The 142309-nt window shown below is 41.6% G+C and overlaps 3 protein-coding genes and 1 long non-coding RNA gene across 6 annotated transcripts; 1 reads left to right on the plus strand and 3 right to left on the minus strand.

The window, feature by feature from the left end:
* Positions 1-10277: 10277 nt before the first annotated feature.
* Positions 10278-15292, minus strand: LOC310708219. Its single transcript, XR_014526922.1, has 3 exons — positions 15174-15292; positions 11527-11561; positions 10278-10532 (listed from the first exon to the last, which is right to left on the minus strand). It is a non-coding gene; the product is annotated as an uncharacterized lncRNA (long non-coding RNA).
* A 4191-nt stretch (positions 15293-19483) lies between these two features.
* Positions 19484-49041, minus strand: SEC23IP (SEC23 interacting protein). Its single transcript, XM_083506112.1, has 19 exons — positions 48800-49041; positions 43566-44080; positions 41976-42177; positions 40720-40913; positions 39497-39586; positions 39085-39205; positions 38205-38294; positions 35901-36042; positions 34778-34986; positions 34388-34506; positions 33843-34004; positions 32913-33008; positions 31305-31520; positions 30777-30932; positions 30183-30285; positions 28614-28799; positions 26891-27050; positions 23669-23777; positions 19484-21764 (listed from the first exon to the last, which is right to left on the minus strand). Exons 1-18 carry the CDS (start codon positions 48993-48995, stop codon positions 23696-23698), a joined length of 3039 nt encoding a protein of 1012 aa, XP_083362238.1. The 5' UTR covers positions 48996-49041; the 3' UTR covers positions 19484-21764; positions 23669-23695.
* A 191-nt stretch (positions 49042-49232) lies between these two features.
* MCMBP (minichromosome maintenance complex binding protein) lies at positions 49233-75155 on the plus strand. Its single transcript, XM_083506167.1, has 16 exons — positions 49233-49373; positions 52601-52686; positions 54868-55008; positions 56049-56090; positions 57756-57855; positions 58713-58844; positions 59403-59554; positions 61480-61580; positions 62920-63095; positions 65815-65938; positions 67285-67402; positions 68063-68228; positions 72101-72234; positions 72906-73070; positions 73791-73879; positions 74768-75155. The coding sequence occupies exons 1-16, from the start codon at positions 49316-49318 to the stop codon at positions 74892-74894; spliced, it is 1911 nt and encodes a 636-aa protein (XP_083362293.1). The 5' UTR covers positions 49233-49315; the 3' UTR covers positions 74895-75155.
* A 2371-nt stretch (positions 75156-77526) lies between these two features.
* INPP5F (inositol polyphosphate-5-phosphatase F) lies at positions 77527-120803 on the minus strand. Of its 3 annotated transcripts, none has more exons than XM_083506109.1 (20): positions 118954-120803; positions 105347-105427; positions 97044-97180; positions 96517-96645; positions 94046-94213; positions 93789-93845; positions 92722-92920; positions 91215-91394; positions 90075-90142; positions 88870-88994; positions 88186-88263; positions 86211-86331; positions 85719-85847; positions 84303-84420; positions 83581-83779; positions 82644-82715; positions 82432-82505; positions 81858-81986; positions 81089-81176; positions 77527-80216 (listed from the first exon to the last, which is right to left on the minus strand). In XM_083506109.1, the coding sequence occupies exons 1-20, from the start codon at positions 119048-119050 to the stop codon at positions 79055-79057; spliced, it is 3411 nt and encodes a 1136-aa protein (XP_083362235.1). In that variant the 5' UTR covers positions 119051-120803; the 3' UTR covers positions 77527-79054. The 3 variants fall into 3 exon arrangements, with proteins under 3 accessions (XP_083362235.1, XP_083362237.1, XP_083362236.1); XM_083506111.1 differs by having other exon boundaries at positions 86211-86379; positions 86733-88263; positions 118954-119242; XM_083506110.1 differs by lacking the exon at positions 118954-120803 and adding an exon at positions 111489-111642.
* Between the last annotated feature and the right edge of the window lie 21506 nt (positions 120804-142309).

Below are 142309 nucleotides of genomic sequence, written 5' to 3' on the forward strand. Positions count from 1 at the left end.
ACTGCTAGGTTGACAGGAGCTGGGACAGAGCAACGGGAGCTCACCCCGTCGCGGGGATTCGAACTACCGACCTTCTGATCAGCAAGCCCAGGAGGACCGGTGGTTTAGACCACAGTGCCACCCATGTCCTCCACATAGCAGCTACAGGTGAGGGCAAGGCCCACTCATTTGTTCTATGGCATAGAGCTGCTTCTTTTGTTATGCTGAATCATGGTGCTTAACCAGCCAGCCAAAGCCAAAAGAACTAGTTTGGCAAGGTTGCTCTTATACTGGATCGCAAGCTCTGGAAATGGGACCCAGAGTTCCATCCAGATTGACCCCCCCCCAAAAAAAAAACCCCTCATAAAAACACAAACAACAAATACACAAACACATTCCAATGTAACAAACTTGCTGATAACAATCTTGAGTATAGCAGGCCTGAGGAATAACTAGCTTACTTACCTATATGATACATAGCTTGTACATATCAGGCTGGGAGGGGGAATATACTGGGTGCTATCCAACATTGGTCATAGAGTGGACCCATTGAAAGTGCATTGAGGATGACTTAGCTGGATATAACTCACAGAGTCTGTGAACCGTCCTTCTGTAATGGTGGAATATTAGGAATTCTGTCCACTTCTGTGTGACTGACCTTGTTGTCCTGCTGGAACTCCTCTTATGAAGCAACCAGCTTCTACTTCTTTCAGTACTGTTGTCCCTATCAGCTGAATGCCAAGCAGGCTTCAAAGATCTTGGGTCGATTCAGATACGTAATTCTGAGGGGAAATGCTCATGTAATGACTTTACTACCGCAGTTTCCCACAGGGAGACATTCATCTCCGACTAGGCTCACTGGCACACTAACTTCAGTGTTTTTCACATAAAAGAGTAAAATCACGAGATCTTTTAGATGTAGCCTCAGAAATAAACTGCTGAACCTGCTATTTTTTGGGCCATTTTTTTGTTTAAAAATTAAAAGGAAACACCGAGCAGCTCTGCTGTATGAGTGACAGAAGAGATTAGAAGCAAAAAAAAAAAAAAAAAAATTGCAAGAGAAGAGCATCGTGCCTGGGTCATCTTATTGATGACATCCCTTCACAACCCTTACAAAAATAACCCTGTTAAGAGGCTGCTGTAAACTCTCCCTAATGCGTGTTTGCCGCTTTTGAAGCAATGCACAGCTCATCAGCGAGAGCTCATCTGTGCAATTCCATCTCAACTCATCATATACAGCCTGCTCTGCTGCAGTCATTTTAAAGCAGAATAGCATACTAACGAGTTAAAGAGAACACACATTTCTTACACCAGCTCCTATAAATTTGGAAAGGGAAGCAACACTGCTGAATAGAAAGCTGTGTGTTTAACAACAATGGTTGAACTTCGTAACTCAAAGGTCTCTAATCTCTCTTAAAAGGAAGTCACTGTAAACTCTACAATGCCTGCTATGGAGTCATCTTTATATTTGAAGAGCTCAGTGTTCATGGAGGGCCTTAGATACAATCACATGAGTCAAGGGGGGGGGCTAATTTCAGTCCACACCGAGTTATTTTATTGTCAGGCTGAATTAACACACTTAATTAAATTAATTAAACCTATGAACATCGGATAACATCCCCAGGTACAAATAACTCAGAGGCATAAGTTGTGCTATGCAGCAGACACAATGCATAGTAGATTTTTTATTTAATTTATTTAATTTCTATACCGCCCTATACCCGAAGGTCTCGTGGTGGTTCACATAAAGGTTGCCCCCTGTGCGCTGCCTGTTCACCTGACTCCAGCCACAAATATTGAACTCCACAAGCATAGGTTGCAATCACATGTCCATTTTATGGCTTTGTGGTGGAACCAGAGGCATAAACCTGTTGGGCTGAGGTGCAGATGGAAAATGCAGAAAGTCCTAAGTACACTATATTAAGCAAGCACTTAATGTAGAAATGAGGGAAATGTGCATATTCTAAGATCATTTGCAGCTGTTTGCCAAGAATAGCCTTAGTCACAAACCTGGATTTCCTTGTAGCGTGGGGAACAGCACTTAAAAGTCAGCTAATTGAGGGCTTCCATGAGAATAGGAGTCAAAAGAACGTTAAAGGTTTGGTTGAGTGTAATATATCGGCCTATGTAAATACACTCTGGAATCATCTACAAGAAATCTTGTATGGCCCAGATAGGATAGGTGGGAGAAATTTCAGGGGGCTAGGCAGGGATGGAGAACCTGTGGCCTTCCAGTTGCTGTAGGACTTCAGTTTTCAACAGTCCCGGCCAGCACAGCCAATGGTCAGGAATGATGGGAGCTGGAACCCGACAAATGGAAGGCTCCGGGTTCCCTTAAACTAGGGGTTTATCAGACTTCAGTGCAGATATATTGTGGCAGCAGCCACTGGCACTGCTCTACATGTTTTCAAAGGTCTGGTGAGAATCTAAATGCATAAAACTTTATACACCTAGAGCTCTCCCCACATTCTATCACTTTCAGGGGACGGATGGACAGGGTTCCAAATTGTGCAGATGGAGCCCTAAATTATGGAAATGGCTATCTTGACTTTCAAATAAATTTCTTGGACAACTTACAATGCAAAGTCACAAGTACAATAAAACGCATTTAAAAACATAAAATCATAATGTGGCTAGAGTATCAAGGTCCTTTAAAAAAACAACAGTGTTAGACTCTCACAGAAAAAAACAATTTTAAAAGGCTGAGTGGGGGATGTTTTCCTTTAGTGTCAAAACAATATCTGCATAGATGACAGTCAAACTTTTGGAAGGAGAGGACAATGGAGGTAGAACAGTGTCCATAATATTATTCCTGCGCAACCATGACATGAATTTACAGAGGGAGTCTTTGCTTTAAAAAAACCAGCACCCTGATAGACAGCCAAATACAGTGAACAGTGGAAGTAGCTTAGTGTGAATCTACACTCTTCTTTAGCACTTCTGTAAGGTGACCAATAAGAGATGCCGGTGGCGCTGTGGGTTAAACCACAGAGCCTAGGACTTGCCGATCAGATGGTTGGCGGTTCGAATCCCCGCGACGGAGTGAGCTCCCCTTGCTTTGTCCCTGCTCCTGCCAACCTAGCAGTTCAAAAGCATGTCAAAGTGCAAGTAGATAAATAGGTACCACTCCGTCGGGAAGGTAAACGGCATTTCTGTGCGCTGCTCTGGTTTGCCAGAAGTGGCTTAGTCATGCTGGCCACATGACCCGGAAGCTGTACGCTGGCTCCCTCGGCCAATAAAGCGAGATGAGTGCCGCAACCCCAGAGTCAGTCATGACTGGACCTAATGGCCAGGGGTCCCTTTACCTTTACTTTTTAAGGTGATCAATATCAAGGACAAAGAGAGAAAATGCAGTAACTTCAAAGCGTCACCAGAAAAAAAGGCTGCAGGGGTCCAGTTCTGCATCAAATGATTCCCTCCCTCCCTTTTCTTTTTACAGTGTCTTGCTTTTCAGTTCTGTTTTCTCCTGTGGAAAACCAATGTCCTTAGAAAGCAAGCAGCCTTTATATTCTTTAAGACTGCACTTGCAAACAATTTCAAGGGTATTTTTTTTAATCTGGGAAGTGAGCCAAAAAGCAAAGTTTTATTATTATTGCTAAATTGCATATAAATAACTGTCTTCATTAGCTTTAATATGAACACTGTGGCTGCTATCATTATACCCTCATTTGAGTTTGCTGTTGTTCCCCCAGCTTCTGAAAATTTACATTGGAGAGCAAGCAAAAAGTCACTGCAGGTATAAGGGAGGTCAGGATCCCTCTCTGTTTTCCATTATCGTTCTCCAGCCTCTGCACAAAATTGCAATAATTTGCCTACTCCATCAAGCAAAAAATTTACCCCAAAAAACTATTAAGAGCCTAACATTCATTCACACATACCGTTTTCTATGTGTAGGAATCTTGCCTTCATGGGAAAGTATCCCATAATGTGATCCTTCAGCTGCAGTCTTATATGAAAGTCCAGAAACAGGCTTATCTAACAGCTACTGTTTGTAAACAAAGGTCTAGAGATGCCACTGAAACTCAGTGGTTTGTAGATTGAATCTATTTGTTAATGCCTGATTGTGAACTGTGCCCAGCTCACTAACAAACTTTTAATATTTTTTGTGATTTAAAATGAGATTGGTTACGAGTTAAGAACATAAAAACTTAAAAAAACAGTCTGTTGGATCAGGCCAATTTTGATTTACTGTGCATGTATGTTCTGCATCAAAGCATCAAAGCTCAGATAGATTCCTGTAACCTTTCACTGTAAATGTGAAATCTGTAATGCATGTTTGTGGATCACAGCAAACATGACCAATGGCCAGGGATGATGGGAATTGTAGTTCAATAGCATCTGGAGGGCCAAATCTCCCCCTCCCCCTCCATCTTTGTGACTTCTTTGCCCAACCAAGTTTGAACCTGAAATCCTTCAACAATTTCATCTTTAGAAGAAGGGAGAAGGGAGCAGTGGCCCTCTAGATGTTGCTGTACAACTACTTGCATCATCCCTAACCACTGGGCATGGCTGAGTGTGATGGGAAATCCCATGCAGCAACATTTGGAGCATCACAGTTTCCCAACCACATTTTAAGAGGAACGGCATAAATCCTGTTAATTATATCCATTCAGCTCACACAACAGTCGCTCCCTCTGACTCCCTCTGGTTATGCCAAACTGACTGGAAGCATACATGACACAAGGAAACAGATGATCATAAAAAGAAACATAGCTACGCATAACGCCCTGACACATCATGACATAATACCTGCTATGACACATTCCTAAAATGTATTTTGTTGATGCACGGCCATAAAAAATTCATATACAAGGTCTGGGGGTGGGGGGGACAACTTGTATCCAAGCTTGCCATACAGTGGTACCTCAGGTTAAGAACTTAATTCGTTCCGGAGGTCTGTTCTTAACCTGAAACTGTTCTTAACCTGAAGCACCACTTTAGCTAATGGGGCCTCCCGCTGCTGCCGTGCCACCAGAGCACGATTTCTGTTCTCATCCTGAAGCAAAGTTCTTAACCCAAGGTACTATTTCTGGGTTGGCCGAGTCTGTAACCTGAAGCGTCTGTAACCCGAGGTACCACTGTATGTGGTTAAGAATCTCACAGGTTCATGCACACCTAGGATAACCCTAGCTGCAAAGATAATAAAAAATAACTATGTGGAATCATACCAAAAGATCCAGCATTCCATTTTATTTATTTGTCTCATCATATACAGCCTATCTTCAGATCCCAGAATGTCCCACTTTTCCTTAGGATGTCCCTATTTTCAATAGAGAAATGTTGGAGAGTATGGAGTTATCCAACACCCCCCCCAAAAAAAAATAAAAAGCCGTCTGAAGGCAATCCTTCATAGCGAAGGTTTTGTTTAATGTTGAATTATGTTTTCATATATGTTGGAAGCTGCTCAAGGCAGCTGGGGCAACCCAGTAAGATGTGTGGGGTATAAATAGTAAAACTGTCATTATGGAATGGGATGTCCCTATTTTCATCGGGAAATGTTGGATGGTATGCACCTTAATAGGATGCAAGCCTCATAGAGTAATTTACAAGATGAAAAGCATTTTAAACAAGGCGATAAATTAACAATGGAAGATCAGCTGAAACATGGAGCCAGCATGAAAACATCAATAAAAAGCTGAGCAGAATAAAGCCATAAAAAAATTAAAAAAAAACTCCACCTAAAAGCCATCACTCCTCAGCAGCTGGTTCTTCACTTGAAACCTGCAGGTTACATACAGTTTCATGACCAGTAGCCACTAGTAGTCTTTTCCTCTATGAATGTCCGAATGTGCATTTCCCTTCCTCCTTCATAATTCCTTTTACTTTCGTATCAAACCTTTTAATTATGAGGGCAGGGACTATTGATCTTTCTAAGCTACTCTGGAAGTTTTTTTTCAGCTGAAGATCAAAGCAAAAATGCTTTCAAGTGTGGTGGGGGATGGGACCCAATAGACTAATACTGCATTGCTTTATATTGTTATGCCCTGGCAGTCCATACAATAAATGATTAAATTGTGTGGGTGGGTGAATTATCAAGGCTTTATAGTGCATCGGTGTAACTTCCATACAGTGCCTTCTCATTTGAAATGTTTTTTTCTCATAAATAATCAAGAGTATATATTTTCATTCTCTGCAAAGAATTACTCGACTCTCCTTCACTCCTAACCTTTTTCGTTCCTCCCTTTAATAACATTCAAATTTGGTTACATGGCCTTCAAGACAAGAATGCAGACCAGCCATTTTCTGTTGCCACATATCGTTTTGCCATGCATATTCAACAACACTCAACTCTGGTTGTGAATATGCTTAATAGTGTTTTGAGACAGAGGAAATCCATCTGCTGCAAGATACATTAATGGGAGACTTTTTAAACATTTAGTAGCAATATATCCTCTAAGGACCGGATTCGGCATTGACTGGTGTTCATGTCCTTCAACTAATTTCAAGAGGGTCAGGATTTGGTGTCTGCAGGGGCTGTAAGTAGCTTTGCATAGTTTAAAGTATTTACTTGGGGAAAGAGATTATGAAAATAAGGTGAACACAAAAAAATGGGAATGTTGAGCATTGTAATTAAATCACAGGATTTAATTGGTATTAGTTGGCAGAGTAGTTTTTTGTTTAATTCGCGCTCTGAACTGGAAAGGAGCCTGGTTTTCACACAGACACAAAGTATAATCACTGGGTTATTTGCTCTTAGTTACTGCCCAATAAATCTGCCAGGGCATCTGAGAACACTCTTCCTTTTTTTTTTTAGAAGTCATACCTGCCAAGCAGAAAATTCAATTTCAACACTCAAACTAACTTAATGCAAATCAGACATTTGAGCATAAATGGATGAGATTTACATAATATAATTTTACATGGGTAATATTAGTGAATAGAAAAGGAGGAAAGAGTAATGGACAGCATTAGGTCCAGGAGGACCTAATGGACTTGAAAGACAAGGAACTGAGCTTCCCTGGAGGATGTGTTGCCTACTTTCATTTTTCTTATACCGACTCTAATTTGTGCCTATGGAAGCTACATGTTATGAGGTCAACCAGAGCTCTGCAAAGAGCTATTTGACTCCCAAGAGTTCTGTGCCCTTGTTCATATTTTAACGAGTTATCAGGTGTGATAAGCTTCATGATCTGAACCCTGATCCATCTCAGTATATTATAAAATGTTCCCATTGCTATAATGGGAATCAAAGCCTTCACATAAGAATGTTCAATGGCATCTGTTTGGATGTGATGTAGCCCTCCATGATCACTCCTAAAATCTAACTGGATGCATTTCTAATTCTGCAAGTGCCCTGTCTCTATTTTCTGATTAAAGGTAAAGGTAAAGGGACCCCTAACCATTAGGTCCAGTCGTGACCGACTTTGGGGTTGCGGCGCTCATCTCTTTTTATTGGCCGAGGGAGCCGGCGGACAGCTTCCAGGTCATGTGGCCAGCATGACTAAGCCGCTTCTGGCGAACCAGAGCAGCGCACGGAAACGCCGTTTACCTTTCCGCCGGAGCGGTACCTATTTATCTACTTGCACTGCGTTGCTTTCGAACTGCTAGGTTGGCAGGAGCAGGGACCGATTAGGTATAACCAAATTAGTAAGTTAATTATTATGGAATGCTATAAAGTCTGCACACTCAAGGATCTAGACAATTAGGGTGCTGTATTCACATCTTTTGAAGACACCACAAGAGTCATCTGTCAGTTCCATTCTCCATACTATGTACATTCAATGGAGTTGGGGGACCACGGACACCCCTTCTACACAACCAGACTATGAATATTCTAAGCAAGTTTAAACAGTTGCATCTGCTGGTGGTTTGAAATCACTCTACTATATTTTTTTGGCAATCACTCTACTAGGCTTCTCAAGGTACAGAGCTCACCATATGCTACACTGCATTTTATAATTTATATCGTTAACATTACGTAAGCTGCCATGGAATCTCTGGACATTAAAAAAAATCCTTGAAGTAAAATTGTGTGGGCTGTTTTGCAGTGGTTTGCGGGAGGGGGAAGTGGTTTGATGAAAATTACTTTGCATGTGAAAATAGCTCCCACGTGGAGTCAGCTGCCATGTCGGCATGTACACAAGTCTAACTTAACACATGGAGCAACCCCTAGATTCCTGATTTTTGCAACATGCAGCTGTAAGGATTTCTAGGTGCATTGAAATTCATTCACTACATGAGGAGAAGTCACTTCTTCAGGGCTGCTGGTTTTGCAAAATCAAACAGTGCTTTACACAGCATAAATATATGTTCAGTGGCCATGTGGCTGCAGACCATTACATGTGCATTCATTCATGTTAGACCGGCTTCTAGCATCACTTTAAAATGGAGAAGAGAGAATCACACTCAGGCTGCAAGCAACTGTCACCTAATAGTTAGACACATGCTTGTTTTGTTGCTACAACCTGCATTGAGTTGGCCCAAGCTGTAGAACAGTACCACAAAAACTGATCATTTTTTAGCACTACCTGTATGCCTCTTAGGTCACAAGACTCTCAGATGTGTGTGTATTTATAAAAGTAATACCAAACTCAACCTTCATTTATGCTGCTAGGGAGGAGGATACAAGAACTGAAATTTGTTTCCTTAGAATAACCCTGTTAAGAACTGGCCATTTTGCCTATAAGAATGAACAACTGAGGCACTCAGGGATGTGCATTTAAACAACTTGTTCTCATAAAGAGCCAGTTATAATTCAGAGATGGGAGTCTTATTTTATACCCTTTCCACTTGTAATATTTTTAGGGTAAAGTATGAGAAAGTCATTTAACATTATTCTTGCAGGATGTTTCATACTATTTGGTCAACTTTTCTTTCCTTTTTTGCTAAAGACTGCAGAATATTAAATTCTCTTTTGGCTAAAGATTGCATTTAGGCTGCAATCATAGCACCACTTACCTAGGAGTTAACCCCACTGAATTAATAATGAAATTAAATATTATTAATAATATTAACATTTGTATACCACACCTCCTGTACCTGAATGGGCCAGGGTGGCAGCAGGGGCAGGGCTGCATGGGGGCACTGGCAGAGCCAGTCTGATTCTCCTGGCCTACCATGCCTTGCCTTGACCACATATAATCCTTGTAAGTAACAGTGATGGCATTACTGAGAGGACAGTTCTGCAGTATCATCCTATGATGCCGGCCACTCCTGTTCAAGAGCTACAACCCGAGGCAGACTTGAAACATTCAGGTAGATGCACTTTTTATGCTCACTAGTCATCGTGATGTGAATGAGAAGAGTACTGCAAGAAGAAAGTAAGACAACAAGTAACTGAGTTTAGACCTTCCACATACAAACACATTGGAGGCCACTGCACTTTCTCATAAGAGATCCAATATTAAAAGACTAAACAGAGGGGGAAAGTGATGTTTTATGCTGAAGTGGAATCATACTGGGAATGCAGAGGCTAAAATGACAGTATAATATAAAGATAAAGTTGTAACACATGCTCCAGTTATAAATCATAGTGACAGTTGTATATAATGTACAACAGTAATTGTAGAGAATTTCTGTGGTTGTATTTATAGCACAATTGGGAGGGGCAGGAACTATACAGAAACTTTATTTTGACAATATGCTTTTTATTTTTATTCTTTATTACGTTTCTATACCACCCTTCATCTGTTTTACAATATAAAAATGCAAAAGTTCATAATATGGTAACAACAACAATTACTCCTACACCCACCCCAGTGTAAAGGCCCACACATTGTTTAATTAGCCAAAATCCTAGGAGAATGGGAATGTTTTTGCCTGGAGCCTAAAGACATGTAGCAAAGGCGCCAGGCAAGCGTTCCACAAATGAGGAGACACCGCAAAAAAGGCCCATTCTCATGCTGCCCGCTTCCAGACCTCTTGTAGAGGGGGAGACTGATGAAGGGCCTCAGATGATGACCAAAGAGTCCTAATCGGTTCATATGGGAAGAGGTATTGTGATTCTAAAGGGACGCAGGTTAAACCACAGAGCCTAGGACTTGGCAATCAGAAGGTCAGCGGTTCGAATCCCCGCGATGGGGTGAGCTCCCGTTGCTCGGTCCCTGCTCCTGCCAACCTAGCAGTTCGAAAGCATGTCAAAAGTGCAAGTAGATAAATAGGTACCACTCCGGCGGGAAGGTAAACGGCGTTTCCGTACGCTGCTCTGGTTTGCCAGAAGCAGTTTAGTCATGCTGGCCACATGACCCAGAAGCTGTACTCCAGCTCCCTTGGCCAATAAAGCGAGATGAGCGCCACAACCCCAGAGTCAGCCACGACTGGACCTAATGGTCAGGGATCCCTTTACCTTTACCTATTGTGGTTCTGAGCCGTTTAAAGCTTTATAAGTCAAAACGATCATGTTGAATTAGACCTGGAAACTGACTGGCAGCCAGTGCAGGTTGGTCAGAATTGGTGTTATATGCTCAGACCATCTGGTCCCAGTGAGCAAACTGGCCTCTAAATTCTGCACCAGCTGGTGTTCCCAAACTTTTCTGGATTAAGCTTCATTTTGTTGGCTCTCATCCAGTCCATTGCCAAAGCAAGACAATGGTGCAGCACATCCACTGCCTCACCTGCAGATGTAAAAGAGAAGTTGAGCTGCGTGCCATTAGCATATTGTTGACAACGTACTCCACAATCTGAATGAACCCACTCAAAAGTTTCATGTAGGTGTCAAACAGCATGGGGGATAAAATTGAACCCTGAGGAACGCCACACAGGGCCAGAAGCATTGCTCTCTGGAAACTAAGTAGGACTGGAACCACTGCAAAGCAGTGTCATGTACCCCCAGCTTGGATAACCACTCCAGAAGGATGCCTGTTGAGAGGTCAAGGCCAACTAACAGGGACACATTTCTCCTGTCCCTCTCCAGACAGAAGTTATCATACAGGGTGACCAAAGCAGCTTCTGCGCCAAAACTGGGCCTAAAACCCCGATTGAAACTGGAAAAGCAATTTCTTTCAAGAGCACCTGGAACTGGCCTACAACCATCAGTCAGGAAGGGAGGGGAGACTGGCAACTGGCCGGCAGTTACTTAGATTTTCCAAATCCAATGAGGGTTTCTTGAGGAGTGGTTTTACCACTGCTTCCTTCAAGCAGGTAGGGACCATTCCCTCCTGCAAGGAGGCATTAATCACCTTTCTGGCCCAGCCAGTTTCCCCCTCCCTTCTAGTTTTTATCAGCCAAGAAGGGCAATTGTCCAGAGTGCAGGTGGCCACCTGACTGATCCAAGCCATGTCCACATCCTCAAGCTATAAAAAGAAAGATAATGACATGAAATGTCCTTGAGTCCATTTATTATGCTGGCCTTCCAGTTGCTTTATGTTGCTTTATGTATCAGCTGAAAAGTGATTTGTTGAGCATACCAGACACCTGGAGTACCAAATCCTTGTAAAGGAGGTCACTGCACAGTAAACAACATGCTATGATTTTTATAAACTATTGGAATTGTTTCAAACGGGCTTAGGCTTAGACATTTTGCAAGTCAATTTTTAAGGAAGATGGAAAGGAAGCTGTGTTAACATATTTTGTGAAAAATTAGATATAAACAATGAGGATCGCTCTCACCAGACACTCCCCTTCTCTTCGACAGACAAAACCTCCTAGGGCATAGAGAAAACAAAATCAGATAATGGAAACTTGGCATATCTGAGCAACACTAAATATACTTGAAAGTTGCATAAAATTATATCTAATTCTACACATTCTGTGACCTGCTGTTTCATTACAGGTTTGAAATATCAAGTTACCATATTTTGCTTGATTATAAATGGCATTCTCAGATTGTCAAGGCCAGAGGCAGCTGGGCATCAGCACATCAGTACAATCTGTCACAGACTGATGAAAAGCAACTAGATATCATCTGCTTTCCGAAAATGTTGAAACAAGAAATATATGTGCAATGTCAACCTTTCTGGGAGGAAGAAAAATCAGATCTAAACTAAGAATCATATACAACTGTCTCTGGGAAGCCATCTGCTAAAATTTTAATTTGTTCTATAAATTTTATAGACATTAATACAAGGGGTGGTAAAAATTATGCTGTCTAGAAGTCTAGACAGAAGCTGTCTTCTCAAAGAAAAGGCACTACTAGTATCCTGAAAAGCTGTTCTGTATGAATTGCAAGTTCACATTGTGCTTGTGGCGGAACACCGCATGCTAATTTGCATGCCCAAATACAGTTATCAAGTTTTTATTTAAAAATGCAGTTATACATGAGCACCGAAATGCTACTTCTTTTATTGTGCATATGGGACTGGATCCCAAGATAAGTTAAATAAATTCATGGAAGGAAATTTTCATGCCCTCTCGTCTCCTTGAAGCCCCTATGTCCCATCCACATTACAGGATGGCGAGGTGCACTCACCTTTGGGAGATTTTCATGGGTCCCAGGTGACTTGGGCATGGGTAGCTCAGGAGAGCTTCCTTCCATGAAAGTTAGCACATCTTAGGATCCAAACCTTTGAGTAAAAATCATGGCATCAGAATTGAAACCAGTCTATATGTAATGAAGAAGAGGAGAAGAGTTTGGATTTGATATCCCGCCTTTCACTCCCCTTCAGGAGTCTCAAAGCGGCTAACATTCTCCTTTCCCTTCCTCCCCCACAACAAACACTCTGTGAGGTGAGTGGGGCTGAGAGACTTCACAGAAGTGTGACTGGCCCAAGGTCACCCAGCAGCTGCATGTGGAGGAGCGGAGACGCGAACCCGGTTCCCCAGATTACGTGACTACCGCTCTTAACCACTACACCACACTGGCTCTCCCCTTTACCTGCAATGTTCACCTGTAAATGACATTCCATAAGGCTTTTCTTAAACATCCTGTGATAGAGGCCTGATTATAAACCTACTTTCTTGCCCATATAGTCCAGAATGCTGTTCTCACAATAGCCCATTAGATACCTCCATTAAACATGCAAGCAGGAATTGAATGCAAATGTGTTCTTCCCTCTGTTGATTCCCAGCAACTGATATTCAGAGGCACATTGCCTCTAACAGTGGAGACAGAACATGAATAATAGTCACCAGTAGCATCCATGAATTCATATAAATGCCTTATGCTTATATAGCCCATACTTCTGTGCATCAAAAGCCCTTTATAGGAGGCTTCCAGACATAAGCAAGTGTATTTATACAGCAAGTCTTCAATGACAATTGCTATCCAAAAAGTGAGCTATTTTAAGAAATTCCATTGCACTTAGTACACCCACAGGTGCTTATTCCAACTCTATTGCCTTGTAGCACTGATTACAAATTGAAGATGAAATGTTAATACTGGTGAAAGATATTTGTTAGACTGTACAGAGCCATATAAGAAAGAAAATGCTAGTTTAAAAAACTTTTTCAATGCAATTTCTACTTTTTCAACTGCTGATCCTTCCTGATTATTAAAATAAGTTGATATCCAGCTGAATGATTTGCCTACACAGAGTAAAAAAAAATGAGCTCGACAAAACTGCAAGAGGGTTTTATCAAAACCTGCAAAATCTATTTAAGAAAATGCTTCTGTGCCAAATAAGAAATGAGCACTGCAGTTTCCAATTGGTTTCCTTTCTGTCTGACTATTCTTATCGATTTCATTGGGCAAGCTATATGGTCATATGTATTTACTACATTAAAAACCACAGGTTTCAGAAACACCAATATAGGTCTTGTGTTTAGCAAAACCACAGGTTTCAAATTGATGGCTCAATATTTTGTCACTTTTATAATGGCTCTTAAACAGCACTGTTCTATCAAAGAAACAGGATGTCAGAGAGGTGCTGTGTTGTTATCGACACACCACCTACAAGTGCACTCTTCCAAACATAAGCTACTCTGTCCAGTTTGTTTCATTGATCTGGGAGAGTTGTGTAGGTCTTGATGTTAGGGTTGCCATATTAAGGCTTTCATGCCTTTAGTAGCTGTACAGAACAAGAAGATTTGAACAGATTCTTTAACACTGGGCTTCAATAAAGCAAATAATTTAATTAGACAGCGCCTATATGATATTGAGGGACGCAGGTGGCGCTGTGGGTAAAACCTCAGCGCCTAGGACTTGCCGATCGCATGGTCGGTGGTTTGAATCCCCGCGGCTGGGTGCGCTCCCATCATTCGGTCCCAGCGCCTGCCAACCTAGCAGTTTGAAAGCACCCCCGGGTGCAGGTAGATAAATAGGGACTGCTTACTAGCGGGAAGGTAAACAGCGTTTCCGTGTGCTACGCTGGCTCACCAGATGCAGCTTCGTCACGCTGGCCACGTGACCCGGAAGTGTCTGTGGACAGCACTGGCCCCCGGCCTCTTAAGCGAGATGGGTGCGCAACCCCAGAGTCGGACACAACTGGCCCATACGGGCAGGGGTACCTTTACCTTTACCTATATGATATTGAGTGACAGAATAATTTGGCCACAATAAGGAACTTGTTTGTCCACGGTATGAAAATTTTCCACCTAGTCATTTTGAAACTCTGGCACCCTATTTGCAAAATTTAACAATTCCAAAATACATACGCACTTTCACTTCCACAAGATTGAATATACTGGCTTTGGCTGTACTTGAGGGTCGATTTCAAAAATATTCCGCTGGAAAAATGGCTATGTTCATGTGGAGATGGCAGTATTGAGTCAGTGGTGCACTCTTTATAAAGATTTGAGGGGTGAGGTTATTACCCCTCTACTATTGTCCATGACAGGTCGCTCACTGCATGTTCAGTGAGTGGCTGACACCAGTCCCACAAGTCAATCAGATTTGTTGAGTTCCACTGACTCACCCAGCACTTTCTCCCCAACTGCTGGTACAAAGAGGGGATGGTGCCATAATTTGGTTATAGGTGGCACCAGCCAGCTAGATGACCATAAGCTTCAGGCAGCTAGAGGGAGTAGCTGGGGATGGGGACAAGAATTGGTCGTGCCTCCTCTCCCATTGCTCTTAATGGAAACCCCAATGGACCTTCTCAGTGCAGAGGGAGAAAGGCAGGGCACAGTAGTCTCTTGTTGTGGCACAAGGACAACTTGCTCTTTGCCCGAAAGAGCAAGGAGCTGGTGCTGTGTGGGCTTTAGGAGCAAGCAGAATTATACAGTATGCGCTACTCCCAACACACACACTTGTGGGTGGAGGCAGGGAGAGAGAATGTGTGACTCACAGGTCACACAGATAGAATACAGCAAACTGCATAGAAAATCATGTGGAAAGGAATACTGCCCAATCTTCTTCTGAAATATTACGAGTTACTTACCCAGGGTCACCTCTGTGGTGCATGCCCTTAGCATACAAAAGCACAGGGGGAGAGAAGCAAGTTCTTTCATTGGTCCTTCTATCCAAAAGTCAACTTTAAAAGGCAACTAGAAAAAAAACTCCTGCATCTATCTGTTTGAAACTTGGCAGGATCCATACCCACATAGGGGCTTCCATGCTTGAATTTCATACAGTTCTGCTAAACACGTAGTTATAGGTGATTCACCAGTTTCAAACCTCCAACTTTAAGTGCAGCTAGCACTAAAACCCCTGCACTTATTGTCAGCATTTCACTCTCCCGTTGCTGGATGTGTGATTATTACATCACATGTCAGTGTTTACTTTCCAGGCTTGTACAGGTGTACATGGAAATGGCAGCATGGAAATGATAGGGTTTTCTCCTTTCTCTGCTTAGTTGTATAAGCCTATCAACAAATTACCGTAACTAGAGAAAGTTAATCATTTGAATTCCCCCTATAGTCTATGGGACATAATGCAAGTGCTTATAATTCATTTATATAATACCATCAATGTGAACTGAAATTAACCCACTTCTGTGGTTTCTGCCTCCTAAGAGATCATAACAGAAGCAGCAAGTTAATTACATGATGAAAAATTAAATAATTTAAGAATTTTCAAAGCTTCTTTCCAAAACTCTTGAAGCGAGAGTGGCTTGCTTTCAAAACTCGAGTTTAAAGGTCTGAATTGTGTGTTTGTGAAAAGATTTTCTCATATTTGTAAACATTCACATAGGCTGGAGAATCGAAGTTTTTTTCTCCTAGTGCTCTACCAACATGAACAATCTCAAGGTCAATTATTTTTTAAAATGTTAAGACAACAATATGAGAATATTTGCAATTCTTGTTTCAAAGTGCAAATAGGAAGATGGATTTATTAGTATGGTGCTGATGGAATAAAAAAAAGTTAGAAATCAATAAACTATCAAAACTTGCCAACGTGCAGAAAATGCTGCTGTCAGATTTAAAATGTATTTTTTTCCAGATAATTAAAATGCTGGTTGACACAAGTTAGGGAAAACTCAGAATGCTATGGAAACACCAAAAAATTTAGGTAGCAGTGTGAGTTCATTAGGAAAAAAATATGAAAAGCAACAGCAGCACGTCTTTATTGTGGTCAACTAAAACATTACAAAATAGTGAGCAAACTTCAAAGTATATCAGAACTCAATCATCAGGCTGGTTAAGTGCCAAAAGGCAGGTGAAAGCATGATGGAAGAGTTTGTAGCCTTTAGCTCTGAAGAGGAAAATCTCCCCTCTAATTAGGTTGGATGGCCTCATCAGAGGCATACTCAAAAGCAGCATACTCAAATCTATGGTTTTTATGTGAGGAAAATGCAGGCAGGAAAGAACTCTGAAACTGTATTGGACAGACCAGAGTATGTGCAAAGCAGACCCAGCTCTACAAGTCCACAATTTTCAAGCAACAGGGCACTAATAAAAGCAATTTCCTACCTTTCCCCACTCAACACCACCATTTGCTACCACCCAGAAAACACACAAAATATCACAATGAGCTCCTCAGTCTCTATTCTGAATATTGTAGTCTTAAACCTGGAGATTGTGCTTACCAGTCTACGGCATACAGTGGTACCTCGGGTTACATACGCTTCAGGTTACAGACTCTGTTAACCCAGAAATAGTGCTTCACGTTAAGAATTTTGCTTCAGAATGAGAACAGAAATCGTGCTCCGGCAGTGAGGTGGCAGCAGGAGGCCCCATTAGCTAAAGTGGTGCTTCAGGTTAAGAACAGTTTCAGGTTAAGTACGGACCTCCAGAACAAATTAAGTACTTAACCTGAGGTACCACTGTAGTTGTTACCAAAGGTTTGCAAGCCATCCCAAGAAAGGTCATTCTGATGTTGTGAGGCGGGGGGGGGGGAATCTTTGCTCACTTTCCCATAATTATATACATTTCTATCATGTTGCCTCTTACCTGTTCTCTAAACCAAAAAGTCCCAAATTTTGTACCTTTCCTCATAGGGGAGTTGCTCCATTCCCTTGATAATTTTGGTTGCCCTTTTCTGAAGTCAAATGCTCAAACCTACTGATACGGAAAAAGTAAATATATAAGAAACACTATACACCCTTCCATGGTAGAACTCTTCCAGTTTTGATGTAGTATATGGCTCCAAAAGTGGTCATAACAAAGCACCTTTTATGAAGTCTTCCGTATCTATTTAATAGGCCCTTGCTGCTGGGCTCAATGGAATTGTGTACAGACTCTTCCTAATCACAGTGACATACATCTTAAAGGCACAGGAGAAACAAAACAAGGCTAAACTGAAAAGAACATGGCGAATTGTTAATCTCGATATTAAAGTTTCACCACTGTAACAAGAGACACTTTTATCACAACCTACTGAAGTATTCCTTAAAACATTCAGTTGTTTCAGTGACAAGAAACTTCACTGAGATGCAAATCATTTTGCTTTTACAGCAACATCAAAAAAGGCATAAACATGATAGGCAGCAGAAAACAAAGTAAAGTCAGAGAACTTGACTTTAGATTCCAATCTTCCTATCACAACAGTGAGCAAAATGCTAGTTAAGGGGAACAGTATAGAGGATCAATTTAGATTCTAATGAACGAAAGGAAAGACTAATCACTAATCCTAATGAAATATCCATTCTTAAGGAAATCAGCCCTAAGTGCTCCCTGGAAGGACAGATCGTGAAGCTGAGGCTCCAATACTTTGGCCACCTCATGAGAAGAGAAGACCCCCTGGAAAAGACCCTGATGTTGGGAAAGATGGAGGGCACAAGGAGAAGGGGACGACAGACGACGAGATGGTTGGACAGTGTTCTCGAAGCTACCAACATGAGTCTGACCAAACTGCGGGAGGCAGTGGAAGACAGGAGTGCCTGGCGTGCTCTGGTCCATGGGGTCACGAAGAGTCAGACACGACTAAATGACTAAACAACAACAATCCTAATGTTTAGCTGGTACTCTTTGCTTCTGTTTAATAGAATCTAAATGCATCCTCTGTATCCCCTTCTTTGACTAGTGTTCTGCTTACTGTAGTGATGGGAGGACTGAAACCTAAAGTCAAGTTCTCAAACCCAGGAGAAACAACTGTCAGTACTGACTGAAGCAAAACACTAGAAAGGATTAAAATGAAAGAAAACAACCACAGAAAGGTTTGGCAGATCCAGCTTCGCATGGCCCTTGGCAAAGTGCCCTTGATGGCTGTGGCCTTTTTCATTTCCCACAATGCTTTTCAAATAGTGCTGCTCCAAAGCCTTGTGGGAAATTAGAACAGCTGCTGCTACCAGGTAAGCTACAGCTGGGGGTCAATCGTAGGCGTCAGTGTCCTGCCAGCTGCCTGAAGGTGCCAAGTACTGGTGCTGGATCATGTTTGGCTGCCCTGTCTACTCTCTTCCTCTCTTGGCTGGCGTCCAGTGACCGATTCTTCTCTCTCTTCTGCCAGTAAAGGGGAGGGGAGTAGCAAAGCAGGAGAGAGAACACACACGACAGCTCAGTCCAGAAGAGCCCTATTGCTGCTGTTGTCTTGTCTCTCATCAGTTTAAGAGGGGGGAGAGAGAGAAAATGCTGAGATGCAGCTGTCAAAGGGCACAGCTACATTTCCCAAGCTGGTGAACTATAACAGAGCTTTGGCTGCTCCTGCATGCATGTGTTCTCTATTCTCTAGTGCAGGAATGTCTAGTGTGCATGCACACGAAAGGTCATACCAATAACTTAGTTGGTCTCTAAGGTGCTACTGGAAGGAATTTTTTTATTTTATTTTGTTTCGACTACGGCAGACCAACACGGCTACCTACCTGTAACTAGAACTATGGAAGGCACCACATTGAGCCACATGAAGTGGAAGTCCATCAACCTCACCAGGTATCTGAAGAAGTGTGCATGCACACAAAAGCTCATACCAATAACTTAGTTGGTCTCTAAGGTGCTGCTGGAAGGATTTTTTTTAAAATGTGGTTTCAACTCCCAAAGACTTCGATGTACTCCCACTATAAAAAAACCTGGCAGTGATCTACCCGTTGGATTGGGTTGACCAAAGTAGTTGAGCTATTTTAAGGAAGAATTCACCAAAGTTGTTGAGTTTTTTTCGGGGGGGGGGGGATTACGCGATCCACCAGGGACGCCCCACGATAGACCGATAGTTCACGACTGACCTGTTGGGAAATCCCTGCTCTAGTGGAAGAGGAAGGTTCCCCCAAATTGCTATTGTGGGACTGGGGCTATTATTGCTATTATTATTTATTGCGTACCCTTTACGCTGAGGTCCCAGGGTTGGTTAGATACTTAAAAAACACAAATTAAAACACAGTTTAAAACAACTTAAGTTTTATTCCATATTGTTTGCATGGAAATCCAGCATTATGTCTCCTTTGTACAAAGTTCTATCCTTATCCCATCACAAGAACTTGGCATTTTGGTGCTCATATCACTGGAACCTCAAATATTTGTAGAATGTAACAGAATTCAGATGTTGAATAGAGCCAACAGGAATAAAAGGTAGCAGTTTGCGCAGAGGACAGGTGTAATGTTCCTATCAACAAATGTCAAGTTTAATAGGCAATATTCAGTCTGTTTTAGATAATCACATCAACACCTAGATAAATATCTTAAACAGGGGGAAAATATTTATCCATCAATTCAGACGACACAAAGAATGTTTGCTAAAAAAAAATAGAATTTCTTAATGAATTTAAATTTTTCAAGTTGAAACACAATGTATGTTCTATGCCACCAACTCAGAAGCCATTTCCTGCCAGAGCACTAAACAATATTGAGCAAGTGAAAAGCAAAGGAAATTACTAAGTTTTTTTCCTTAAAATTAAAAGTTTCAATAAACACCTTTTTATTTTTCATATTTCCTAACATTACATTTATTTGGTCTACCTTTACACATTTCACTTCAGTACACGCCACACACTCAATACTGTTGTCGGTTATTGAAAACCTTTGCATTTCTCTTGTTCTTTGGTATTTTATTGAGGAGGACTGAAAACACATTCTGAATACCAAATGTACAGTTCTGAAACCTGTTCAGAGACAACTTTAATCCAGGATTTATTAAAGGGCTTTTCCACTTGTTATGCTCTCTGACAAGCTGTTGCTTCATCCCGCATTCCTCTGACAGAAATTTGTTCTGGTTTAACAAATGACTGAAGGGAAATTTCATTGTGATGAATGGAGCACCGAATATTTAGAAAGAGAGGAAAAAGCAAGACAGAAAACATCCTGTTGCTTTCTGAGATAAAGTGAGGATTACGGGGGGGGGGGGGCAGGCAAGCATAGAAGCTTGCTGATATCACAGTATCTTTTAGTATCAGCCACAATATTATATTTATAAAGAGATATAAAATAGCTACAGGTTAATATACTGCAATGAAAAGTTCTCTCAACCTAAGATTATGAAGGTTTTAAACTGCATAGACTTTACAGCAGGCAGAAGCTGATCCAACTACAGCACCACCTGGTCTATTACCTCCCTCTTCAAGACACAATGCTGCAACAAAGCAAATATCAAAAATAATGTGGACGTTACCACCCAAAAAAAACACCAACCACTTTTTTTCCAAAAAGGCTACTCATCCATGACAAGCCACTATGTAGAAGACCAGCAAATAGAAGCTATCACAGTTTTATTTTTAATGAAAAAATTGAAAGTATACAGAGGGGGAATCAGAAGGAGCAGCAAAAAAATGATAGAAGTCCAGTGTTTAAGAAACTTCTCTAACCTTCTCATACTCCACTAAGCAACACAGGGACTGTTCTCGGCATACCAAAACTCCCTCTAAATCTAATAATCAAAACATTTCTCTTCTGCTGCAGGGCCATAAATGTATTTGATTTCTGCAAATCCAGTCTCTCAAGTTGTATGGAGACTTCCACATCCCAGGCTGGTCACTACTGTCAAACTAAAATTTTATTTGGCTTATCCTTTTCTACTCTCCCTCTGCAAAAAAAAAAAAAAACATACAGCAAAATCAAGCAATTTGTAGCTGCTCTCTATGATACAGAGCTGAAGTTCATGTTGCAAGCATTTGAAAACACTCTCCCTCAGAGGCTCAGAAGATATTTCATTATAAAATCTTAGTGGTAGGCTTACCAGGTGCAAGGAATTGCTTTATTTCAACAAATACAAATGGATGGATGTAGATTTGTATTAAAGTAGTTTGAACTTCACAGTTCTTGCAGAAGTGGGTCAAATGGTCTTTTTATTAAACAAAAAGATTGTTATTGCTGTTTACCAATAATTTTTTTTAAGAAAAAAACAAACCACAGCCCTTATAGAAAATACAAGTCTGATAAATCAGATTATAAAGATTAATTTGCATGCCACACATTTCTTGAAGGGTCATTTGTTTGGCAACTCTTCCACAAATGATTCAAGGCTGGTTAAAAAAAAAAAGGTACGCGTACTCTGAACAGTAGGCTTCATTTTCTTTTCCTCCACCCCAGTTAATAAAAAAAGAAAGAAAACAAAAGTAAAAACTGATGGTATGGAATCTGAGGGCTGTAGATTGAAACCACTTCTGTCGAGGGAATTGGTGTTGCCTCTTCAAAAGGTTGTTGGCAGGCCAGCAGAAAGATTAGAAAGGCTGGAAGGAAGAGTAAAAAGAAAAGAAGTTGTAAGCTATGGCAAACTTGGTTAGTTTCACAGCTTATGTAAAGGGCTACGACTATCAAATTAACATGTATTGAGGCAAGAGGGAAGGCTGTGTGGGTAAATGGGGAGAGGCTCAGGCTGGCCTGTGCTTCAAATGGCCAACTACATTCTACTACTTGTAGAATGTAGGGCCCATAGGGAACCTTTGAGAATCCTGTACAGACACTGTGCCCATCTGGTGAACTGGGTATGTTGCATCCTGATGCAGTATAGCAATAAGGAAAAAAAACACTGTCAAAATGCACTGTTATTGAACAACCAGTAAATAAACTTTTAAAGAAGAGTGTGCTGTCCTTTTTGAAGCAGCCCAATAATTGTAGACAGCTGGAAAGCCTCTCTCTCTGCCCCCCAACCTGATGGCATTTATATTTTTACCTATGAGCTCTCTCACGAGGAGATAGCACAGGATCTGCCAACCCCTCCAAAAAGTTATTATTTGTGTACATTGGATGAGTTTACATTTAAGTTATGCATAAGATCAGAGACATTTATCTGCATATTTTAGATGTAGCTTCACTTAGCAAGCAAAGCATGAATATGTCATGAAGCAGGCATGGTATGAGCCAAACTGAGTATATTTCACTGAGTCCTGGGAATAATTTCTAGAGCTACGTTTTATTTGTTTACCAGAGCTGCAACAAGTGCAGTTAAAAGAAAATATTAAGATATTAAACAAATGATGCTTAATATTTGATACCCTGGTTCCATAGTGTGTTGAGGGAACCTAATAGAGCCACCCAATTGCAAAGTATAAAACAAACACCAAGCACAGTTCAAATCATTTAAATCTACACACAAATGCACACAAACTGAGACATTTCCCTTGCTAAACAATACTACTATGTCAACTGAATATAACAGATGAGTTAAATGAGCTGAAATACTTGATAACCCATTGAATAATAATTAAAACTAAGTTCAGTGTTTCAGAATTTAATTCTGCAAGGGTATGTATACATTTAGGATTTATTTTCTGTTGCGTTTCCCTCCCTCTCTCTCTAACCTGAAGCCGTGAAGAACTAATTTCAAAAGAGAGACGTTATCTAGCTCCTTGCTAGCACAGATGCTGGCACAAATAACAGAAGTTAATCTCATTCCTGGCTAGTATGAACTTGCAAGTCACTAAAATATGAGCACCACAAAATTACTTTTGCCCACTGCAATACAGTGACTTCCATCTTTTAAACAGATCCCTTTGATTTGCTTATGCTCTCATAGTTGCTGGGGGGGGGGGTCACACTGTCATATTTTTAACAATGCAATGCTAAACAGATACCAGAGCTGTCATAAGCTTGAAATTCCTTTGACAAGGGCTTTAGGTGTTGCTTCAGTGCAGCTTATGCATCCAGTCACAAGAAGATGCAGAAGTTCTGATTTCAATATTGCAAAGCAGCACAGGAAACTGGAAGCTTGAAACATTCCCACTTTTTCTTTTCACCACTCTCTCAAATATCCAAAGCACATTGTGGATTTGCAGGGTAAGTAGTAGTCTGACTGCTTCATATTCCAAGTCACAATCATGGAGAAAGGAAGAAAATGACTTCTAGTATCCTGCCTACTGAAGTCACCTGGAAGGCTGGGATAAGGGAAATAGCCTTATGCAACTGGATGGGACAAAGAAGTCTACTCCAGGTGCACTTTTCATTGCAAATGCTACACATAAGGAGACCACCTAAGATTTTGTCACCTGCACACAAGGGAACAAAGTCTCTAAATTTCAGCCATTTAACATTCTCACATGAATAGGAGCTCTTATCACTTCCCTATTCTACAAAAGGAGGGTTGTACTCTCAAGTAGGGACAACCTGTGCTGCATTTATATTGAGGATTACTTACAAATTCTGAATGATGGGTATCCATACATCAATGTTGCGGCTGTTCAGGACAAACATTCATAGTTCTATATATTTCTTTTAGGAGAAGCAAAGCGGTGTCTTCTGATTCCCTGCAAATAAAAATACTTGCTGATTGCCAAATAATTGCCTGCTGGAATCCTTTTGCTATTCAGCAGTTTTTTTTCCCAAGTGCAGCAGACACAAACACCTAAATATGTAATCTTGCTGACTGAAAGTTTGCCACTGTGATGTTTTCATTTGTTCCTTGTTATTGCTTCTCAACACCATTCCTCCCATACCTCACAAGCAATCTGCTGCTGGCAGTCTGGTTTCCTCAACAACCTGCATGTTACTTTACATTCCATGACATCATCCATCAGTGCCTAACACTGTACTGTCACAAGTGCAATAAAAATATAGATTCCTTTAGCACACTCATTGAGCTCTGTGGGTGAAGCAGATCTTTTCTACCCTCAGATGAGCTTTCATGGATTTATTTTAATTCTATTTTCTGGTTATTAATACTATCATTAAAATCACAGTACACCAAAGTACCGTTGTGTTATTTTATTGAATGTATTAATGTAGCCCATTTTTAGTTCCCTTCTAGGAAGAAAAAAAAATATTTTTATTTTTATTATTATTATTTATTCCAGTGTGCATGAAGCCTTACAGGCAGCACTGCATCTTATTTCTGGCCAGTCTCTGTCAATGAACGTTATTGCTAATTCATATTTCATCTGCACAGTGCGCATTTCAACACTGCTCTCCACAAAATGTAAAAAAAAACAACCTGCATTAATATCAGTAAATAAAAGATAATTTAATTCACCCTCCTTCTACAGTGCAGGATCATCCACGTGCCCTATCATAGATTACTGTACATCAAGGTGGATAAAAATTGATTTTTTAAAAATAAACTTTTCCTTTTTAAAAAATGTAGATTAAAAATGTTTTAGGTAATATGTGTCTACATATTGATATTTACAGTCTAACTGCCAAGTATAGGTATTTTAATTTTTTCCTGATGAAAATAAATTGCTCTAGTCTGCCCAAAACTTGCTTCCATCTATGAGAGGGTCATGTAGGCTATACCTGCATAAATGTCCTTTTCTTCATTACTTATTAAAGGTACAGGTGCCCTATCCTCTTTTGCACCTGGCCATCCTACCTAGCAGTCATGGGGCATTCGTTTGTGTTTTGTTTTTGAGGGTGGGGCTGGGCCAAGGCACAGTGAGGCATAAATGAGAAAACTGAAAAGAAGAAAAAACCCAAGCTGTCTGCTCAGCATGTTCCTATATTCCCACACTTAGGCCTCAGTCCTATACCTTACTTGTCTGGGAGTAATCCCCATTGAACAAAATGCACTCACTCATTTGACCTGGGAGCCGAGTTGCTGCTGCTTATCAGAAAGGAAAAGGGGAGGCGGTGGGGAAGTTGGCATAGCCTAAATAGCATTGATTTAAATCAATCTACCTGTTCTACACAACCTAGATTACAAAATTCAAGATTTATATCATTTTTAGAAGTTGCTAAGAACATCTCCAAAGAGAGTTAGCAGCAATCTTTCAAGCAATGCATTTAACGCTAGATTATCTCTCCACAGAAGTCTCACTAATTTATTGCTTTTACAGTTATTTATAAAATTGTCTAGGTACTGTGCTCAGAAGGGGAAAAAACTAGAGAGCTGATGCCTAATAAGACACCATACAAAAAGGGGGGGAAAGGTTGGGATGGGCAGGAAAAGTAAAGGTCTGCTACATTAATCCTTGCATGTGTTCAACCATATGCTGCAAATCGCAGGGAACAAGAGTAAATATCTCACAAATACAAAAGGGTTATATTTGTCTGCTACCTGGATAACAAGTGGAGCTCTATATGCAAGTAATCATTTGTCTCCTTCCTACCAAACTACTTTTAAGAAGCCTACTAATGTTATAATTTATTGATCAATAGATTTTTTTTTAATTAAAAAAAGCCCAAGAGTGCCACCTTACGGAGAACAATATACAGCTATCTTTTTAGCATATACCAAACAAAACAGATTCCAGCATTAGTCCCACTGCAAACCCGCACAGATGCAGAACAAGCAGGATAATACGTTTTATTGCACCAGCTAGTCAATTAAAATTCCGGAGCAAACTTTAAAATACTGTTTGGATGGTTATTTTAAATGACTAACTGCTCAATAGGAAGTATCCTTATTCACTGTTTCTCAAGAAACATAAACCCATACTTAAAAACACCCCCATCACTATCTTTATATTTTGGACACACACCATTAAAAACAAATAATTTGTTTGTCTCCAGAAAAGCACCTTTTACTGATACATATCAGGCATAGTTCTCATGCACACAAGACTTTGTTAAATATTAGCACAATCACAGTAGTAGTAGTAGTAGTAGTAGTAGTAATAATAATAATAATAATAATAATACCAAGTCCTTATTTTCTCCACCAAACCCCACTGCTGAAGGCAGCTCTGATCCTGTGGTGTGCCTGCAAAGGGCAGCATTCCATTGGAGAGTGCAAATTCTGTGCTTTGTCTGGACTGCAGTATGTGGCATTTCACATTAACCTTTTGTGACTGTGAACACTGCACTGGTACAAAGAGAGGGATCTCTTGTAGGTTTGCCAATGAGACCACATTGGGACAATAACAGATCGATCCATTTTCTGCCCTGTGCCACAGACCAGAAGACTCTGTTGTACTTAAATTTTTTCTAGCCCTGAGAAACTCAAGCCAGGCTAAAAACATTACAGTGAAAAAGTCTTTTATCTGGTGCAAAAACTGATCTTATGAACAAAATAAGATGCAACCAATGTGTGGGTATTCCCACGCGGCAAACTGTGTTGTATATTTGCTGATCCTCAGTGTGGAAGGTGTCACAATCGGAACAAAAATACAAGTAGCTGCCCTCCCAACACCAGAATCACTGTTGCTTACCTAGATAGGGCTGAGGCAGGGTGGGGGCAAGATCAGGGACATGTGGTTGCACCAGCAAGAGTGACCCTGTCAATCCAGCATGTTCAGTGGTGCAACCACATGGCCCCGACCTCACCCCCACCCTGCCCAGGTAAGCAGCAATGCCAGTGATGGCTTCTCGCCACCCGCTCCTGCACTGCTCCTGCATATAATTCCCCAAAAGGCTAGCAAAGAAACAGCTAAAATAAATGCAGGAAAGAACGTGAAACTGTCATATTAGAATAAAATATTATTACCAGTAGCACAAGTGACTCTGTAGAGCAAACAAATACTCGTTGAAACTTTCTATGGGTTTTTCTTGCAGCACATAATCAATACGTCGTCCTCCATTTAGCAAACCAACTTTTACAGCCAAGTCTTCATCTTTTGAAAGATCTGGGCTTTCAACGATCTTTTCTGTGGCAGCAGAAGGAAACAGAGCATGAAAAGTACATGGTAAATTGAATCTTTGATGAATTCCTGGTTCTGGCTTTCTGCTGTCCCTATTACACTTTATCCATTTTAAGCTTGTTGGAATATTGTCTGGGTTGTTACAGCTGTGAGTTCCTCCTATTATCTACACAATGTGGGAAGGACTGTAGCTCAGTAGAGCATCTGCCTTAGAAGCAGGTCGGGTTCAAATCCCAGTATCTCCAGGTAGGGCTGGCAGAGTCTCCTGACTGCATCCTGTCAGTATAGACCAGGGCTTCCCAAACTTGGGTCTCCAGCTGTTTTTCGACTACAATTCCCATTATCCCTGACCACTGGTCTTGCTCAGCAAGATGGCCTAATGGTATGTCACTACAAGACAGCTCCTATGTGTTCCTAATAGTAAAAGACAGAAGCATAAGTTACGGGAGGTCAAACCTTCGAAGTACAGTGGTACCTCGGGTTACATACGCTTCAGGTTACACATGCTTCAGGTTATACACTTCGCTAACCCAGAAATAGTGCTTCAGGTTAAGAACTCTGCTTCAGAAACCGGGCTCCGGCGGCGCGGCAGCAGCAGGAGGCCCCATTAGCTAAAGTGGTGCTTCAGGTTAAGAACAGTTTCAGGTTAAGTACGGACCTCTGGAAGGAATTAAGTACTTAACCCGAGGTACCACTGTATTTAATAACAGAACAACAGCCTAATATTTGTGTGGTGTTTCATCATATTAGCTCAAATAAAGTAACAGTCAGAATATCCTGCCATAAAAGCCAAAGCAAAAAGCTTCCCAGATACAAATTAAATTCTGTGGCTTGTTTCAGTTACCAAAAGGGGCTTCTGCGGTTGTGTTTCTCAGACTGCAGGCCTTCATACTATTTACAAACTACACTTAAAAACTGAGGAGGTTCAAAAAAACACTTTGCAGCAAGGAACAGTAGGGACTGTTAATCAAAGAAAAAAGCCAAAATTCCCATCAGGTTTCTGGGACCCATCAAAATCTTCAGTACTTGTCAATATTAATACATTAATTCCATCTGATTACTCAATTTTGATGTTACCAAAAAGCTTTTGCGGCTTTGACAAAAGCAGGGAAAACAGTGGTGAGCCATATTAATCACAGACAGGATGAAGCTGGCAAACTGCTGGTCACTCAGAAGAGTATCATCTAGAGACAGTATTACAAGGGCAATTCATTTCAAGAGATATACCCCACTTTCATGTGGTCTGTACATGAAGCTTGTACAGCTAGCAAGGGGATGCTTTCAATTTGGCCAACAAAAGTTCAAAAGACACAAAGTGAAAAATGTTATTGAACAAAACTCTCATTCAGACCAAGTGTTCAAAGTAAAAATAAATTTAAATATTATATGTTGGGGGAGTTACCCAGAGGCTACAGGGTTAGATATCCAGAATGATGGGTAAGAATCTAAATCAAGCCTAAAGGCATCAAGCTTAACCTCCTAATACAAAGGTAATAAAACTGGGGCATGTCCCAGTCACTTAACATTTACAGTAATTACTGAAAATATAATAGCCATGCAACAACTAACCGTCTGTCTCATCTTTTTCTTCTTCCTGTTTTATCTGATGAGCTACCTTCTCCAGTTCTGCTTGGAGCTGAATGGAAGATGTATGAGCACGTGCAAAGTCATTCAGGGTTTGCCAAGCACTTTTCAATGAGCTGATGAAACCCTGTTTCAGGTCTGATCCCATTCGAGAAAGAGAGTCCTTCAATTCTGAAACGAGAACCATTCTCCAATAATTAGAAATGCCACAGAAATGATGAATTGTAAAACAAGCATTATTCCATGGGAACTAACTTATTTAGAGCGCATTTAGGAGGAAAAACTGAATATACCTTCTATGAAATGAGCTATTCTGCCACCTTCAGGACAGATTTGGGTTGTAGAGGTGCTGAAGTTCTAACAGGAACTTGAGACAACTAGTACTTTGTCAGCCGATACCAAAAAAATGAAATGCATTAAAAATGCAAGGACAATATCCTCAAGCATCCCATGTTATCACAATTCAACTATTGTAGTTGATACTATTTTACAGCTGAAACTTTTCCATGTGTAGAAATTAAGAGGAATATATCACTACAAACAATAGGGATTACAGTGGTACCTCGGGTTACATACGTTTCATGATACAGACGCTTCAGGTTACAGACTCCGTTAACCCAGAAATAGTGCTTCAGGTCAAGAACTTTGCTTCAGGATGAGAACAGAAATCGTGCTCCGGCAGCGAGGTGGCAGCAGGAGGCCCCATTAGCTAAAGTGGTGCTTCAGGTTAAGAACAGTTTCAGGTTAAGAACAGACCTCCGAAACAAATTAAGTACTTAACCCGAGGTACCACTGTATACAGCTGCCACCACATGCACAGCATTGCAAAAGCATTCATAAAGAGACATAATAGAATATGATCACCATGTCTCCTTACCCACTATATTAAGAGATGTGAAGACCCCAAAATATTTTTGTTCCGCAAGGCCCAATGTAGAGGGAAATGATAAATTGAGAGGAAAAATTGTGAATGGGGAAAGCCTTATGACACATCTGCTCTTTCAGAATGGTCAGCGAAATTATGCAAAATTTTATTTCTGGGAACGAACCTTCTTCTGTTTGTGTATTATAATCTACAACAATAGGGGAAAACCTCCAGCCCATGAGTCTAATTAGCCTGTGGGGCCATTTGGGGCAAACCATAGTCACCTGGCATCATATGACAACAGGTGTGGAGATCTGTTATCTGATCCAAGCATCTCAAAGGTTGGAGCTGATGCCTCTGCTGCTTCCTGTGCTGTCTCTGCCACCACCTTTTACTGTCAAAGGGCAAGCATCTGCTTCTCTTCAGTCTTAGTGGTCACAAAGAAGTATGACTAGAGAGAAGAAAAATGCTGCCAGCTCTCTGACAGTAAAAGGCAGCATTTTCACTTCCCTCAATATTCTTCCTTTGCAGACACAGTGTGAACACTGAATCACCTGACATCAGGTGATGGACAGGTGAGTGGTCCTGCCCACCTTCTCAAAATGACCTGTGAAGTAGTGAGCCAGTTCTGGATCCAGCCTTCTGACTAGATCCCTATATCAGAAAATATATGAATACAGTTTATTTACCAAGATGAAGCCTTTTTCTGCCTTTGTGATGTGGAACAAGAACTGGTTTTACGTCCAAGTCAGGAATAATCATAGGTTCTAGCCTATAAGCTACTGGATCGAGCTGGAAAAAAGAACAAAAGCAGTGATCAGTCTAAACATCAATCTTGTGGGAGCCTCACATGACCTTCCCCAAAGCCAGTTAAGGAAGGGGACTTAAAAAGCTCTTTCCACAGGAGACCTATTTCTAAAACGAATACTTAAATAAAATTTAATGATGCAATAAAAACGTGTGACCATAATCCAGTGCAGAGATGCAACAAACTTAGTCGCAGTCCTATACCTACTTGCCCATAAGCCCCACTGAGCAGATATGTATATGCATTGCACTGCTATTCCACTGATTTGCAGGTCCACTGTATGTTATGGGGCTTAAGTAATTATCTTAACTAAATATGCATTGGTACAGAAGTACCTGAAGGTGTGCTAAAAATCAGTTTCAGCCTAACAAATTGTTTTCCTGAGCTTTTAAAAAGATCCAATTAGGTGTTAAATGGATAGTCAGTCTATAGTCCTTTCGCTGAAAGTGATTGAAAACCTGTGCTTCTCACTAACCGGATGATAGATGTTGAAAAATCCCTTGCAAGTGGGGAGCCTGTAGTTTTCATCGATTTTTTCCACTCCTCTTACAGTGAGAAATACACCAATTGGTGAACCCAGAGCAAAGAAATTGTCTGGCTCAAAGTCAAGTGCACTATATACCACAGACACCTAGAAGACAAAGAATTAAAAAAGAGATGATTAATATTTCCTTCATATGTCAGTCAGCCCACTTGAAAGCCACAGGTGTATCCCACAAGACAGATACAAAGGTCTCATCTGATAATAACAAGACAAGGCTAGCAAAAACATATTTTATTAAAAACAGTGTTTCTGAGGAATGGATGGTATACAAACTGTATGCACTTGTATACTTCCACAACTGAAGTGAATCATATGCCCTTACTCCATTCTCTGGGCCAAGATCCCACCACTTCCATAACATATGACCCCATCATCATAGCACCAGTTCTGTGAATGGGGTATGTGTCAAAAAAAGACAGTTCCATCAGTGAGGACTATTTTAACTTGCATAAAACTTACCTGACCAGTGCCCACTTCAAAATATTCATAATCTATGTTGGCAGAGGAAACTGAAGCTCCAACTGGAAGCCTTTTCTTGGATGGATCCTGGAGCATACCAGATTCTGAAGGTGAAGCAAAACTGACCACTTTCTTTGCTGCCTGCGCAGCTTCTTCCTGGGTCCGCATCATGGCTTCAACTGCTGCCTTTTTCTCCAATGCTGCTTTTCTCTGTTCCTATTGATGCAAAGATTTCAAAAGCTTTGGAGGAAGCTTTGGACGAGGGGGGAAGAAACCACCCCCCTGCTATGTTCTATTTAGTTTAATTATTGTATTGTATTATTGTATTCAACCAAGTCTTAACTCACTCAAATCACCTTTTAACATTCATTCATTTAAAAATATTTATATTCCAACTTTAGTGCCCGAGGCAGCATACAAGGCAAAATAAGAAATAAACCTCAAGAAGTCTATATAACATTACAAGTCAATTAGGTCCATATCAGTCAAATCCCACTAAAAGCTTGGCACAGTGTTCAAATGGTGCTTAACAGGAAGCAAAAACAAATAGCCATGCAGAGGGAGTATCACAGTCTGGGTGCTGCAACACAGAAGGCCCTGCCTTCATAGCCACATAGGAGCAGAACGTTCTTCAGATCCTCTGGCACTCAGAGAATACAGCACTTGATGGTTCACAACAAACACTTTGGACTGCATTCAGAAACAAACTAGCAGCCTAGTAAGATCTTTAAGCGCTGAAATAATATGATCCATTTGCAGTAGATTCTGCTTTTTAAAAAATCAGCTAATCTATGGCTCAAGCCACCCTACACAATTCAGGAAAAACAAGTCATGAGGCTAGATCTCGTGCCCTGTATCCATGGCTCTCTTGACTCAACACATCTAAACATTTCACATTAAAGAACTACCGTATTGGCCCGAATATAAGCCACACCCAAATATAAGACTCACCTTTAAAATTCGGGGGGGGGGGAGAAAAAGGCAATACCCAAATATAAGCCGCTCCCTTAAAATTCCGCAGGCACTCACACCCGTTCCATTTTACCATGTCTGTTTCAGCAGCGATATCGTAAAAGCCAGTTTTTGTAAGGTGGCGAATCTAAGACGCACTTTAACTTTTCACTGTTGAAATTTGGGGGGGAAAGTACGGCTTATATTCGGGCCAATACGGTACGATACATGGTGGTTATTCAGCTGGATGCAACCAGTACTAAAATTCATAGTATTTAAATTGTAGCCAGTTTTAACTAAGCATGTGTACTTCTCAATGAAAGTATTTAATGTGTGAATCAGGTATTGATTGTGGAGTATTTTGGAGATGCTACAATATCAAGCTTACATTGTATTCTTTTCTAATAGTTTTGTAAAATTAAACTTTGCAACTCTTGTTACTCTTTTCTTTCAACTACTATTTCCTTTTGCATTGTGTACATATTATGTACGTGTTAAGCTTTCTGGGAAGTACACCATGCCTGTCTGTATTATTCTACTTTGACCAACCCTTTCTTATCCAACTCTCGCCATGCCTATTTTGTAATTCTTTGAGCAGCTCTATTACACTGAAATGTTACTGCCATAGTTCTGGCTTGCAAAGCAATCATTTCCTACCTGTTTGGCCGCTCTGTCTTTTACAAAGTTTGCTATCTTCTTTCGCGGCCCAAGAGGTATTCCCATTTCTTTCAGATCATCAATCGTACACATCAGCTGTTTTGTAAATATATATATAATCAAGGTTTACTTATTCACTTTTTAAGAACACAGTTTATATTTGCATATTTTAGTAGAAGAGAGATACCCAACAAACAAAATTCTGGAACCACAAATTCTAACTATTTCAGGCAAAGTAAATAGTGCAATACATGTCCAAATACACTCCTTTTAACTAAGCCTAAATATATGTAACTTAAATAATAGCATATAGTTCATTCATTTAGATATGCCTCCATTTCCCTCCCTTGACCTTAATTCCAGACTGTAAGTATGGCAGGCTTCTAATCTCACATTCTTCTATAGTTACAAACTATAGAAATGATCCCTGAAAGTGCTATATACATGGAAGGTATTATATAAAAATAAAAATCTCTACAGACCTATAGTTTAGACTGGATGCTGGTAATTTTTTCTAAGGTACAGGTTTATGCTGTAAACCCCTCTACTCTTTCTTGCAATGCATGTATAGGTGTGGGTGTGTGATCCTGTCTCCTGACACAATGTATTTTTATTTTTACGTATCTGGGTGTGTTATGCTGAAACCATTATATCAGGATGGGGAACCTTTCTTCTGTCAAGGGCTGCATTCCCTCAGGGATAATTTATTGGTTGCCACATGCTGGTGGTGGCCAGGGAGAGCCAAAAGTGGAGTGCTCCCTTTCCCCCCCTCTTTCTGCCACTACACCCTTACCACCCACATGAAATTAGGCAAAGGACCACATGAAATAAAGTTAAGGTTGCCCACCCCTGGATTACACATTTCCACCTTTTGTAAAATTAGTCAGCAGTCCATTTTAACTTGCTACCTCCCCGTGGTAATGTAAATACCAGAGATTCTGTGTCAATCTTCTCCGTTTCAAATGTGCTGATGTACTCAGACAAGCTAAGCATTTCCAGGGTTCTTTGCAAGGTTGGAATATCATCCTCCACATCATGCTCATCGTTGGAAAGAGAATGTACAGAACCAGCAGAATTAGACTCTACTGTCATCTTGAAAGAAAGAAAAATATTTGTGATAAAAAACCCAATTCCTAACAGTATGTGGAAGTCAAAGGTATACCCAGAGAAATGTAACTAAGCAATAGCCTTATTCGGGTTATTATTGCAGTGAATAAGAGGCCTGCCCGTTATGCATCACTCTTGACAGCTTCCCTGGGCAGAGTAACTTCTGCAGCAGATACCCTACCCAAAACCCCCGATCTTCCAGGGATCTTTATTTTGCAGGCAGCTGCCGCATGCAAAAGGCAGCCCGTAAAGTATGTAGACAGAGAATTGACTAGGCTGTATATATCCAGTGTTTTGAAGATGGTTTAAACAGTTAAAAGAGCCAGCCACACAAGTCTTAACGGACAATTGCTTTTTAGCACAAATACCTGCTGATCATATTCAGCCGCATCCTTCCCAATACCATTGGCAGCGACAGAAGCCACAGAATTAACTGTGGAAGTCCAATCTTTCTGGTTGGACAGGATATCAAATAATATTAACGAACCTGGAGAAGCAAAACAAGATGTTTCAGGATAGCATTAATCTTGTCCAAACTTAAATAGAAAGACATATCCTGAACTCTTGATCTGTTCTCTCAAACATATTTATAGTTTCAGATGACCTAGAGTTGTTTCCTGCACGCAAACCAGATTACAGCAATGGTGTGCCCAAGAAGTCACAAAACCAAACATTGGACAACATCTCTCAAGAACTGTGGAATTTTTAAAAATAGCTTTTTGTTGAAAGAGCTTATCATTTTTAAGTTGTAGTATTACCCAAACTATGACCAGCAACAGAGATTCCTCCTTTAAATTCAGGGTTTCTGCTCTTGAAAAGTGCATAGAGACGGTTCATTTCCAGTCCTACTTTATCCACAATCGTTTGACAGTAGGTGGGGCTACTGTAAAACAGTATGTCAAGTAGAGTCTCGTTGGTGAAATGACGAAGACGTCCAATGGTCGGCAAAGTTATTTTTTTAATATTCCTGGGAACACAAAATCAATAGATTAATAGCCAAGTCATTTTCGTTACATGACTAAAGAGCTTAGCTAAAAACAGAATGATCCCAATAGCTATTAGTTACAGTCAAGGTCCTCCAACCTCCAGAGCAGATTTGGGGTGCAGTGCTTCTCTCCCTGTTCCACTAACATAAGCCTTACAGTCAGCTGAGCAATACTGCTGGATACAAGCCTTATCATTTATATAGTCTGCACTATAGAGTACCGTACTTTTCACTCTATTAGACGCCCTATTTTGGGAGACTCAATTTTAATGAGGGGAGATGGCCCAAAGTTGTTCAGCCCCTCCCTCCCCCCCCCCCACAGCTGCAGGCAGGAAACACTCCCTAGATCATTTCCTGCGCGCAGGTAGGGAGTGTTTCCCTCATGCAGCAGCATCGAAGGAAGTTGCGCTCCAGCCAGCCAGCCGGTTGGCCAGAGAGCACCTTCCCCCATGACGCTGCCGTTGGATGTAACATTAAACTGTGACTAATCAATAACAGAACCAAATGCTTCTGATCTTATTGTAGCTGCACCAAAAAAAGAGTGCAAGTCCAAGGCTGCCTTTGGCTTGTTTCCATTATGATAAGCCACATAACTCTTAACACAATTACTTTATGATCACTTTTAATAGCATCCACTAAACCAGATTCAATGATCTCTTTTATTTTAATGAGACAAGTATAATGGGGGTTATAGGACTATTCAGCTTGTGGCAATTCATTCTCAACCTGCAATACACATTTGAGCAGTTTTCAGTTAAAACATTCTATCACATTATTGTCTCAGCCGCTCATCTCTGGGACAGTGATCAATGATCAAACAACAAGCTAGCCCTGCTGAAACAGATTAGAAGTTTGGAGAATAACTGTGTTTTGGTGCTTCAGTATTTTAGACCTACCTATCCACTCCGGTTGCATCTCCATGCAGAGTACTATGCCAGTGAACTGGCAGGAACTCAACCCTGCTCACTTTAAGCTCTTCTACTGACTTTCTAAAATGCGACTGCAACAATTTCAGAGACACTGTCCGAAAATCATCAACTTTAAAAATGGAAGAAAAGAAGAGGTTAATGTTAACTCCACAAATTGATACCCATTACATGTGTTCAAATATATTTTCCAACAGTTCTTTACACTTTTGAAGTCTTGCTAATCTAATCAAAACTTTCCAATTCATAAACTGTATAAATAAGTGTAAATTTGTAAAACAATCACTACAATACAAAACAAAAACTAAGTCATTAATTAGACAGAGCTAAAGTTTCACATTGTTTCAGATTTTGAAGTGATACCCGTTTAAACATTAGAAAGCCACACTGGGAAAAGGCTGCAGGAGCAATTCTTGTATTCTTTCCTTCTGACTGAAGGGGTTGTCATGCCTTCTATTTACAAAATAATTACATCAACAAAACTAAATAATGCTGTTTTTCTCTCACTGACCACTGGCTAATCTACCTATATAGTAAACATTTCCTTCCCTTCAGAAAGAAAACAACAGTACATCCTTTCATTTCCCCTTCCATCCAAATATATTTTTAATTCAGTTTTAAAAGGATATTTTGATGCAGCATCCATTGGAGTGATTGAAAGCTGTTTCCACATGATGTCAGGGACCGGCAAGCCACTGATGCAATGCGGGCAGGGGGCTGGAGTCTGACTCAGGAGGGGGGGCAGTGTTTTGTGGGGGCCTGTACTGGCCAGGAGGCAAGAATCAGAGGCAGAGGAAGCTTCAGAGCTGGAGGGTGGAGAACAGGATGAGTCAGAAGAGGAGGAAGAGGTAGGTCAGGCAGGAGAAGAGCTGGGTGCTTCCCCGCCCTCTCCTGCACCACTGTCTCCCAGAACCTTGAGGAAACTGAGAAAGCTTCCATGCAGGCGCAGTCCTAAGCTAAGTGCACATAACCTATCAAAGGGAGGTACATAAACTGGTGGAGGGTTGCTGCAACATGGACAGGGGAATAACTGCCTAGCCAATTAGACTGATGTGTATAGATATCCAGAGCTGTAGAAGTGACTGGAAGTGTTACCTTTGACAATAAATACCTAACTACCTGCCATATGCATTCTGCGGCTGGGAGGCACCCTCGACACATGATATCTAATAAGTGGTGTGCCATAAAAGCCTATGGACCCATGATTACATGCTCCTATGGCAAAGGTGGGGAATCTTTTTCAGGATAACAGACTCATTCCCTTCTAGAAGTCCTCCCTTCTAGGGGGCCACATGCCAAAGGTGAACAAGGTGAGGGGCAAAAATAGGTGGGGTGAATGGCACAAGGTGCATAGGAAAGTGAATGCAACACTTGCTTTTGAACAGTAGGCTACATTCCTGCCACATAAAAGTTTCTACACACATATATCTCCTGTCAGGGTTAATGGCGTTTCTCAAGTACAGAAACTATTTCCAGTTTATCAAAGTAAACAGAAGTTTTTCCAAGCCTGTTCTTTGTACGTGCAGAAGCTGAAGCTGCAACATTCTGGACGGAATTCTAGCTGGTCGGCACTTTTCATTTCTGCGAAGAAGCAAGCTGGATATTGTTTTGACTACATCTCACTTCAAGGTCACTGGGAACAAACATCAGCTCCCCAGCGAGCAGTTTCATTTTACTTTCGATTCTCTATCTCTCTGCCTGGATTCTTTCTTTCTCACTCCCAGTGTATTCTTGTATAGTGTTGGATTTTATGTGCTGAACTGCTTTTTTTGCTCAAGATGCACCTTGTCAAGGCTTTGACAAAGAACCACAAGATTCACGCATTAGTAAATTATTTTTAGTATATCATTACTAATGACTCTTCTGTTTTTTATTGGACTGCACGCTACGGCAAGAGGTCTGCAACTCTGCTAATTAACCATTGAGCCAGAGGTCCCCCAGGACTTGGGGGACTCTAATCCTAACATCTCCATACCCATATCCAAGCAAGCAATAGGTATTATCAGTTCAAGGACACACTGCAGAATGGTGTGGAACACAGCTGCTGAGGAGCAGGTCGGGGAGGTGGCAGAATGGGGTTGGGTACTCCTAGGGCCAGACAGAGAAACCTGGAGGCCTGTACTGAACCCCCATGGTTGATGTTCCCCACTCCTGCATTAATAAACAATAACGTAACTTATCAATAATATATAAATGCTGACAAGAGTAAGCAAGTAGGACACAATAAGATATCAGCAAAAGAAACTCCTGCGTGCACACAGTCTAAACACACACCACATTCAACGATGCTTCTGAATCGCAGATCACAGACAGGGCCAATGCCATGGACCATGAATACTAGATGATCGATTTGAGACACCTCACCTATAAAAGTGAAAAGAAATAGCAACAGTTTTCATTAAATAGCAGTGGGGAATCTCTAGCCTTCTTTTTGTTTCTGGAATATAACGCCCATCATTTCTGACCACGCCAAATGGGTTTGATGGGACTTGGACTTAAGCAACATCTGAAGAGCCTGAGGCTTCCTAACCATGTATTAAATGCTCTGGGGAAAGGTTCCTTCTCCAATCCAGTCTGAGGCCTTGCCACAAGAAACCAACCAGCATGGCCAATTGGCTTCCAGAGCAGGACCTGAACTACAGCACAACTTGCCAGCGAACTACACTGTTAACTGCATAGAGGCGGAAGATCCCCATATGTTCCCTCTTCACCCCCACACAACAGAAACAAACAGGCTGGTAGCAGGGACCCACAGCTAAATTAAAAAAGGAACAAGCTTAGGAAAGTGACAAATTTTTATATAAATATTGCCATCAGATCGTATCTCTAAAGGTGCATTTGTCTATTTCCATATTTTTGTTGTTGTTGTTCACTGCTTGGAGGGCCATTTGGGATGAGGGAGCAATTTAAAACTTGTAATATTAATAAAGTAAGGAATAGATGGGAGGATTCTCCTCCCCCAAATAAACCTGAATTTATCTCCATGGAACTACCTCATTAGGCCCCTTGCTGGTAAAGTCAACCAAATCAGAAAAGTCCAACAAACTCTGCTACACTTAGGGCATGGAAAACGTATGGCCCACATTCTACCCCATTATTTATTAAAGGGGGGGGGATAAGCTAATATAAGATCCCTCTGTCCTAAACCACTCACCATCTGGAATTTCTTCATGATCCTCATCAATTCCACGTTTTACCACTCTTGGCCTAGTCTGCCCATCTTGTATGGTACCCCATTCATCTGGTATTGCAGAAGGCTGGAACTGAACTATAACCTGGAAAAAATCAGTGGACAACACACTACATTTAAACACTTGGGGTTGCAACCAGAGGTGCATTCAAGGAAAAGGGTGGGTGGAGAATGACTCTTCTGCATCTCTAACCCCCAAGGGTCAGGAGATCCTGCAGAGTGGGATCAGTTGTGGCATTGTGGCACTGAGGGAGACTGTGAGAAATTGGAAGTGGAGGCAGGCACCTTCCGTGAACAGAAGCTCAAGTTACGCTGAGTTTCACATACTGCTGTAACCACACATGCAATGCTATTGTGCAATAAAAATTCTTATTACCTTAGGATTATGCATAACAATAGTTTCTCCACCTGGAAATTCCAGTCGCCGATGCCACTGATTTGTGGTAACAGCTTTCTTATACTCTGCCTGGGGGAAAAAACAGTTTAGCAAAATCATAAAGAAACTAAGCATCAAGATGTCATGTCAAAGGACAGTGCCATAAACAGCTTATACCACATTCATTTATTGACAATCCTGTAGTATCAAAACTCCAATATTTTGAATTTAGCTTGCACAACAAAACTTCCACATCCTCTGATCCCCTCTGTAGTCCCTCATGTCCCTGAAACCTCCTCTGGAGGATCCCTCCAGCTTGCTGCCAGTACAGATTAGGGGGGGGCACAGGGGGGAGGGGAGGAGAGGGAAGTCCTAACACATGAGCAGAAATCTATTCAAACAATGCTGAACGTCACTGTGTACATTACTGTTTCCATGTACTTATTCAGTGTTTTTCTAGCCTGCCTGCTAACCCAAATTCCCAAGTTGGCCTGCATTTAAAAATACAGAGTAGGAGCAAAAGGAATATGTATGTTTTCCCCCAGGCCTTAGATATTCTGCTACTCTGAGGCTGAATCTCAGAGTAGGTTGAACATCAACATAAAGTTCAATTTACCCCATTTAAAGACAAATAGCGGTAATGCAAAACACCTTAACCTCCTTTATGTTTATTAGAAATATCAGTGAATAACCAGGACCATGTGGATGAAGCACAATTCACTGATCTTACAACAGTATTTGAGATGCAAAATAATAATAATAATGTTGGTTATTGTACAACACCACCAGCAGTAACAATAGCAATAATACAGACCGGAATTTCTTCCACATTTTATCAACACTCCACAGTGAGTATTTTTTAACTTCCCATAAAATCTGAGCCCTTTCAAATTTCAATTTTCAGTAAGCCATCACACACATTTATTATTCAGTCAATTTAAGAAGAAGAAGAAGAAGAGGAGGAGGAGGAGGAGGAGGAGTTTGGATTTGATATCCCTCTTTTCACTCCCTTTAAGGAGTCTCAAAGCAGCTAACATGCTCCTTTCCCTTCCTCCCCCACAACAAACACTCTGTGGGGTGAGTGGGGCTGAGAGACTTCAAAGAAGTGTGACTGGCCCAAGGTCACCCAGCAGCTGAAGGTGGAGGAGCGGAGACGCGAACCCGGTTCCCCAGATTACGAGACTACCGCTCTTAACCACTACACCACACTGGTGTACACTCACCTCTAGCTTTTCGCTGAAATCCTCAGTGTAAGGAATAAACCTGCTGTCTTGATCTCCCTTATAAAACCAAGTACATCTTCTCACTTCAGATGGCTCTTCTTCCCAGTATACAGCTTTCCTCACTCGGTCATAGAGATAAACATCATAACGTCCTCCGTCAGTACTAAGGACAACATTCTCTGGATCAGGTTGCACTAGAAGCATTAAAAAATGTTTTATTAGCTTGGAATCCTTCAACTGATAAGCTAACACATATTTAGAAACAAGAAGGAAATATTCACTTTTCCTTCTCTTCAAATTTTATATTAGAACAATGAAACAGAGAGGTCAAACCAAATGTGTTACTGGGAAACTTGGCACTTTTGAAAGATTTCTAGACTTGTCACCGCATGTCTCTTTCCCCAGTTGTTCCACTATGTTCACTGGTGTGGATCCGAATGCAGGCAGTATACGACATACACAAGCATTCTCATAGGCAATAATTCTGTGATATGATTGTCATCTTCAAATATCTGAAGGGCTGCCGCCTGGAAGATGGAGCAAGCTTGTTTTCTGCTACTCCCAGAGGGAAGACCCAAACCAATGGATTGCAATTACAAGAAATGAGATTCTGATTCAACATTAGGAATGACTTTATGACAGTTAAGAGCTGTATGACAATGGAATGGACTCCATCAGGAGGTGGGGGACTCTCCTTCATTGGAGGTTTTTCAAAAGGAGATTGGATGGCAATCTGTCAGGGATTATTTAGTTGAGATTCTTGCATCCCAGGGGTTTCGACTAGATTACCCTAGTTGGAGTATCTTCCATTTCTACAATTCTGTGAACCGGCTACCAGCAAACTATGCCTTTCTAATTGCTCACATAGAAGCTGCCAAGATGAATGAAACAAAGAGCTGCCTATGAAAACAAAATCAGGACATGGGATTTATACACAAAAGTCAATCTGAAATCTGAATGTGGAACTGAACATATATCACGTTCCCATTTAAGAAACACCTGCATAAGGATATGTAAATATATGCAAATGTATACAGAAGTCTTCTTCAGCCTGGTGCCTTCCAGATGTTTTGGACTGAACACTGGTAATGCTGTCTGCAGCTGATTGGAGTTGCAGACCAAAACGTCTGGAGGGTACTAGATTGGGACGGGTTAGTATTTCTGCCTTCTCATTGTAAATCATCAGCAATTTGTTAGTCCTCTATATTTTCAAAGCCAAAAAGCCATCACATAAATGAAAAGCACAGAGGCCTTACCAGAGTTAAAAACTTCCTCTAGTGTTGTAGAATCTAGGACACTGAATGGCATCCATAGCTCCTTGTTTTCCACCTCCTTGCAATAAAACCAATGGGGCTGAACTGGCTCATATTGGTTATGTAGTAAGATGGGAGGTGCTTTCACCAAAGGGCCTGCTGACAGGGGAGCCACAGGCGGCATTGGTGACTGAGGCGAAGAAAACTGAAAATGAAACCAGTTTAAATATATACAATTATTAATTTTAAAAGGTTATAAAAACACAAAATCCACTGCCCTCCAGATTACATTGATCATGTACATTATTATCACACATTTATTAAATTCTAGAATTGGTCAGATCCAACAAAATGATCCTGAGATTCTTCATTCCATACATCTGATTACTATGTCATTAAATACAAGCTTGATTCAGAGTGAGGTGCCATCTCCAAAGCTCTCTATCAACATCTACCGTATTTTTCGCCCCATAGGACGCACTTTTTCCCCTCCAAAAATGAAGGGGAAATCTGGGTGCGTCCTATGGGGTGAATGCAGGCTTTCGCTGAAGCTTGGAGAGCCAGAAGGGTCAGTGCGCACCGACCCCTCTGGCTCTCCAGGCTTCAGGAAAACATCCGCAGCCTAGGCAGCCCTGTGGGAGTTCCTGCAGGGCTCCCCAGGCTGCGGATAGCAGCCTGCCGCCCGGCGCGCAAGGCGCCCTGAAGCAGAGCGCCCCTCGCGCCGGGCAGACATCCGCAGCGTGGGGAGCCTGCCGCGCGGCGCGCCCTGAAGCAGAGCGCCCCTCAAACCAGGCAGACATCGGCCAGCCCCACAAGCTCGGGGGACAGCGGGGAGGCGCAGTGCCGCCATCCCGCTGTTCCCCGACCTAGTTTTGGGGGAGAAATAAAGGAAAACATTTTTTCCTTTATTTCCCCCTAAAACAACTAGGTGCGTCCTATGGGACGGAGCGTCCTATGGGACGAAAAATACGGTAATTCAGTGTAGGTTTCAAATTTATCAAGTTTAATGCGAAACCTAATTTGTGTCTGTATATGTAGGCATGTTTGGGTCAAATATTTTCTCATGCCTATCATTTGATTTGCTTAAATATCATCAATACTCTCTTCCCTGATGGCTGGTGCCAATTCACAATTATTCTGGTACTATAGTGGTGCTGTTTTATAGATACATTACTTTATTTCTACTTTTTCAATGAAAAGCAGTCTAGAAGTGATTTTATTAACAAAAATTAAGAATATTCCATATAATCAAGAACAATCTTATAGTCCTATTTTTACTTTGCCCTGTGATCTGGCAGTGTTCTGTAAAGTTTCAGGCAATGTCTAGACTCTAGAGGGTCCCAAAAGGAAGCTTTTGTAGCATAACTCTCATTGTTCATCATACTAAATTAAAGCTTTAAAATACTGCCATTTCTTGTTTTGCCTATCAACTGATCAATATTTTCCAATTCTCTTTCCCTCCCCCTGAATTTAGTAATTACTACTTTGAACCAATGGAGGTGCTGGAAGATGCAGGGCAGGGCAAGTTAGGTCACGAGAGGACCCTTAAAAGTTTTATACCAATTCCAAAAGCTAAAATATCACTTTCCATACCGGTGGCAGTGTCCCTGGAGTCGCATACATGTGCATAGGTGGTACAGAGGCTGGAGGCTGAACGTTCTGGGTGGGTGTTTGTGTCTGTTGAAGTTGCGGTGGAGTGATGTAAGGATTAGCTCTACTGCTTAAAGTAGTATGGCGATACGGGTTGTAGCCTTGCTGCGATATGGCATGAGGAGGAGTTGAGAAGCCAGCTGGTGGAGGACCAGTGTATGAACCAATTCCTGAAGCAGGTGGCGCATTAAAAGGCTGTGATTTGGAAAGAGGAGCTGAGAAAGCATTTGGCCCATCTTGTGATCCAGGCAGAAGTGGGAGAGAAGCTGAAGTCTTAGAGAAAACAGATGTTCCAGCTTGGGGTGGGGATGCTGCGCCTAAGGATGGCTGCCCAATGCTTCCAAAGGGATCACTGCTGCTAGGAACTTGGGAGAAATAACTGAAAGTTGGCGGGGGGTTAGGATTTGCAGAAGTCTGCCCCAGGAAGCTGTCTTCTTCACCAACATCAGTCGTATCGTCTACAACAAAGGATACACGGATTATTGAAAGAAAGGGAAGCTTTTGTGGACAAACTATTGGTAGTACTGCCTGTTTTAAACATTTCCCCCCAAATAGGAAAATTTATCCAGTCCCGTTCCTTTCTTGTTCACTGTCTTGGAGAACTGAGACTTTTCCTTGTATGAAGGTTTTCTGGTTTCAGTTCCAAAAGCAGAATTTTGAATCACCTATTAAATTGACAAAATCACTTGGCCAACTAACCCACTAGTGCTTTTAATGTGTTAGGCTTATGCATATATCATTACTTAGAAGAACCTTCTGAGACACACTTTCCAGTGGTTTGCATACCACACTAAGAGATGTATTCTCAGTGGTGACATTCCAGCCCCTGGACTCTTTCCATTCTGATATTTAGAAATCATGAGTCTTAACATTTTTTGGAAGCACTGTGAAAACACTTTATTTAGATACATGTTTACTGAATAGGAATATATACATTTTTTAAAATAACACATTCTGAGTGCATTGTGCTTTTAACATTTCTCACAGGTGTTTCTTAACAGTGTGGTGTGATTCAGAGAGCCTGCCAATTTGGGATACATGCAGGAATACACACTGTCAATGTGAATCCCTATATATATATATATATATATATATATATATATATATATATTGCCTATACCTGCAGATGAATTTTAATTGCCCAGACATTTAACTCAGTTTCTTTAGAACTGTGCTTTCATCCTTCCCCCTGGATAAATTGTATACTTTTCTTTTGAAAATTACTTCAAATAGTAACAAATAATGAGAGACTTCAAAGCAGGTTGTCAAACATTGCAGTGTTGTTATTTTATTTCCGCTCTTTAGTATGTCTTGCTATTCTGCCTTTTACACTACTGTCACATTTAGACACGAACACATTTAGAGCAAATACTATTTTTTGAACTGCTTCCTCTTACATAAACCTAGAATTTTCAAATGACATTCCTAGCATAAAATGCAGATTATTCCCAAACATAATTAGCTATAACATAAACTTCATTGGTAATCTCTCAAACTACCCAAAAGGGAATCCAAGCTTCCAAAGGCCTCTGAAATGCACATATCAATGTCTATACAGTGGTACCTTGGTTTACGAACTTAACCCGTTCCGGAAGTCCGTTCTTAAACCAAAGCGTTCTTAAACCAAGGCATGCTTTCCCATAGGGGCGGGGGACTCAATTTACACTCAACAGGAAGCAAAACATGTTCTTATTCCAAGGCAAAGTTCACAAACCAAAACACCTACTTCTGGGTTTGCAGCGTTCTTAATCCGAGTTGTTCATAAACTAAGCTGTTCTTAAACCAAGGAACCACTGTAGCAATGTCTAAGATGAAGCATTTTGCTTTTCCTAAGTGGTTTGGGAGAAAATCACAATCCACAATTTTACCCTATTAGAAGAACAGAAAAGGTAGGACTTCTGTCTAATTCACACCAGTTTTATCATCAAAGGTAGTCACATCATCTTCAATAAGCACAAGATGAAAAGAACAAGACATGCAAATAAACAAACCCTACTCTAAAAAGCTATTAAGCACAAACAAAAAGTAGTGAGGACTGGCTGTGTAGCATGAGCTGCTGGATTTTAGAACGCTGCCAAAATGGAAGCCAGCCACAGCATAAAATCTACCCTGTAATCCAGTGGAACAGGCAAAATGAAAGTGGATGCCAGGGCCCCCACACTGACAAGATAATCAAGAATCCAGCCTGAGGGATTAACGAAGCACAGAGCTTGTTATTGTTTTCACAAAGAACTGAAACGCTCTGGAGGAGTTTAAAAACACCCAGTGACAAACTTTCCCCAAAATTCAGCATAAGTAATTATATTCTCTTTAATGCTCTTTTAGCATGAACTTGATCCGCAGGTGTAAACAGGCAAGTTTGCCTGTTACCATGTGTGCTCAGTATCTGCATTTATCATGCATAGTTATTAGCAAAAAATGCAGTCCTAAAACTAAATATTACAGGACAACACAGAATACACTCAGCAGCCAAGCACCAAGTAACAGTGGCCACAACAGTGTTAAGAGTGTTATCCTCTAACCCAGGGGTCTGCAACCTGCGGCTCCGGAGCCGCATGCGGCTCTTTTACATCTTTGCTGCGGCTCCGGGGCGGATACTAGTGAGGGGAGGAGGCGCATTGTGCGCCCCAACACTCCTCACTGTGGCGGGCGCTGTACTGGCTGTGACGTCACATGGGGGCGGTGCATGCGTTAGTCACGCACCGTCCCGACGTCACCTTCCCGCCCGCTGTCAGATCATGGCTCCGGAGATATATTTGTTTTAAATGTCGCAATGGTTTTGCGGCTCCCAGTTGTTGTTTTTTCTTCGGAAACGGGTCCAAGTGGCTCTTTTTGTCTTAAAGGTTGCAGACCCCTGCTCTAACCCGCCTGTTAGTACAGCAGAGTCATTAAGGATGTAGCTAGCCTAATTCAAGATCTACCTAGTATTCTCTCAAAAAATGTTGCCCCTAGGAAATGCCTCACCACTATAGGATAGGGATAGGGAACTGAATCCAGCCAACAGACTGGATCCTTTCCCCACTCCCATTCCCCAAGGGCTAAGGTTCACATGTGAGCCAGGACTTACCCTTGCAGAAACCACGTTAGTTCTGCTTCAGCAAGGCTTTTTATTCTATATACTTACCGTATTTTTTGCACCGTAACACTCACTTTTTTCCTCCTAGAAAGTAAGGGGAAATGTCTGTGCGTGTTATGGAGTGAATGCCTACGGATGACGGGGGGGATCTGCTGCAGTCGTGAGCAGCGGGTCCATGGTTCCCCTTCCTTCCCTCCTCCGTGGCTCGCTTTGAAACAGCAAAGCGGGAGAAGAGCCACTGAGTGGGGAGGAGAGAGGGACAGAGACCCTGCTTGCTTTAAAGGAGCAAAGCGGGAGAGGAGAGGAGCCGCTTACACTTGTGTAAGTTGGCTCTGTCCAGTTGGCTCCTTTAAAGCAAGCAGGGTCTCTGTCCCTCTTTCCTCCCCACTCAGCTCGCTAAATAGCAGCAAAGTTTTTCAGCGAGCTGGGGAGGAGGGAGAGAAGCAGAGCCTGCTTGCTTTAAAGGAGCAAAGCGGGAGAGGAGAGGAGCCTTCTCCTCTTATACCCCTCTTCTGCATTATTAACAGCATCCTTCTCCACCCACCCCATGTGTGTTCCTTGTCCCTTGAGTGCTTTTCCTTCCCTCCCTACTTAAAACATGGTTAGAAAGCATGGATCCACATGGATCCTCAGGATTTTTGCACTGGGTCACCCCAAATTCACCATCAGATCACATAGCATGTCCATGGCTACAGCTTGCACCCAAAAAATCACGCACCCACTGTTGCCTGGGGCCGCAGTGGTGCAAAAACATGGTTACAAAGCACGGATCCACATGGATCCTCAGGATTTCTGCATTGGGCTACCCCAAACTCACCGTCAGATCACGTGTCTGTGGCCACAGCATGAACCACAAAAATCATACATCCATTGTTTTGTTTAGAATTTTTTTTTTCTTGTTTTCCTTCTCTAAAAACTATGTGCGTGTTATGGTCAGGTGCGTGTTATAGAGCGAAAAATACGGTAGTTATTTCATCTTTAGCAATACTAGTTTGCGATGCTCTAGGCTATAATTTCCAGGATCCCCCTTGGGTCCTTTTAAAAAAAACAAACCTGATGTTATATTAACAGCTTCCCAAGCATCAGATGTGGAGGCAAATCTCCATACATCTCTGTGCTATTCTCCCATGCTTCTCAGTGTTACAGACCCTCCATAATCTACTCCCTTCCCCAAAACCCCATCATCAACAAGTTCTCCCAGCCACGAATCACCACCATAACATGCCTGTGCCTTCCAATCCTTTGTTTCAATAAAAAGTATATACAAATGGCCAACTCAATCTGGAAACAATACTTATTAACTGTGAATGCCCTTCCTCCACCTCACCCCCAAATTCGTTGTAATCACCCAGTGGGAAGCAGAGTGGCTCCTTAAAAGACCTACCGGTTCATTGTTATGTAAACTTTTATGAGCTGCAGTCATTGGATGCTCGAATCTGGCAACTTATAGGAAGTGCTTTTTTCTGGGGCAGACACAGGGGGACGCATACCCCTAAACATTTTGTGAATCTTTGTACTTTTGTCCATTTACTGCATTTATTTTTCCCGATGTGAACTATAAAAATGGTGATTTTCTTGAGTCAGAATGGGAATACCCCTAAACATTTTTTTAAAAAATAATAATTAAAAAGCACTGCTTATAGGGAAGGGGAGAACAGGACCAGAGCCTGTGTGACATCTATGGAAAGGCTGAGAGGCGACCATTCACATCAAGAGCAACTGGTGAAAGACCTGCGGGCGGCTCTTGGCCGGTGAGGCTTCCGGCTCATAGACGCCACTAGCGGATCCGACGTCTGGCACGAATTAAGCCACGACACCTTCTCGATCACGGGCTTCCTTTCGGAGGCACGCAAGCCACTTCCCTCCCAAGTCCCTCCAAAGGCAGCACTTTCACACAAACAAGCTTCCCGTGCCTATCTGCCCAGTTGGCGAGTCCCCCGCGAGAGGAACGGGGAGGTGGGCGACACCACCTGCAAACAAACGGGCGCGCCTTTTCACCTGCCCAGGAGCGCGTCGGGCGCGGGCCACCCACAGAAAAGCAACCCTGGTGTGTGTGGCGGGGGGGGGGGGGGGACCTACGAAGATGTCCAAGCCGAGTTACCTGCGGGCAGGAGACCAGGCCCCGAGGCGGAGGCAGCAGCGGCGGCTGGAGGTGGCGGAGGGGCAGGGGCTTGGCTGACGGGGATGAAGGGGACCGTGAAATTGAACTCGGTGGCCGACGAGGAGAAGAGCAGGTTCGTCCCGCCGCCAGCCGAGGAGGAGCCGCCAGCCGCCACGGAGGCTTTCGGGGTAGCCATGGCTGTGGCGCTTCCACGTCTCCGGGCTGCCTCTCGGGTTCCTCTGGCGGCCGGGCCGGCCCCTTCCGCCCGCCTCTAAGATGGCGGCGCCGGCGCCTCCCCCTCATCTCCCGCCAACCCGAGCCCGCGCTGAGGGGAAGGGGGAAGTGAGGCGGAGAGAAGGAGAGTCAGCTCGGCCTCGGGCGCGCCGCTATCGACGACGACAACGCCTCTTCGCGAAGCACCAGCCCGCCTAAGCGCGCCATTGCCCGCCGTCGGAGGGATACTGAGCGACCGTCGGTGAAAACCCGCGTGTGCCTCCTAGTCCGAGAGCCGACGACATGCCGTGTGTGGCGGACTGGCTGAACTGCCCCCTCAGTATCGTGCAAGGCATCTTCGGTAAGCGAAGGGGGAACAGGAGGGAGAAGGAGAAGGGGGGGGGGGGACTTGGGAGGGCGGCGAGGCAAACAAGTAAAGCCGAGAAGGCTTCGGGAAAGAGAAGCGAGGGAGGAGGACGAGGAGCCGGGGCTGAGACAGGCCAGCTGGGCCGGGATCAACCCGGAAGAAGGGGTCGGCTGCGCATGGAGGGAGCCGGAGGGGCGGCAGGGCAAAGTGGGCCTAGCTGGGCAGAGCTGGAAGGCGTTAGCGGGGAGCTCGGCCTTGCCCAGCAAGAGGGCAGCGGACGCCCGGCTCCCACTCTTCGGCGGGATCGCATGGCAGAGCTCGGCTGTTGTGGTTGTGAAGCGCCCTGAAAGCAGACCAGGAACGGGGATAAGAGTGCCTCTGAGCATGTGTAGTATGCCTTTTCGAGTGCTAAAGAATCGGGAGGTTCCAAGGAGCCTTCAGCATCACTTTTCCCCTCCGAGGGTAATCGCCAGATCAGAGCCCTCTGTCAGAATAAAGTGAGGACGTGGTATTAGGCTGGTGCATGTCAAAGCCCAGTTAGGCAGGTAAATACCACGCCGTCTGGCTTCTACATGTTTTGTTCCTTACCAGCATCAGTTGCTGGGGTATTTAACTGGTGTGTCTGTGTCTCCCAGGATGTGTGAGTTTAAACCAAGGCAATTGAAATAAATGACCATTGATTTAAACAACCAAAAAAGAGCCACTAAAATCAAGTAGCTTATTGATTGGTATGAATAACGACAGCCTGCTATAGTAACAATTAAGTTGTAAACATATGTTTTAAGGAAACGAATGCCTAATATCTTCTGCAGTACAGAATTTGTATTGTTGCACACCACCACGATCTCAGAGCAGTGTAAGATTCAAGGGGTTCCAGGCTTTTCCAGATCATGTTCCTTCAGAATGAAGTATAGCAGAGACTCTGCTGTCTTTAGGGTATATGGTTAATTTACACATATATATGATCCAAGTCTATGATGGAGAGGTTTGTGGCATTAACACACCCTAAGATGGTCTTGCTTCTCCCATAGCCCCATCCTTGGATTCCAGCAGAAATCACACACAGCTCTGTCTCCCAGCTGCCTAGCCTCCAGTCTGCCAGGTTCTAGCTTCTAGCTCACATAATAACTTCTGGTTTTTGTAACTACCAGCGAGTTGAAAGTGGGGGCACAAAGCCTTTGTAACCTTAGAAGGGGGCTCAATACATTGTGAGCAGGTAGTAAAATTGAATGGTTTTTGCTTGGCTTCCTCTGTGTACATGCATGGGCACTAAGCAAGATTGCATAGCGACTAAGTTGGCTGTCCTACCCACCCCGCCCTTCACACCAGACGAGACAGCAGGCTAGATTGGTTGGGGAATCCATCCCTCCAGCCTTGCTGGATTCCACTACTGTAGATATTTCTGTTCAGTCCACTAAAAGTACAGGCAAGCAGGAGTACCAAAATGGAGTGTGTTTCAGAAGAGGGGATAAGCCAGCCCAGGGTCTTCTGAATTGTGAGCCACCCCTGTCATCACTTGAGGGTGATTTACCTCCCCCTCCCCCATCTTGCTGGCCTTCTTCTCTGACCAGCATGAGTGACAGATGCAGTGGTGCCTCCATCACACATCACTGCTACCCAACTAGGGTTTGGGTTGTCTTTCTACTGTCTAGAATTTTTCAGAGGCAACAGCTACTTAGTTAATTGGCAAGGACAGATTGATCTTCATGACATATAAGTATATATCAATCCTATTTGACGGTGATGTGGAATATTTGGGAAATTTTGGGAGACTTTCCTGATGCTATAGAGCAGGGGTGGATAACTTCCTGCCCATGGGTCAATCTTGCGCCTCCATGGAATCCAATTTGGCCCCATGGCCATTTCCCCCAAACCACATCATGAAGGGCGGGAGAACAGCATCCAGCCCTGCATTGGCTGCATGCCCTGTTCCTAGAAGCAAACCAGATTGTGCAGCCAAGGCAGCAGGATTTAATCCCCACTCATCAGCTGAAAAGAAACTGAGATATGAAAGCTAGGCACTAAATGGCACCTTAAATCTAGGTTATGAGCGCAACAATGGAATGTCTAGGTGCACTTTTTAATAACAAGAACACAAAGCTGAAAATGAATGAATGCAGCTAAAATATTATGTTTGTTTTTCACATGGTCTAGTCCTTCCCCTGCCCACCCCCCTAATATTCTTAAGAGGGTCTCTTCTCCAATCTTCAGAAAGTAGCTGGCAGTGGGGAGGCAGAAAAAGGTCTCCTTTCCTTCTACTTTGCAGTTTTAATCTGAAATCTTAGGCACAGTATTGTGCCCAGAGCTCAGAAACTGTTCACGCTAATGAAATTCCCTGTTACAAAATGCGCCTTCAACAACGGGAGTTTTGAACACTGTTCATTGATTCAGATCTTTCTGCACTTTCACCATCTCTCTACCACTTGTTTGCTTAAAGGAGAAGTGTGGAGCTGCTTCATAGAGCGATATTTCAAAGAGGCTCTAACAGGAGCGTGGGAGCTGCCTTAAAGCCCTTTGCAAACAGCAAAATGGTTTTGAAGCTGCTGTAAGTTCCTAAGTGCCTGATAGCCAAAAGGCTGCCCAGTACTTGGAAACCTCACACAAGAAATAAGATGTGGCCAGCTGTCATTTATGTGATATTGCAATTCTCTAATATTTTATTTGCAATTGGCATCCATTCAGTGTTAACAGTGAACTTGTGAAATTGATTGTTTTTCTCCTGAAAAATAAAACACTGGAAAATTTTCTGTTTCTGAAAATTTTTCACCCCACATTTGGTTGACAGACTAAATCGAGGATTCAGAACCTGTGACTCCCCATGTGTTGCTGGAACACAACTCCCATCATCGCTGAAGACTGGCCATACTGCCTAGAGTTGATGGGAATCAATAAGTTGATGGGAGTTGGAGTTCAGCTGCATCTGAAGGCCACACATTCCCTATCTCTAGTCTAAATATTCAGTTTCCTTCATTTAATGCAGTAGCATTTTTCTTGTTCATGAACTCCAGCAATTGGTATTCAGATGCATGCTGTCTCCAATACTAATAAATGTTAGCCTTACTACTTGAATCAAGCTCTTTATTTTTTCCAATAACTAATGCTATCTGACAATATTCTTACAACAATTGTGTTTGCAGTTGCCAGGATTTTGTTTTATTGCCCAAATACATAGGATTGTTGAATGTTCTGAAATAGTTCAATTTCATTTGGTTTTTTTCTAGCTCAAAATAGTCTGAATCCTGAATGGGAGAGAAAAGTAACGGAATACTTCAGAGAGAAGCTGAAAGAAAATAATGCTACTAACTGGGTAAAAATGAGCTTACTTGTTTACACATCTAGGTCCTACCCTTTTGCTTTGGGGGCAGTACTCTTGTGTTTTACACAATATCTCCCTGTAACATTGCTTTTAATAAATTTGCGAACTGAACTGAGAAAAACTACTAAAAGGATTGTAAAGCTCCATGCAGATGGGCAGAGCAGTCCTAACCAAGCAGATGCAAAGGCGTATCTAAGTTAAATTGCATTCTAAGTGCTCCTGGTTGATGGGGAAGTGCAAACCTTCATTTTCTGTCCTTTCATTGACTCTTATTGGGGGAATTTAGTTACACCTGCATTTTAGGTGATGTGAATTACACCAAGTTCTGTGGGTAAAACCAATGAATTAAGGGAGTTGTGATGCAGCATAAGATTCTTTATCCCTCTCCCTGCACACATTTCCCATTCTTGACATGCCCCCTTTTTGCCCTTTACACCAGCATAACTTAAGCCAATTTAATTTACGCCACCAGGGCTTTCCTTCAGCCGGCGTAAGCAGATACACTGGGGTAATTTATTTACATCAGCTTAAGGGCACCTCATTTTGGGAGTGGGACGACATACCACATCCTAACTTCTCCCACTTGGCATATCTGATGTTTAGGGTTGCACTGTAACTGCAATAGGAACTGAAAATCTTTATTAGAGAAGAGTTAACTTTTCAACTTCATTGAAAAGACAGTAAGTTGAATGCACCTCTAATTAGATACCTCACGTATAACTGGGACTTTCAGGTATTGTTAGCCTAATGATAAGACACAAAAATATGAATAGGAAGTGGCTGGTGGAGGCTGGTCAGGGTTTTTGTTAATTCCTCTAGAGTTATTTTGAGCAGGAATAGTCAGGATGCAGAATTGCCTACTCTGCCTGATTAATTTCATTGCATTGGCAGCTGTGTTTCTTAGCCTCTAGGACAGGCATCCCCAAGCTCGGCCCTCTAGCTGTTTTGGGACTACAGTTCCCATCATCCCTGACCACTGGTTCTTTTAGCTAGGGATGATGGGAGTTGTAGTCCCAAAACAGCTGGAGAGCCGAGTTTGGGGATGCCTGCTGTAGGATAAGTCTTCGCAGTGGCATACTGTAGAAGAGGGGGCCACAAACCCTTTTGAACTACTGGGCAAATTTTGGATTTTGAGAGAGCATTGTGGATGCCAGTCACAACATGGCTGCCATGGGAGACGGACATGTCATAACACAAAATTAGACTGAATATAATCATAGCGAAGCTTTTCCCACAAATGTATTTCCATACTAGGAAAAGCTTACCCTGTCAAACTTCTGCCTTATAGCTGTTAAAGGCACAACCTTGCTTTTCCCCTGTGCCAACTTTAACTAACACCTAGGCTGCCAACCTGTACCCACCTACCTGGGAGTTTAGGGTAAAAATATGTTGTAGGTAGAATTAGACATGAACACAAAGGGGAAGTCACATGAGCATGCCAGATTAGAATAATAAGCATTCCAGAAAGAGCACTATTTCTGATGACAAGTTGTTTGAATGACACTCAGTGTTGGCTTAGTTGAGATTAAATATTTGAACATCAATGTTCTCTGGTAAATTCATCCCCATCCCCAAAGTACAAAAGAGTAAACTGAAGTGTGATTATAGCTCAGCAGCCTGATAGCCTGAGAGACCGGATAATTGGCAATTAAGCCTTGTAATGGAGGGCATACAGTGAATTCAGAAAATGAAGGTTTGAATGATGACAGTACCGTGCTGTATTAATACAGTTTTACTGCTTATCATTGTTATTCAAAATGCTATGGATCTGTTCCTGGCTCTTAGCACCTGCAGTTAACAAAAAGAAAAGTAGATGTTAGCAGAAGTGGTTTAACCAAAGAGCCACAGCATTTCCCAGGTCAAAATCTAGCAGTAAAAGACTTCTAAAAAGCTTGAGCTATCTTAGAAAACACATCTGTATTATCTATTATACCGATTATCTATTATACACAGTAGTAAAACTATTGTGAACTTGATAACATTTTTTTCCACTGGCTGATGTAAACAAACAATAAGGCTGCTGCTAGATTGCTAAAGAATATACATTATAATTTTTTTATAGATTGATTTCCTCATGATTCCTAATTACTATATAAATTAAGGTTTTGTTAAAGAGTAAAATTCTGTATATGTCATGTGAAAGTAGCAGTAATTCAATATTTTCTTCTACAGGTGCCTTCATTGAATGATGTCCCTCTACATTATCTGAAGCCAAACAGTTTAGTGAAATTTCGCTGTATGGTTCAAGATATGTTTGATCCTGAATTTTATATGAATGTTTATGAAACAATTGACATACATACTAAATCATGTGTAAGTGGTTCTTCTTTATTATGGTCCTTATTGCTTTATCACATGCACAAATACGTGCTCTCTCTGTGTGTGCTTGCCTTACTAATCAGCCATGATTTATGGTGGCCATCATCCACCTCCTCTCTCAAATCTTCTGCTTATTGTTCCATTTCACATGGGGCTTTTGCAGAAGTTCGACAGAGGGTGAAAGAGGGGGGGAAACCAGCCACTTCCCTTTCCACAAGTTCTCCTGACACACACAGGGTATCAGCAACGAATCCATGCTTTTAAAAATCCCTCAGCAGTTCATCAATGAAGAGCACCCCATGCTTGAGTAATCTGAAATTAGGAGAGTGTGCAGGGATGGTGAGTAATCAGTCTTCCTCCTTAAGAAAGAGGATTCTTCCTTCTTTTTTAACTCTGGATAGCTTCATCATTAACATGCTCCAAACCCTGGCATTTCTTGTGCTGGGCATATGCAGTGATTTACTCAAGGACTGAGACCTACAGATATTCCTACTAAGACTGAGAAGACCCTACTTAGATGGACGACTTTCAGGTCTCAGTCTCTTTAAAGAAACAGGCATGTCTGCGGCATAAAAGTACTATCTTGGACTTGCTCTCAGCTGAACTGCTTTGCATATTAATTACCATGGCAGAAGGTTCAGTGGTGCCTCTTGGGAAGCAAGGCCGCCACATCAATTATTGGTATAACTGAAGGGGTGTGCCCTTCTTAATATGAAATTTACATAATCATATTTTGAATATTAGCCTCCCAATAGATCCTGAACATCTGTGTCAGGCATAGCCACAAGCCATCATGATTTAGCTCTTCATCTGTAGGAGTATTTTGTAGCTGCTTTCAGAAGGGGGCTATAGGCCAGAATTTTTCCCATATTCAATTCTTTGTCAGATTTATTTTGATCTTTACTTTGAAATATGTAGTGCAATGCTAATACTTAAAGCATAACCACAACTGAAGAGATTTCTGTTATGCATAGAAATGAATGTGAACTGATGTAGGATACAACAGTGATCTCACATTGTCTTCTTTTTAATAGGTTTTGCATTTTGGAAAATACAGAGATGTAGCAGAATGTGGGGTGAGTGATAATATGGCAAATATAGCTCCTTGTCCCCCTGCCCATTTTCGGTTTTGGGTTTGAATAATCCCCAGAATCCATAGGGGAGATGGTTTGGTTGGGCAAGCTGTAATGCTTGCACTGACAGAACGATTAGAAGAGTGACATTGAATTCCTCCCTTTGAATAAAACATCTAGCAGTTTGGGGTTTTTAAGTGTAGGTTTTAAAGGGATAAACCTGAACCTTGCGAGTAATGTTTCTTACTTCTGTGCAATAAATCGTCCCATATATATGTGCCTCTGCCATGCTTCTCTTGCACCTCTCCCTAAAGAAAAAAATAGTACTTCAAATAAGTTTATTTCAACAAGGATATGCATGCAGGGATATTTTTCTGTATTGGCAAAAAGTTGATTACAGCACTACAACTAAGAATGTATTTAGTGGTGTACTTGATAATGCCTCTGTCCTGTATTACACAAACAAGACAGTGAAGTGGAAATAGAACAGACTATCAAACTGTAGAAGGTTTTGATGATCTGATCCTTTTGGTGCATCTAGTACTGAATTCATTTTCATTTTTAAAAAATAGAGAAAGTCTCATTTATGCCTACATTCTAGGAGAGTAGCCACATTGGTCTGCTGCTGTAAAAACAAGTCTTGTGACATGGGCTTTCATGAACAAGACAAGACCTTCATCAGATGCATGAAGTAGGCTTTTGATTATGAAAGCTCATGCTGCAATGATGCTGTTGCCACAGAATGTTTATTTTTCTTATTAAGATGGTTATCTGAAAAGTCACAGTTCTTTGAAGCTTTGAGATTTAGTTATAAACAGATAGAATCCATAATAAAATATCGCAGTGTAAAGTCTCATTTTCAGGCTTCCCAAAAACCAGCCATGCTCTTCTTCAAGATCCTCATTTTCACTCTGTTATTTCTCAAACCCAGTCAGCATTTTATGGCTAGTGAGCTAGTTCAGTCTTCCATGGGTCATTTTAGGTCAACCCCCCTCCCGTTTTTAGATTCCCCCCTAAATATTTTGATTGGTACTCCTGCAAACTTTGGGATTCCTCCACACCTGCTGATACATCCTTCTTGCACATGGATGTTGCCGTTTTGGCTACATAAATATTTGGCATCCAGAGAATGAGGCTTTTATTAAAGTATATTGATTGATTCAACATTTTAATTTAATTTGAGCTTTGATTCTTACATTATAATGGGGGTTTTGTCTGAGTGATGCAAACATTGATGAGTCATTATGGCATATAATATCAAATTGTTAAATAAGCCCATTTTATTTATTTATTTTTGTGACTGTGATTATGATGAAGCAGTTATTCCAGTTTCTAAGAATAAAACCTGCATGATTTTTGTTCCATAATAGGAAAACTATTTGCAGATGTTTTGTTCTTGCATTTAAAATGGTTTAAAGCATCAGCTGCATCATGAAGATGGTTGTTAGAAGAACAGAATATATTGTATCTTAGTGTGAAAAGGAGTGCCACTATATGAATCTGCAACCCTTTTTGAAACAAAAATACTTTGGTACTCTCAATATTCTAGTAGATTAACTTCTGTTACAACTGACCAAGTAGGATAGAATTATTTGAAGTGAACGTGGCCAAATATTATTGGATATCTCGTATTCTAATGTTGTGTAATGTCACTTGATTCATTTCTAGCCTCACCAAGAAATAGACTTAAACCCTAAACAAATAGTAACAGGAGACAGACAGACTTTATACTGTGTTCCAGTGCCTGGAGAGTCGGCATGGGTGAAAGAAATATCCTTTGCAGTTCTTTGACAGTGCTGTATGCTGATATATAGAAAATTATATATGCAATGTGGGGTGTTGGAAAAAAATTGTAGAGTTGGAAGAGGCCACAAGAGTCATCTAGTCCAACCTCTGCAATGCAGGAATCTTTTGCTCAATATAACCCACAACCCTGAGATTAAGAGCCTTATGATCTACCGACTGAGCTATCTGATTGAAGTGCCTTGAAATTTGAAGAAAAGGTGCTGTACTGTCCTACAAAGAAAGTTGAAGTGTTTTGTTTTGTTTTAATTATTCCATAAAAATGTAGGGTCAGTTTTTTCCAGGCATGTCTACACAAGCAGATGAGTAGCTTTGTACATTTTTAAAATTTTAGAATACTGTTAAATTGAAGTCTTCTGAAAAGTATGACTCCCTCTGGTGGTTAATCAAAAAATAACAAATCTTGTCAAATTTAGCATACATTGTAGATTAACTTTAGGAGGGAGAAAGGCAAGCTTGAATACAGCTTTAAGACCAGTAAAACAACTCAACTAGTGGAAGTATGTTGGGTAATTACTAATTAGCTGTGGTTAATCCTGTAACTGAGGCTGAATTATGTTACTTCAATGGAGTCTGTTAGATTAGATAGAAAATGTTCCTAAGGAGTTTCATATGCAAGTAGATGCAAGTTATTTTCACAATTCTCTATAGCCTAAGGCTACATGTGGAATATGTTCTATTGTTGTATACATCCCATGAGAGGATGGTGCCTTGTTTCCCTGCCTCCTTTTGTTTTAAATCATTCCATACAATTGAAATACCAAATCAAATTATGCTGGGTAGATCACATCAGTAAATGCTATTGTCCTTAACTTGAGATTTAAGCCTATACCAGTGCAAGCCAAGCTCGAGTTTGCCCTTCGACATCCTATACACCAAGTCGCCACAAGAGAAGCTATGAGGAAGATGAAGATATGGAGTTGCATCCATCTAAACAGAGAGAGCAACATCTGGGTATCAGCTAATTAGACATTGATGGTTTTATTTTAAGTTCTTCTTACACCCAAAACACACTAAAGTCGTATGGCTGAATAGCTGTTTTATTGAAGCACATATTTTTTTGGTACTCTGACCCACTTATTGGGCTGCATCTATGATTCTCTCTCCACTAGATCAAGGACTCTTGCACTAATGGACTGGTGAGTTTTAAATATTGCATAACAGAGGAATCCAGCGCAGCAGCTGTGCTAGTGGAAACTTGCACAACTGATTGTGCAATCTGTGGTGCAACAAAGTTACCAGCATCTTGCTTATGCATTCTCTTGCACAACAATATTCTACTGGTGCAAAATATTTCACCAGCAAAACAAGTACTGTATGGTTCTAGTTTTGCACTACATTGGATGCACCCCATTACAACATTTACTTTTTTTACCCTAATCCTTGTAGTTCAGCACATTTTAAAGCTGTGGTAGGGAACCTCTGGCCTTTTAAAGCTTCTTTGAAAAACTGGAAGTTTTAATTTCAACTTTGATTGGACTTTGATTAGAAACTACTTTTTCTAACTTGCAGGAAATGTGCCTGATATCCATGGGAGTGGAGAGCCAAAGCGATTAGAAACAGAAGCGTCTGCAAGACATCAGACGATCTCCTTAAATTGCTCACCTCCGCTAGATCTAAACTTTCCACTTCCAGGAGAGAAAGGCCCTGCATGTCTTGTGAAGGTAATAAGCCTATCAAGCGGTATTAAGCATTACCTCATTTACATTATAAATCCATGGATGAAATATGGAGGCTAAGTTCCACCTCCACTGATGAAGATAATAAGCTTCTGAATGCCCATTACTGGGGAGTCATAAGAGTGAGCGTGTGGCTGCAGTCAGGTGCTGTTTGCAGGCTTCTGAGAGACATCTGGGTTGGCCATTATGTGGCTATTGTGAGAACAGGATACTGGGCTAGAGGGCCTCTGGCTTGATACAGCAGGGCTCTTCTGTTCTTAAGAAAACCAAAATAATGTAATCCTTAAAATAAATCCTGCCATTAAATGCACTGTTGACCTAAGGTATATTATTATAATTCAGAACACAGAAGTATGTGTAGCTGCAGTTGTGCTCACATAAGCAGAGACTTGAGATGTCATGTTCCTTTAATCCTATTTATTCAGATGAAGTTATATGTGCATTCTTAAAAAAAAAACCATGATCATATATTTTATGTGAGTTGACATAGGTGAAACAGCAGGATACTTTTATCTCACACAATAAATGGCAATACGTAAATCTCCAAAGTAGGTCTCCAAAAACTGGAATGTGAGCTAAGAAGTAGACCGACAGTTGGTGTCTGTGCTGGGGGTTGTGCATGTTGATTAGTAACAGGTTGTGTGTTATGCAGCTCTGGCCATTACTGCTGCATATTTCTGAAATGATTAATATATTCTCTGTAAAGAGTAAAGTTCAGTGCTGAACTCATGGAAATGGGTAAAATGCAGCTAGTTATTAGAGATGTCTGCAACCAAGAAGTGGCAGATACAATAAAATGTGCAAGAAATCAATACTTCTGCTTGCTCTCTTAAGTCTCTACAGTTATGTTGAGATCTACTTTATGATTTTGCTAGAGAAACACACTGGCTGTATTTGGATGAAACAAAATTTTAAAAATCCTTCCAGTAGCACCTTAGAGACCAACTAATTTGTTATTGGTATGAGCTTTTGTGTGCATGCACACTTCTTCAGATACCATTTGTATTTGGATGGTTTATTGTTACAGGAATGAGCTGCAGCAAGCCTCAGGTTTGTGCACTCCCTTCCCTCTCTTCTCATCTACTGTGGTCACAAAGAAAAGATCTAAAGCTGTTGCTTCTTTTTGAGTAACTGTAGTTTACTCAAAGTCCTAAAGTCCTAAACTGCAATTAATCTTAATTATGGTTTGTTGAAACAAACCAGTTTCATAATCCAGAGTTCAAAATCTGCTTTTCCCCCCCAGTGCAATATAGTTAAGATTAACCACATTTTGTCTGCGTTCAGACACTGTGACAAGCTGCAGTTAATCCAAAAGCAGAAGCAAACGCTTCCAGAGTCCTCCTTGCAGCCATACCAAAAGAAAGAAGGGAAAGCGCAAGAGTATGAGACTTCTTGTGAGGAATGAGGCAGAAATTCAGTTCACACTGCAAATGTGAACCTACCTAATTTGCAGAACCCAAAACAATATGTGAGCTGAAATGCAGCTATCTCGCTTCTCTGAATTTTGCTGTGCAGTTTTCAACCCAAATTATGTACAGTATGCATAAAAGTGTATAATTAGGGGACAGTATACATAAAACATGCATATATTAGTGAAAATAACATAAGCAATATACACATTAGAAGAAGAGGTTTACAGAAATGTGTGTATTAGGAGAAATGAGCACTAAAATGTTGGTGAATTTTTGGGAGACCGTTTTAAAAAGAAATTCACAAACTGATGCAGAAAAGTGAAGAACTGAACTTGATATTGGAGGAATGAGCATCTGGAAGAAACTGAAATTGAAGGATTCATCCATTCCTACTTGCTGTTGCTCATTCCTGCAAAGATAAGTCCTAGCTTAATATTCAGCTCTATGCATTATGTTACTATAATCTGTCTCTTCTCTTAAAAATACTCTTTGTGACAGATATATGAAAACGGGGATAGTTTCAAAGTGAATGATGTTCTTGAGGTGTATGGGATTTTATCTGTCGATCCAGTCCTGAACATGGTGAACAACGAAGACAGGTAATATTTTAATGTTAATAGGATCCACATTTACAGTTATTAATGATAATAATGATGAAGGCGCACAGCTTTGAGCTACAAACAACATTTAAGTATTTTATTTGTAATTTATCAGTATAGTAATGGCAGTGTGTCCCTAACCCTTAGGTTTGTGTGCTTCAGAACTGAAACAGAGAGGAAATTTATATCAGTATCTTTCTTTTGAAGATTGCTGGCAGTCTACAAGCTGATCCTGCTTTGTTTCCAGTGCAATTCAGTGGACAGGGTGGGACAAGAGTGGGGGGAAATTTGGGTTAGAGTCCCACCTCTTCTGTGTATTTGTTGTATGTCTCTCAGCCTCAGTTTCCCACTTCATAGAATTATGGGGAAGGTGTTTATGAACACCATAAAGATGATGAAATGTTCTTTAAACCAAATTCACAGCACAGTGGTACCTCGGGTTACAGACACTTCAGGTTACAGACTCTGCTAACCCAGAAATAGTACCTCAGGTTAAGAACTTTGCTTCAGGATGAGAATAGAAATCACGCAGCGGCGGCATGGCGGCAGCAGGAGGCCCCATTAGCTAAAGTGGTACCTCAGGTTAAGAATGGACCTCCAGAACGAATTAAGTTCTTAACCCGAGGTACCACTGTATAAATAAGCAGAAGTATGATGCAGTTTTTGCAATAGCAAACTAAGCTCAGCTTTTACTATGGTGCTGACAGCAGAGTTGTACATGCCCTGCTGTCTCCTTAAACACACAGCGCTATGAGGGTGACAGGCAATGTCAGAAGGAAGACCTCTTCCTTCATTAATCAAGCTCAGCTATGTTGTTGACAGTGTAGCAAGCAGGAAGCCCCCACCCCCCAGACCAATCTATGGGTCCTTCAGTCTGGAGTTGATGTTGTGGAAAGTTACAAGGCATACACACACGTCTTGACCTAGTTGGCTTCCACATCCATGCCAGTCACCACACTGGCACCACTCCAGACCCCACTTAGGATAGCTCTGTTAGAATCCTGGAAGTGTTCTGTGTATGCAACATTGGGAAGGGTTTCTAGCCATGTTACCTTTTTCCTTTCGGCCTCAAGCACCATAGCAAAGAGGCCTATTATGTATAATACCTTCCCCTGTAGAGCTTATAGCTTCCTCCCACAGAAGTACATGGTGGCAGGTTTTGATTGTAAGTGGGGTTGAAACCTTGTAATAGCTGTCCTTCCCAGTAGGACTTGCCCCTCCCAATTTTCATGGTGTATGTTTTTTAGTCCCGCTCTATTTTATATGTCATTGTATTCATTGATAGCACCTGTATAACTGCACGAAATGAGTCTTAAGCTTGGCTGTTTTTATTTACTAGGGAGAATTCATCCTCTCCAGTGGAGTCTATGGAATGTATGGACACAATGGAAGAACAGAGGGTTCATAGTCCCCCAGCCTCATTAGTTCCCAGAATCCATGTGATTTTAGCACAGAAACTTCAACACATAAATCCATTATTGCCTGCCTGCCTTAATGAAGAGGAAAGCAAGAGCTGTAAGTAGTTAAGCTATTAAAAGAAAGATTACCTCATTACTGATGAATGTCTGCACTGGACTTTATTGTTTCCACTTCCTCATTCACAAAGAAATAAGCTTGTTCCCAGAGTCCTGCATATTCAGATCACAAAGGTATTCTACTAAACATCTTTGAAGCCTTTGATTTTAAGGTTTTTCTAGATTTTCCACAAATACATTGGCATTGCCAGGGTTTTTTTTATTTGAGAAATGTGACTTGAAATAAGCTTATTCCTGGAAAAAGGCCCCCCATGCCAGTCCTAAGTAACCATTGCTCACCACTTGTAGCAACAGTTCTGGTGTACATTTTGTACTTTTAGCTGGTGAACAAATGCATATGAAATATGCAAACATGGGATTATAGTGTGTATGTTACAAAGATCCATACTCCAAATAGTTAAAGAAGGTTGCTATCAACACTGATCTCTTTGGTTTTTAACTGAGCTTGATTTTGCTTCTTGGCACTTGTATTTTTTTTTAGTAGTTTCTCTTCTTTACGCAAGTCGTTTATATTTTGGCTACAAGTTTTACTATGAGATCCTTGGTGGAGACGGAGCATATTGAATCCTTTTGTAAACATAGCTGGTAGTTATGAATCCTACAGCATATTTAAGTCCCTTGGCTCAAAAACCATTCAGTTTCCTTTAATGAGGGATTCACTGTGAACAGGATTCACGAATCCAAATCAGCTGTTTTTCAGCAAAGGAATGGAAGCTGAGGAAACAACTCTTAATTACAATATTGAGTAAAAGTCTTTCTCCCCCCACAACAGCTGTTGCCCTTCTAGATGCTTCTCTGAGGCAGAAGCCAGCCTCCTAAAAAATCAAAGCTCATATTAATGATTATGTACCGTATTTCCCAGCTTTGTTTAAGGAAAATTGGGTGGGGTTTTTTATACATTGAATTTTCTCATTTAAGCACAAGTGTTAATTAAAAGTGTGGGTTATGCCAGCTATTATGTGGGCACTGAATTTCGCTAGAGAAATGTTTGCATAAAAGGGGAAGAAAATTAATAAATAAATTGCTTTATTAGCTTCAATTCTGTCCAAATTCAAGTTACCATTCATTCCTGTGTTTGAAAGTAGACAGTAATGAGTAAAGATAAAATATTACAATATAATCAGTACTACTTTCTTAATTGTTATTTATTTACAGAGCAATCCAAACAGTGTGGGAGAGGGAGAACTGAAGGGCAAACACCTTTTTGGTGCCCTGCAGGACAAAAGGGAGCATAAAGCAGTGGGGGGTTTTCGGGGGGGGGGCGTCTGTTACCACCTGCTCTTTCTTGTATATGTTTACTCATTTGGGGGGCATAATGTCAGGAGACTGGGACTTTTTCGGATCTAATACCTTTCCCTGCTCTCCCATGGCATACCCCTTTTCCTTTACTGAATTCTGTAAGGTGCAGGCTACAGAGGGAGGTCTGCCCACTCAGAGGTAGATTTGAAACATTATTTGGCCCCTGGCGCACTCTCCCAAGGACTGAAAGATTAGAAAATGTTTATATGCCACCTTTCATTTTTATATTCTCTGTAGTTTACAAATTAAGATTAAAAATGAGACATTATTAAAACAACCCTCCACATAATCCATGTACAACATGCTGTTTTAATGTCTACATCTGCATGTTCCACTGAGCCATAGTTGAGTGCTGTATGAATTGGCTACATTGCATCTTAGGCTCCCATCCTTTCTCGCATGCAGCTTCTGCTTTTACATAACCACAGCTGCTCTTTCATTTACACTTTGGTTAATATTAACCATGGTTGATTTTCAAACAAGCCAATTTCAGACCATAATTACTGACAGTGGCCTGCTGAACAAACCATAGTTAAGGCTAAGCACATTTCTAGATCCTGATGAATCTGCAAGCTGCACCTTAAATCAAGAGCAGAAGCTTGCAAACAGCTCCTCCCAGCTGTGTGTGCAAAAGATAAGGGGAAGCATGCAGCCCAGTGCCTGTCCTGCACATTCATATTGTGCTAAACTATGCTTTAGCGTTACATGAAAATGTGACCGACAAGTGGCCTCCCCAAACATTTAGTGATGCTGCTGCATGTACGCCAATGTGTTCATTGGTCCTGTCCTGCAGAGGGCACCCACAGACCAGAAGCTAAGCAGCAGACCTCTCGAATTCAAGCCCGGACTGGCTCATGGAGGCCAGTCTGTAGCACAGTATCTTCCTTCAGGGTTAGAGTCACCTCTTCTTCATGCAAGATCCAAATCCAACTATGCTCTTCTTGCCTCTTGGTGGTAGTATTCTGAAGTTCTGTGCTCTTTGTAATGACAGACACCTCCCCGTGTTTTTGTGTAATCTATATTCTTTAAACACACAAACACATAAATAGTGTTCTGGCTTGTGTAATTATGTACTGCTTTTGCAGACCAAATTTCTTATAGTATTGGTTAGTGTCGTATGAAAGTATATAATAAGAGAGAAGTTATGTTGAACCAATAATAATCATAGTAAGGGCCTATGTTGAGAAACTTTGCTCCAACTGTCGGACAGAGTAGCATGGTGTGAAACTTAGGTGGGCAAAGTTTTACAGCAAGATACAAAATTTGCTCTTTTGCTGGATATAGAGCTGTATGTTGTCCAGTCTTTTCCCCAGTTGATACTCATTCATATAAAAAGAACTGTATTTTATATGACTGTTAGGCAATGGTATTTCTGTCTACTCCCTACTGTTCTCTGTTAGTTGTTTCTAGTTTTATGTCTGAACTGTCACCAGTCAGAGCAGAGCTTCTTGGCTTCCTCACTCATGCCTTCTTGGGAGACAGCCTGGCTGCTGAGTACCTTATATTGCATCTCATTTCCACAGTGTAAGTAACCTGGTCAGCTATTTAGAACATTTCATTTCCCCCACACAACCCTTTTTAAATTTAGGATTTAGCATGCGGCTCAGCAGATTCTTAAGTGTCAGGGGCTCAAAGAGATAAAATAACATCTATGAACTAATAACCAGAGCAGATGTTTAAATGTATTAAACCCAAATACACAGGAATAGCCTTGGGTATATCATTGCCCAAGAAATTGAAGATTTCTGGGAAGCAAGAACTCTGGGAAGCTTTCAAACAATGGGGGCAGCGCATGTGTGTGATAAACCATGGTTCATTATGTGCACCAACTTCAGAGTCATGTTCTCCTTCCTCCACCAGTACAGCTCTCAGTTTCAATAAACCACAGCTCAGTGTTGGCTCTGAATCCTAAACTGTGGTTAGTCCTACCTATAGGTAATTCAAACAGACTAGCTTCATAAGCTTTGGCTTGGTGGTAGTTTCAACTAACCATATTTAATACTAAGCACAGTTTGACCAAGTTTGAGCACAATACTTAACTGCCAACTTACTACTCCTGACTACACCAGAGGAGGGTGGGAAAGCAGTTGAGCCCAAGTGATGCAGCTAATTCTTGTAAGAGCGAGTGAGAATTTGCTCAAGGGTGGTACATTTTGGATAAAAATTCTCCAAATTTACTTCCACTAAATTGTACCCTATTTTCATCATCTAAAGGTGGGCCTTCAGCTCGCCTCTAGGCTGGGCTCCTATAGCATCAGAAAGTTACGGACCTGATTGTCTTATGTGTTCCATATGTTATTTGCATCTCATTCTCATTCTTGGCAACTTCTCTACCTGGACATTTGAGTTTGGATATTTTGTTTCTCACCTTCCAATGTCTATTGAGAGAGGAGCAGTTAACTGGACACATAAGCTGTCCTTCTCCTCACCCAATAAACATTAATAACAAAACCATCCAGAAATATAATTCCTTCAGGGCTTCTCTCCTTCTTAAGAGGTCAGTGAAAAAGGGGAAGGTTGAGCCAATATTTGTAACTACCTCAGCCTTTCCTGATGATTGAAATAATTATGGAGGAGAATTTGGAGGTTCTGGGTAATTTACCACCTGAACCATTGATATCCTCAACTGTGCTCCCAATCATCATTCGCCATCTACATATGGAGCTGAGGTCTCTTCTGGTATTCAGATGTATAAAACTGAAGCTCACTTTACAGGGTTTGGGGAGGGGAAACAATTTTTGAGCTTTCTAGCCTTCTAGACATCTGCTTTTTTATTTTAAAAAAACCATGAATCATGAATTTGCCACTAACTTCTTGCAATCACTCTAGCAATTTCAAAACGTCGGCTTTCTCTTTTGTGTGTTTTCTAGCTATGCAAGAAGAGATGTTCTTCCTCTGGGAAAATTCACAGTCAACTTAAGCGGCTGTCCAAGAAATAATGTCTACACGGAGCACATATACAATATTATTCAGCAGCTAGTGCCTGCAGTAAGAATTCTATATATATAAATGCTTTGTGGAGCAACTGATTGTGTAATAGTTCACCTGTATATGTTGATACAGTAGCCACCTAGAAGCTTCATTGCAGAACTGGAGGTGTTAGAAGTATACCTTAAAAAGGCAGGCACACACTTTCCTACAATATTTCTGTTCCAATAGCTGTAAAGACTACTATTGGAACAGTACATTCAGTTCCTTGGTCATAGTAGTAGCCAACACCTAAATGGAGAAATGAAGTATCTGTATGTGGAATTCTATGGTATATTTTTTGGAATAGAGTTTATTTTGCCTTACACAACATCTTTAGTACTCAACGGTACTATGATAATTTGGAGCTTTAAGGAAACTCAGTAAACACTTACGTAGGACTTGCATCTTTTAAAACTAATACACAAAAAACTTAACTCGCTACAGTTCTCTTTTTTAAAAAAAGTTTGCTAATGACATATCTAAGTGTATTGAGAATAAACATTTGTATTCCCCATTCAACTTGTGATGTCTGCATGGTTGCTGTTTGATCCTTCCTTTGGAATCTGGTGTGTGTGCATTGGCCCACTTGTTATATCTCTGTTATTGTTTTAGTGTTGCTTTGTCTGTCAAAGGAACACTTCTTAGCGGAAAACTTGTAACTTTTTTTTTTCTTGACAGTCCTATCGCCTGCCCATGACCATAGAGAACATGAACTGCTTAAAGTTTAACCCCCACAAAGACTACACAGCTAACCGCTTAGTCAGTGGAGTACTACAGCTCGCAAGCAATACCTCCCTTGTGATAGATGAGACTCTGCTTGAGCAAGGACAGCTTGACACTAGAGGTTGGTATTTGGGTTTCATTCATCCATTCATTATCCCAATGCAAAGCTCTCTTGCATTAACAGAAATATTAAGAAGAAACCAGATCGCTGCATTTAGAAAGGATAATGTTAGCTGTTCAGGTTGCACTGTCATTATTTTACAGAGTTATCTCTCAGTTGACCCATTTTTGTCATCACATCTGTGTCAGTTTAATTGGACAGTGTGTCTAACTGGCTCCAGTCTGTAACTTTATTGCTTAGGGCAAAGTATCTGAGCTTCACTACAGTAGCTTTATATTTGTTTCTGCCGCCTACTTTTGTGTCTGATCATTTTGCTCTGTTTGGAAGCAGTGCTAACTTCATCTCCTTATAATGCTGGGATCCTTGTTTTATAACAGGGGTAGACTCCCAATTCCAAAAGCCACAGGCAGGACCTTCGTGCTGGTTAACCTAGTGGTCTACTCCCAAAATGTATGTGTGTTTTCTCAAGCTGACAATCCTAATTCTTGAAATAATTGGACATTTTATCTAAGATGTCAGTGAGATCAGGGTTTTCAACCACTGGTTGGCTTATATCATAACTTCCCTTCCGACAAACAGCAGGGTTCACATAACAGGGATTTCCACCTCCATTTGGCCTTTGCAACCTCCTTTGTAAAGATATGGCACAGGAGGCTGCAGACAGAGAATTTGATGGATGTTGCCCTTTTTCATAAACAGTAGCAACCTAGGATCCAAGCCATTATCTATGTAATGGATAACAAATTCTTATACGTTACAACCCATGTTATATGTAGCTAACCAGTTTTTACAAATTAGCATGGTTAGATCTGAGTACCTGCGCTTAAAGTACTGCAGAAAATTTGGATTAAAGTCCTTTCAGATCCCATGCTTAGTATCAAGATGGAGGGTTTGATAAATAGGTGCCAGCTGGCAGCTCAACTGGAAGGAGAGTTTTTTTTGCTGACTTCTGCAGCATAAAAGGTGGCTCTGGGAGGAAAGGAAAAGTGACAGAAATTGCTTTCCTTTCCTCCAGCAGGAACTTCCACTGATTTTGAGTTACTTTGCAAAAGGAACAAGCCCTCCCATTCACAGAAGGACAAATCTGGATCAGCACTATTTTTTTTTTTTATTTGCTTGTTGTAAAGGGATTTTTGTACCACCACTGAGAGTTTCCAGGGCAGTTCACAAAAACTTGGCTCAGTGCTCCAACAAAATCTTAAGCCTTTTAATTTAAAACCATTACTTAAATCTGCTTAACACTTTAATTCATTGTTCCAGTTACTCCATGCCTTGTTTGTTCTGATCAACCTGACATGTGCGTGGAACAGTCGATTTGTTACCTTGTGTTTGATATGGCGGGTGGGAATTTGCTCCGTTTTCACTTAACTTAGTACACTTCACAGTGTACTTTTGTGAAGGCTTAATAAGGAATTCCTTCCATTCTGCCCGTTGGTGGAATGAATGTTTGCTGCTCTAGAGGCAGCTGTTTCCAGCTTTGCTGAGTCACTGCTGCCTTTCCCAGCGTGGGAGCCTCCGGCTCGAGCCAGTTCTGAACATCCGGTTAGCTTCCTTACTCAGTATTACCAGTATTAGCCTCAGGCATTTATTGAAAAGCTCTGTATTAAGGGAAACTAAAACTTAAATCCGTAATTCACTGTATCAGTAGATCATTCTTGGCAGAATAGAGCTTCTGGTGTCATTTAGTTATGTTTCTTGGCTTAAAACAGTGACACCTCCTTATAATATTCTTGGGCTATTTTCATAACTCCTATGTAGAATGCCCAGGCTATCTTAAACTTTTCTACTAGCAGGTTTTCCCCTCCTGTTGGATCATAAAATATTGCGATCATACTTTGTCTTAATGTTAGCTACGCTTGAAAGAGCATGTAATGAGGGCCTGGTCTGCATTTGTTGGTACCTGGTGAAGAGGCTGCAAATGTGAAAAACAGGAGCCACCCACAGCCATGAGTTGCTACCACAATCCTTTCTTTCTCAGGGACATAGTAAATGAAGGAATGCTCAAGTAGTGCATTTCTGCTTTAAAAGCAGATGTTGGTAGGTACAATGTGGTCAGTAGGATGCTATAGTAGTTGCCACCACCTACGTGGTAGTGCCTCTTGTCTACTACTGTATACAGTGGTACCTCGATTTACGAACTTAATTTGTTCCAGAAGTCCATCCTTAAACCAAAACATTCTTAAACGGGGCACACTTCCCCTCCTGCCACCGGTGCTCTTCGACCGTTCGGCTTCCGTTCCTCTTTGAGGCAAAGTTCACTAACCGGAACACGTTTTTCTGGTTTTGTGGAGTTTGTTGCCTGAATAGTTTGTTAACAGGACCGTTCGTAGACTGAGGTACCACTGTATTAAAGTTTGGACGCCTGATTACTCTTCCAAAGCAACTACTCTATTCCCAGCTTAAGAATGGAAAGTGAAATACCGGGGGGCAACAAAAGAAGTTTAAAGAGGTTCTTAAAGGCAAATCTTTTAAAATGTAGTGTAAGCGCTGATAACTGAGAAACACTGGCCTTTGAGTGCTCCAATTGGAGAACAGCCTTTACCAACGGTATCATGGACTTTGAGGAAGCACAAACTCAGGGCTAAAAGGAGAAACAAACTAAGAGCAAGGCACATTTGGCAAACCCTCACTATGATCAACTCCCGCCTGGAAACCTATGTCCCCACTGTGGAAGGACGTGTGGATCCAGAATTGGCCTCCACAGTCACTTATGGACTCACTGTTAAGACCGTTTTCATGAAAGACCATCTTACTTAGCTACGAATGATTGCCAAAGAAGAATTAATTTTTTTCCCCTGATCAGGGAACAAACATGTCATCTATCTGGAGCTTCATATTTGGTCTCTTAGCTTCTTTTGAAATCATACTGATGCTATAGCAGTACCGTATTTTTTGCTCTATAAGGCTCACTTTTTCCCTCCTAAAAAGTAAGGGGAAATGTGTGTGCGTCTTATGGGGCGAATGCGGGCTGCGCAGCTATCCCAGAAGCCAGAACAGCAAGAGGGATTGCTGCTTTCACTGCACAGCGATCCCTCTTGCTGTTCTGGCTTCTGAGATTCAGAATATTATTTTTCTTGCTTTCCTCCTCCAAAAACTAGGTGTGTTTTGTGGTCTGGTGCGTCTTATAGAGCGAAAAATATAGTGCTTGTTCCATGGGCCACAGGGATTGTTACAGCACTTTTCCAGCTGGACATGATGGGTGCCATCGCACCTGGTGAGATATATACCCTAGCAAATGGGCACTGCAGCACTTCAGCAGGCACAGGGGAAGAATGAATAAACAAGAACGATGAGATTTCTGGAAACAAAAGCTATTGCTTATAGATGGAAGTTCATGGAACCCTAAAACTCTCACTAATTTTTTTCCCCTTTCCAGCACCCTCCTTATTCAGATGACTAGTGTCTGGTGTTGAAAAGCTGAAATTGCTCTCTTTTTTGTTCTACCACTTAGTTCAACAGATACTGTAGTACCTGGAATTCTTAACTGATATACTGAATGAATAGTAAAAGCTATAACAGCAGAAACTATATACTTGTGCAAAATATAATTATCCATTCTGTCTCCTTCCAAATATATACTCCAGGATCTATTCTAGGACTTGACCCTGTGAACTGGAAAGTGCCATGATACATACAGTAATATTACATCGTCTTGGAGTAGACTCCACATCCTGAAGTGTGTGTGTGTGTGTGTGTGTGTGTGTGTGTGTTTAATATAACACATATTCTTGTGATTTAAGTGGATAATTTATTCCCAGATAGTAATATACTGCACAAAATAACTTCCAGCTGATCACTGAAAGACTGTGTTTTGTTTAAAACTGAAGACTTTGCATCTACATTTCAGAGGATTTTTTCTTCTGTTTCTGTAGGTGTCCACAATGTGACAGCACTAGGTCACCTGATAACTTGGCAGAAGGTAGATTATGACTTCAGTTACCACCAGATGGAATTCCCATGCAACATTAATGTCCTTATCACTTCAGAGGGCAGATCGCTCCTACCGGTATGGCAATACTTCACTTTTCCTCTGCATTTGAAAGCTTCTTAATGAAGAACAAGAGCATACTATCCTAGGCCAACTACTTTTGTGTGTTATCACTACTTGCCACTTTCAACTGCTATGCTATATTTGCTATATGCTATATTTGCTATTAAGATCTCATTTACTTTGAAATGAAAGGTTGGGATGCTGTAGCGATAGAACAACATAAATCTTAAGAGTTAGAAGATGATGGCCACACATCATAGACATTATGTGTGGTGTTCCATTTGTAGATGGAGAGAATAGACCAGATAGGCTAGTTCTAGAAGCCCCCATTCCTCAGGTTATAGCTGTGTAGCAAATACATCTATTTAGGGTTGCCTAAGTTTTGTTAATAGTCTAAACCATATTTGTGTTTTGTTCCCCCCTTTTTTCCCCTCCCATCCCTTCCTCACCCACCCCCAAGCTCAGCTCCCCTCTCTGATTTGTTTGCACATATTATTCTCTGCATGTTATAAAATTGTAATTGGTTATATTGATTGATTATTTGTTCTGTTAAAATTGTTTAATAAAAAAATATATTAATAATAATATTTTTACCCCGCCCATCTGGCTCATATTACAACCCACATTGCTCATAGTATGGAACTGATAACAGCAAAGAAGTAATGCTATGCAATGTCTTTCCACAGTCCGACTGCCAAGTCCACCTGCAGCCGCAGCTCATTCCCCCCAACATGGAAGAGTACATGAGCAGCCTTCTCACAGCAGTGCTGCCATCCGTCCTCAACAAGTTCCGCATTTATCTAAGCTTGCTGAGACTGCTGGATTACAGTATATCTGATGAAGTGACCAAGGTAGAGAAAGCACTTTCCGCTTTACCAGAATCTCTTGTCGAGCAGAGTATATAGTTTGGGACAGAGTCATTCCATCTAGGCTGCCACCTCCCTTATCCCCCAATACTCCTTGCCCTAACAATGAAAGGGAATCTACCATTGAGGATTTTGTTGGACTTCAGATATGATTGCTTCAGCCTGTTGCTTCCTGAAAAATATGAAGAACTGTCCTAGAATCAGTTAAGTTGCTATTATCAAGGGGAGAAAGTGCAGGAGGACATGATCCCTATGAACGGACAGTGTGTATTGGCAGCGGAGTAGCCAAATGTGGTCTCGTCTTCTCTTGGGTGGGATAGAACACACTCTTCATTTTATGTCTTCAAGGGATAACGGCACCATGTAGAGGCCCATTAGGAGCTGTTGTAACATTAGGATACCTGGGAGTAAAGCACTTTGCCATTATATAGGCTTGGAACTATAGTCCCTCCTTCAGTGGAAGATTTTGTCAATACTGCACTGCATTCCTACCTTACAGTAGCTAAAAGTAGCATCAAAAAGGGGTAGATGTTTATTTTGTGTATTGGGTAAATAATCCTTCCCACCTGGAATTCAACATGCCTCAAAAGCGCTGTGCTACAAGCAAGGTAATTTGCTACGTAGTTCCAGCTTGAATTTAAAACATACTTCAAAAGTACAGTAATTTTATCACTACATTTAATCAAAACACAATTTATCTTACAGGCAGTAGAAGATGATTTTGTGGAAATGCGTAAAAATGACCCTGAGAGTATCACAGCTGATGATCTTCATAGAACTCTGCTTGTGGCAAGGTGAGAGTATAAATGCAGAATAGCAAACTGCAAGATGTCATAATTTGCTGAAGACTTGCTTATCCCTTTAACTGCTTCAGTTTTCTTCTTGGCCCTTCTTCCCCACCGTTGTTCATTTATCTTCCTCCATTTCCTTTTGGAGAGTCACTAAGGTTTTTTTTATGGCAAGCTGCTGAAAAAAAGTCCTGGTTATGATAATTCTTGACCTGGATTGCCAAGAAATGTAACCTAGACTCATAGGAGCCTACAAATAACCTATACTATATAATTAGTATAATCTACTTAAGTAAACATGTCATGCAGACCCAGATTATGCAAAGGAGGATTATGGGGCTACCTAGAACATGGGTCAGCAAACTAAGGCCCAATTGCCTTCTGGATCTGGCCCGCGAATGGTCCGGGAATCGCAGTGTGGATCGCCAGCACGTGTGTTCTTTCCCTCTCCCTCACACGGTGGCGGTGCCTCCTCCCTCCCTCCTCCTGACTTCTTCCCACCCTGCCTAGGGGAGGAAGGGGGCTGGGCTTTATTGGTGCCAGCAGCAGCAGCGCTTGAGCAGCTGCCATTTTAAGCAGCCGTTTCGCGAGCTGTTCATTTTCTGTCTGCTGCCAGCCCCTGCCGCTCACAAGACACAGATAAGGATCCACCGGGGCTTGTCCAGTGCTGTGGAGAAGGGAGGGGAGAGTTAGTGGGGTGGCTTATAGTCTGCCCCCCCCACAAGGTCTGAGGGACAGTGGACTGGCCCCCCTGAAAAAGTTTGCTGACCCCTGACCTAGAAGCATAGTTGTTTAGCTTGTTGCTTTCTTGCACAGTTAAGGGATATGGAGTGATCACAGATTACAGTTTCAAAGTTAAAACACGTTTCTACAACGTATCTTTCTTGCCTGCAGGTTCCTTTCTCTGAGCGCTGGGCAGACGACGTTGTCAAGAGAGAGATGGCTCAGAGCAAAGCAGTTGGAGGCACAACGTAAAGTGAGACTACAGCAGCAGAAGTGTGTAAATGGAAATGAACTCTAAAGCTACAGCTCCCATTTTGCTTTGATGACTGCAACTTTTGCCTAATCTGTGGAGCTAGTACAAAGGGTGCTAGCTTATGTTTATATTGGGTTTTGTAGATAATTTGTACCAGAATGTTATGGCTGTTTTCTCGAACTTGGACACAATTTATGGTGTTCAACAGATTTAACACCGATCATAAAATTTTGGAGCTTGTTTTGTAACTGAACTAGGAACAATGGAACAATTATTGTTTGATATTAAAAGTTTACTATAAAAAATGTGTCTCTCTTTACTAAAGGGCAGTGATCGTTGCCTCACACTAACAGTTCAGTGAGTTTAAGTTTACTGCCTTATTTGGGTGGGAGTTTGAGGCTTGAATAATGGCCAAGCACATCAGAAAAGCCTATGGAGTCCCCCAAGTTCTTTGAGAGCTTCATTCAGCCATTCCTCAGAGGACTTAACTGAAAATTCTCTCAGTTAAGCCAGTGGCTGGTTATTCCAGGCAAGGCTCTGGTATAGCCCCAGAATCATCTCTCCTCCTTCATAGCACTCCTGATGAGACAAACCTGACAAACCAAGGCAGCTGCTTGGTACAATGCTGATTTTGTGCCTCTGCTTTTCAACATACCATCATACCTGGGTGTAGAAGCCAAGAGGCAGCCCGCATCCAGAAGGGCTTCCGTTTCCTCAGCAACTAAGTCCTCTTCCAGAGGTCCCATTAGCTCAGGGTTTGGCAACCTAAGGCCCATGAGCCACCCCCAAACTGAGCCACCCGCTTGGTGATTCCCTGCGCGCTGCACTAAATCGGCGCAGCGTGGCACGGGGGCTCATTTCTGGGGCGCCAGAACTCATGTCGGAAATCACGTCTGCACAGATGCATATGCTGGCAATTGTGCGTGCGTGATCCAACCCACAGAGGGATCTCCGCTACGAGTGAACTGGCCCAGGTAAGGTAAACCTTGCCGACCCCTGTATTAGCTTGCTTATATTGAGGTGGCTGTCAATGGTGAATAGGCATCACCCTTGTGCAGGACAACAATTTTATATTTTGCCCGTTCCCCCAAAAAAAGTCCTTGGAAAGTTTCAAGGTTCCTGTGGTGAGAGGTGTTCTGCATTATTAGCTTGGAAGAAAGCCCACAGAGCTGCAGTTGACTTCATTTGTGCAGCTTCTACAGCATCAGTTACCCACCCCTCCGTCCTGTGGCAGAACACAACACTACTGAGGGTAATATGCATGGGGCTTTGGTGCACCTTGCATAATTTACAGCCTTTGTTGCAGAAGTGGCAAGCTGCTATCTAAGGTCACAAGTCCACTGCCACCAATACATCCGTCTAATGTGCAATCTGGCTGCATCATTGCAATGTTGACACCACATCCAGGTCAAATATATCCACTGTGGCATTCAGAGATGAATACCTGTTCAGGGAGGAGGCCCTTATTTGTAGAAACAAAAGAGGGAGTGGAGTAGAAGCCAATACTATCAACATATAAGGTACCGATTTAATCAATGCATGAATAATCAACTAATGTCTAGCCAGAGGATATTCCATGTTTGGAATCTTGTAGACTCCCTTAAGGCAAAAGTAGTGGCAAGTCTCCATTTATGCATGGTAGGTGTTTGGGCATTCCTGCAATCTAGCACCAGTATGGTAATACATGATGCCTTTTCTTGGGAGGACTAGGGCAAATCAGTGCAGCTGACCTTAAAAGAAATGGGATAAGATACTTTCATAAAAACATCTTCAAACTGAAGTTTTTCTTTTTAAAATCCTAAACTGAATAGAATTAAAATAGGGCTGTGGACTATATAAACTGACTGTTCAAACGTCTGAGGAATTGATGCAAAAGTCTGGTTCATGTATGTAACAAAACTACTGTTTATTCAAGCATGGCATAGCATTAAGTGCAAACCCAGCCCAGCCCCTTAACTCGTTAAAGGTTGAATTATACTGAAGTCACTAGTATACCAGGGTTTGTAGCTTTATAAACCATGTTAACATTAATCATAACCTACTGTTATATGCAAGCTATTGCTGCCTTTAATGGCGTGCTGGTCTCACTATCAGAATGTGTATCCAAAATCTCAGCTATCTGAACACAAAGAAGTATACCCAAACCTTGCTACACAAACGGCTGATTCAGATATCCAAACAGCCAAAGTTTGCCCATTCCCTTACTTGTTTGTACTTTGCTGGTCAGTGGCAGCCATTTCCAGCATAAACTATGGAGAAAGAGAGGGAGGTAAGACAAATCGTGGAGCAGCAGAGATCAGACAAATCAGTTTTTCCTTTAACTTTTACTGATTTGCTGCAGCAATTTCAGGCAGACACCATGGGAAGGAGGGAAAGAGGGAGGGAACAGACAAATGACAAATTAGGAATGTTCCCATTAGAAATAATGGAAATCATTGTCTTATTACTCACCTAGCCTGTGTGTCTTCTCTGGCACAGTTTAAGTGATCATCTGTTAAATGCTTCAACTTTAACTATAGTCGACATAAACCATGATAAACCATGTACCATGTGTACACCAAACCAAAGGCAGATACTGAATACGGAGTCAGTTTCGGACCAACAATGGGGAGAGGCTATATATATTCAGCAACTCAAGAACTAAAAAGGATCTCAGCATTTCAAACACTTAGACCAAATACTATTAGTATTTTTTATTAAAATATTTTATATAGGTCTCCCACATTAAAACAATACAATATTATTTTAAATATACCCACAAATTTATACAGACACTCCAAAAAAAGGAATACACATTACAGTAATAAGAAATAAATAACAAAATGGAAACAGTATCAAAAGTATTAGACAAGGACAATCAGGTTAAGGTGATGATCACTTCTGTTATAGCAGAGATATTCAAAGACATCATACCACCATTATGACACTCGTTAACTGCTTAGAACAGTACATGCAGTCTAGCTATAGTACACATGTACTAACATACAGAGACCCTGGCTCTAGAATGAGGACTAGTGAGGCTATGAAGCTTAGCAGAATCCAATGTTGTTTCTACTGCTACATTCTACTGTAGAACATCAGTCACAAGACTCCTCTGGGAAATAACAGAATGAGCTATATATGAAATTACTTCTTACACATCAGATTTTTGGATTCCCAGGAAAACGTTTAGATGAGGCCTCATTCCCCACCAGTACTGTGACTAAGCCAGAATTGGTCTCACAACTGATTACAACTACAACTGTTTCGAAACACTTTGCATTAATTGGATTTTAAATATCAGCAGTATGATTTTATGGATGAGTATGTTTTAGATTATGTCCTTTTTGGTGCTTTCGTGCTTATTTAGGCAATTGTCTCCTCATATGAACACACTAGCACATACCTGACATTTTTTTTTTAAAGTTAGACCTTTGTTTTTCCTCAAAAAGAAAAAAAGGCTGCAGCCTAAGAGTAGGGTGTCAAGTTTCACTACAGAAGACACATAATAGCTTGCAGACACACCGTATGTTTTTTTAAAAGATTATTTATTGTTGTAAGAAAAAAACCTTTTCAGCAGCTGCCCTGCAAGCTTTTACTCATTACTATATTATTGATTGCTCCTAGATACCATAGTTATAAATTAACAGAGGTAGGAAGAAGCAAGGAATCGATGGGAGAGGAAGGAGAGTAAACCACCCCCCACAGGCATAGGTATTTAAGTCCTTCCTCTGCAGAGACCACCTCCCTTAGGAATGCAACTAGAGCAACAAGAAAACAAATTTAAAAATATAAATAAAAAAAGTTAGTCTGAAAAATAAATAGAATGTCATCTGTGAGTAAAATAGTTCACTGGTACAGTGCAAGATTAATAAGGTTGACAGGTGTTCAGTACCACCCCCTTCTACATAAATCAGAAGGCCTATAGAAACTGGTCTCAAAAGATAACTGTGCAATTGATCACGCAAACTTAACATGCACATCAACCACTGGTGTATGAGCTACCTGTTTAGTAGTTTTACCTTCACCAGCTCAGCTGCCTGAGGATAATTCTGAAACCTGTTCAGAACCCAATTAGCATCGCCCAAACCTTTCTGTAAACATAGTTACTGGCATTTTTTTGATACCAATACTTAGTGGCAGTTGGTTCACCCCCTCCCCTCAAGGGGCCGTTACAAACCATTTGTTTAGCAATATGTACAACTTAAATCTGAAGCGTGTGCTCTCTAGATCTGAATTATCCGTGTCTGACACTGCGTGAACATTTCTCTCAGTTCATTTTGCTGAATTTCATTTACGGATTCTGGTTCAGCCGGGCTCTTCTGGACTTTAGCCACCGCAAAGCTGATTCCTTGGGTCAAACCAGCTTGTGTAATATTAGCCACCTGAACCATAGAGCTGCGAATCTTTGCAAAAGGAGAGACTGCCCTACTGCCATTACTCTCTGCTGGTGAAGGCGTCATATGAAACCCTGACCCAGCTTCCAGTACACTGGATGAGGAGCCTGGAGTGTTATGAGACTTAGCATTGGTGTTTTCTACTGCTAAGAATTGTGATCCGGACTCTGAAAATGGTACATCCAATTTAGAGGGTCTGGAAGGAGCCTCAACAGCTGTTCCCAAGCAAGATTCAGTTTTCTTAGAAGCGTTATTGCTAATGCGATCCAACTCTTGCTGAGCTTCTTGAGAATTCATCTCTGTTTCTGAAACACTTGTCATCATAGTTTGAGCATCCTGCACAAATCTGTGGCAGTAGGCATCAATTGGCTTAGTGAACTCTATTACAGCATTGTCTGTGGCAGGAGTTTCCTGGGGTCCCTTACCTTCCGATTCAGACTTGTTAGTTTGGTCTTCATAGTGTGTCACGTGGATTTCTGAAGGAACAGGAATGCTAATGTTGATGTCAGTGCTGCTTATCGACTGGGACCGACTGCCTAGCCGAGGAGCAGAGGCGATGATACCACAACTGGGCAGAACATAATCTATCTGTCCCACATTCTCCAAGGAGTCCATGAACTGCTGGTCATCATCAGATTTGGAATTTGTAAGGTACTCATCAGAATGGAAGGAATCATTATCTGAGGAGATCTCAATGTCAGATTCTACGTTGGCTTTAGCATCTGCCATGGGATTTTCCATGGTTTCAAGACTACTGTCAGATTTCCAAAGATTCACTTTCAAGTTCGGCTTTAAGAAGTTGACTTTCATTTCAGGCTTCGTAAAGTTCCCCAACTTTCTCAGGTTGCTCATGTTTACATTGGATTTGGTTTGCTTCACTTTCTGATTAAGAGATGAGAACTTGCTCATTAAGTAGTTTTTTCCTTGGGCTAGGGAGCCTCTGTTTTGGGATCTAATACCAATGATGTCCTCATGGGGTTTACTGCTTTTCCTGCAGAATTAAGAAGATCAGTAACTTCCTCTGATATACGTACATTCAGATATACTTTCAACACATTGCTTAATATTCAGACCCGATCTAATAAATATTTTTTTGTTTAAAGGTAAAGGTAAAGGTACCCCTGCCCATACGGGCCAGTCTTGACAGACTCTAGGGTTGTGTGCTCATCTCACTCTAGAGGCCGGGAGCCAGCGCTGTCCGCAGACACTTCCGGGTCACGTGGCCAGTGTGACAAGCTGCATCTGGCGAGCCAGCGCAGCACACGGAACGCTGTTTACCTTCCCGCTGGTAAGCGGTCCCCATTTATCTACTTGCACCCGAGGGTGCTTTCGAACTGCTAGGTTGGCAGGCGCTGGGACCGAGTGACGGGAGCGCACCCCGCCGCGGGGATTTGAACTGCCGACCTTTCGATCGGCAGGTCCTAGGCGCTGAGACTTTTACCCACAGCGCCACCCGCGTCCCAATTTTTTTTGTTTATTTTTTGTTTAGTGAGACATATATTTTTTTGTTTAGTGAGACATAAATACAGCACTAGCTTCTGCATACTTTTCTCCTAGACAGCTAGGCATTGACAGTCATCTTCCTTCTCTGCACCCAAAGCCCCTTGAAGAGAGAACACTCCTTGTGGACTTGCTCCCCCAACCTCATTCAGCACATGTTTTTCTTTAAAAAACCTATAATGACACTCTCCCAAGGGGCACAGTATCAAAAACTTGTAGATGGGTACTGTAATACTTGTATGCATGTGCAGATAAGCTCTTAGTTACTAATTGTCAGTAGACAGCTGCTTTAAGCAACCAGTACAAGTATTATGATTCAAGTGATTTGGGACTCCAATAAGTAAGGGAAGGGTATTAACTCACCTCTCCAGTTTCTTCTCAATAATGGCTACATCTAACCCCATGGCTTGTTTTGTGATTCGCAGCATCTCCGCAATGCACTGAAGAGTATCTGAAATGCACGTTATTTGTCCATTATAGCCATGAATAGAGCATATTCTCTCTTATTACTTTTGTTTTGTGAAAATTGTGTAGATGCTTCGGTGAAGCTTTTCTATTGGTCTCACTTTTAACCTGGCAAGGGAGCCATTCAGAATAAAGCCATGGGAAATGAAAGACACCCATCATTCTGCAGCCATATAGCTGAACACAAGCATAAAAGAACGAGGACTATTCCTAGTTGTTGATTGGATAAAGTATTATCTCCTCTTAAATGTATATTTAAATGCAGGTCTGCTTCATTCACATACAAAGCAGGTGGAGTGGGTGTCACTGAAAGAGCCAAAGGGCCAACATAAATACAAGGGAAGCTTCTCTTCCACCCTGCAGTCTATCCCTCCTCCTCCTTTTTTCCAGATATTGAAGGGAGTGAAGTTGGGAGAACACCAAAGTTTGGGCCTTAAAGGAGTTGGCATCTATAATTCATGTTGATTAATTCAGTTGATTGACTAAAAAACCAGGCTCTGAAATGTGGAGTGCTGAGTTTTTCTGCTCAAGTCCTTTCCTTCTTGTTCTCAGTGAACCTATTTTGTTTAATTCAACTCAATTGTTTAGCTCTACTTTCTATATGCAGTTCTCAGACTTGGGAAAAGTGGTTTACCTCTCTTCTAAAATCTTTGTAGAAGTGTGTTACCTTTTCCATCCTCTTCAGGGTTGCGCACCACCGCTCTAAGAGTATGGAAATATCCACTTGTGTCTTTGTATTTATAATGGAGCCTCATGCACGAGAACTTGGGCTTCCCAAAGAGAGTTGGTTCGGGACCTTTACAAAAAGCACGAATATTTTTAGAAATAAAGAACATAACTTTCTAAATAACACCTCTGAACCTTTCAGCTCTTTTCCTAAGCAGCCATTCTACTTTATTACATCACTGGGAGAAGTGTAACAGTGAGACCACCCTCTGCTGACTTAGCTGAGATCAACTGCCCTCCTAGAATGTTCCTCTGCTGTTCTATTATGTAAATGCATTACATATAAGGACATAGTTGGTACAATGGATTTGCTTCTTTTGCCTTTTGTACTGCGCCTCTTGCGTTGCTAATGTTGACAACATGTGGGGGCATATAAATGTAGCAAATCCTGGATGCTCAATATATAGAAGAGACTGTTATTCATTCATGTGTTTTCAATGATTGTGACAAATACCTTAAGTTTAGGCAGGAAATGAGGAGAGAACAGCAAAAATGCAACAACTTTGAGGACTTACCTATTTCTATTCTTTCCAAATCTTCAAGGCTCAGCCTTTGGTATTGATTTACTTTATCTACTTCATCATCATAACTAGACAAAAAGACATCAATGCCCAGAGTTAGATCTGGATTGAATCACACCTGAATCCTATTACAATGCAATAAAAAGTAGCAAAGATGTTCTGATATCTTTGTTTTCAATGTGTAAAGTAGAAAGAATCTTACTTACTAGGCTACATAGTATGCTGAGTTAGAAAGCAGAAGGAGAACATCCACATCTTTATGAGTAGCATCCGCAAGGCTAAACAAAAATGAACAGAGTATTTTACACAGGATGACATGAAAATTTCACAGCACTTTTCTGAAGCCTTTTATACCCTGCAACTACTATGGAGTCAATCATTAGTAATAACAACAACAACCATGTTTACTAATGCCTTGCTTCATATACTTTGTCAATAAAACCTAGAAATCCTTCTCTTCTTCAAAATTTTGTTTTGCTGTATATTTCAAACTAAATTACTCTTCTGAGGTACCATTGTAACACCCTCAGGGAGTTGTAGCATAGGTGTGGTAACATCCTGAATGATCCAAACACCAACATGGGTAGTTTTAGATATTACCATGGCAGCATTTATTATAGTGATTTTTCCCCACTTTCAAAACAAGTTCCCAGGGGAGCTCCAAGTCAGAAAATACAATAAATGCAGCAAACCAATTTAAAACAAAACATACAGAATAATGACAGAAGCAGAAGCTCCCTCAATGTAAGAAGTGAGGTTACAGGGGAACAGGCAGAGGGCCTTCTATGCCCACCTTGCGGAGGAAATAAGCAACATTCTGACTTTTAGAAGACATTTGAAGGCAGCCCTATATAGGGAAGTTTTTAATGTTTGGTGTTTTAATTTGTTGGAAGTCACCCAGAGTGGCTGAGGTAAACCAGTCAGATGGGTGGCATATAAATAATAAATGGTTGTTGTTAGGAGGGCATGTACCAGAGGTTGAGCACAATCAGAAAATATGCCCTCTAATTACTTGAAAAACAATTAGACTCACCTCTTCCCCAGTCCCCACTGTATCCCTCCACCACCTCATTACACATTTGGTCACTGTGAAAGATGCCATGGTACTTTAAGATCTATATAACCATAGAACATTCTGCATACCTTGGGTCACAGTCAATAAGTGCCCAACCACCATGGAATTTTTCATCATCTGGTAATAGTAACTTCATGTAACTTTGCAATAACTGGCTAATCAGTTCCTGATGACTTCTCAAGTTCTCCTTGTGCAGCGCTTCATGTTCTTTCTCTTTTGTGAATATGGAATAAAGATCCTCTGTCACAGGAATGCCCTGCATTAAATCTAGACACACACAAAACAAAACAAAAAACACTGAATGCATAATGAATGTATAACAATATCAATGCATAACAGGAATAAAGCTGGTGGTAAGTTACTAAATGGACTGCTTTGATTAAGCTATACCTCTGACTCTTGGGATTTAGGTATTTTGAAATTCTTAACCAAGACCTAAGCAATGCTCAAGTTACAAGGGGCATGCCTTCATTATCTTTAGGAGACAAGTGGATTTCACTATGCGTCTTCCCTGCCTTTTCCACCATGATTCAAGACTGAAGTATTTTTTAAAAATTCACTGATTACAAATGGAGAGTTTTATTGCCAAAACTTCTAGAAAGCTCAGCTAAAATGAGTCAGTCTTGTTCATACTTTTAAAAATACACAAAACAATATTTTGAACTATTTAGTAGTAGAAAACACAGACCCAAACACCTTTAACATTTCAAAGAAACCAACATGAAAAGAAAATTCAACAGATACATAGTAGACAATTATTCAGTATGGAAATTGACTGAAACTATCTTACCAATGACTGCCTGCCTATAAGCATCCCTGAAGCGGTTTAAGTAGTATCTATTTGCAGAGTTAACACCATCTTTCATGACTCCTGCCAGCTTCCTTTCACCAGTTCTTGTGAAATCACCCTATTGCACAAAACACATCTTTGAATACTCAGTGCATTGGATATTCATACGAGAGGCATCTTAAGTAACATTAACTTTCAACTGCTTTAAGAAACACATCTTTCAGAAGCAGAGAGTTATATCTCATTTTTTAAAAATGTACTCCTGTATGTTTAAATCACACTTATTTAAGAGTCACCATTTGAAATATGTCCCTTTTCTATAAAACATATCTACAGATTCTAAACACAAGGTCTGTATTGGGGTTTCTCAAAAAGTGGGCCTCAGTGTTTCAGTCTGCACAATCCCTCCTCACTTGCCTATCCCACCCCACTAGCTATTCCACAGCCTTTTGGTTGCATCAATGCCAACATCAGCAACTCTTCGCATGCTGAGTAACAGTGATTGGGAGACACAGAAGTTCAAGGGAGATGGGGGAAGAGGAATGGAAGGTTTCTGAGGGAGGGGGAAAGCCAGAAGAGGTGTTGCAGGAAACTTTTAAGATAAAAGGTTAATAATTTATTATCATAATTATTGTTAAACAAACTGGAAAGAGAAAAGAGGATAATGGAGGAAAGCTCTTATAGGAGAAGAGAGAACCTAAGAAGATCAGGGAGCAGGGCTGAATGAGACAGGCAGCTGGGTGGGTGGTGAATAGCAAGGAAAATAAATGCGAAGGGAGTATAGCAAAAGAAATCACCGGAGACAGGTAAAAATATGTTTAGATTCCTGTGTGGGTGGGAAGGGGAAATACCTTTCTACTTAGACCCCTCTGGATCAACAAATTCTGCCTTACATGGGAAGGCTGACTCATGATACCTCAAGAGCAAATGCCTGTAATTAGCTGGAGGAAAGCTGAGCTATGGATTTTTTTCCTACAAAGAAAATGCTGTAATAAAGAATTTAGCAATTTCAAAGATCGACTGGATCACTAGAAAATGCCTGGAACTGCCATCTGATTAATTCCAAACTCTGCCTCAATCTGCCACTATATTGTGACAGGCTCTGTCCCAATACTGCAGTTTTTTTGACTGCTGAGCCTCAGCAATTTTCAGCTGTCTCTAGCTGGCCACATCGGTAGAAAGTTTGAGAACCCCTGATCTACAGTATTAACTGTAGAACAGTGAGATCTATGGATGGGATTCACCTAAGCAGCCCAGTCAGCAGAAGTCCTGTACATTAAGAAAGATGTGATGTGTTAAACCAAAACAATAAGCTCCTGCATAAACCTTGTAAACTATTCCTGTTATAAGTTCAATTAACAAAACTGAAAAGGATTACCCTAAGAGTTATTTTTACTTGAAGTGAAATGTTTTTACCTTTAAAGCTGCTGTTCCAGCATATTGTCTGCTTATGGCATCGCCATTGTTAGCCCATATAATCTGGTAGATCCGATTGCATTTCATTGGCAGTGGTTGTTCCGGTGGCATCACACCCAACTTCTTCAACTGGAATTTAATTTTATTGTTATTACTAAATGCCATTCTTTTGTCTTTTTTTACTCTAGGAGTGTAGGGCTGTTATCTTTCTTCTGAAGCTACAGAAAGCAAGTTTATTCCATTTGTCTGTTAACCACTGAAACCTTGTTCTCCAAACAGCAAACAAAAATTTGAATTTGCGTATATTACTTGTGCAACCATGGCAAGGGTAACAACTACTGTTCTCCACTAAGATCATGCTTCACATTAGAAGAATTATTCTGAAGCAATTTAAGTATGAATAGACTATGCACACATTCCATACTAGTCTAATTGACTATATTTCACATAGTTCTCATTAATCAAGGTTTTTGAAAACTGAAGTTGCAGTACCTGCTGTTCCATAACTATACGGGCCACGGCAGCTTGGACAACGTTGGTTCGATCCAGGCAATCCATACAGTTAACTCGGAAAATCCCTTCCTGCTTACAAATCACTCCAGCTTGGTCCACCCTTGCAAAAAGTGAAGAAAAATATTAGAAAGCTTAAAGTGAAAAGATCCTACATCCCTTGGTGTAGAAAAAAATATACTCTTACTGGAAGTGACTAATCCATAATGCTCATCTACAGGGGATCCAATCTGGTCCACAATTTCATTTTCCCTAAACCACCCCCACCCATCCGGATGATGGGTGGGATGGCAGGATTAAATTCTGCATCGTCTGAGTGCCTGCACAGTCAAAGTAGTGGGATTTAATCCCTGCTCATCAGCTGATGAGCAGGGGTTAAATCCTCCTCAGTTCAAACAAGTGTGGCAAGGGCTGTCTGAAACTCCCTCCCCTCTTCCATTCTGCTAGTCTTGCACCTGGCTCCTTCAGTTCTCCTGGGTTCTCCCTTGTCCAGCTTGAGGGGACTAGTTCAGCTTTAGGCCCTCTTCTCCTTCTCTTCTCATAATTAGAGGCCTTTGCAAACAGCATGCTTTCTTTCCCCTTCTCCCCTATTTCCTGAGGATGGCTGACTCATGGTCTGGACAGGGTGGCTTGAGATGAGAGAAGAATAGGGGAGAAGAGAAACTACACCCAGTATTTTACAAGTATCGCTGCACTTCTTACAGGCGCACTGCAGGACATATCACTGCTCACTAGAGAAGCCCCCTTTTAGTGGATCTGCAAGAAGCAGGGTTTCTCTTGATTGTCACGATGCTTGCAAAAAGCAGTGTTTGCTGTCTTCAAACAGAAATCCCATTAAGGATATGGACCATGGAGCCAAAAAGCTTCCCCACCCGTGACAGGGGAAACAAAGAACATTACTCTCAAGAAACTAATTTCTTGTCCTTCAAAAAGGGCACCTAAACATTACCCATTCTGTGTGAGGTAACTGTATGATCACTGATGAGATGCCATCGTTTTATTAACCTTAGCTTTAAATACTGTCCAAAACTCTCCTAATTAATTTTATTAACACTATTATATGCTGCCTTTAAGAGTCAAAAGCCTTCTAAGGAAACTTCCCATAAAATATATAACATGAGTAACAAAAACATCCAAACAGTAACTAAAATAACCACTGATGAAACCAAGCTCAGTAATTATGCCTAAATATCCAGTTCAGTAATTATGGTTAAGAACTATTTAATTCAGCAGCTGAATAAAACCCATTTAAGAAAATGTGACAAAGAACAAAGAAGACTTCAGGCCTGCAGCAATGGAGTCCTGACATTCTCTAATTGGCAGTATGTTCCATACTGGTCACCACTGAGAAAATCTCTGCCCTATATGCCTTCAAGCTTAATTTTTCTCCTGGCAGAGACATAAATAAGGCTTCAGCTGCTGAAAAGTGTGGGCTACTTAGTTCCACACCATTCAAAGGTTATTAGGACCTGCACTTTCAAATAGGATAGATATGCACCAGCAACTGGTGAAATATAGGTTCCATTTGATCTGATAACCTAACCCCATCATTACTTGGGCAGCCAGATTTCCAAACTGTATTTAAATGCAGCCCAAATGGAATGCATTACCGTAATCCAGCCTGGGCATCACTAGGTGCAATGATAACTGAGAAAAGTCTTATCCTCTCCAAATAGACTTGTACACCAGTTGTGAACATAAGATGGTAAAAAGCTCCCTGGCCACTTCTACTAACCAAGCATTCCCAGTTAGCAGCCGGCCCAGAAGAACTGCCAAAGTGTATACTGGGTACTTCGAGGGATATACAAGCTCATCTTGGACCAGTTGTAAATCACCGGCCAGAATAATCTACCCTATAAAGCAGCATGTGTATCATTACAAGGGGGCAAGTGGCATGCAATCATTTATGTAAAATTTATTTTCTGTTTCAGAGTGAAATTAACATGCTAATACTAACCAGCACCACTTCACATCAGTGATTATGTCCGAAATGGCATCTGTCAATGTTTGAACATTTTCAAACTTCATTCCACGGCTAAAAGGTACAAAGAAAATACAATTTACTGATTTCTTTTTCTTTTTTTCAACACAAGAACATGGAAATTCATCCGAGAGATGCTTATATAATAATGGTCAGTACAATTCTACATAGGTGTATTAAAAATAACACATAATTTAATACGACCATGGGGGGTGCAGATAAGGAATTGTGCAGGTCATTGTTTGAAGAGTAAGATTAAAAATTCCACTGAATTTTTACTCTTAGAGAAATGCAGTACTGTATATTTTATATCAAACAAAATCTGGAAAAAAAATAATCCTTATGGAGATTTTTAAAAAGCATTTTCTAATATCTGTCACAGACAAATCAACTTGAATAGCTATGCACATGCCCAAAATCCTGATTCACTCTCTGACATCAGTATGTATGAACACATACAAGAAAATACTCACCTAACATTTTTATAAAGACAGTATTTCAAAATGACACTTTACAAAGATGTTGAAAACATTCACAGAGGCACAACTTAGCTCTGGAAAACACCTGCCATACTATACCAGCTTACAAGAAACATGTAATGGAATGGAATGATTTAGCATTTTTGTATTAAATTGCTATAAGACATTTCGACAGACTTACCAGTGTTCATGGAAGTCAAATGAAACGTATGTAAGACTTGGATTGTTGTACATTAAAACTTGTTTAAGATAAGAATCACCAATAATTTTTTCTCGTCCAGCTTGGTCCACCAAGTTAATGATAATCTGTTAAAAGTTATCAAAATAAAAATGCAAACAAGTACATAAGACAAATGAAATCTAACAAGTATGCACAAGGGGCAAATATGTCTAGTCTAGGAGAAGTTATAGGTGACTGCTGTGTGCTTTCTCAATAAGTGCTAGAAGCTCCCTCAGAAACTGTGTCCTTTAGAGTGCCATCAATTAATTACATGTAATCCAACATTATGGGCTAATTATGGTGGAAAAGTTGCTTTTCTCCTAGTTCTCCAACATTCAGGATTAGGATAAAAAGAGTTCGCATACACAAATGTGCAGAGACCTGCCAAGGCAGCAACAATAGTTGGGATGCTCTCTGGCATACAGCTGCTGTTTGGTCCTAAGCATGTCACCTTATATGGTTGTACAGTGGTACCTCGCAAGACGAATGCCTCGCAAGACGAAAGAGTTTTCCATTTTTTGAGTCGTTCCGCAAGACGAATTTCCCTATCGTCTTGCGAGTTCTTGCGAGTTTGTTTCCTTTTTCTTAAAGCCGCTAAGCCGTTAATAGCCGCTAAGCCGTTAATAGCCGCTAAGCCGCTAATAGCCGTGCTTCGCAAGACGAAAAAACCGCAAGACGAAGAGACTCGCGGAACGGATTAATTTCGTCTTGCGAGGCAACACTGTAACTGTTGTTCCAATGGTTGGAACTGCGAGAAGCTAAGTTACAGGGAACCAGGCGGGGGGCCTTCTCAGTAGTGGCACCCACCCTGTGGAATGCACTCCCATCAGATGTCAAACAGAACAACAACTACCAGACTTTTAGAAGATATCTGAAGGCAGCCCTTTTTAGGGAAGCTTTTAATGTTTGACAAACTACTGTATTTTAATATTTTGTTGGAAGCTGCCCAGAGTGGCTGGCGAAACCCAAGAAGATGGGCGGAGTATTATTATTATTATTATTATTATTATTATTATTATTATTATTATTATTATTATCAACAGAAACAGCTTTCAATATGAAATGCGACCATTTAGGTCTATTCTTCAGAAGTTAAAAGATATACATCACCATTACAATAGTTCCAAACTTTTAATATATGATCTTGTAATAATTTGGAAACCCACCTGTTTTGTATAAATTTTCAACTGTTCTTCAAAATGTGCACGGAAATATGGAACAGTTTCTTTTTCACCTGCAAAAAAAATACATTTTTAAGGAAGCTTGGGGGATGAAATGGGCACATTTAAAGTATTCTAACAGGGCCACGTTGGAATTACATGCATGGAGGAGTCTGGAAAGCAATTCATAGGAACGAGAAAATTACCGCTAAGAGATGAATGTGGGCAATTTTGGAGAATAAATGAATTCCAGAACATATTTCCATAGGGAACTCTTTCTTCCAGTTCAGTACCACTCTAGAACAGAACTGCAGCCTGATATCCCATCTAATGCTGCAGCTTGCTATTATCCCAACCATCTTCACTACCAGGTTAAATGAACAGGTGCATCTAATTCACTATAAGAAACCCCTGGGGAGATGGACCTTTCTAATACACTTGGAAATACTTAAACTGAAACTCAGCACTATTTTAAGTATTATCATCCTCAAATGTCAAGTGAATGCAAGAATGTGATTTCATCTCTACTTTGCTCGAAAAGCTGTGCTTTATGGGGAAGGGGTAGTAAAGCAACATTCTGCGGTAGAGTACAACTCAGGTTCAATCTCTGGCATTCTCATCTTGATTATGAATTTACAAGTAGCATGCTCTCAGCTGATCTAACTTAACAGCCACGTTCAAGACTTTCAGGCTTTTGATCTGATTCCATATAAAGTGATCTGTGCAAGTTTCAAGATGCCATAAGGAATTTATTTTGCAGAGTGGTTGCTTCCATAGAAGGATGTCAAACAAAGGGTTGTAGGTTTACGTTATTAAATTAATACCCTTCTTTATGTGTACCTGGAACATCACTGTTCCCCTGCCACCCTTAAGAACTCAAAAAAAGTTTGGTTTACAGTGTTCACACAACACATCCAAGTGGCACTTGTCCCGTTGGGAACTGTCCCTCTGCCAATTGAGTGTCAAATAATGCGAGCAGCAGCTTGCTATATCCTGGAGTATGGGGATAACAGCAATGACAATACTCCAGGTACATGTGAAGGGACAAAAGTGACTTTACTACGACCTGAAACATAGCTATAAATATTTAAGTCTATCAAATGCTGTAGTAAGAGCATAAATCACTCGTAAGGTACCAACGCTTACATTTGTCCAGTCGTGGCCGGGGATTGTATCTGTAACCAACCTGACTCCAGAACACAGGCACTGAGCCTCTTGTCTGAACGAAAGAGAGGGTGTGGTTATGGACGTGAATCAATTGTTCTGTCTCCACATAATTCGCCACATTCCCATTTTTATCAACGCCTCTCCGTTTGTAACGCATTCCTTTAAAAAATAACAACAAAGAATTCTCAGGAAGGATATAGCAATCCTATACATAGTATTTGCTAGCATAATTTCCAGCTGTTAAATGCTACTCCATTATAGCAAAAGAATGAAGAGATCAAAAATGTCAAATCAAAAGTCAAACTGCTATCAGTAGATTAAATTAGTCCTACAGCAGATATTTGGGGGTGGGGGGAATTAGAAGGCTGAAATCAATTTGTAAATTCAGAAGACTACAGTGAATCTTATGTAGTTTATTTATTTTATGTATTTCAATTTATTTAGCCAGTTTTTATTTTAAAAACAGCTTATTTTCCTCACAATGAATACACAGGGCTATGAAAACTAATTCCTTTTGGGGGGGCAGGGGTGTGGCATATATTCAAGGTGGGATTCACCTAGCAAACCCCATCAGCAGAAGTCATGTGCAAGGACATCTACCTGAACAATGGGGCTTCCCCCCCGACTCCTCCCCCTTCATACCTTGAAATTGGCTCATGGGAGGGAACCCCCAGAATAGCAATGCAGTGGGACAAAGGAAGGAAGGATTGTTCTGTCTGGCAATGCTTGCACAGATGGAACAACTGGAAGAGTATGATGATGAATTCCACCCTCAGTGTTTATTACCATTTCTGATTTATATGGCGATGGCAAGCCCTGCAAAGCGGTTGGAAAAGTTATTGCCAGCCACACAGGTTATCAGTAAGAGAATTCAATTAGAAATGTGTATGTTTCTACATATTAAATAATTGTTGATAACTTTAGGATCCAAGCCAATAGCTTTGTTAAGTTATTAAGGATGTCCACATAAGGAAAGTTTCCAATCCCCTCCTCTCCCCTGTGCTCCCCGCAAAAAAGGCTTTGGAGGTAGCACAGGATAGTGTGGAGGAGAAAGGAAGGTTTTCCTCCCATGAATGTCCTTGCAGTTAACTTGCCTTATCATCCAAGTCTTTCTTTCCCCTTTACACAAAAACTAGCACAGAAGAATGCAAGTAATGTAGTTTTATATCATTATCCCAAATCAGACAGGTATCCATGTTCAATGTAATTCAGGATCAATGTAATTGGAAAGCAAATCTGAAAAATGTGTAGCTTTAATCCCATCAAAATAAAGATTACTAGCACTACTTCTCTCTACATGGTGCAAGGAATAAAAGAGAGCAATACTTTTTTCGGTGTACAGTCATCCGGGGGGTGGGAGAAGGCATGGAGTATCAGCTGAACAGAGTTTTTGAAAAAAGAATCTTTGCAACCTTTTCAAGTTCTTGATTCGATCAATATTTTTCTATTATTAAACAGTGCATGAAAGGTATCATAGCAACTTTACCAGCTCTGTGGCGACTTCGGCGTGAGATAAGGGCCACAAGAAAACATGGGTGAATATCATCCACGCAGACTGGCTCTTGAGGTGGTGTTTCGGGACTGCTTTTCTCTTCATCTGATGCTTCATTATAATTAACTACAAGCTCTTCAATCTGAACAAATCCCTGGATGACTGGGATAATCCAAAAATCCACTTCAGATTTCTACAAAGATAAAAAGAAATGAAGGAAGTACAAATGGATGGAGCAACTCCCCTAGGAGGAAAGGTTGCAGCATTTAGGACTTTTTCGGTTTGGAGAAAATGTGAGATGATAGAAATTTATAAGGCATGGAGAAAGTGGATATATATTTCCTCGCTCTCTTGTAATCCTAGAACTCAAGAAATTCCAGTGAAGCTAATTGTTGGAAGGATTTAGGGTGAATATAAGGAAGTTCTTCTTCACACTCGTTCCTACAATAGGTAATAATAGCCACCAAATTGAATGGCTTTAAAATACATTTAGGCAAATTAATGGAGGTAAAAGCTAGCAATGGCTACAGGCCTTGATGGCTATGCTCTGCCTCCATAATCAGAGGCAGCACACTTCTGGATGCTAGAAACTGCAAAAGGGGACTGTGCTCTTATGCTCAGGTCCTACATGCAAGCTTCCTATAGGCATCAGATCGGTCCCTTTGACAACAGAATGATGGAGTAGATGGGCCACTGGCAGAGGCACCAACTCCAGGGGGCCCTGCATTGTTCAAGCCAAATACAGAGCCAAGAACAGAGCGACGTCAGGACATTGTGTGGGACCCCTCCTCAATGTTCTTCCGAAGATGGCACCTCTGACCAATGGCTCTTCCTATGGTCTGATGAATATGTCATTTTATGCATTTCCCCCTTCCACACTAGGTTTCTACATTTTTATTATAGAATTATATATATTGCAGAAAGTTAGAATGAGACCCATGAAGCCTGAAGAATCTCCTTACTAATCAATTTGATTAAGAAGTAAAAACAAGCAGAACAGCTTTCTACCTTCTATGCAGAGGTTCTAAACAAAATACATATTCATAGCAAACATTACTCACACCAATATTGATCAAGTCTTCTAGCATGTGTTTGTTCCAAAAAAATCTATCATCAACCTGAAAATGAAATTAAAATGTAAATATTTTCCATCCGAAAACCAGAGAACAATGCAAACTCATCCTTATCAGAACACAAACCAACAGGAAACAATTCATGTTTCTTGGTTTTACAGATAAATGAATAAGATCAGATACATGCACACAGGAATCCAAGTGTTCGTTCAAAACACTGATAATGTTTCAACAGACAACCTTACCTTCCTCCAGAGTGGCAAGTTAGCCTTCTCACATGCACTTTGCCTTTGCACAGAGTTTGTTAGATTATAAGTCAAACTGTAATAAAAAGACTCCGAGTCCATAAACATTTTGAATAGTTCTTCCAGCAGCCGCCTCTCCAGTCTCTCTTTCTCTTTACTTTCTTTAACCTGTGAAACAGCAAAATATTAGGCTGGTTGGGGAAATGTTACTTTGACTAATTTTATATCCAAATATATACTTTTACAAACTCCAGCCCAGCAAGATCTCCCACCCTTTGACCTTTGTCCTCATCAAGCAAATGGGTCAGCCATAGAAGTCAACTACAAATTTAAGGTCTTGCTTCTTCAGGTCACGTAGATTGGAAGATACATACAGTGGTACCTCGGGTTAAGTACTTAATTCGTTCCAGAGGTCCGTTCTTAACTGTTCTTAACCTGAAGCACCACTTTCGCTAATGGGGCCTCCTGCTGCCGCCGAGCCGCCGGAGCACGATTTCTGTTCTCATCTTGAAGCAAAGTTCTTACCCCGAGGTACTATTTCTGGTTTAGCAGAGTCTGTAACCTGAAGCGTATGTAACCCAAGGTACCACTGTATAGGGTATTATGTCATTTTAGATTTCAAGTCAGGAGAGATATTTAGAACACAGTGGTACCTCCGGTTGTGAACGAGATCCATTCTGGAGCTCCAGACGGATCCCGAGGTTTTCGCAACCTGAGGATCACTGTTGTACGCATGTGTGCAGTAGTAGACCACTTCTGCGCATGCGTGCACGGCAAAACCTGGTCAAATTCTTCTGGGTTTGCTGCTTTCGTAACCTGAAGTTTACGTTACCCGAGGATAAAGTAACCAGAGGTGCTACTGTATTTGATAGGCCTTCCCTATCAACGTGACTGCCCATATTCCAATGTAGCAGAAGTTGCTCAGGCGCCATACACAATATACTATATTCCTCTATTTTGATGCATGGAGGGAGATAAAAAGATCAAACCACATCATATATTACAAAACACTTCATGTTCTACAGAGAGATTTTATCTTCTAACAAGCAAAGGGTTCAGTACAGAGTATACCTTTCACAGATGGCAAGGCCTAAGAGGCAGCTTAGGAAAAATGTCTATCCACTTTCATGTCTATCCAAGATTTTTAATAAATCTTTATTATGTTCTTCCTCAGTCCCTCTGCCATCCCAAAACTAAACAGTCCCAAATGTTTTAGCCTCTTTATGAACAAAAAGTGCTGTAGTTCCTTTAACCCAGAGCTTTCCAAACTGTGTCAAGACACGTTAGTGTGTTGGCTGCACTCTGTACGTGTGTCGCACAAACACTCCCCACACTCTTCCTGGGGCTGGAAAAGGGTTTAACCTCCGGTTTGCTAGTAAAACTGCATTAGCGTGTTACGAAATGATGCAAAACCGAATCAGTGTCACAAAATGATGCATGTCTAAAAAGTGTGTCACCAACATGAAAAGTTTGGAAAGCTGTGCTTTAGCCATTACGGTTGTCCTTTTGACAAAGTGGGAACATTACATATTTGTTCTGCTGGGACAAGTTACAGGCATAAATGCTGCCAACAAAGAGAAGACAGCAATTCCAGCAAGAAGGAAACCTAAGCCTGGGGGAGTTGGGATGAGTAAAAGGTCATTGGCATGGATATACTGGAATATGAGCATGAAGACGTACGAGGTGCCAAAGAGCTGGAACGAAATTGTGCTGAATATGAAAGCAGACAGGAAGCTGACATGAGGCTGTAAGGAACTATGTCATAGTATGAACGATGAAAGATGAATAGTGGGTGCAGAATTCTAGGCTAGAGGTAGAGAACCTGCAGTCTTCCAGATGTTGCCGGACTACAACACCCATTATCCCTGAGCACTGGTCATGCTGTCTGGGGATGCTGGGTTCCCCGCTCCTGTTCTAGACAGAGGAGAAGACTGCAGCAGTGGAAGCTGGACACAAGCAGAACATGGCCCAAAGTTTTGCTGATGGGGCCAAATGGAAGAGAAATGTTTTTGAAATGCTGACAAATGTTTGCAATGCCATATGACTCAGTAAAGGGCTGAATATGCTCAAAGGAGAGAGAAATCAAAAATGTCCAAGGTTTTGTGCCCCATCAACAGATGGATGCTGAAGTTGTCAAATAAATAAGAACAATACAGGAGAAGAGAAAGGCTTTGGAAAAGAAAGGAAGAGGAAGCCCTATCTGCAGGAGCAGAAGTGCACTGCACAAGTGGGATGCCATAACTGGATATCACCTGCAGGGTGAAATGCAAAACAGAGAGGCCAGGGATGCTTATTTTCTGGTAGTTGTTGTACTCATTTAGAATGAGTAGCAGATTTGATGGGCAGGAAACCATAAAAAGCTAATTTGCGGGAAAAGTACAGAATAAATAAATACATACATACAAATACAAATAGTTTTTATAGCACTCTAAAAGGAAAAAAACATTTTGAAAACCCACAGAAATTCCTACCTTCTTTTTATTAGAAGCAGAAACATTTGATTTAATCTGAGTGAAGGTCTTGAGCAGAAATTTAGAGTCATCTGGAGACTGGGTAATCTTCTCTGGTTTGTTTATTCCAAAATGATGTTTTTTACAGAGCTGAAAAGAAAATATTAAGTTAATATAAAGCTTAAAGAAACAATATTCTATTACATATGTCCTATCAAATGAATGTTAAATAAATTATCTTTTATTTAATCATGTAGTTTAGGTATGAATGTGTGCATATTCTTATCTATCTCTATCTATCTATCTATCTATCTATTTTCAGGATATTTATATGCAGCCTTTCATGTATGCTTCAAAGCAGCAATAAAATTAACAATAAAATAAAAAAGACAAATTCAGCAAGGCGGCAGATAACAGAAGAAATCCCAAAGTACAAACTTTTAAAAACACCATCCAATTAAGAGCCTCAGATAACCTTGAAGCCCTAGTTTTGCATATAAGCACTCATCAACTGCTAGATTTCAAAGTATTCCGAGTGTTAAAGTTACCTCCAGTTCCAGATCCTGAGGTTCTGCTTCAGAGAGTGGTACTGCTGCAATCTTTGTTACTTTGCATATTTCATGATCTCCTGGAAGCTTGCCAACCACTACTTTTTGGCGAATTAGAATCAACCACCAAGGCAAATCTGAAACAAATCAAATCTATTAGTATGGTATTTTGTATTTTCCATTTCCACGTATCCATTTTCACAGAGTTAGGCAGCAACCCTTCAAAATAACTTTCCTCACCACTTAGCCATCTCAGTTAAAACACAATACAAACAGTCTGGTACTGGGGGTCTGAAAACAATGCTTGCAAACTTCAAAATGGCGTCAGAATATACTATTCATAACTGAGGCTCTTCTCCACGCAACAGCAAATGGTAGAATAGCTGGCACTTATCATGAAGTGAGTGAGGCATCTGATCAAGACTTGTATTTTAAAATGAGCTTAAAAGATATATTTGCAGATGCTTGTGTGTTTCATGCCAGGCATAAAGCAGCTGGCTGAGTACTCTGGCAGTTGTTTATCTTCTTGATCAAGGGCCCCCTGATCTATAGCAGTACCTCAGTGTTGTAAAAGGAAATTACAGGCTGGGAGCAAAGGTTACAGTGACCCTGCATATTACAGAATACAATCAAGCTGCAAAAACACTAATTAAGAGTTGGTAAATAGTGAAATTTATTGTTTAACAGAAAATACCATGTGCCTCCCATCAGACTCGAGCCACATCTTCCTAAGGTTAAAGGGCAAGAGCTAATGGGAACAGCAGCTGGCTTGAAAGGGGGTTGTAAACCGAAGAGGCTTCTCTCTGAAGCTGTTTTGAAGCTGTTTTTACTAAGTTCCTTTTTACTTTGAAAAGGCCTTTTCTTCTAAAAATCTATATATGTTATGTATGAAATATATTGGCTTAAATGTAATTATGCAAAGGATTTAGAAAGTAAGAAATGTTAGATTCTTATGTTAGATTCTTATTTCATTGATGGTGTGTGAGAAGGTGAACCCAAGATCTCTGTTTAAGATAAAAATTTAAAACCATGAGCCATCTGTTTTGGAGTGAATAGGGCAATAGGGCAATAGGGCAAAGATGATCTGATAATTAAGGTGCCTTGTCGAGGCAAATGTAAGATATATGGCTACTTGTCTGCCATTTATGGATAGAAAGAAATATAGCTCTTTGTCTCCCATAAAAGGTAATAGGAAATGGGTGTATCTTTTATGATTGGGTCTAGCAAACAGCCAATAGGAATTACAACCAGGCTGATTGGACAGAGGCAGCCAAAGGAGGAGCAAGGGGGCTAGGCTGAGGAAATATAAGTGCTGGCCATCAGGGCTGGAGTGGGCAGAGCTTTGGTATCCATATACCACTGTGTCTCTCATTTATTTGTCTGACAAATAAATTATTATTTTAATTTCTCTATTGCTGCGTGTCATGCCAGCTAAGCGTTAACCACAAGCAGGGTGCTACATGAGTAGTCCCCTAACCCAGGAACAAAACCATTTCCATAACAGACAGTAGCAAGGTTTCACAACAAATATGGTGGCTTTCTTCAGCCGGAAAACACTCACACATATACTTCCTGTACTCAAAGCATTGTTCAGTTATGCGAAAAGGGAGAGAGGCACTACTATTCATTACTGTGTGAAGACCCTTATTTAAACAAGTGAATCTGCCACCACCATGTATGGTGGCTTTAAGAAACCAAAGGCTCTTGTAGAAGGCTATTGTTGAAAATAAATACTTAAATTTTTTTTCCCATTTACAAACATTTGACTTCACAATTTCCCCTCCTCCCAAGGTTAGATATAGGAAAGCAATCCATTTCAATGGAAAGATTTCTTCCTGAAAAAACTACAGAATACTAAGATTGGTAAAAAAAATAGAAACTGCTTGTGCAATAATGTTTTTGCTAACTAAAGAACAGTCATGCAATTTTCTAGAATTGTGTGTCATGATGCAAAGGCTTCCTTTGCTAATAAAAAAATGAATTTTGTCTGCAAAAACAAATCTGAAACAGAAGGTTTTGTTAGTTTCTTGGTTCCTTCTAAAGGGGGGGGGGAATGTTGTAAGGTTACACATTCAGATTTTCAGCAGGGTGGAAAAGCTTCCATCAATTTGAAACAGAATTGCTTGAACACTAAAAAGGTGTCACAAAGAAAGTAATGCTTTAACAGCAAAATCTGTCATGAAAACCTTCAGTGCAAACTATTCTCTAGGGACATTATATAACCATAGCCTCCATAAGACACTTTACAGATAGCATAGAAACTTTGGTGTACTATTCTGCCCATCATGAACACCCTACCTGCCATTTCTACAAAACCAAGATTAAAGAAGCAGCAGTACAAACCTCAAGAGAATGGAAGCATAGAATTGGTTTTTAATTTTAAGAACAAAAGGGTCTCCAAATACTGACATTTAAAAAATATGCATACATAAATACATTATACCATAGGAAAGGGGGATCATATGGTATCATACAATACGTTGTGGGGGAACAGCCTCCCAAAACTATGATAGAAAACATTTGCAACACGCTAACAAAACGAAACAAAGACTCTTCCTACCCACAAACCAGCAGCTAAAAATGAAAACTTAAAGACCGACACCTCCATCACTAGCCCAGATAATACCCAGGTCATTGTTCACACTTTAGCCTGCTGTGGCTTTTGCTGACTATGCAGCACTCAACCACCACCTCCTGTGTGTGGTGTGTACAGGCCAGCACAGCAACAGACACCGCTGTCTCTAGTCCCTGGCAACAGTCATTTAAAATTTTCACAGCTGGTGCTCAAACCAATTTTTGCTGCTGGGCCTAGCATCCTCACAGCATGCTTTTAAGACACAGTTGGATGAGGGGAGAATCATTTTTAAATAAATTAGAAGGATGGGAGGTAACAGTTCTCTCGCTTTCTCTCTCTCATCACTAACAATACCCAGGAAGTAAACAAAACTAGCCTAGCAACTGTTTTCCTGGTCTGTTGGCAGCCCTCCTTTTAATACAATCAAATATATACAGATCACAGCCACAAGAAGCAAGCAGAATTGCGTTGGAAGCACCAAGGCAAACAGGAACTGAAGTTCAGTGGCATAAATGCATTCAGAACTCTGTCTTAACGACTGAACTCAATAATCTGTAAAAGTGGTCTAAAGACCACATACAAGTACTTCTAAGCCATCCTTCATTGTGATAGTAATCATGCAACATGGAACTGTAGAGTTGGAAGAGAACCTGAGAAACATCTAGTCCAACCCCTTGCAATGCATGAATAGGCAGCCGTGCCATACAGGGATTGAACCTGCAACCTTGATAGATTAAAATGAATGTCTGGACAGCAAGAGTTCTCTTAAACAGGATTCCATGTAGGTTCAAGTGCTTCTGCTTGTAATAAATATTCCAGTGAAATATGGACTTGATGGCTAAGACAGGCAAGACTATTAAAATATCTGACATTACAGTCTTGATCCCTTTTTATTTTTGAATTCCTACATCTATAACAGCTCAGTCAGTAATGAGACTCTTAATATCTGGGTCATTAGTTCAAGCTCCATATTAGGCAAAACATTCCTACATTGCACTGCAGGGGCTGGACTAGATGATCATCATGGTCACTTCCAACTCTACAATTCTATAAAATTTTCAGCCGTCCAGCAAATTCACTGATTTGCATTTTCAAGTGTAAATGACAAAGGAAGTATGCACAAAATGATCCTACTGAACTGAAATCCCCCACTTGTTAAGTTTTAAATATATTTATACAAGTTTTGTTTATTTGTTTAAAAGCAGTTCTAAACCACTTAAATATTTGAAAAATCTCTAAGCAGCATTCAAAAGGTTCATAAATAGCTTGGAAAGTGTAAGAAAACATTCCAGTGCACTCTTAACTTAGTATGAATGCTACACTAAGAATTTTCCTTATTTTATATTTAAGAAGAGTTGTATGTAAAGCCTGAACAATTTAATAATAGATAACCTCTGGCCTGATATAATAAAAAGCTGCTCCATAAATAAGAACTAGAATTGTGTTCATTTGTGCTTGTTGCTCTCACCATACATGGTAAAGCCAAAAGGGCTCTGAGGGAAACAAAAACAAAACATGTATTACATATGCTATGCTTTTATGGTGATTATATTTCTTGCATCTGCAGAAACAATTAATTTTGACCTGAGTGAACCAGGGGCTAACAGCACTTCTTAAGTGATGTAACAGAACATAAACAAAGACTTAATACCAAATGTAATCTGGAGAGGTATCTTTTAGTCTTATTCAAATCTTAGTCAAATATTTCAGGTCAATTGCCGCTAAGCAAAGAGCAACTAATGAGCAAACCAAAAACTACAATGTCTCCATATGTGCCGTTCCCATTTCTTCTAGCCTTAATGAATTCATAGATCTGTTAAGTCTGTAAGGGAGTGTGACTCTGGTTGTCAATCACCCGTTTCTAGCTTTAAGATGGTATGACAACTTATTCCGCAGCACACACAAACAGGGAAATCTGTGTATGAGCAGCAGAAGCAACATTTGTTGCATTCATTTACAAGCCAACAACTTTCTGCAATGTTTATTTAAAAAGGAAGGGTCTTTTTCAGGGCTACTGTAATAAATTTTCAAATTGAACCCTTTATTACTCAACCCCTCCAACCCCAGTTATTTACAGTTTCACATTCTTCAATGTGAAAATTATGGTAAAAGAACTGGACTTTCCCTCCCTCAATATACACATTATTATATAGCAATATACAGCTTGTAGAATTATAATCTCTTGTAGACAAGTCTATAATAATTCCAACAAACTGAGTGTTCCTTTTCCTTTCAGCAACAGCCAAAGCGTAGCCACATCTTTCAGTGGCAGGAGTCAACAATTAAAGCTTGCAAGTCAGTTCTCATGCTGGGCGAGATGAGGCAAGCTCTTACTAACACAGCAATTGTTTACATACCCTGCTCAAAGGCAATGTTAACTATTGCATTATGTATTTTATTTGTCACTCTTGGAAAACACGGACGCTATCAAAGCACAAGATGAAAGACCTGACTCTCCCTGCTGCCCCCACTAAACATTCCCTATATTAGCTAACAGGAAACATACACAGTTGGTAGCCTCAAGATTTTCCCTGTACATCTGAAGAGGGAAGCTGGCACATCATGAATGTCCCTGCCTAGAGTTTCTTCCTTGCCCAGAACTAAGTGGCTTTAAAGGAGGATGTGATAGTGGTGGTGGTGGTGGTGGTGGTACTCCAAAAATTGACACAGTGCACCTCAGCCTTTTCCTGCCTTGTCAGAAAGGAGGAAGTACATTATTTACTGATTTGTTTTTTGAGAAAGAAAATAAAAATCCTTTTTAGGAGAATCTTCCCAAGGAATGACAAACATGAATCATGGTTGAATCCAACTAATTTATACACAGGAGCAGACGCCCGGGGCTGAGCAACTGAACTCCCCATTCCTCTCCTCTCCCCAGGTACCCCCTTAAAAGTGTTCCAGTGGTTTGAGAGAAACCCCCAACAGAGTTACAGAGCCCAAGAGAAATCATGCTTTCCTGTATGGTCCTAAAAATACACAGTTTGTCATCCCTGAAATCCTAGTATGCTCTCTTCCTCCCCTTTTCTCTAATTATACCCTCAGCATATACAAGAATAAGAGATAACTCATATTTGCTTTGAAAAAGCAAAATGTCAGTATATCTGCAATAAAATTAATAGATTTTCCATTTTGTGATCTTAGAATATAAAGATATTCTCTCTATGGAAAATGCTAAGTGTATTCACTTGCTCCTTTGCCTCAAAGTGCACATTAGTATTTAATTGGGTCATGGTCAACTATTTTAAAAATTATATTCACAGCTATTTTTAGAAAGGACCAGCAATTGTTTTAAAAGAACATGCATACCTGCCTGCAGAACTATGGTCAACTATTAAAAAAAATAAATTCACAGCTATTTTTAGAAAGGATCCGCAAGCGTTATAAAAGAACATGCAAACTTGCAGAACTAATGCAGTTACTAATAAGCTCCTATGAATATGAAAGCCATTAAAATGTATTCAGTGTTCTGGAAACAGAACACATTTCCAGGCTGCCAAGATGCCTTTTTATTTATTCAAGGCCTGTGCTCTTAATCAATGAATCAACCATGGTATCAAAGCTCTACAACTTGTCCATGACAACATTACCAGAGAGCTCCACAATGCAAGGAAATAAAGCAATGTTTCCAGCTCAGCTTCTCAAAAAATCAATAACTGCTAGTTGGCTTTCAAGGGAATGGTGATGCAGTGTTCTTGTTAACTTGGGACACATCACACAGAGCCTTCTTATAAAATTTTAATCAGATACTACATTTAACCCAGGGAAAGCTAGATATCTACCAATAGCTCTGGTTTCTTCAGTGCTAAAAGCCTAATCCTCTAAATTCTGTGCTTAATAGATATGCTTAGCATTCACAGAAAACAGAGGCTTCATCCAAGATGCATTGCGAATAGCAGAAAATCACTTTATACAGTCTCTCTGTAGCTACACTGAAGAGATCAGAAATGAACATACTTACATACATCACAAACAAATCTAAACAACCAATGTCAGTTGTCATTACTAGTACCTTGACTCCTAGAGATCATTGGAATGGAAGCAAATGGCATTTCCTGGATTTTAAAAACCAAGAAATAACAAACACAAACTACAGGAATGAAAGCTCAAGACTAAATTTGTAAAAAAAGAAATTAGCCACAGAGTTCCTCAATGTTAGCTCATCAGATGTTGTTCGGACTACAACTCCCATCATCCCCAAAAGGTTAGCCAACGGTCAGGGATTATGGGAGATGCAGTCCAACAACCTCTAGGTAGGGATCCAAAGTTGAAGGACAATAGCTGGTGCAGCGGCATGACAGAAAATTAGTGTCATTCTAGATACTGCAAACAATTCTGGTCTTGTCTGTTTAAGACTGCTGATAGTCTTAAACGAATTTCCATCACATAAGCACTCCTTGCATCAAGAACTCAACTACACTAAATCTCTCTTTTTATTAGTGGAAGTACTAAGAAATATGATTTCCCCAACCTCTAATAGTACAGGTCACATGAATTCTGTACAATGTGTAGAATGACTCCAACTCCACAAATAATCTGATCATTTCAGAAGAGAGATTCCTTCTAACCAGTTGTACTATTGTGTTACATAACTGTTCTCTTTTAATCTATAGAGCCTTAAAAGAACTTTGAGGGCATCACTGAAGAAAGAGTGAACCTTTTTCCCCCCTCTGTGAAATCTCTTCTTTCTTGTGTGTAATAAATCACAGGCTGTCCACAGAATGGGTCTTGTTGCGCCCATATTAAAGTCAAATCTGAACAGTACACAGCAAGAGCATAGGGGTCACTCATCGCTATCTGTGTTCCATGTTGGTAAGACCACTGGTTCTATTTTAAAATAAAATCTAGTATTAGAGGAAGTTTTTTCAAGCATATGTGAAAATCAGATGTGTGGGTTTTTCTTGTTATCCACGAATTTAGTGTTTTGTGGCAACTATTGGTTTTTAATCCATTTCTAACAATTACAAAAGATCAATTCACAAATACCACTTGTTAACAGTATTTATTATTTAAAGGTCAGCTAAACAACTCTAGAGCAGAAGCAATGCTGACCTCACTTTTGAAATATTCAATGTGTGAGAGCTGTTTCTTTGGCAGGATTTCCAATACTATTCCATTAATAGAATCAGGCTTGTCTAGCTTTTCTTTTATCAACATGAAGCAGATGGTGTTTGAGGAAACTAGATGAGAAAGCCAGCCTAAAAAAAATGTTAGTAATCAATGCTCCAGAAAACTGCATCTTCCACTGAACATTTTTATATCCCTGTCATTTGTAGGAAACCATTAGTCACCTTTATTTACAAGCCAAAATTAAACTGATATCTACAAGAACTTTGCATTTATATTTGCGAATAATGCTCAAGCTAGACTAAAGCATCACATTTTACTTACCTCTGTATCTTCATGAAATTCTATTTACAGGAAGATGCTGATTCTTCACCTCCCCCCTCTCCCAATTACCTTTTCCTCAGGTCAAGAACACACAACAAAATATACATAAACCACTGTATATGTAAATAGAGCCAGTTATTTATGTGTTGCAATTCAGACACTGACTTGAAACAAATGAAAGTGTCAGAAAAATCAGTCTGAGAGGCGCTGACAAAGCCCACTTTAGTTTTATCAATTATAGGTAGCAAAGCCTTGTCAGGGGAGTTACAAGCACAAAAGGGCATAGCAATTTTAACGGTAACCATCACTCTGGTAAGATAAAGAATTTTACTATTCATACCTGTGTGAAGCTGAACTTTTCCAATAAGTCCCTCAATCAAGCCCAGACAAATTGGATTCCAAGCCAAAAGCAGGTCAGTAGCTGTGGGATAAATTTTAGACAAACAAAAATGCAAATCAGAATCTGTGGTAAGCAATTTAAAAGCATGTCTGGTTATTTGTTTGTTTGTTTGTTTTGATCCTACCTCTCCAAGGGATGGATTTGGCAACAAGACCGCTAGTTGCTCATTCCTATAGTACGTTATCTTAACACATATTTTTCTAGCTAATAACTTTGTAAATGGATCACTCTCTACGGATTCAACAGGTTCCCACTGGAATATGTGAAGGCTCCATTATTCTGATACCATATTCATTTTTAAAGCTGCACCCCCCCCCCCGGACATAAAGAAAGAATTCATCTTTAAATGTCAGGTTTGCTGTGCCAATTACAAGGCAACCCAAGCCAGTGGTTGTAGGCAACATCTCAGTTTTCTGTTCTACTGCTCCCACTTCATACCCCAAGTGAGGACTAGGCAGATATACTAGAAAAAGCCTCCTACCACCAGCTGCCCTATTTGCTGTGGTCAGCAAGAAATATCAGGGTGGGTGACCTTCCAAGACCCGAATTCCTACTTGTAGAGGCCCAAAAGCTTTCTTCAAGTGTTATTTTAAGCAAGGAGTTAAAAACAATTCTGCAAAGTTCATTCCAGTTTATATAACTGGAAAATAGCTCTCTGCAGTAACTTAATTGTACAAACATGACTCATTTAGAGTTCATAATCAGAGCATAGATGACACACCCTTAAAGTATGAATGCCACTCTATTCACATACTACTCATGGTTTCAACAAGTTGAAGAAAACTTGGCATGAGCGCTCTCACTCTCCTGTAAGAAAGAAGTTTAAGGAATTTAGAAGTAGCCATTGAAAGGACCAGCACTGCACTCCCCTATTGCCTTCTATGCCTGAGACCAGAAGAACCACACTCCAAAATAGCCTATGGAATTTACAGCTCAATCTCTGGAGTGCTTAACGTTCTTACTCACCAGGAGCACTTGTACTGTTAGTGTCATTTTTTCCAAGACCACCTATTCAGGTGTTCAGCAGATATGTGTGAGGGCATAAACTATGTACGGAATATGAGGCCACGTGCACTTTGCCCCATGCACACCAGAACTTCTTCCCCCCTCTCTCCATACGCCTTCCTTGAATCTCCTCCAGAGGTTTGTAAGGAACTCCCAGAACCAATTTAGGGAGTACACAGGAATGGGAGAGGTAGGGGAAATTCTATTGTGCAGCCCAAAGTCCTTGTGCTGATGGAGTGCCACCCTTAGTTGTATATATGATGTTTTTCCAAAAAGCATAGGATTGGGAATTATAATCCAATGTTCCAATGTAGTCACGGTGAAAATTGAAGCAAGAGTGGTCCTTGTTCCATATTAATAAATCCAGAACACGTTTGTCTCTGCTCTGCCCACCGTTGGCTCTATCTCTGCCCGCATCCTGTAGGCAGCTCCCTCAACCAAAGAATGCTGTTCACCACCCATGCTACAGACAGTATACCCTTTTAACAGTAAGTTAACCAGCTAGGAAAAACAAATACTGCAGAGGCAGTAATGTCAGTTCTGAAGAGTATATGATCTTGCTGCTGTACTTCCTTTTTTCTTTCTGCTCATACCTAGTTTGATGGATCAGAACAACTGATAAAACTTTTGCAACTCGCTGGTTGGAAATTAGTTATTCTGGCACAAATAATTCTGATTTCAAGGAAAGGAAAGAATGCAAAAATATCTATTCTTAATGGATTACTCCATCAAAGTTTTAGGAACAACCAACAGTGCTGTTTAGGTTTAAAATGAAAGCACACAAACTAAAGTTGATGTTCGGACAAAGGTTTTTGTAAAAGTGCTACTCAGAATAAATTTATTTTTAAACTTTATTTCAAAGAAATATTCTATAGGGAAATGTTCTATTCCAAGAAAAACAATTTCACAATAAGATTAAAAGCTATTGTTTAAAGAGTGAAGAGTGCAGACCAAGCTGATGCTCTTTTGTTTAGAGACACTGTCAGTTTAAGCACCATTTGGGAAATGTTTCTGGTGCCAGCCACTTTGCTACCCTGAATTCCTATTGTATTTATAAACAATTTGAATAGATCTGTTGATATTGCTAGGTTTGCTCAGAAACAAAGAAATGGAACAAAGGAGGGCTTGGCACTTTGCCACCTATTAGAATGATCTGGACAACAAAGCTGCAAGTCACTTCAACGTTATAGTTGCACTCAGACTCAACACTGAGCCACAATTTAACTAGCCAGTACCAAATTGGCATAAGAACAAAGATACTGTGGTTTGTTGGACCTAACATGCATTTGCTTCCTCCTCCATCCCTTGACTCTCCTGTGAATGCCGAGGTGTTGACTTGAATGTCTTATCCGCTGCCAAGGACTGGAATAGGCCTCTTACCATTGGCCAGCTGCAGAAATGAGGCAGGAAACATGAATGAGCTCCTCTTCTGAGATCTTTGGGCTACTCTCAGCACAGCCTCAACTAAACACAGTTCAAATGCCTTCCTTCCATCCTTCCCTCATTCCTAGACATGCATCACGGAGGCCTGCAGCGTAATTTTAAGGCACAGATCATCATAAGAACTTTAGGCACCTATGGTGATGAGTGGGGAAGACCCTCCCCAGTCTAAGAAAGAACAGCTTTTCCAGGAGAAGACAAGGGTGCTTCTGAGGAGGCCGCTGGCCTAGCTTTCAGTACTGTCCTTAGGATCAGTGTACATGTTAGGAGTGGTTTGACTAGCAAAACCTCTTGACAAGATGTCTCTGGCGCAGGTGATGAGTATGCTCTGGCGCCAACTTGGCATGCTGCTGACACATGTGTGGAACACCACAACGTATCTGGGGGCAACATAACTCTTCTATCCTGGTAAATGGTGGCTACTTTATTGTAGTATGGCTTGGTCCTATCCTCCATGAATTTGTATAGTCATTTAATCCAGCTGCAAGTTCCTTACCTTGTGGCAGCAAGTTCCTAAGCTAATTATTCATCGTATGAATAAGGTCCTGTTGCTTATCCTGAACAGATTATCAAATCATTTTGATGGCTGACCAAGTTATAATACTGTAGGGGGAGGGAATCTATCCATTCTCTACATTCCCTCCACAGGCTTTTTTGAAATCAGCCTTCCCCAAACTTGTGCTCCACATTTTAAGGCATTCCCATATTTGAATACACAGCAGCTAACTTTCTACTGCAGTTTATCATCCTGTAAAAGCAAGTCTCTGAAATAATTCAAGACAATGTTCTTGGAAGTTAAAATATATAAATTAGAGCAACAAACATGTATTTGAAAACAATTATTTCAAGCTATTATTTTTTGGGGAAATACTGTGAACAGAAGATAGTTTTGACAAAGTTTTAGGATATCATGCTATAAATTAATGTCATCCCTAGATGCATATAAGCACCAAGCGAGGTTGCCTTCACTGTTAAGATTTAAGCATCTTCAATATTCTATCTTCAATATCCAAAGTGGGTGCAAAGGGGCAGTGCGCTCTGCAACCACTCGCATGGGAGGTCGGGTCGTGAAACACCCCAACATTAAAGTTTACATGCAGGAGCTATTTCAGCCCGATGGCGTGCACCTATCGGACCTTGGTAACGAGCGTTGGCTGAGCGACATCAGGCATGGCCTGATTGATTGGTGGAGGATGGCAAAGGCGTCTTTCAGATGTTGGTAGTCTTGGCGGCGAGACCGCAATTGCGGTCTCGGGTGGCGGCATCAGGCCTTGGGCGGAATCCTTTTGTCCATCTTCCTTTTGCGGCGGCGATACCAGGGTTCCCCGTTAAAGGGGTTTTCTGAAGGGAGGCTTTGGCCGTACACCGAAAGGTCGTCATTGCTCCCTCCAGCGGCGGCGGCGTTACGGGGGCGGCCATCTCTGCTTGAACATATGTTCTCCAGAGCCGGCCCATCCCCCACACACAAACTGGATAACCCTGATGCTCCCTAGGTCCCCGGCTGGGGACCGGGGAGGGAGAACGCCCAATGCCTGAGCCAAGGTCTACCCACATTTGAAATTTAATAAAGTTGTGGCCAATTTAATCCCATAGCACGTTGTCTTGAGTCGTTATTCACATGACGGGGGGACCGTGCAGGATCTGGGGACTCCGCCTGTCCACGCAATGACCGCTCCCCGCTTAAAACGGGGGGCGCCCTTTGCGTGGACGCGTGCAGCCCCTAGATCTGGAGCGGCTCCAACAGCATAGGCTTGGCTTTGCCTTCCCTCAGGTGGGATACCTGGAGGTCTCCACCTACCTCAGTCAGTTGTCCAATCCCACCTGGGGGAAGAGTTGCCAAGGAGACCAGGCCAGGTAGGGGAGGGATTACCTGCCCACACAATAGAGGGAGGGTCTTACCTAGGAATCCTCACTTGGCTCCAGAGCTTCTCCCACCCTACCCACCCTCAGTTAAGGTCTTATTTTGCAGGTTAACTTTTCTTCACAGGTATGCGGGCGCTGCTACGTTAAGGTCGCTGTTAAAGGGCCGGAAAGGAATTTCCCTGCATTGGCAGGTTTCGCCTTTCCCGTAGCAAAACGTCACAACTTTGGCGGTATCAGGCCTTGGGCGGAATCCTTTTGTCCATCTTCCTTTTGCGGCGGCGATACCAGGGTTCCCCGTTAAAGGGGTTTTCTGAAGGGAGGCTTTGGCCGTACACCGAAAGGTCGTCATTGCTCCCTCCAGCGGCGGCGGCGTTACGGGGGCGGCCATCTCTGCTTGAACATATGTTCTCCAGAGCCGGCCCATCCCCCACACACAAACTGGATAACCCTGATGCTCCCTAGGTCCCCGGCTGGGGACCGGGGAGGGAGAACGCCCAATGCCTGAGCCAAGATCTACCCACATTTGAAATTTAATAAAGTTGTGGCCAATTTAATCCCATAGCACGTTGTCTTGAGTCGTTATTCACATGACGGGGGGACCGTGCAGGATCTGGGGACTCCGCCTGTCCACGCAAATTAATGTCATCCCTAGATGCATATAAGCACCAAGTGAGGTTGCCTTCACTGTTAAGATTTAAGCATCTTCAATATTCTATCTTCAATATCCAAAGTGGGTGCAAAGTCATTTTCTTTTAAGAGGGCTAATGTGCAACTGCATGCCCCAGAAACTGTGAGACAATCATAGGCCACTTTCAGATGCAACAATATGCCAGATTCTCTGTCTGTGATGTGTACACTGCCAGATTTCTCACACTGCACTCCTCTACCTTGGCTCAAACATGATAAATAAGACAAGGGCCATTGGTTTCCCACTATATACAAACTAAGGATTGTGGCTTGTTCCTCCCTTGCAAGTCACAATCAGCAATCCAATAACAAAACCATGGCTTCAGGTTGGATAGCAATTCTGGCTTGTTAGGGAGCAACAATTCATAATCCCTGGTACAGACATAATGGGAAATCAATGCCTCCTGGTTTGTTTATCCTGCTTGTGCTGGAGAGGAGTGCAGTGGGAGTTATCACTTCTCATTCCGAATAAACCAGCAAGTCTAGATTATAACTATGTGCAAACAGTAATAATTTAAAGTTGAGAGGGAAAACTAGCCAGTCGTATGTTTCGGTACATGGTAATTTTTAGATCATAAAATGGGTTTGTCATCCTCAAATTCAGAATGTCTTTTCAGGATTCCTTCCTACCAACTTTTGCAAGTTGTTCTTTTGACATACAGCTTTGATGATGAGTAAGCATGACACAAATAGATTTGTACTTGCCTCAAAACAGATTCAGTCATCAAAGATGTAAGCTTCATAACAGCAAAAGCTGTACACCTGTCAGATTGCTAAAAAAAGAACCTCCCATTAAACAAAATAATATCAGGCACCTATATGCAATAAGCCATTTGGACTCTCACTTAAGCATAAGTAGGGTTTCTGACAATTATAACAGTAGCCTTGCATATTACTAAGCACAGTCATCATATATTCTTTCCTTACAGTTTTGCCAAACACTGCATCATCATTTAACACAACACAAACAGAGGGCTAGCAATACTTTTACAAATTCAGGCTTTTGGAGGCATGCAGAAGACAATAAAGTATTAGTCCATAGATAGATATCCCCATCTGAACAGGTATATTAAGTTAAATGAATCACCTTTGTAAATCAGAGTCTTATACAGCACTAACTAATGTCCTTCTCATCACATCCACTGAAAAGTCAGTCCACCAGGCATGCTGTTAGAGGGTCAAAGGATAATGACTGTGAATATAGTAAAACACAATCAACAAAATGAGGGGGGCTGGAATCCAATACTAGGCCTAAATGATGTCAGGGACACATACAAGAAGTCATGTGACTCAATGACACTGTGCCCAGAAATACCCTCAGGGAAATATATTAGTGGACAATTCTAGAAGAAGACATCACTTTGCACCCTATAGAAACTAAAGCTGCAATCCTATATGCTTCCCTGCGAGTAAGCCACAATGAATTTATTGGGGCCTACTTTGGAGTAAGCATACATGGGACTGCACAGTGAGATCCATTCTACAAAGTCAGCAATATCTTAACAAAGTACCATTTTAGACTACACACAAGGAAGGAAATTTTATCCTAATCCTATTCTCTCTCCAATGTGCAGTTTTCAGCAAGGAAGGGAGGACTTTGACATGGCAGTCTTTTAAGAATGTGATCACAGCCTGCAATATGAATTGGTACAGTTTAGGAGGAATTCTGCCACATGATCTGCTATTTATTACATTTGTATACCTCCTCTAACCAAGATCTTGAGGTGGTGAGTGGTGTACACATTTAAAAACACAATACAACAGTATGATAACCAAATCCAGCTGCAAGTCAGGCAGAATGAAAAGAACCACATGGGAATTAAACAGAAGCAAAAGCCTGGTTAAATAAATATGTTTTTAAGAAGGCACTGAAATAACATTAAAAATAGCTCCTGCCTAAGGTCAAAAGGCAGGCTATTCCATGAAAGGCTGCTGTTACAGAAAATGCTTCCCCATCAGTTGAACCTCTACTAGTTGTGGCACCAGAAGGCAGCTTTATACTGCCTGAGATTTGTTGGTCCATCTAGCTCAGTACTGTCTACACTGACTGGCAGTGGCTTTTCAGGGTTTCAGACGGGAATCATTCCTGGCCTTGCCAGAAGATACCAGGGACTTCTGCATGTAAAGCAAATGCTCTAACACTGAGCTAAAGCTCAATGAACCTTGCTCAGTAGCTTATTGGCAGCTGGTGCAATTATTTAAGAACTAGTATAATGTGTGCACAGTTGGTACCCCAGCCAGCGCATGTTGCACCAGCCACAGCCTCCAAACCAGCCTCAAGGGCCACCTCACATAGAAGGCATTACACTAAAAAGGTAAAGGGACCCCTGACCATTAAGTCCAGTCACAAACGACTCTGGGGTTGCGGCGCTCATCTCGCTTTACTGGCCGAGGGAGCAGGCGTACAGCTTCCGGGTCATGTGGCCAGCATGACTAAGCTATTTCTGGCAAACCAGAGCACGGAAACGCTGTTTACCTTCTCGCCGGAGAGGTACCTATTTATCTACTTGCATTATGATGTGCTTTCGAACTGCTAGGTTGGCAGGAGCAGGGACCCAGCAACGGGAGCTCACCCCGTCACGGGAATTTGAACCACCGACCTTCTGATCGGCAAGCCCTAGGCTCTGTGGTTTGGACCACAGCACCACCAGCGTCCCTAGGCATTACAGTAGTTAGATCAAAAAGTTACCATGCACGAGTCACTGTGGAAAGGCTATGCCTGTGCAGGAACAGTTGCAGCCAGCATACCAGCCGAAGCTGACAAAAGGAATCACAAAAAACAGTCACTGTTGCCACTTGGGCTTCCAGAAACAAAGATGACCCAGGAATACCCCCAAACTGAACACTGGCTCCTACAGAGTGCCTCTCACTCACATCCCACATACTTAGACCAAAAGGGTGCTATGGTCAATGATATAAGAATCTGCTGAGAGATCCAATAAAGGTAGCAGAACTGCACTCCCTCAAGGTCATCCATAAAAGTGGCCAAGACAGATTCTGTCCCAAAACAAAACCTGAACACAGACTGAAACAGGTGTAGACAATATTTTTCTTTCAAATTATGGCAGAGCAACTTAGTCATTGACAAAATGCTTAGAGCACCTCAACTTAGAAATGCTATGGGTAACAATGGCAGTGAAAACAATGTAAAAGTGGTGGAACTCACAGGAACATAAAAGCCCATATCGTACATGCATTATTATACGTCTATACTTGCACATGCATCATCTTGTAGATTATATAAGAAAAGAAGACTATATTTATGATTATAAGATTCATACAAACTCTTACAGCTGCCATTTTGTTTATGGATGGATGCAGCACACACATCTGGCATCAAAGATACAGCAAACAACTGAGACACTAACATATCCATTACCTGAATAGTCTAACTGTATTCTTCATACTAGGTATAGTATTCTCCTTGTGTTATGTGATTAGTACAGAATAGTCGGTGGTTTAGTTTTCATTCCAAGGTCAATCTCAGTGTGATCAATTCTAAGTTGTAATCAAATGCTGACTATATATATAGCTTAATACTCAATAAGTACATGATTGTATGGGAGTAGCTCATATAGGACTACGTAATTTCACCTGTATTTGATTACTAGTCTTTGTAGTACCAGGATACATAACTTCATGAAACTGCAAATCAATGAAAACTGTTGGTTGCTAATTTCCCATGGCCAGCATGTTACTTTCTATATAATAAACGGGAAAGAGACTCTAATTGCCATCTCACAAGACTAGTTCTTTGCAAAAGGGAGACAAAGAAAGATAATGAATGTATCCTTCAGCAGCTCCACTATTCCTTTTTCAAAACATCATGTACTTTGATAAGCAACATAAAAGCATACAGGAAAAATTATTCCTTTGTTCTCATTCAAGAGTTCCACAAATCTGGCTAGCTAGCAAATATTGCTTCTGAAAAGAACCCTTCCAGGTACCATCCCAATGGTGAGGACAAGGTCTCATCTGACGCTATGCAGAGCTCAAGGTGACTGCAGTAGGTTGGCTATCGCTCTCTTTCCCAGATCTCAGTTGCAGAATGGAATGGTGACTTAACATTTGTGTTGTGCTTCAGAAAACTGTTAAGTAGAACAGGGTTCTACATGTTTGCTCATTATGGCAAGTGTGAGGCTATCATCTTTTGAGCATGAAAAGCCCCATACTTCCTCTCAATCTTGGAGCTGAAGGGATGGGTAGGCAGGGATCATCCTCAAGCAAACCACACCCAGGGCCTCAAAAACCTATACTAAAAGGCTTTATCTCCCCAACTTTTACAGTCCAAAGTCAGGAACAAGTGGAGGGGGTATCCTGGTGACAGCAAATTCTAGCTTACCCAAAAAGTGTAGGGTCTTGAAAAAGTATTGCTACTCTAAAGGTTCCCATAAAGGTCAGTGCAATGTTAGGGAAAGCCCCTTAGGCATGTAAGTGAAAAGATAATAGCTCAGTAGTGGAGCAAAGGTTTGTGTGAAGGTCCCAGGTTCAATCCCTAGTTTCTCCAGATAGGGCCGGAAAAGACGTATCTGAAACTCTGGACAGACATTGCCAGTCAGTGTAGAAATATCTGGAGGAATCTTGACAAGCACTCACCCTGATCATTCCACATCTTTTGGAAAAAAAGGACATTAGTAAGAACTTTGTCGGGGGGAGGGGGGAAATAAATTAACATGTTTTTTGTCTGGTTGGACTTAAGATGCTGTGTGTGTGTGTGTGCGCGTGTACGTGTGTGTGTTTTATAACAAAGATAGAACCCAATTTTGCTTTTTGTCTCACTCACTTTTGATTTTTGCCTCAACCACCAATGGAATGCAGCCCCTCACCCCCACCCCATCCCACCCCGGTTTCCACAAATGTATGCTGCTCTTGGGCTAAAAAAGGTTCTGCCACCCTTGCTCTAAAAAATGCACGGAGCAAACAAAACGCTATGACAATACTTTGGTATCATTCAATAGGTTCATTAGGGCACAAACTGAGCAAATCAAATGAGCGTTAACAAAACATGGGAAAAGACTGCAAGTGAAGCAAGAAATCTCTTTACACATGAGCAATACAAAAACAAGTGCATAGTCATTTCCATATAAGCTATAGTTACACCCTCTAATGTCATAAATTCCTGGCAAATCAGCAGTAAAGTCTCCCTTTAGCAGCCTTACCAAAGTTCTACCACAATATTCTGGCTTACAACTTCCATTAGCCCCAGGTAGCACAGACATATTGTGGAGTTTTAGCCCAAAACTTCTGGTGGGAACCAGGTTAGGGAAGGTTGTATTACAAACACACACAACACAGCTACTTTGAATCTTCCTAAAGCATTCAAAAGCAAATGTTAAATTCCTACAATGTGCTAAACGAAGGAGAAATTACAACATACCAAGCACCATATTGCATTTGGAAGGTGGTGTCAGTGAACTGTAATTGATTCCACTTTAAAACATGAGACAACTTGAGTTACAATTATCTGAAGTACAGTGGTACCTCGGGTTAAGTACTTAATTCGTTCCAAAGGTCTGTTCTTAACCTGAAACTGTTCTTAACCTGAAGCACCACTTTAGCTAATGGGGCCTCCCGCTGCTGCCGCGCCACCGGAGCCCAATTTCTGTTCTTATCCTGAAGCAAAGTTCTTAACCTGAAGCACTATTTCTGGGTTAGCGGAGTGTGTAACCTGAAGTGTATGTAACCTGAAGCGTATGTAACCCAAGGTACCAGTGTATAGCACAGAGAGAGCAAAAAAAATAAAATCCATTACCAGACATCTAACCTTTTAAGGCTTGCACGTTCCAAGACCTCTAAATAAGAGGGGAGGGGCACTCTCATACTAACTCTGACATGCTCTTACTTACTCTTGACAGGGTGAATTGCAGTGGGTTGGACTAGATGACCCTCACAGTCCCTTCCAACTCTATAATTCTATAATTCATTTGTTCTGCTTCCCCAGCCATCCTCCACCTTGTGTGCATCACCAAATGAGATCACCACCTTCCTACACACTTCCTTCTTCAGCAAGCTTATCCACCACCAACTGTCAAAAATTGGACCAGTATACAGTACTTTCATAAATCCCAGGTATATTATCCACTCCACAAGGTGCTGCACTCCCATCAACTTGCTTTTAAAAAATCTCTATCCTAGCTTACTCCAGCAAACCCTCAGCCCACACACTCCTTTCTCAATTTGGTTAAGCAAAATTTTAGCTCAGTCAGTGTGGCTCTTCACTGAACCATCTAAACAGCCTGCCCTTTCAAAGGTTTACAATGTGCCTCTTGTTTATTTATCTCTAAGTTTTCATACTCCACCCATCCTCCAGACTGGAGCATAGGGCAGGGAGCTTACAACAAAATATAACATACAGAACCGAACAGAAAGGTTCCAAAGGCCTTCACAAACAAATGCATTTTTGCCTTTCGTCTATATGTGTGTGCCTGTTATATCTTAATTTGGGGAGAGTTCCATAAATGGAGTGATGCCACTGAGAATTCCCTGTCTCATGTCACTGTCTTGCTTGGCCCACTGGCTGGCAGGACTATAAGCCAGGACTCTTCAGCAGATCTTAAAGCTCAGGGTGGCAAGCATCAGGAAACGTTCTGACAAGAATGTAGGCCCCAGGTTGTTTAGACCTTGAATTGGGCTTGGTAACATACTGGCAGCCAGCACAATGCCTTCAGGATTGGAGCCATATGATCCTGTCAGGCCGCACCCAACAACAACTGAGCTGCAACATTTTCAAGGGAAGTCTCACATAAAGGGCATTGAAGTAGTCTATACAGGAGGTTATTAGAGTGATGAAAATGAAGGACAAGCCTTCCTGGTTCAGGAACATCCACAGCTGGCCAGAAGTGGGAATAGGCACCATCAAGGCTACTTTCACATCCAGTGATAGCTTGGAATCCAGAAGCACGCCCAGACTCTGAACCTGCGCTTTCAAGGGGAGTGCTGCCCTATCCAAAACAGACCATATTCTTGAGCCTAAGAACCATGAACCCACAGCACCTTCATTTTGCTCAGATTCAGCTTCAGTTTACTGGATCTCATCCTGCCCAAAATAGCCTTGAGACATTGGTTGAGCACATGCACAGCCCCTGTCATTTAAGAGGAATACTGAAGTCCCTGCACTCCCAATATTCAGATGACACCTCCCAGTAGTTAAACAGCACCAGGGACAAAACAAAAACATGTGGCACCCCACAGCAAAAATACCATGGGGACAAGCAAAAGTCTCCCAATGCTGTTTTCTGTGACAGAGTAAGAATGGAACCACTGTAGTATAGTGCCCCAACACCCAATTCATGGTCACTCTACAATATCATGGTCTGTGATAGAATAAACAGGGCAGCATACCCCCATCTTCTCTCTTCCAATAATGCATACTCCGCAAGGCAAACTCAATGTCATACTCAGGTCAGAAGCCAGATTGGGCTAGGTCTAGAAAATGAGTTTCATCCAATAACAAGTGCAATTGAACACCACCCACCTTGATCACCTTGCCTAAAAAAAATGAAATATTTGCATCAGTTGTCCAGTACCTCTGGATCCAGAGAGGGCCTTAAGGAGCGTTTGCACCACCACCACTTTTAATGTGGTGGGGCATCAACCCCTCTTACAATGTGGCATCAGTCACTGTCTGACCCAGCCAGACATTTAAAAAGGCAGGTAATTCACTGGTCTGGGATACACAAGCCACAGAGAAATCTCCATATGGCTTTAATCCACAAACAGCCAGGCACAGCAAGCCACAGGATACATCCTGAGGGCGACAGAATAACTCCATGCAGTGCAAGGGCATGCAAAACTGGTGAAACTCTACCATCTTGGGAGGGCGGGGAAGGGGTGTGTTGCTTTCCGTGGGTCAGACCTATGGCTGGGCACAGATTCCCTACTAACTTACATTGTAAAACACTCCGTGTACTTAAGAGTGCTTTTGGTCTTCCAGGAAAAGAAATTCAAACCTGCACAAATCAGGCCACGAAGAGTTCACTGTTTGCTCTGAGTCACCGACTTTATAGGTGAGGAAAGGAAGAACTATTATAGATATCGTTCGTTTGAGAGCATATTGTGGGGGGAGGGGAGGGATTGTGCGTGTTCTTATTTGCAAGCCGCTTCGAGTCAGGCAGGAGGTGGTGCAAATAATGAAAGCCACAACCTCCCAAAGGTGAAAGTGGTCACCAAGCGAGTGGATCCGATGTCAAGAGTCGCCTCTTTCCCCTGCTCCGCTGTCCACAATTCCCTCTTTCCTCCCGGCCTGTCACACACACCCGCCTCCGGCAGGAGGACCCCTCACCTTCGGCCGCCTGCCTCCCTCTGTCCCTCCACCTGGCGCCCCCCGCTCACCTGAGCGCGCGCCCAGCATCTCCCCCCGCCCGCCTCGCAGCAGGTGCGCCGCCCTCCCGCCGCCCTTGGGCGACCCGGACTCAGAGCTCCCTCCGCCCGGCCGACCTTAAGTCTTCTCCTCCCCTGAGGAGAACTGCTACTCCGAAGACTGAAGCCCCTCGGGCGGCGGCGGCGGCGGCGCGCCCCTTTCCTTGCCCAGCCTGCCCGTCCCCGCGACTCACCGGGACGCAGCTGGAGGCTGCCGTCGGCGCGGCTGCACCACAGCGCCCGCTCCCCTTGCTGCAGGATGTAGTGGTCCTTGGCTTGGAAAAGCTCCATCCTGGGGGCGAGAAGAGCGCCGAGAGGGGAGGGAGGGAGGCCTCGCCTCCCCTCAGCCCGCCGCCGGGTTTCCGAGGCGCGGCGAAGGGACCTGCCCCGCTTGGCGCGCCGCGGCCACAGAAGCCGAGCGAGCCCTCCAAATTCCAAGAAGAGTGACGGGAGCGCGCTCACGCCCGGCGCACCACATCCGCCGCCTGGAGGCTGGGCCCGCCTCCTTCGGCTGTTGCCGCCCCTGTCGGCGCTTGGCGCTCAGGCCGGGAGGGTTCCGGCGCGCGAGGGGGGGAGAGAGCCCCGCTGGACACGTGACTCCCGCCGCCAGGCCCTTCTTTGTGGTTGTTTTTATCCTGGAGATAAGCAGCGAGGCTGCTTCGGCAGAGGCAGGCGCCCGTGCTGGCCTAGGAAAAGACACAGATCTGTGCAGAGAGAGAGCGGTGGACCAGCGAGGAGGCTGTGCTGCTGACACTCCTGTTCGCCAGGCGTGAATACATAGTATACGAAAGGCCGGTGCTGTCTGCCACTCGTCCAGAAAGAAAGCATCGTTGTTTTTTGCTTGCTTCTCTTCTTTCACTAGCTCTTTTAGGACGTGGAGTCCACAGGGGTCATCAGATCATAGGATTGTAGAGTTGGAAGGGGCCCCAAGGGTCATCGTCATCTCCTTTCTTGAAGCCATTGGTTCAAGTCCTACCCTGTGGAGCAGGAGGACACGATCTTGCTCCATCTTCCATGTGGCAGCCCTTTAGATATTTGATGATTGCTTTCATATCTCTCGAGTCTTCCCCCCCCCCCGCCCCCGGCAGGCTAAACATACCCAACTCAACCTTTCCTCCAAGACTTGGTTTCTAGCCCCTTGGTCCTCCTAGTGGTGCAGCGATAAAACTACTAGCACATTTGCAAAGCTAAACAAGCTGGTATGCTTTCAAATTGGATAGCAGACCCTGTGTTGAGATTCCTGAATTACATGGGGCTGAAGTAGGTGGCCCTTAGGGTCTCTTGCAACTCTACAGTTCTGTGGTCAACTTGGTTGCCCTCCTCTGCACATGTTGTGTTCCAGCTTGTCAATATCCTTCTTGAATGGTGGTGCCTAGAAGTGGATACAGGACTCCAGGTGTGGTCTGACCAAGGCAGAATAGAGCAGTACTGTTACATTTGTTGATCTGGGCACTATACTTTAGAATTAGCCTTTTTGCTGCTTCATCACACTGTTGAATCATATTTGGCTTGTGGTCTATGAAGACCCCTTTTCACACGTACTACTGGCAAGCCACGTGTCTCCCATCTTATATTTGTTCAGCTGGTTATTTCCGCCTAAGTGCAGAACCTTACCTTTGTCTTTATTGAAGTTCATTTCATAGAATTGTAGAGTTGGAAGAGATTCCTTCAGTGCAGGAATCACAACTAGATCACACATGACAGGCAGTGGTCCATCTAATCACTAGGGCAACATTCTATACATATTTGAATACTCAGTGGGACTTACTTCCAAATTAAAATACATAGGATTGCATTGCACATTTGGGTCAATATAAATTTGGCTTCTGCTTTGGTTTGCTACTATCAGAAATAAAAGATACTTGTGTTGTACCTAGGAAAATATGACAGAATTCTGCCTTACACGAAGTCAGACCATTGTTCAATCTATCTCAGTATGGTCTGTCTCCACACTGACTGACAGCAGCTTTCCAACTCTTTTCAGACAGCAGGTCTTTCCCAGATCTACCTAGAGATACCAGGGATTGAACCTATATTTATTAGCAGAACAGGGTCTTTGAGCCATATCCATGACCTGGGTGGCATGCTTGTAAATCCCAGTAGTTTAAAATGTAGGTCATCTATTCAGATCATGCACTTATTTATCTTTCAAGAATATAATCTATTTACCAAATTATATTTTCTGTGTGGTTGGTAATGAAAGGCTTCTCATTGAAAGAACCATTCCAAACCCTACATATACAGATAAAAAATAATCTGAAGCTCTTCTTACCATCAATGAAGTACATTAATAGAGCGGCAAATTGATCATGCATTTGTTAAATGTGTATTCCCTTCGAACTCAACTATTATATGATTCTATAAGTTGTTAGAAGACATACTTTAAATGGCAGTGAGGCTGAACCCATGTATAACACACAGTTCCCTATCTCCAATTGTGGTTTTGCCTCAGTGGTAAGCAGTTCTTGTCAAACAAGTCAGGGTACCCAAATTTCATTGAAGAACCTACCTACTGTCACCATTGATAAGACCCTGATATGTTCTAGAGCGCAAGAAACAGTTTTTGGAGGGCGGAAGACTTGCATGGAAAAAGCACTTTCTACTTAGGCAAAGTCACCATTGGAGGCAACCCATTATTGTTGCTTTATTTTAATAATTTAGATTTAATTATTTAGATTTCAGTGTTAAAAATGTTCATACTTGAACTTTAAAACATACCCTGAAGAATTTGCATAAAATGTCCAAGTTTATACTAGTTGCAAGATTTATAATTCTGGAGCACACTAAAAAGAGAGAGGTGTGTTTTGTTTCATTTTTAAGAGAATTGTTTCGTTTGGAAGAAAAATGCCGAGAGCCATGCAGCCCTATCTGTTATCTTAATATTTCATAAGATAAAAAATTATACCAAGGCAGAACCATTTCACTTTCATTAAAAATCGGTGCCTTAACAAGATTATAGCCAGAAGAATCTAAGGAAGCAATATTTACAATAATATCAAGAAAGTCAACATTTATTATTGCTACTTTGAAAAGCCAAATGGCTTCTTTTTCTCATGTCTATTTATTTTCCATACAAATAGCATATATTTAAAAAGCCCCATTTGTAATATGATAGTTGAATGAACATGCTTGGTTAGAGATTATTATGGGCTTGTTGCTCATTCTTCCTCTTATGGTTCTCTCTCATTCCATTACCTAACATCTTCCTTTAAACCCTCATATTAAATGTTTGAGGCAACATGTCTGCCTTCAATGTCACATCATGCCCTTTCAGTGCTGCAAAATATGGTGGTTGTTTTGGTACATTGGCTGGTAGGGTGGATACATCCTCACAAATGAATTTGTGTAGGAAATGTAATTATTTTTGTTGTTTACTTCTAATTACCCCCCTTTCACTTTTATCATTTTGCAAAGGTCTCTTTTACTCCTCTCCCATCTTTGTTTTATTTTCGTTCTAACTCATGTAACCCTTCTTATCTCTTGACAGGAAACAATCTTCAATCTATTTTTCTCTCTCTCTTGCTGAGCAAGGACAGGTGAAGGATATTTTCCTACTGCAGCTGGGGTAGAAGATAGATCTGAGGATTAAACATTTATTTCTGATACCTGAAAAAAAAAGTGGTGATGATTCTCAGAGGATTCTCGTAGAGTTACATCTCATGGGCGAAGCTGTCATCTGAATCTAAATTCTATCAACCAAATGTTTAGCACAGTCCTCTGCATGCTTATACATGTAATGTGTACACGGCCAAGAACAAAGCTTATTTTGATCTTCTCTCATCTAATTCATTGTGCTGATTCCTGCACACAGAGACTAAACGTCACAGTATTTGGTCTCTTGCACTGTGTTCTTCTTGAATTGACAACTAGACGGATTTCATGGTCCTGACAGCAGTAGAATTGAGTTTTACATTTTTTTCCAGATTCATTGGCAGCTGCTGGCCAACAGGAAATGTGTGGGCTGATGAAATACCAGCAATGCTGAAGGCAGGGCATGCACTTCCTCCTCCCTCTGACAACTTGTATGCTGTCTTATTACTTGTACCTTCAGTTTCAAATTCTGCTGGATAGGAGTACATTGTTTAGCTGTACAGTAGCTACAACAGATTAAGTATTGTTCTGAATACCCACACTGGGTCCCTTTCAAGCCTGTGGTTTTGTATCTGTAAAATGGGATTCTTGCTGATTTAGTGGGAGACGCTGCTTAAGTGGTCAAATCTGGGGCCTTAAGCCAAGTCATAAAATCATAGTTAGAGGTGACCACAAGGATCATCTAGTCCAACCCTCTGCAATGCAGGAATCTTTCACCCAGTGTGGGCCTGTTAAGCATTTATTGATGTGACAATAAAGATAAAGGACCCCTGGATGGTTAAGTCCAGTCAAAGGTGACTATGGGGTGAAGCGCTCATCTCGCTTTCAGGCTAAGGGAGACGGCGTTTGTCCACAGACAGCTTTTCTGGGTCATGTGGCCAGCATGACCAAACCGCTTCTGGCACAACGGGACACAGTGACAGAAACCAGAGCACACAGAAACGCCGTTTACCTTCCCGCCGGAGTGGTACCTATTTATCTACTTGCACTTTGACATGCTTTTGAACTGCTAGGTTGGCAGGAGCTGGGACAGAGCAACGGGAGCTCACCCCATCGTGGGGATTCGAATCGCCGAGCTGATCAGCAAGCCCAAGAGGCTCAATGGTTTAGACCACATTGGCACTCATGTCCCTAATTAGTGTGACTAATGAGCTGGTGAAGGACAGGTGTGTTGCCTAGAAACAACTAGCTAGCGATGCTTTCAGCCCCCTCATCTGGCTGGAGGCAATGTCATTGTGAGTGCAAGAGAACAATAGTGTGGGGGCCAGTCTTAGTGTGGAAGACACAGAGGCTTGCTCTCTGTGGGGAGGGGGGTACAAGTCTGTTAATGCTGTGAGCCTTTCCATTTTATGGTCCATCTTTCCAGTGACTTTCATTCAAAGGAATGCATGTAGTCATATGGAGTTTCAGCTAACTGGAGAACTTTTGAGATACATTTTAATATGTTATAGTTACCTACATGGCACCGTAGAGTTTACTCTTTACAGAATAACAAGTAAAAAGGTAGGCCTTTGTCCCCCACCCCCACCCCCAAGTAGCTTACAAATGTTAACAGTGGGACAGAGTACAAATGCAAAAACCACTTCTGGGTTGTGTGGGTGCAGTTGGATCTTCCTGCCCAAAGTGGTTGCATTGTGTTTATGTATTCAAATTCTAAGATAATCAATATTGTACAGTAAAAGCCTGAATATTTTATCATGTGCTTAGTGAGAAGGGTGGTGCTTGTGAGACATGTAAGGGACAATATATCTGCAGCTGCAATGTACTTTTGCTCGGGGATTGGGAATAATAAACACTTCCAAATTAATCTCTCTAAAGAAAGAGAAGAAAGAGCTCGTTTTAAAGGTACTGCTGCTCAGTATGAATGGGCAGGTTCCAGGATCCATCCATGAGCTGCAGGCAGTTTGTGAAGGATCATCAAGCTGCTGACAGTGTTTATCAGTTGGCACACTGACCATGTGCAGTCCATGTTGTCTTCTCAGGCACTGGATAAATCTTAAGAACATCTGCAAATAAACTTATGGTGACATTTGAGAATAAATGCATGCTAACTTTCTGGTAAGATTTCAGATGTACTCAAATGTAGGTAGCTGTAGTTGCAGCATTTGATTGTCGCATGACCAAAGAACAAGTATTGCTGGTTCAACTTCCATGCACCTCCTGACATTTCCCATGTTGGTTTGAGGATATGAACATGAATTTGTAAGGTCAGGAGGATATGAACACACCAACCAATAATAAAACCTTTTTGTTAGGTCTTCATTAAAATGAATGATCTTACTGTGAAACAATGATACTATGTTGATGAGCTTCCGCTACCTGTCTAGGATCACATATCCCAATCTCTTTAATTGAGCACTTAACCGCCTTATTACCTTTTTTATTTTAATCACTTGAGAAGGATAGCAGCTATCTCCTTTTTAAAGATAATTAAATACATCCTAATCTAGCGATAGCTCCCTCGTAATGTTGTAGCTGCAAAACTGCATCTGTAATCCTGCTGTGGCAGAAGTCCAACAGGTAGGGCTTTTCCTAAATGTGTGGAAAGGAGATAAACCTAGTGTGTGATTGTGAGAAATAAATAAGTAAAATCATTTTTGGCTCTGGGGAACTTAAAAGTACTGTTAACACACACTCTCCTTCTCCAAGCAGTGACACTCCAGGGGGTACAGTGATTAACCGATGTTTGGTGTACCGTTTACAAGGAGGCCACCAGAGGTTTATTGATGTTTTGTAATATTGGTGTTATTTACAAATCTGCAGGTGGGGATGCAGCTTAAGCACTCCCAACAGAAAGGCAAAGTCCACAACAGATCTCTAGTGGGACAGCTAGCACCCTGAAATGTTTCCAGAACCCCCAAACTCAGCTCTCTTCACTGTTTCTAGCAGTATTAAGATGTCCTCTTCAGGAATGCAGAAAGTAACCTCTCTCCCTAGTCTTTGTGCAATGAGCACAAGTATCTGAACTGATGGAGCTTTAGCGTGACTGCAGTCTTGTCCTTTTGTACAGGCAATTGGTCCCCTCCCCTTGGTTAGTGGTGGTGTCCTTTTGTCAAAATGGCTGTCTCAGAACAATCTCAAAAAGATGCCATATCACAGCCTAACATTCTCCGGATACTGTTGGACCCAACTCCCATTCTCCCAGACCACTGGGGCTGATGGGAGTTATAGTTCCAAACATGTATACATGAAGGAGTGTCTCCACCACCAAAGTTCAGCCCGGACACTGGGATCCAGTGCAGAGGGCCTTCTGGCGGTTCCCTCATTGTGAGAAGTGAGGTTACAGGGAACCAGACAGAGGGGCTTCTCAGTAGTGGCGCCCACCCTGTGGAACGCCCTCCTTTCAGATGTGAAGGAAATAAGCAGCTATCCTATCTTTAAAAGACATCTGAAGGCAGCCCTGTTTAGGGAAGTTTTTAATATTTAATGCTGTGTTGTTTTTAACATTTGATTGGGAGCCACCCAGAGTGGCTGGGGAAACTCAGCCAGATGGGCGGGATATAAATAAATTGTTATTGTTATTATGTGGAGTGTGCCAGTTTGGTGAACGCTGCTGTATGAAGAAGCAAACTGCTAACTATTTAGCTCCCATGGCAACCTTGGTTTCCCTAACAAAAGACATTTGCTAGGTTAACCTGTCCAGCAGGTTTGCCCATTATCCCTTTCCTGTCCCTCCCCCCTCCATCTTACAACTGTGCACACCCACAAAATAGGCTGCCTGCTGTGTCCTGCCGCATGAGTCACTCCTTTCAGCTAGTCTCACTCCAATAAAGAGGCACACCCGGAACAGTGACTCAACGTCCACACTCAAGGGGTTGTTGTTGCTGGGCTTACAACATCACAATCTAGAAGTGAATGAAATGTACCTCTAATTTTAATTCAAGGTGGGGAAAGAATATGCCTGCAGCTATCAGAGGTTTGGGAATGCTACTCTATGAGGTTGGGGACTTTGGTTGGTTGGGTTCCTTCTGAGTTCAGTCCAGGTGATGGGAATGAATTGGCCTTGGTTGCCCTGCCCTTTATCAGGAGAAAACAGAAGAGTGCAACCATCCTATTCTCAACTGATCTCTCCATTATACCATTGACCATGGTATCCATCTGCCACATCTTAGCAGGATGGGAAACGGAGGCACTGTTTTACTGTGGTTCTGATCCTATCTCCAGGGTCAGTTTCAGAAAATAGCATTGGATGGTGGTCATTTGGCTCCCTGGCCGTTGTGCTGTGAGGTGCCACAGGATACCATCTCGTCCGCAGTGCTGTTTAACATCTACATGACATGGTTGGTAGCAGCTAACAGGAAATTTGGGGCGAGGTGTCATCAGTATGCTGATGATACCCAGCTCTATTTCTCTGTGAAATCTGACACAAGGAAGGCCATGCAAGCCTTGGACCAGTGCCTGGACTTGGTGGTAGATTGGAGAAAGGCCAACAAACTGACTCTGAATCCTGGCAAGATGGAGGCACTGCAAGAGGGTTGTTTCCAAATCTAGATACTTGGCAAATTGCCTCCTTTGGGTAGGGTGAAAGAAAGGTAGCTAGTCTGGGGGGTGCTCCTGGATATAGCTTTGTCACCTGAAGCCCTGGTGGCCCCAGTAGCTAGGAGTGCTTGTTACCATCTTTTTATTAACTAGGGCATTCCATGATTAAACTTGATCCTGCTGCTGTTTTATTTTCACAGTGGCTGTGGGCTTGTTTTGGGTTTTTTAGTATTTGTTCTTAAGCTATAAAAAAGGTAAACAACCCCTGGACTGTTAAGTCCAGTCAAAGGCGACTATGAGGTTGTGGCGCTCACCTCGTTTTCAGGCTGAGGGAGCCAGCGTTTGTCCACAGACAGCTTTCTGGGTCAGGTGGCCAGCAGGACTAAACCGCTTCTGGCGCAACAGAACACCGTGACGGAAACCAGAGCGCACGGAAATGCCATTTACCTTCCCGCCACAGCGGTACCAATTTACTTGCACTGGTGTGCTTTCAAATTGCAACGGGAGCTCACCCCATCGCGGGGATTCCAGTCGCTGACTTTCTGATCGGCAAGCACAAGAGGCTCAGTGGTTTACACCACAGCACCACCCGCTTAAACTATACCACCAATGCTGTTTAACCTTTGGTGTGATCCAATTTGAGAAAGGTGGTGGTAAAAATGGTTTAAGTAACAGAGTGTCAGGAAATTTTTCATTTGCTACATTTCCATCTGTCTACCTATTTTTAAAGTCCCAGGAAGCAGAGCCAGTAAAGGAAATTTGGTAATTATGCCTGAGGATTCTATGAAACCTGAAAGCTTGCCATTTCACATAGGTATATCCCCCACTGTAAAGTATAGCTTTGTCGATGTTGTAGGACTCACCCACACTTCTGTTTTTCCTGTGATTTCTAGGCACTGGTTCAGGAGGTTTTTTTATTCTGTCCCACTGCTTTCCTGGGAAAATGAACCTGTGCTATTTTGAACCTGTGGCTAGAAACAGCAGGACAAGCCACAGGACAAAGGGAAGTCCTTAGCTGAGCCCTTAGTAACATACTTCCCAGTGTCACAAAACCAGGTCCTTTATGATAACAGGAGAACCTACAGAATCAATTCCATTGTATGAATTTAATAAATTTATCAAACATGTCGCAGGTGAACTGTCAAGTGGTGGACAGATGGTTAAAGTCATTCTATATTTTTTACAGAGAAATGTAATAAAATACCCACTCCTGACCTGCTTTATTGCCTCTGAACGTGTTTGATTTACCTCAGTGGAGGTTCCAAAGGGACCTTGTGCGTTATGTGTGAAGGTACACGGTATTCACAGTCCAGTAACGGGTCTGATTATGCATTTCCCTGCCTCCCTTGCTATTTTACGGCTTGGGGGAGCTGGCCCATAGCAATTATAATGCTTCTAGGTGTCCATTGTCCTCCCAAGGCCTTTGCTACAAAGTACATTCAGCGTGATCTCAATAGTCATCAGTATTTTTCACAAGAAATATAAAACCACCTTGTAAGCTGAGAGGCTAGGTCACTTTGCCCAGTGATGCCCTTCACCAGGAGCCTATTCGATAGCCTGGCTCATTCTTCTATATGGAACACCTGCATGGAGGGGACTGTGTGTGCACACTCATGAGCTGAGAGAGAAAGGAGGAAGAACACGATGGAAAAAGTTAACCCCCCCCCCCCGGTCACCTGAAATCAAGATCACTTCACCCATTCAAAGACTGTAAACATGGCTGCTTGAAGGCTCTTTTGTAAACAGTGCTGCGTTGCTCTTTAAATCTCCAGTTTTTATTATTTTTTTAAATGAAATTTTTATGTATGCTCCATAGAGACTTTGGTAATTAAGCAGAATATAGATGCCTTTAAAATGGCATTCTCACCAGCAAGTGCCATTTTATTCACAATGGAATGATGCCATGTTTAAGATATCGTGGGTAAATAAAATGGCAGCCGCTGGGATAAATAACCCTGCTTGAGTTTTCTTTGCCAGGCTGTGGGTAGTTTACCTCAATTTCCGTTTTAGTCAATGTGCAAGTGAGCAAACAGCATGTTTTCTCTTCTGGGAGAAGTGTAGCATCCTTATAAAAGTGTGCTGCTGCATATGTTTGCTGTTGTCCTTTGGAGCCTTATACTAGTTTAGAATTGCTGCTATCTGGCCTGGAAAAAACCCAGCCTAGGTTTCTCCTTTCCTTTAACAGCAGCTTGGAATGCAGTAATCAGCAGGTAAAACCTTTTTACAGCATGGAGATAAGCATTATCACCTGCTCATGTGTGCCCAGCAAGTTGTTGCTGAGCCAAGGAGAGTGTAACAAAAGTTGGCAATTCTATTCCAGTTTATAATGAAGGTTGGGACAAAGTTTTTTTCCAGTATCTTCCAGCGCCAGGACTCTGTGATAAGCATACAGTGGTACCTCGGGTTAAGTACTTAATTCGTTCCAGAGGTCCGTTCTTAACCTGAAACTGTTCTTAACCTGAAGCACCACTTTAGCTGATGGGGGCTCCTGCTGCCGCTGTGCCGCCGCTGCACAAATCTGTCTCATCCTGAAGCAAAGTTCTTAACCCGAGGTAATATTTCTGGGTTAGCAGAGTTTGTAACCTGAAGCGTATGTAACCTGAAGTGTATGTAACCTGAGGTACCACTGTAAATTGATTAGTGAAACGATATTGCCAGGTGTCTCAGACTGCGCTGGGGCAATACTGTTTTGACAAGTCTGCAAGACAATCTTAATCTTGTCCATGCTTAAAATAGCCTAATAGCCACTTCTATATTCTTGTATGTTGGCCTCTGGTCAGAGGCGTAGATGGGGGGGCAGGGGGCACTGGGCCCCACACCGCGGGGGGGTGGCACTTACCGCGTCCAAGCCATGCGTCTCTCCTGGGAGTCAAGCGCCTGTAGGCTCCATGCTGTCCCAAAAAGCAATGCGGGCCTGCAGAGTGCCAGAGCGGGACGGGGCTCAGGCACTGGGATTCTAGCAGGCCCTGCCTTGCTCCTGTGGGCATCTCACTCCGTCCGCCCCCCCCATGCGTCCAAGTGGCTAGCTTTGCTGCTGCCTCTGGTTTATCTTTTGCAACACAGATGCTGCTGTTTAATAACATTGGCGGAACAGCTCTTTCTTCTTCTCACACTTCACGCAGATCTTGGGAGTAGAGGAGCAACTGAGGTTCCACCAGTTCAGAGACCAGATAGAGGAAGTGATTCAATATGGCAGCAGTACCGGGAGGGGGGGTGGCGCTAGTGCACACAGTCACACTACATGGCTGTAGGGCATCACTTCACACAATCAAAATTAGTCAGAAGCAATCTTTCAACTAGTGGTCTTCAGCTAGCTGAAATGCAGCCTTCAGCTTTTTAATTAGCAAACAATTTTGCAAAGAAATGTTGCCATTTAATCTGCCAGCAAGAAGTAGGAAACTAATTGAAGAAACTGAAAGAAGCTTACAGTCTCTGCTTATTTTACTCATTCTTTAATTCTGGGCTAATTTGTCACAAACAAACTTGAAAGGCTCATTATCACTTCATTTGCTCAAGGAGAGTCTACTAGCTACCCTGGTACTCAACATAATAACATTATCACATCTTTTATTGGCAGGAGTGGGGCAGTGTTGTTATCCTGTTTTATTTGTTATTACCGGTAAGTGGCTATTTCTAAAGTATGGTGTTCCAGTTGCCCAAGAAGTTATTTTCCCATAGGGCTTACTGAAAATGCTGTAACAGATACTATAGCTGAGCAGCTAATAAACAACATGCAATAAAGTGAGCAAGACAGTTTATAGGATTGGGCATTAGGATCTGAAGAGCATTGCAAAATAACAAGTCACTACACCTGGCATCAACATGGGACAAACTCTGTTTTCTTATAGCAACACTACTCAGGCAGGAGCAGAGCAGAGAGATAGATGAGTCCCCTCTGGCTATTTCTACAGCATTGACTGACTCCACTCTTCTTGACAGAAATAGGATGACTTTATAATAATATAAGTCACTGCTTTTCTGCTGCTGCAAGTAAAGCAGATCCACAGGATCAGTTTTTAAATATCTTTATAAAATGGGGATTACAAAAGCAGCAAATCGATCTACATAATCTAAAACCCCATTTAAAAAATTGAGCAGCTAAGAAAGTCAACCTGAAGGTGAATAAAATGGAATAGTATGCAACTGACATCATTACAAATTAGCACTTCCCTCACAACACCAGTAGCCAAAAAATGGAGAATAATAATAATAATAATAATAATAATAATAATAATATGCTGCCCATCTGACAGGGCTGCCCCCACCCACTCCAGGCAGCTTCCAGCAAAATATAAAAACACAATAAAACATCAAGCATTAAAAACTTCCCTATACTGTGCTGCCTTCAGATGACATCTGATGGGAGGGTATACAGGGTGGGCACCACTACTGAGAAGACCTTCTGCCTGGTTCCCTGTAACCTCACAGTGAGGGAACTGCCAGAAGGCCCTTGGAGCTGGACCTCAGTGTCCAGGCTGAACGATGGGGGTGGAGACGCTCCTTCAGGAAGCCAGGTGGTGGTAGAATAAGACACCTTGAAAAACCTTTTAGGTTATCAGTTGTATTCAAACAAATATATGGCTATGTTTGTCTGAGATGGTGCTGTCCTCTCACTTCTAGACATTTTCTTGGAATGATATTTGTTACAGTACCTGAAGCTATAAATCACTCTTCATACAGAAGAGCTTACAGGGTCAGACAACAGTTCATAAACAGAAAAATGTGTGTGTTTTTCTTTCTTGGCACAATAATCTTGCTTAAGTGCTGTAAGATCAGCTGAAAATTGGCACCACAGCTTCCACAAAGGGGACAAACAGTTGCCAAAAACTGGGACATCATTACACTTCCTTTATTAGGTGTTTACATTGCTGTTGGCTGCCGGGTGACAGTGAGATAGATAGCTTCATCCATGCAAACCACCAGAATAATATGATTTACAGTCACAAAAATGCCAAATCATTCTAGTCTCTGGCAATCCTCGCTGTTCTGCCGCTCAGCTCCCAAGCAACCTTGTCATTTTAACTAAGCTATGTATGAAAAAGCAATGTCAATTCTAAGTTGTAATAGTTCCAGGAATGAATAAGCAAAATATTTACATCTCCCCACCATCTTAGCTAACCACTGTTTGTATTCTGAAGCAAAGACATAGTGTGTAGGTGTATGTGAGCATTTTGATGTTTAGTTAACATTTAAATCTATGTCTTCTTTGAGATTGGGGAAATTCCCATTTTAAAGCAACATAGGTACCTAAAATCAAACCAAGGGAGCAATCATAACTGAGGAAGGGACAGAGCAGCAGATTCTCTGCCACACTGGCAACCCTGCTGCTGGCAAGGGCAGAAGAAGGGTAGTAGTAAGGTTCAATTATTCTAATAATTCACTCTGGAGCAGAAAAATCCCTGAAAGTGTAAGTGGATGATTTAAGGAGGCATTAATGGCTTTAGAAGAGGCTTAAACGAATCGGCATATATCTTGATAGCTGCTGCAAAACCATAAGAGGGGTGCCCTATATACCTTTAATGTATATCTCTTTTGAAAAGAAAACAAAAAAATTCCTTCCAGTAAACCCTTAGAGACCAATTAAGTTTGTTATTGGTATGAGCTTTCGTGTGCATGCACACTTCTTCAGATACCTTTTGAAAAGGTTAGGGAGATCCAGGGGCCTACAGCATCCACGGATCATTACCAGCATCTTTCAGGAACCTTAATCCGGCTTTATGTCATGCACCTCACTTGGGGAGACCTGTTCTAAGTATCATGAAGTATGACTCCAATAACTGATTTAAACTAAATACTACATATGGGTCTCTCTTCCTGGCTGGAAGGCACTCCTGAAGCCTTTATATCAGTAGCTACTTTTAGAATATTTTCTGCATTGTGAAGTACCATACTCTAAATGAAATGTTCATAATCCTCAGAGGAGGTAGTCAGAAAGATTAAAAAGGACAGCCACACCCTCTGAGACTGCTGTATTATAGTCACGAAATTGGAATCGCTGATCACTATCGTGCGGAGGCTAAAAATGTTTACTGCTGCCTTTGCACATACGATTATGTGCAGGACGTTCCCATAACCTTGGCAGGGAGATAGCTTAATATTAATCAGAAATGACTTTGGAAGAAGAAGAAGAAGAAGAAGAAGAAGAAGAAGAAGAAGAAGAAGAAGAAGAAGAAGAAGAAGAAGAAGAAGAAGAAGAAGAAACAGCCCGAGTTTTCCCACGGGTTGTATGACCTTGGTGGGTTCTGAGCCAGCTGCCCCAGAAGTGTAATGTATCTATGTATTCTCTCCAAAGCATTTTATGCATCCTCCCTGCTCTGGTGTAGAGAAACTGACCATGTGGTATAGTCGTGGTTAGATTATGTCTGTGGGCACTGTCAGATTCAAGTTGCCCACCGAGTCACAAAGCTCAGTGGAAGCCAAAAGGATTCAGCACAGGCCTCACTCAATACAGTGGTACCTCAGGTTAAGTACTTAATTCGTTCCGGAGGTCCGTTCTTATCCTGAAACTGTTCTTAACCTGAAGCACCACTTTAGCTAATGGGGCCTCCTGCTGCTGCCATGCCGCCGGACCCCGATTTCTGTTTTTATCCTGAAGCAAAGTTCTTAACCTGAAGCACTATTTCTGGGTTAGCAGAGTGTGTAAACTGAAGCGTATGTAACCTGAAGCGTATGTAACCCGAGGTACCACTGTACTTTGTAAGGTGTGGGGGAAGGGTGGGGGAGACACATATACATTGTCTTCAACTCTCTGGACAAAGGGTGATATAAAACTGTAATAAATAAAGGCTAATCCTGGTAAGATGGGATAGAAGGGCCAAAGATCTTTGAACTTGAGAACACAGGCTGCATGCAGGCACACCCACCTGCACCGAATCCTGAGATCTGTAATTTACCCCTCACAGAGCTATAATTCCTAGCACCCTTAACAAACTACAGTTTCCAGGATTCTTGGGGGTGTTTTAAATTTATGGGGGGTGGTGGCCTCCTATACAGAGTTACTACTGGCTGAGTAAACATTTATAAGACAGCGCTGTTAAGAACTTGCCACTTCCTTCCTTTTGCAAGCCTGTTACTCAACCATTCTCAGTCCCTGAGTTCAGTCTGAAAAAGAACAAATAAGCAAAGAAAATGTTGCTGAGAGAGAGAGAAAGAATCCTGTGTTTGCTGGTAATCAGTGATTCCCAACATTTTGAGAATGGGGAGGACTACCTAAAAACAAATATATTCAAGCTTTAATTCTTCACTTCAGCATAATACTCAGAAATGGACATTCTGAGCACTGTTACTTGGGTATTAAGTCCTTCAGGTATTCCACTTGAGGAGTTAACTTTCTCACAGCCCCTGTTGATATTTACATCAGCTGATATTTGGATGGCCTCAGGGGTTGGCGACATCCAGTGTGATTTCTTATTCTTACATGCCATCAAGGAAAACAATGAAAATAGCCCACCCCAATGTCATAGCACAGTGCTTCTCAAACAGTGGACTGGAGGAACCACCAGTGGTGCTTGTTCTTGAGGCACTTTCAGGTGGGCCTCAGTGCCGTAGCCTGAAGTCCTTGCATGCTGAGTCAAGGGGGCTTGAGAAGAGGAAGAGAAAGAATGGCTGCCTCCTCCAAGGCGAAAGGACCAGAGGAGGTGTTAAAAGTGGGATATAAGTTAATATTTATTATTAATAATACAAGCACTGTCCCCAAGGAAGGATTTGTTCTGAAACACATTGAGCCAGGGATAAATTTCATCTCGGGCAGCTGGATTTCTCCCTTTTTAAAAAAACCTTCCATTGGTACTTCCCCAGTTTTGTGGTACATACTGTTGCACGCAACCCCAGTCTCCAAGCAGTGCATGATTTCATGTTTCCTTTTGGGAATGAGGCACAGCAGAGACTGTGGCGTCTTTATGGTATTTGGTTTATTTACACGTAAATACAACCTGAGCCTGCAATGGAGGGATTCACAGCATTAACATTTCAAAAGGGTCTTGTTTCTCTCATAGCCATAGCCTTGAATTCAAGCAGAAATCAGCTGGGGCTTCTCTCTTTGCTTTTCCAGCCTGCAGCTATTTCTTTTAGGTCCTCTGTGCTCACTTTTTGTCTTTCTATCTAACAGAAAGTTGTGGGGAGGAGGCCAACCCGCTTACCCTCTGGTACACAGCCATTCCTTTGTTTCCCTTAATGGCCCATCTCCCAGGCAATCACCTCATGAGGAAGCTAGCCTGTCTTATATTTTAACACTTGCTAGGGTTATAGGAATTACAAATCTGGCACCCACAAACTTTTTGGTGTGCTTCACCAAGCCCTACTGCAATCCATATTTTCAGTTTAAAGTACTTCTGATGTACATATTTGAGAAAGAAGAATTGACCATATAAACCACTTTCTTCGTTTTGAATATTCCAAGGTGGGTGGATTTTCTTCTTCCTAATATGCTATTTTAATAATGAAATAATGATAATATATTGATTTATAGCCTAAAAACAAGCAATCATTTCTGGCTGGGAAGAAAGAGCAGCTGTTTGAAGAGAGCCTTATTCCCTATATACATGGTTGTGAACTGCCCTCTGCTGGTAAAGATGACAAAATATCTATTTCCCAACAGAATATTTCTTCCCCTTGGTCCCTCAGACTAATGGATTGAGGAAGCTTTGCCTAAATGAAATAAGATTCCAATAAAATAGGATGCAGCTTCGCATGCTTATGGCCAGAGATTCAATTCATGTTGTGGAAGAACACTGCCAGGCAGAATACACTCTGTATTTGACATGTGACTAAAGTCTCTCCCTCCCTGTTTGTTTTTTAATGGGGAAAAATATTGTGTATGAAGCATCTGTATGTGAGAATGTACCCACATGCTGCCTGTGTCACATAGTACCTTCAGAAACACCACATACACACATATCCATTCATCTACCTTCAAGAGCTCTGGCCAATGTGCAAACTCAGTCTAACGAATCCTTTAGGACACACCTCATGCTTTTAGCAAAGAAGACCAATCAACAGATTGCTATAGATATGCTCTTGACATCCTTTCCTAAACAACTAGTGTCACATGCTGTTCCTCCTGACAGGGCCAGAAACCTCCCCACCCTCAGGACTCTCTTAATAATTACTTGTAGTACTTATATTCATGCATGCGTTTTCATCATTATAAATGGTACTGAGCAGAGTAAGGAGGGAATGCACATTTGGTCTACAGCGATAGAGATCCATGGCAGAGCAGGGATTTGAACCCAGATCTCCCCTATCCAACTATAAACTAGGGAGGTTGACCTCACTCCCTGATGTGGTGAAGCACCAAGTGAGAGGGACTGTAGAATCATCTGATGGTATTAACTGACCTAACTCCAATGTATGCCTTGTTTGGTTTGCTATCTGGTCTTGGTCCAGAGCGAGCTAGTATTAGCAGTTGCCGCCTTATAAAGTATGAAGTCTTGTCTTTCCCACAGCATCTGTGATAGATGCTTTTCTGTTTCTAAACCTCATCTTCTTGAGGCTCTTGATGGGACATGGCAAGGAAGGAAGAGTTCTGAGAGACTTAGGCCACAGTCACACCATACATTGAAAGAACCATAATACCACTTTTAACATCTTCCCCCAAAGCATCCTGGGAGCTGTAGTTTCTTAATGGTGCTGATAGTTGTTGGGCATCCCCTATTCCCTACCCAGAGCTACATTTCTCAGAATGGTTTAACAATAAATCTGTCTGCACAGGGAATTCTGAGAATTGTAGCTCTGTGAGAGGAAATGGGGTCTTCTAACAACACTCAGCACCTTTAACAAGCTCCCAACAACACTCAGCACCTTTAACAAGCTCCCAGAATTGCTTTGGAAAAGTCATGACTGTTTAAAGTGGTATCACACTGCTTTAAATTTAAGGTAGATGTAGCCTTACAGTGCAAGCCAAACAAGCCATGTTGAATTCCATAGGACTGACTCCCAGATATATCCAGAATTGTCATCCCAAGACCTCTGAAAACAAGGGCTAGTTGCTGGGCTGACCCACACATGTGGCAAGGTGAGGTGACTGTCTCAGGCAGCAGGATCCACAGAGGCAGCAGATCTATCTTCCTAGGAATGCACTGCCCGCTGCCACTGCTATGGTAGCAGTGATGGTTGTGGCACACTACTTGGAGGTCAGATCTGCTGCCTCCTCAGCAACTCCCCGCCCTGCCATGCCACCTCCACAGCAGCCTGGCTGCAGGTAGGAAGTGCTACTGGTCTACTCCCATCTCTACGAAGAAAAAAACAGGGGCTGCCCTCTGGGGTCTCCTGGGCTCTACACCCAGCGTGATTCAGAATGGGGGCCCTTTCCCCTCACGATGGCTTTTGATTACCACTTCAACCACTGGGTAGGGTTAATTGGATTCTCCCCTTGTGCCCAATGTAGATCTTTATTCCCTCCCCTTGTTCCTGATGTAGATCTTCACTCACCCTTCCTTTCCTGGTTTGGGGGGGCGCATTTTGTGGTTTGCCTCAGGGGGGCAAAATGCATTGAGCCAACTCTGGGACAGGATAACCCAGGGACATCCCTGCTGTAGACATGGAAGACCAAGAACACAAAACATTCTCACCAGCAGAGCTGAGGCTTGCATTATTCAGGCTGGCTCTTTCTGAGAGTTGCAGCCTGCCAGATTTCTCACAGGTAATTGTGTATTCATATAAGGCCAGTTCACAAACTGATCTGCACAAATGCACCAGCTCATATTCCCCTAACAGAACAATATGGCTTTTAAGTTCACTCAGTAATCTGCGGTAGAAACTTTACACATTCTAGCTTGGTTCTGCTAGGAATCCTGCCAAGGAAAGCTGTGAGAAAAGGCACTGATGCAACTGCTTTCACATCCGCCTTGTCCAGCCCTTGCCAAGATAGCCACACCCTTATTTGAGATATTGTTTGCTCACATTCATCTGATCTTCCTGCAGAGCAAGCTTACCATTTGCTAGCACCACTCTGTCTGTTTCCACCACCCAAGTGGCATGTTTCTAAAGATTTATTGTGATCCTACAGAACCTATTGTCAAAAGATAGAAGTCTATCCAAGGAGGATGCAGAATCACAAAACAGTTATTTCTTACAAATTACTACAATTTTTGCTTAGCATGCATGTAAGAACATAAACGTCTTGCTGGATCAAGCCATTGGACCATCTAGACCAGCAAATCTGCTGATGCTGACAGTATATTTTTGATCCTTTTTTGTATATTTTATATACAATGTTTTGTATATTTTATATTTTTCTCTAAATGATATAGATACCAGTGGTTCCTGAGTCCAGAAATTATGCAGGCAGCAGGTTCTAGATGGAGTAATCATGAGAGTACCTTCTCCAGTATTGCTTTACCCATCTATTAAGATCTGGGGATGCCCTGCTTGCCACCTCAACTTTATCGACATTTGGTTGTCTTCCATGTTGTCCTCGTTTAGATGCAAGGTGACAACCTTCTCCTTCACCCAGGCCTCTGAAATGTAACCAGCCTTCTTTCTGCGACTGCTGCATTGTATGTATTATTATTGTGTTGCTAATGTTATTTTTATTGTTTGTACTGTTGGCCATTCTGTGTTCCCATTGGGAAGAAGGACAAGTTATAAGTACTGTATGAGAAAACAAATACATAACATGATATCAGTGTGTGCTGTGACTGATTTTGTCCATTGGGTGTTGGTACTTCAAAATTACTCTCACCCTGTGTCTTGACTAGGGGAAATAATATTTGGTGTTAAATTCTATTACACATACAAGTATTTTGCTATCAGTTTGAACTTGACAATGTTGTTTTATTTTACAGGTTATCTGCAGGGTTCAATATCTTAATACAATAGTCAGACTTAGCAAGAGTGCAAATTGGATCAGCTGACACCTTTCTGGGATGGGGGAACTGCTGCCCTCCAGATAGTCACTCCTAACTCCCATGATTCCTAGCCAGCACAGGATGATGGGTGTTGTAGTCCAACGACATCCAGAGGAGTGCAGGTTCTCCATCCCCTTGGACAGTTGGTTAATATCTATTTGTGATGCTATGAAAACATGCAAGTTTTCTACAGCTCTTGGTCAAGCAGGTGGTGAAAACAAAGATACTGTTAAAAGCTTGTGTTCATTCAGATCAGTCAGCCTGTATCAGCTCTCATCTTGTCCCCAGGAATAAGAGATATTGTGCATAAATTGCTGATCCAGAGAGTGGCATCCAAACCAATAGATTGAAATTCAAGAAAGGAGATTTCAACTAAATATTAGGATGAACTTTCTGATAGTTACAGCTGTTTGACAGTGGAATGGTGATGGGCTCTCCTTCACTGAAGGTATTTAAACAGAATTTGGATAGCCATCTATCAGGGATTCTATCGTTGTGATTCCTGCGTTGTTGGGGCTTGGACTAGATGACCTTTGGGCCCCGCCCAACTCTACAGTTCAGTTTTATTATTCTAGTAATCTCTCTCTTACATTCACACACACTCACCTGTTTCACCTTTCATGTTTCGTTAAGTTATTAAAGGTGCGTACCGTACTGACTGGACAGGATTCAGGATTTTCCATAGTAGAAATCTGATAGCAAGATATAACCTTGTAATTGTACCCCAAAGAAATCACACTGATTATGCCAAACAGTTCAAAGAAGCATTGCCTTGGAACCAGTAGTTTTTTACCTCAGGTGCAGGCGTTAGCTTAGAGGGGGTTAATAATGTCTGATCTGCCACAGCATTTTTCATTCATACATCTTAAAGCATTGTTCCAAGCCTCAATTAAGCTTTACATCATCTCCATGATGTAAGCAGTGTTATTTACATGACTGAGGAGAAGTTGAAAGGAGAATGAAGGGGTGAGGTTACAATTTTCCAAGGAGGCTGCCTGCATTCAAAGTTAGTTGTTAATCTTTCCTTAAGTACTGGATGCAGAAGTACCCTGCTTGTTAAAACAGTGCTTCCCAATTGTTTCTCATTGTGAAGGATGTGAACAATTTTCTGTCTTCTGAAAGCTATCCACCTCTCCCATGGGCTGTGTAAAAACTTGGCTCCTCAACAAGTATTTGTGGCCCTTTAATTATGGTTGGACTGATTGCTTCCTTTTGAGGGTGACTGTCCAGTACTTGAAGAGATAAGAGCGTCAGGAGCTGTTAACATTCAGTACTTTGGGGGGCAGGGGGAGACAGGGCATGCCTTTTATGAACATCATGGAGGCAAAATGGATTGACCTTTATGGAGTCTCACAGGAACTGCACTCAGAAGATCTTCCCAGACAAGCAGGTTTCAGTACAATAGTTGACTATTTGTTGCATTTGGTCCAAGTGCTTCCATTGAATATTACCGTATTTTTCGCTCTATAAGACGCACCAGACCATAAGACGCAACTAGTTTTTGGAGGAGGAAAACAAGAAAAAAAATATTCTGAATCTCAGAAGCCAGAACAGCAAGAGGGATTGCTGCGCAATGAAAGCAGCAATCCCTCTTGCTGTTCTGGCTTCTGGGATAGCTGCGCAGCCTGCATTCGCTCCATAAGACGCACACACATTTCCCCTTACTTTTTAGGAGGGGAAAAGTGAGTCTTATAGAGCAAAAAATACGGTATATTTGCCTAGCATAGCATGCCCTGCATATTGTTCCTTTAGAACTGAGCTGCTGCAACAATGCTTCATCTGCCCCAGTTGCAACAAAACATGTCTTTCTCATATCGGTCTCTACAGCCACAGCAGTTGCTGTAACCTTCCAACAGTTTGACTTCACTCCCAAAGCTGCACTCTTCCATTATTTCCCGAGACAGACAGATACCAACCAAGCATTTAATACTTTTTATTATTATTATGTAAAATTGAGAAGTTTGAGGGAGGTGTCTGACATCATGGGTGTTTTTATAGTTAAATTGCTTTGAGATGTTTCATGGGCAGCAATTAATAAATAAAACAAATGAAAGAAACAGATCTTAAAGGAAGTCTAGCGTTTCTGGGTGTTGATGTGGTAAACAATATAATTATTGCTGTCATTCCTATGTTCTCACTAAATGCCATATCCTCCCTTCAAATAACCAGGTCTCTGCGCTTGCACTGGAATATTTCCTACACACCTGTAGCTGTAGTATCCAGACAAAAGTATTTGTTTTTATTGCTGTTATTAAGTCTTTACATGCTAGAAAGGTATGTATTGCATTCAGACAACAAATGTGTCTCTGAAACTATTATCAAATCCCTATTTACATATATTTGAACGAAAGGCTAAAGAAGCATATACGGTACATTTAAAAACATGAACTAACCGTTTGGTGTTCATTATAGTTACATTCATCATTTACATTTGGCTGCTGCCAAATCCTAATTTGATGTTTTCATAAAGATATTCCAACTTACTCCATTTCTAAAAGTTTTCAACTCCTTCCTGATGTTTGAATATGCCAGAGTTTGTTGCACATTTCAACCGGAGTATGATTGTATATCTAGGTGTTATCTTCTTTTTTTATACCATGTTATTGCTGTTGTTTTGGCTTTTAACTATGCAGATATTTTGGAGGGGATTGCTTGTCATGTAATTTACATTTGAGCCTCTGCTTTGGTGCATTTAAATCTCAGTGTAGACAATACTAAGGTAGGTGGACCAAGGGTCAGCCCCAAATTCCATTCCTAGCATCTGTTTAACGTCAACATGTGCTAGGAATGCAGAGGAGGAACTGCAGCTCTTGCAACAAAGGAGGGGAGAAATCTGGGACTGACAAAGCCAGAGGGGGAGTGGAATGAGGACTGGTTAAGTTGCAAGGAAAAACAAGGAAGATTACCACAACTTGAAACCCTAGCCCGCCAGCTATACAAGATCTCCCCAACTACCCAAACAATGAGATAGAGGAAGATCAGAAGGACACAACACCTGAACTTCCTGTTTCTCTCCCATGAGGCAAAGTGAGAAATACCCATGAGAATTGAAGAAAGCCAGGCTGGTTAAGATTTCCAGCTAAGCACACACACACACACACACACACACACACACACCCCACAACACTAACGTTGCAGCAGAGATCAATATCCTTACATGTCCCCAGATCTGCTCCCAGCCAAAATCCAGAGTTCAGCTGCATTCTGACACCATGTGCTCCATTGACTTTCATGCAAACGTTACGCAGGAAAACAAATCAAAAGCATTAAATTACATGAAACATGAATTAGAAACAGCACAAACTGTTCTGTTTGATTTTACATTTTGGGATAGAAGTTGGTCAGGGGGCATCTGCTCCCCTTCTGCCCAGGGGTTTGAAAACTTCTAGAAACAACCTGTGCCAGCAACAAGATGGGTCATTATATTTTACTATCTCTGCGCCCAATCATGTAGAGAAGAAAGACCCATCCTAGATAATATTCAAAGGAACGGGGAACTTGTCTAGAATCTAGCAATCTTCTCTCTGCTGTATAAAAGAGCAGCCTGTAAATTATAGCTTTCTGGTATTACTGGACTTATAAACACAGCTGAAACCACTTGGATCAAGCACAGGGAAGTTGAACCACGCAAGGC

Source organism: Podarcis liolepis, assembly GCF_965112155.1.
Source record: "Podarcis liolepis genome assembly, chromosome: 5".
Taxonomy (NCBI): Eukaryota; Metazoa; Chordata; class Lepidosauria; order Squamata; family Lacertidae; genus Podarcis; species Podarcis liolepis.

Excerpts from the sequence above, each read along its gene's own strand:
- INPP5F (XM_083506109.1), bottom strand. The coding sequence starts at position 119,050 with ATGGAGCTTTTCCAAGCCAAGGACCACTACATCCTGCAGCAAGGGGAG. Across the intron at positions 105,428-118,953 it reads CAGCCTCCAGCTGCGTCCCG|CTACTGACCTGCTTTTGGCT; the intron begins GTGAGTCGCGGG and ends TTTATCCCACAG. Across the intron at positions 84,421-85,718 it reads CTGGAACAGCAGCTTTAAAG|GGTGATTTCACAAGAACTGG; the intron begins GTAAAAACATTT and ends TTTGTGCAATAG.
- SEC23IP (XM_083506112.1), bottom strand. The coding sequence starts at position 48,995 with ATGGCTACCCCGAAAGCCTCCGTGGCGGCTGGCGGCTCCTCCTCGGCT. Across the intron at positions 39,206-39,496 it reads TTGTTATGCATAATCCTAAG|GTTATAGTTCAGTTCCAGCC; the intron begins GTAATAAGAATT and ends GATTTTTTCCAG. Across the intron at positions 38,295-39,084 it reads TCATGAAGAAATTCCAGATG|GTGAGGTGTCTCAAATCGAT; the intron begins GTGAGTGGTTTA and ends TCACTTTTATAG.
- MCMBP (XM_083506167.1), top strand. The coding sequence starts at position 49,316 with ATGCCGTGTGTGGCGGACTGGCTGAACTGCCCCCTCAGTATCGTGCAA. Across the intron at positions 68,229-72,100 it reads AGGACAGCTTGACACTAGAG|GTGTCCACAATGTGACAGCA; the intron begins GTTGGTATTTGG and ends CTGTTTCTGTAG. Across the intron at positions 72,235-72,905 it reads AGGGCAGATCGCTCCTACCG|TCCGACTGCCAAGTCCACCT; the intron begins GTATGGCAATAC and ends GTCTTTCCACAG.